This window comes from Oncorhynchus clarkii, chromosome 9, assembly GCF_045791955.1.
Source record: "Oncorhynchus clarkii lewisi isolate Uvic-CL-2024 chromosome 9, UVic_Ocla_1.0, whole genome shotgun sequence".
NCBI classification, from domain to species: domain Eukaryota; kingdom Metazoa; phylum Chordata; class Actinopteri; order Salmoniformes; family Salmonidae; genus Oncorhynchus; species Oncorhynchus clarkii.
The window spans coordinates 69,603,030-69,747,208 of record NC_092155.1 but is presented as its reverse complement, the minus strand read 5'-3'; the positions used below and the strand labels follow the sequence as shown (position 1 = coordinate 69,747,208).

General features: G+C 44.0%; 5 protein-coding genes across 10 annotated transcripts; 3 read left to right on the top strand and 2 right to left on the bottom strand.

Moving 5' to 3' along the window:
• Positions 1-49,426: 49,426 nt before the first annotated feature.
• Positions 49,427-54,006, top strand: LOC139416865 (lens fiber major intrinsic protein-like). Its single transcript, XM_071166011.1, has 4 exons — positions 49,427-50,938; positions 52,147-52,311; positions 52,743-52,823; positions 53,073-54,006. The coding sequence occupies exons 1-4, from the start codon at positions 50,579-50,581 to the stop codon at positions 53,256-53,258; spliced, it is 792 nt and encodes a 263-aa protein (XP_071022112.1). The 5' UTR covers positions 49,427-50,578; the 3' UTR covers positions 53,259-54,006.
• A 2,865-nt stretch (positions 54,007-56,871) lies between these two features.
• LOC139416864 (prostaglandin E synthase 3-like) lies at positions 56,872-61,271 on the bottom strand. Its single transcript, XM_071166010.1, has 8 exons — positions 60,827-61,271; positions 59,461-59,574; positions 59,148-59,217; positions 58,918-59,016; positions 58,605-58,694; positions 58,438-58,509; positions 58,248-58,266; positions 56,872-58,050 (listed from the first exon to the last, which is right to left on the bottom strand). Coding segments are annotated over exons 1-8 (486 nt in total). The 5' UTR covers positions 60,829-61,271; the 3' UTR covers positions 56,872-58,030.
• A 3,997-nt stretch (positions 61,272-65,268) lies between these two features.
• On the bottom strand, positions 65,269-79,256 carry LOC139416868 (nascent polypeptide-associated complex subunit alpha-like). 4 transcript variants are annotated; one of them, XM_071166016.1, is made up of 9 exons: positions 79,167-79,256; positions 77,341-77,409; positions 75,431-75,901; positions 71,533-71,612; positions 66,755-66,832; positions 66,333-66,479; positions 65,917-66,048; positions 65,658-65,780; positions 65,269-65,472 (listed from the first exon to the last, which is right to left on the bottom strand). In XM_071166016.1, exons 2-9 carry the CDS (start codon positions 77,405-77,407, stop codon positions 65,458-65,460), a joined length of 1,113 nt encoding a protein of 370 aa, XP_071022117.1. In that variant the 5' UTR covers positions 77,408-77,409; positions 79,167-79,256; the 3' UTR covers positions 65,269-65,457. The 4 variants fall into 4 exon arrangements, with proteins under 4 accessions (XP_071022117.1, XP_071022116.1, XP_071022120.1 ...); XM_071166015.1 differs by lacking the exon at positions 79,167-79,256 and adding an exon at positions 78,372-78,422; XM_071166019.1 differs by lacking the exon at positions 75,431-75,901 and having other exon boundaries at positions 79,167-79,239.
• Positions 79,257-87,022: 7,766 nt separating this feature from the next.
• LOC139416863 (probable E3 ubiquitin-protein ligase DTX3) lies at positions 87,023-103,063 on the top strand. 3 transcript variants are annotated; one of them, XM_071166008.1, is made up of 6 exons: positions 87,027-87,229; positions 87,734-87,775; positions 98,640-99,288; positions 99,443-99,656; positions 100,321-100,538; positions 100,876-103,063. In XM_071166008.1, the coding sequence occupies exons 2-6, from the start codon at positions 87,763-87,765 to the stop codon at positions 100,949-100,951; spliced, it is 1,170 nt and encodes a 389-aa protein (XP_071022109.1). In that variant the 5' UTR covers positions 87,027-87,229; positions 87,734-87,762; the 3' UTR covers positions 100,952-103,063. The 3 variants fall into 3 exon arrangements, with proteins under 3 accessions (XP_071022107.1, XP_071022109.1, XP_071022108.1); XM_071166007.1 differs by having other exon boundaries at positions 87,144-87,563; XM_071166006.1 differs by lacking the exon at positions 87,734-87,775 and having other exon boundaries at positions 87,023-87,229.
• Positions 103,064-119,470: 16,407 nt separating this feature from the next.
• On the top strand, positions 119,471-134,926 carry LOC139417381 (rho-related GTP-binding protein Rho6). The gene is made up of 5 exons (XM_071166650.1): positions 119,471-119,590; positions 120,112-120,199; positions 130,279-130,388; positions 130,736-130,870; positions 133,773-134,926. Exons 1-5 carry the CDS (start codon positions 119,471-119,473, stop codon positions 134,016-134,018), a joined length of 699 nt encoding a protein of 232 aa, XP_071022751.1. The 3' UTR covers positions 134,019-134,926.
• Positions 134,927-144,179: the final 9,253 nt, after the last annotated feature.

The window sequence follows — 144,179 nt, the reverse complement described above, 5'->3', positions numbered from 1 at the left end:
GTGTGTGTGTGTGTGTGTGTGTGTGTGTGTGTGTGTGTGTGTGTGTGTGTTTAATACAGACCTGCAGCTGTGAGGTGGACAGAGGCAGGGTGGACGTGATTGGGGATAATTGGTTTTGGGGTTATCACAGATGGGAAAGGGGAGACCTAGTCGGTTGTACAACTGAATGCCTTCAACTGAAATGTGTCTTTCGCATTTAACCCAACCTCTCTGAATCAGAGTTGGGTCTGGTTGATCTGGTAACCAGGGCAAAGACAGACGGAGGGGACCGTCAAGGACCAGTTTTACTGCTCTGTTCTACCTATCTATCTATCTATCAATCCCTCTGTCTGTCGGTGTAAAGTACCAAGATGAGTGTCATTACCTTGTCATTACCAAGATGGCATAGCAGTCAGACGTCCTTGTCTTGTCGTGTCCCGTGTATATATATATTTACATCTGCCTTCGCATATCTTTTATATATTTTTTTTCTCCAAAAACTCAACTTCAAAACACTCTACTGCAACCGGCCTCACCAATAAAAATAAAAATAAAGTATTACTTACCTCAAATCTGAAATCCACAATAGAAGCTAGTCAGAAGCTAACCAGAAGCCAGCCAGAAGCCAGCCAGAAGCCAACCAGAAGCCAGCCAGAAGCTAACCAGAAGCTAGCCAGAAGCTAGCCAGGTTACTGGCTAATGTTAGTATTCAGCTAACCACTGTTTGTGGTTATCAGCTATCCTTTAGCTCGAAAAGCTATCGCCAGTTTTGTACAACGCGACTCAGACCAGAGCATACCAGACCTATTTTTCTCTCCATATCCCGGATTTCAACAGCAAGCTCTGGACATTTACACCTGGATCTCGCAGCTAGCTGCTATCCGTGTAACTATTGGCTTACGTCTATCCCGGAGCAAACATCAATTATTCCGGAGCTAGCCAGCTGAAGAGTTTCATCAGCCACTCCTGGGCTACAATCACCTATCCGGACTCGTTTTACTGACGGATGCGGAGCCCCACTGGACCTTCACGACTGGACTACCGACGTTATCTTCCCGAGGGAGTTATCCAACTGGCAGCTCCGTCACAACGTTACCTGAACGCCCATCTGCGGCCCGCTAATCGTTAGCTGTCTTATCGGCTGCTATCTGAATAAGTCTATCGGACACTTTTTCTTGGGTCACTATAACTATATCTATTTTGCCAATTGGATTAATCCCCTCTACCACACAGAACCACACTAATCTACCGACGGAAATGCACGAGGTGGCTAAAAACAGACCTCCATCCTATGCTAGCTTGCTACCGATGGCCCGGCTAGCTGTCTGAATCGCCGTGACCCCAACCAACCTCATTACTCACTGGACCCTTATGATCACTCGACTAAGCATGCCTCTCCTTAATGTCAATATGCCTTGTTCTGGATGGTGTTTAATGGTTTATTTCACTGTAGAGCCTCTAGCCCTGCTCATTATACCTTATCCAACCTTTCAGTTCCACCACCCACACATGCGATGACATCACCTGGTTTCAATGATGTTTCTAGAGACAATATCTCTCTCATCATCACTCAATACCTAGGTTTACCTCCACTGTATTCACATCCTACCATACCTTTGTCTGTACATTATACCTTGAAGCTATTTTATCACCCCCAGAAACCTCCTTTTACTCTCTGGACTTCCTAGACGACCAATTCTCATAGCTTTTAGCCGTACTCTTATCCTACTCCTCCTCTGTTCCTCTGATGATGTAGAGGTGAATCCAGGCCCTGCAGTGCCTAGCTCCACTCCTATTCTCCAGGCGCTTTCTTTTGATGACTTCTGTAACTGTAATAGCCTTGGTTTCATGCATGTTAACAATAGAAGCCTCCTCCCTAAGTTTGTTTTATTCACTGCTTTAGCACACTCTGCCAACCCGGATGTTCTTTGCGTGTCTGAATCCTGGCTTAGGATTCAGACAACAATTCTCAAATCTCCATCCCTAACTACAACATTTTCAGACAAGATAGAATGGCCAAAGGGGGCGGTGTTGCAATCTACTGCAAAGATAGCCTGCAGAGTTCTGTCCTACTATCTAGGTCTGTACCCAAACAATTTGAACTTCTACTTTTAAAAATCCACCTCTCTAAAAACAAGTCTCTCACCATTGCCGCCTGCTATAGACCACCCTCTGCCCCCAGCTGTGCTCTGGACACCATATGTGAACTGATTGCCCCACATCTATCTTCAGAGCTCGTGCTGCTAGGCGACCTAAACTGGAAGATGCTTAACACCCCAGCCATCCACAATCTAAACTTGATGCCCTCAATTTCACACAAATTATCAATGAACCTACCAGGTACCACCCCAAAGCCGGGCACCCTCATAGATATCATCCTAACCAACTTGCCCTCTAAATAAACCTCTGCTGTTTTCAACCAAGATCTCAGTGATCACTGCCTCTTTGCTTGCATCGGTAATGGGTCAGCGGTCAAACGACCTCCATTCATCACTGTCAAACGCTCCCTGAAACACTTCAGCGAGCAGACCTTTCTAATCGCCCTGGCCAGGGTATCCTGGAAGGATATTGATCTCATCCCGTCAGTAGAGGATGCCTGGATATTTTTTTTAAATGCCTTCCTCATCATCTTAAATAAGCATGCCCCATTAAAGACATTTAGAACCAGGAACAGATATAGCCCTTGGTTGTCTCCAGACTTGACTGCCCTTAACTAACACAAAAACATCCGGTGGCGTTCTACATTAGCATCGAACAGCCCCCATGATATGCAACCTTTCAGGGAAGCTAGAAACCAATATACACAGCAGTTAGAAAAGCCAAGGCTAGCTTTTCAAGCAGAAATTTGCTTCCTGCATCACAAACTCAAAAAAGTTCTGGGACACTGTAAAGTCCATGGAGAATAAGAGCACCTCCTCCCAGCTGCCCACTGCTCTGAGGCTAGGAAACACTGTCACCACTATAATCCACTATAATTGAGAATTTCAATAAGCATTTTTCTACGGCTGGCCATGCTTTCCACCTGGCTACCCCTACCCCGTTCAACAGCACTGCACCCCCCACTCGCCCAAGCCTTCCCCATTTCTCCTTCTCCCAAATCCAGTCAGCTGATGTTCTGAAAGAGCTGCAAAATGTGGACCCCTACAAATCAGCCGGGCTAGTCAATCTGGACCCTCTCTTTCTAAACGTATCTGCCGAAATTGTTGCAACTCCCATTACTAGCCTGCTGATTGGAAAGCAGCTGCGGTCATCCCCCTCTTCAAAGAGGGAGACACTCTTGACCCAAACTGCTATATCTATCCTACCCTGGCTTTCTAAGGTCTTCGAAAGCCAAGTCAACAAACAGATTACCGACCATTTCGAATCCCACCATACCTTCTCTGCTATGCAATCTGTTTTCAGAGCTGGTCATGGGTGCACCTCAGCCACGCTCAAGGTCCTAAACGATATCTTAACCGCCATCGATAAGATACAATACTGTGCAGCCGTATTCATTGACCTGGCCAAAGCTTTCGACTCTGTCAATCACCACATCCTCATTCGCAGACTCGATAGCCTTGGTTTCTCAAATGATTGCCGCGCCTAGTTCACCAACTACTTCTCTGATAGAGATCAGTGTGTCAAATCGGAGGGCTGTTGTCCGGGCCTCTGGCAGTCTCTATGGGGGTGCCACAGGGTTCAATTCTTGGACCGACTCTCTTCTCTGTATACATCAATGATGACGCTCTTGCTGCTGGTGAGTCTCTGATCCACCTCTATGCAGACGACACCATTCTGTATACTTCTGGCCCTTCTTTGGACACTGTGTTAACAACCCTCCAGACGAGCTTCAATGCCATACAACTCTCCTTCCGTGGCCTACAATTGCTTTTAAATGCAAGTAAAACTAAATGCATGCTCTTCAACCGATCGCTGCCTGCACCTGCACGCCCTTCCAACATCACTACACTGGACAGTTTTGACTTAGAATATGTGGACAACTACAAATACCTAGGTGTCTGGTTAGACTGTAAACTCTCCTTCCAGACTCAAACATATCCAATCCAAAGTTAAATCTAGAATTGGCTTCCTATTTCGCAACAAAGCATCCTTCACTCATGCTGCCCAACATACCCTTGTAAAACTGACCATCCTACTGATCCTCGACTTCGGAGATGTAATTTACAAAATAGCCTCCAACACCCTACTCAATAAATTGGATGCAGTCTATCACAGTGCCATCCGTTTTGTCACCAAAGCCCCATATACTACCCACCACTGCGACCTGCACGCTCTCGTTGGCTGGTCCTCGCTTCATACTCGTCGCCAAACCCACTGGCTCCAGGTCATCTACAAGACCCTGCTAGGTAAAGTCCCCCCTTATCTCAGCTCGCTGGTCACCATAGCAGCACCCACCTGTAGCACGTGCTCCAGCAGGTATATCTCTCTGGTCACCCCCAAAACCAATTCTTCTTTTGGCCGCCTCTTCTTCCAGTTCTCTGCTGCCAATGACTGGAACGAAGTACAAAAATCTCTGAAACTGGAAACACTTATCTCCCTCACTAGCTTTAAGCACTAGCTGTCAGAACAGCTCGCAGATTACTGCACCTGTACATAGCCCACCTATAATTTAGCCCAAACAACTACCTCTTTCCCTACTGTATTTATTTATTTATTTTAATCCTTTGCACCCCATTATTTCTATCTCTACTTTACACATTCTTCCACTGCAAATCTACCACTCCAATGTTTTACTTGCTATATTGTGTTTACTTCGCCACCATGGCCTTATCTCACCTCATTTGCTCACATCGTATATAGACTTATTTTTCTACTGTATTATTGACTGTATGTTTGTTTTACTCCATGTGTAACTCTGTGTCGTTGTATCTGTCGAACTGCTTTGCTTTATCTTGGCCAGGTTGCAATTGTAAATGAGAACTTGTTCTCAACTGGCCTACCTGGATAAAAAAAGGTGTTCTCAACTGGCCTACCTGGTTAAATAAAGGTAAAATAAATAACATAATAATAATAAAAAGTAGGAGTTATTTTCCCTGATAGGTGCAAAGAATCTAGTCTTGATTGACGATCTAGCTGGATTTCAGTAGATCCATGTCCTGCAGTTAAACAAATGAAAGAGTATCCAGAGAGAAACATACCATCAAAAACGCACTGGAATTGATTTTTGCATTTTGGCCAACAGTGAAACAACCTCTTGCAATTTCACACCACACACACACACACGCACACACACACACACACACACACACACACACACACACACACACACACACACACACACACACACACACACACACACACACACCTGTAGGGCAGCTGCATCCCTCAGGAAACACATTCTCTCTCAATTCAATGAAAGAGGCTTTACTGGTATGGGAAACAAATGTTTCATTGCAAACGCAAGTGAAATGGATAAATAGAAGTGAAATAATCAATAAAAAGTTAACAGTAAATATTACACTCACACAAGTTCCAAAAGAATAAAGACTTTTCAAATGTCATATTTTGTCTATATACGGCGTTGTAGCGATGTGGAAATAGTTAACGTCTCTCTCAATTAAATTAAATTAAGGGCTTTATTGGCATGGGAAACATATGTTGACATTGCCAAGCAAGTGAAGTAGATAATAAACAAAAGTGAAATAAGAAATACAATTGGTCGGGGAGGTAGGGAGGTTGGTGGGGAGGGGTAGGGAGGTTGGTCGGGGAGAGAGGGAGGTTGGTGGGGAGGGGTAGGGAGGTTGGTCGGGGAGAGAGGGAGGTTGGTGGGGAGGGGTAGGGAGGTTGGTGGGGAGGGGTAGGGAGGTTGGTCGGGGAGGTAGGGAGGTTGGTGGGGAGGGGTAGGGAGGTTGGTCGGGGAGGTAGGGAGGTTGGTGGGGAGGGGTAGGGAGGTTGGTCGGGGAGAGAGGGAGGTTGGCATTTTAGCTAACACTTCCCCAAACCCTTTTCCTAACCTTAACATAATTATCCTAACCTTGACATAATTCACCTGTCTCGTAGCTCTAAGGACAATTCCTTCGACCTCATGGCTCGATTTGTGCTCTGACATGCACTGTCAACTGTGGGACCTTATTTAGACAGGTGTGTGCCTTTCCAAATCATGTCCAATCAATAGAATTTACCACAGGTGGACTCCAATCAAGTTGTACAAACATCTCAAGGATGATCAATGGAAACAGGAGGCACTTGAGCTCAATTTTGAGTCTCCTAGCAAAGGGTCTGAATACTTATGTAAATCAGGTATTTATTTTTTATTTTTTTACAAAATTGGCACAAAAAAACAAACCGTTTTTGCTTTGTCATTATGGGGTATTGTGTGTTTTAAATCCATTTTAGATTAAGGCTGTGATGTAACAAAATGTGGAAAAAGTTAAGGTGTCTGAATCATTTCCGAATGCTCTGTATATATATTATATATACCGTGACCGTCTAGCAATCCAGAGGTTGAGTATTTGAGTCACATCAGGGACAACTGTATAATTTTTAGCTAACACCCCAAACCCTTTTCCTAACCTTAATCTAATTCTCCTAACATTTTACCTAAACTATCCTAACCTTTGTCGTTAATTCTCCTAACCACATCCTAATTCTCCTTTGTTGTTCCCACGACACAAAAGCAATCTGGTCTCAGAGAAAGACACATATTACTACACGTCCTCCAAGATGTATGGTAAGTTACATCATCCAATGTGTATGCTATTGTACATCCGGGGAAAACGAATGAATGAATGAAATAGTCCCAAAAGTGCAGGCCCCGTCAATTTTGCACGCTGGGTATGCTCAAGCCTCAAATAACATTTGAACCCAGGTCTAGCTGTTCTTCACTCACTCCTCTCACCCTCTCCTCACCCCCTGTCCTGTAGTTAAAACCTGGAGTGCTATGTGTCGCCAGTGGCGATTTTAGCATGTAAATCTTGGTTGGGCATGCCAACAAAACCATTACACAACGCTAAACAATACATGAATTGCACTATAACTGTGACAAACGGTTCCCAGGAACTGTTAGGGCCTACATACTGTAAAGCTGTCCCAACAGCAGAGATTTATTTTCAGCACCATGGAGTGAATCCTTACCACCGCTACACCTGGTTATCAGCGTAGCCTTGTCTGGCAGCGAAACAATTAATTTAACTTCATTTACTGCCTTTAAAAAAAACCTAGCTGAAATGGCGACTTGCTTAAACAAATGTGGTTTCTACTGACAATTGAGATGTACAAACTATGGAATAAAGGGAATAACAAGCGGATATGAGGCAATCTGAAATTTCGATTACGACATTAATGAGAGCGCCTCCCGAGTGGCGCAGCGGTCTAAGGTACTGCAGTGCTTGAGGCGTCACTACAGACCCAGGTTCGATCCCAGGCTGTGTCACAACCGGCAGTGACCGGGAGTCCCGTAGGGCGGTGCACAATTGGCCCAGAGTTGTCCAGGTTAAGGGAGGGTTTTGCCAGGGGGGGCTTTACTTGGCTCATCTAGCGACCTCTTGTGGCGGGCTGGGCTCCTGCAGGGTGACTTCGGTTGTCAGTTGGACGGTGTTTTCTCTGACACATTGGTGTGGTTGGCTTCCGGGTTAAGCGAGTGTTAAAAACCTATAAGGAACCGCCCCTTTTTTCAATTTTCGCCTAAAATGACATACCCAAGTCTAACTGCCTGTAGCTCAGGCCCTAAAGCAAGGACATCGATAATGTCAAAAGCTACACTGAAAACAAGACAGCCCTAACAATCATTTTTATCATCAATTACTCTCAGCCAATCATCAGTCATTTGTGTAAGTGCTGTGCTTGTTGAGTGTCCTTCCCTATAAGCATGCTGAAGTGCTGTTGACACACACACACACACACACACACAAAGAGCTCATCCTCGGCTCCCAACTCTCCTCACTCCTCAGTCCTGCAGCAGGGAGGGTGGTGAGAGGGGGGGGGAGTGCTGTCTCTCCTAGGCCCAGAGGAGGGGGGGGGGAGTGCTGTCTCTCCTAGGCCCAGAGGAGGGGGGGAGGTGCTGTCTCTCCTAGGCCCAGAGGAGGGGATGCAGTCTCTTCCAGGCCCAGAGGAGGGGGTGCTGTCTCTCCCAGGCCTAGAGGAGGGGATGCTGTCTCATTGACCAATGCTGACCAGGAGGCAAAGAGAGAGGAGGCTGATGGTAGGAGCCTGGTAGAGAGATCAATCTGGTGATAGGAGCCTGTTAGAGAGATCAATCTGATGGCTAGAACAATAGCCATCTGTCATGTGTGGCTGCTCTCCTTTCCACAGTTCCGTAGGGCCAGGGGACCAGCCAGTTGTGACTTTCTTTATTTTCACTCTTCCTTTTTTCCAGGGTAACTTTTGCCCCTTTACAATGGGCCTTTTGTCCCCCTCCCTCCGCCCTTTTCCAACTCTTTAGCCCTTCGAGCTCAATTGGAACAAAAGTTGAAAGCGCAACTATTCACCTTCCTCCCTTCCTCTCTCCTGCTCTCTGATTCCCATTATGACTTCTGGCTCCGACTCTCTGTCTCTAGCTGTGCTGCTGCTGCGTGTGTGTGTGTGTGTGTGTGTGTGTGTGTGTGTGTGTGTGTGCGTGCGTGCGCGTGCGTGTGCGTGCGTGCGCGTGTGCGTGCGTGTGCGTGCGTGTGTGTGCGTGCGTGTGTGCGTGTGTGCGTGTGTGTGTGTGTGTGCGTGCGTGTGCGTGCGTTCGTGCGTGTGTGTGTGTGTGCGTGCATGTGTGTGTGTGTGTGTGTGTGCGTGTGTGTGTGTGTGTGGGGAGAAAATGCCTGCATGGTGTGGTCCTGCACTATGGGAATGAACTGAGACAAAGCCTCACACTCCAGTGCTTACCATGCTCAGCAGTTTCACACGTCTCTTATTTCCCACATTGGATCCCTTCCTCAATCTGTTACTGTTATCTCCATGATGGCCTCTTCCTGTCAGTTCCATTGTGTGTCACGCCCTATCCCCAGTGTCCAGGAAGTCAGCTCCACTAAAGAGGACGTTACATAGCACACGCTGCCCGTTGGTGTGCGACACAAAACACTCCCCCTCGGTTGATAACTGTGTGTGTGTTGACCAGCCGGCACATATGAATGACAGGCCTGTAGAAACCTGGAGCTGTGGTCCCGAACCATTAATTGACACACACACACAAGCACATGCACACGCACACACACACGCACACAAAAAGTGCTCATCCTCGGCTCCCAACTCTTCTCACTCCTCAGGCCTGCAGCAGGGAGGGTGGTGAGAGGGGGGCTGGAGAGTGGGACATCTCTTCCATCTCTTCCAGGCCCAGAGGAGGAGGGGGGGGAGTGCTGTCTCTCCCAGGCCCAGAGGAGGGGGGAGTGCTGTCTCTCCCAGGCCCAGAGGAGGGGATGCTGTCTCTCTTAGGCCCAGAGAAGGGGATGCTGTCTCTCTCAGGCCAAGAGGAGGGGATGCTGTCTCCCCCAGGCCCAGAGGAGGGGATGCTGTCTCTCCCAGTCCCAGAGGAGGGGATGCTGTCTCTCCCAGGCCCAGAGGAGGGGATGCTGTCTCTCCCAGTCCTAGAGGAGGGGATGCTGTCTCTCCCAGTCCCAGAGGAGGGGATGCTGTCTCTCCCAGGCCCAGAGGAGGAGAGGGGATGCTGTCTCTCCCAGGCCCAGAGGAGGGGATGCTGTCTCTCCCAGGCCCAGAGGAGAAGAGGGGATGCTGTCTCTCCCAGGCCCAGAGGATGGGATGCTGTCTCTCCCAGGCCCAGAGGAGGGGATGCTGTCTCTCCCAGTCCCAGAGGAGGGGATGCTGTCTCTCCCAGGCCCAGAGGAGGGGATGCTGTCTCTCCCAGGCCCAGAGGAGGGGATGCTGTCTCTCCCAGTCCCAGAGGAGGGGATGCTGTCTCTCCCAGGCCCAGAGGAGGGGATGCTGTCTCTCCCAGTCCCAGAGGAGGGGATGCTGTCTCTCCCAGTCCCAGAGGAGGGGATGCTGTCTCTCCCAGGCCAGAGAGGAAGTGAAGTAGCCTGGTGGTCCAGTCTGTCCGTGCTTTAGTCAACTCCTTTGTGTGTTTGTCCTTTGTATTGCTTGACAACCATAGTAGAGTTGGTTACACTACAGCAGTATTAAATCAGGCTGGGAGTGAAAGCTTGGAGTGTTGATCTAGGAACAATTTAGCCTTTTTGATCATAATTAAAAAGATTATATCGACAGATCCTAGATCAGCACTCCTACTTTGAACTGCTTTGTGGATACGGGCCGAGGCTGGGAGTAAAAGCTAGAAAGGAGAGACTGTGACAGAGGATAAAACAAGGTAGTGAAGGGGATCATTTACAGCCCCCAGCAGGGCTACAGTTTCAGCCAGGCACCATAATGGACTATCTGGCAAATAAGCCAGTGCTTTCTGTGTCCTGTAGATAATAGTTCCCAGCTGTTTGTGGTTCGGGGGAACAAAGGGCTGTTTGTAAAAGGTGCTCTGTTGATTGGTCCTAGCGTCAGTACGAAGCTGTTTGATTGGCTCGGCTTTAATAGGACTTGGATCAGAGGAGAGCTGGCATCTGTGTACGGTACTGCCTTACACGCACGCACACACGCACACACACACACACACACACACATATATCCTGGGGCTGACTCAGTATACCATAACAACACTGGCCAATCTCTCTCTGTGTATGTGTTCAAGTGGAGAGGGAGAGAGAGTTGGAGAAGGAGAGGGAGGGAGAGAGGTGGAGAGGGAAAGATAGGTGGAGAGGGAGAAAGAGGTGGAGAGGGAAAGAAGTGGAGAGGGAGAGAGAGGTGGAGAGAGAGAGAGAGAGGAGGTGAAGAAAGAGAGAGAGGTGGAGAAGGAGAGAGAGATGGAGAGGTAGAGAGGGGGACAGGGAGAGAGAGGTGTAGAGAGAGAAAGAGGTAGAGAGGTGGAGAGGTAAAGAAGTGGAGAGGTAAGAGGTGGAGAGAGAGAGAGGTGGGGAGGGAGAGAGGTGGAGAGGGAGAGAGAGATGGAGAGGGAGGGGGAGAGGGAGAGGGAGGGAGAGAGGTGGAGAGGTAAAGAAGTGGAGAGGTAAGAGGTGGAGAGAGAGAGAGGTGGAGAGGGAGAGAGAGATGGAGAAGGAGAGAGGTGGAGAGATAGAAAGAGGTAGAGAGGTGGAGAGGTAAAGAAGTGGAGAGGTAAGAGGTAGAGAGAGAGAGAGGTGGAGAGAGAGGTGGAGAGGGAGAGAGAGGTGGAGACGGAGAGGTGAGGAGGGAGGGGAGAGGTAAGAGGTGGAGAGGGAGAGAGAGGTGGAGAGGTAGAGAGGGGGCCAGGGAGAGAGAGGTTAAGAATGAGAGAAAGATGGAGGGGTAGAGAGGGGGCAGGGAGAGAGGGGTGAAGAAGGAGAGAGAGGTGAAGAGGTAGAGAGGGGGACAGGGAGAGAGAAGTGGAGAGGTAGAGAGGGGGACAGGGAGAGAGAGGTGGAGAGAGGGAGCAAGAGGTGGAGAGGTAAAGAAGTGGAGAGGGAGAGAGGTGGAGAGAGAGAGATAGGTGGAGAGGTAAAGAAGTGAAGAGGTAAGAGGTGGAGAGGGAGAGATAGGTGGAGAGAGAGATAGGTGGAGAGAGAGAGATAGGTGGAGAGGTAAAGAAGTGGAGAGGTAAGAGGTGGAGAGGGAGAGATAGGTGGAGAGAGAGAGATAGGTGGAGAGGTAAAGAAGTGAAGAGGTAAGAGGTGGAGAGGGAGAGATAGGTGGAGAGGTAAAGAAGTGGAGAGGTAAGAGGTGGAGAGAGAGAGATAGGTGGAGAGGTAAAGAAGTGGAGAGGTAAGAGGTGGAGAGAGAGAGAGAGGTGGAGAGAGAGAGATAGGTGGAGAGGTAAAGAAGTGAAGAGGTAAGAGGTGGAGAGGGAGAGATAGGTGGAGAGAGAGAGATAGGTGGAGAGAGAGAGATAGGTGGAGAGGTAAAGAAGTGGAGAGGTAAGAGGTGGAGAGGGAGAGATAGGTGGAGAGAGAGAGCTGGAGAGTTAACAGAATGGAGAGGGAGAGAGAGGTGGAGAGGTAAAGAAGTGGAGAGGTAAGAGGTGGAGAGGTAGAGATAGGTGGAGAGAGAGAGCTGGAGAGTTAACAGAATGGAGAGGGAGAGAGAGGTGGAGAGGGAGAGACAGATGGAGAGGGAGCGATAGGTGGAGAGGTAAGAGGTGGAGATGGGAGAGAGAGGTAGAGAGGTGGAGAGGTAAAGAGGGCAGGAGGTAAAAAGGTGGAGAGGGAGAAAGAGGTGAAGTGAGAGAGAGTGCTCTCTTGGGGTTTGTTGCAGTGTAAGTGACTAAGCTTGGTCCAAGCTAAAACGGCTCAAAGGGCAGGGGACTATCTGTTTTTTCTTTGAGTCAGCTTAGGTTACATGTTTACATTTTAGTCCTTTAGCACGTACAAGAGTGTTCAAAACTGTTATCAATCAAAGGGTGGCTACTTCAAAGAATCTAAAATATAAAATACATTTTGATTTACTACATAATTCCATATGTGTTATTTTATAGTTTTGATGTTTTCACCATTATTCTACAAATTTAGAAAATAGTAAAAATAAAGAAAAACCCTTGAATGAGTAGGTGTGTCCAAACTTTTGACTGGTACTGTACATTAGTGCATTCATCTTAAGATGTCTAGGTCTACAAATTGAGAAGTCATGTGACTAAACTGAATAAAAATAAAAATAAACTGCACATATGAAACAAAGACAAAATAAAAATAGAATGATAGTAAAAAGCTTTGAGCACCTTAAATTAAATTTTGGGGAAAAAAGCCAGCCTCAGCTCCATCATTCATTGAATCAGATGGCTCCTTCATCCCAAGACCAACTGATATTGCCAACTAATTTAATTACTTTTTCATTCGCAAGATTAGCAAACTTAGGCATGACATGCCAGCAACAAACGCTGACACTACCATACACATCCAAGTATATCTGACCAAATTATGAAAAACAAGCATTGGATTTTTGAATTCCGTAGTGAGTGTGGAAGAAGTGAAAAAAATGATTGCTGTCTATCAACAATGACAAGCCACCGGGGTCTGACAACTTGGATGAAAAATGAGGATAATAGCGGATGATATTGACACTCCTATTTCCCATATTTTAAATGTAAGACTACTAGAATGTGTTTGCGCCCAGGCTTGGAGGGAAGCAAAAGTCATTCCGCTACCCAAGAATAGTTAAACCCCCTTTACTGGCTCACATTGCGATCAGCCTTTTACCAACCCTTAGTAAACTTCTGGAAAAAATGGTGTTTGACCAGATACAATGCTATTTCAGGATAAGCAAATTGACAACAGCATTTCAGCATGCTTATAGGGAAGGACACTCAACAAGCACAGCACTTACACAAATGACTGATGATTGGCTGAGAGTAATTGATGATAAAAATGATTGTTAGGGCTGTCTTGTTTTCAGTGTAGCTTTTGACATTATCGATGTCCTTGCTTTAGGGCCTGAGCTACAGGCAGTTAGACTTGGGTATGTCATTTTAGGCGAAAATTGAAAAAAGGGGCGGATCCTTAGAGGTTTTTAACACTCGCTTAACCCGGAAGCCAACCACACCAATGTGTCAGAGAAAACACCGTCCAACTGACAACTGAAGTCACCCTGCAGGAGCCCAGCCTGCCACAAGAGGTCGCTAGAGCGCGATGAGCCAAGTAAAGCCCCCCCTGGCAAAACCCTCCCTTAACCTGGACAACTCTGGGCCAATTGTGCACCGCCCTACGGGACTCCCGGTCACTGCCGGTTGTGACACAGCCTGGGATCGAACCTGGGTCTGTAGTGACGCCTCAATCACTGCAGTACCTTAGACCGCTGCGCCACTCGGGAGGCGCTCTCATTAATGTCGTAATCGAAATTTCAGATTGCCTCATATCCGCTTGTCATTCCCTTTATTCCATAGTTTGTACATCTCAATTGTCAGTAGAAACCACATTTGTTTAAGCAAGTCACCATTTCAGCTAGGTTTTTTTTAAAGGCAGTAAATGAAGTTAAATTAATTGTTTCGCTGCCAGACAAGGCTACGCTGATAACCAGGTGTAGCGGTGGTAAGGATTCACTCCATGGTGCTGAAAATAAATCTCTGCTGTTGGGACAGCTTTACAGTATGTAGGCCCTAACAGTTCCTGGGAACCGTTTGTCACAGTTATAGTGCAATTCATGTATTGTTTAGCGTTGTGTAATGGTTTTGCTGGCATGCCCAACCAAGATTTACATGCTAAAATCGCCACTGGCGACACATAGCACTCCAGGTTTTAACTACAGGACAGGGGGTGAGGAGAGGGTGAGAGGAGTGAGTGAAGAACAGCTAGACCTGGGTTCAAATGTTATTTGAGGCTTGAGCATACCCAGCGTGCAAAATTGACGGGGCCTGCACTTTTGGGACTATTTCATTCATTCATTCGTTTTCCCCGGATGTACAATAGCATACACATTGGATGATGTAACTTACCATACATCTTGGAGGACGTGTAGTAATATGTGTCTTTCTCTGAGACCAGATTGCTTTTGTGTCGTGGGAACAACAAAGGAGAATTAGGATGTGGTTAGGAGAATTAACGACAAAGGTTAGGATAGTTTAGGTAAAATGTTAGGAGAATTAGATTAAGGTTAGGAAAAGGGTTTGGGGTGTTAGCTAAAAATTATACAGTTGTCCCTGATGTGACTCAAATACTCAACCTCTGGATTGCTAGACGGTCACGGTATATATAATATATATACAGAGCATTCGGAAATGATTCAGACACCTTAACTTTTCCCACATTTTGTTACATCACAGCCTTAATCTAAAATGGATTTAAAACACGCAATACCCCATAATGACAAAGCAAAAACGGTTTGTTTTTTTGTGCCAATTTTGTAAAAAAATAAAAAATAAATACCTGATTTACATAAGTATTCAGACCCTTTGCTAGGAGACTCAAAATTGAGCTCAAGTGCCTCCTGTTTCCATTGATCATCCTTGAGATGTTTGTACAACTTGATTGGAGTCCACCTGTGGTAAATTCTATTGATTGGACATGATTTGGAAAACCTGTCTAAATAAGGTCCCACAGTTGACAGTGCATGTCAGAGCACAAATCGAGCCATGAGGTCGAAGGAATTGTCCTTAGAGCTACGAGACAGGTGAATTATGTCAAGGTTAGGATAATTATGTTAAGGTTAGGAAAAGGGTTTGGGGAAGTGTTAGCTAAAATGCCAACCTCCCTCTCTCCCCGACCAACCTCCCTACCCCTCCCCACCAACCTCCCTCTCTCCCCGACCAACCTCCCTACCCCTCCCCACCAACCTCCCTCTCTCCCCGACCAACCTCCCTACCCCTCCCCACCAACCTCCCTACCTCCCCGACCAATTGTATTTCTTATTTCACTTTTGTTTATTATCTACTTCACTTGCTTGGCAATGTCAACATATGTTTCCCATGCCAATAAAGCCCTTAATTTAATTTAATTGAGAGAGACGTTAACTATTTCCACATCGCTACAACGCCGTATATAGACAAAATATGACATTTGAAAAGTCTTTATTCTTTTGGAACTTGTGTGAGTGTAATATTTACTGTTAACTTTTTATTGATTATTTCACTTCTATTTATCCATTTCACTTGCGTTTGCAATGAAACATTTGTTTCCCATACCAGTAAAGCCTCTTTCATTGAATTGAGAGAGAATGTGTTTCCTGAGGGATGCAGCTGCCCTACAGGTGTGTGTGTGTGTGTGTGTGTGTGTGTGTGTGTGTGTGTGTGTGTGTGTGTGTGTGTGTGTGTGTGTGTGTGTGTGTGTGTGTGTGTGTGTGTGTGTGTGTGTGTGTGTGTGTGTGTGTGTGTGTGTGTGTGCGTGTGTGTGTGTGTGTGTGTGTGTGTGTGTGTGTGTGTGTGTGTGTGTGTGTGTGTGTGTGTGTGTGTGTGTGTGTGTGTGTGTTTCTAACAGGACAGTTTTGTGGGGCGCCAAAAGTTACCTACAAATAGTCAATATTGTTCCCACCAGTCATTCAACTGACCACACACGCTGAGGCAGCCATGCACACTAACACCCATACACACATTATCAGGCAGTGAATTGCACACAGGCACGTACAAACAATCAGTCATTTCTCACTGTCTGCTCTCTCCTCTGTTCTTTCAGATTAAGATACATTCTACTCTCTCTCTCTCTCGCACACACACACACACACACACACACACACACACACACACACACACACACACACACACACACACACACACACACACACACACACACACTACAATCAGTTACCCTAAACTACCCTGCCCCCTAGGCCGGTTAACCTTAATTTCAAAACATACACACAATCACACAAGCACATTCCAATTCGTGATTACTAAAAAGCTGTATTGCTTTTAAGGGTGAGAGAGACAGAGGGAGACAGAAAGAGAAAGATAGAAAGAGCGAGAGAGAGCGAGAGAGAGAGAGAGAGAGAGAGAGAGAGAAGGAGAGAGAGAGAGAGAGAGAGAGAGAGAGAGAGAGAGAGATCCAATCTGAGTGAGAAAGTACTAGTAGAGGGACACAGCAGCTCTACAGTAACACCCAGGTGTTTCACCTTCCAGCCAGATCTGTGTCCTTTCCACCACAGACAGTCAGCCAGCCAGCCAGTCAGCCAGCCAGCATGCCAGCCAGCTAGCCAGCCAGCCATCCAGCCAGCCAGCCAGCCAGTGTCAGTCAGTCAGTCAGTCATCCAGTCAGCCAGCCAGCTAGCCAGCCAGCCAGCTAGCCAGCCAGCCAGCCAGTGTCAGTCAGTCAGTCAGTCAGTCATCCAGTCAGCCAGCCAGCTAGTCAGTCAGTCAGCCAGTCATCCAACCAGCCAGCCAGCCAGCCAGTCATCCAGCCAGCCAGCCAGTCAGCCAGCCAGCTAGCCAGCCAGCCAGCCAGCCAGTCAGTCAGCCAATCATCCAGCCAGCCAGCCAGCCAGTCAGTCAGTCAGTCATCCAGCCAGCCAGCCAACTAGCCAGCCAGCCAGTCAGTCAGTCAGTCAGTCAGTGAGTCATCCAGCCAGCCAGCCAGCCAGCCAGCCAGTCAGTCAGTCAGTCAGTCAGTCAGCCGGTCATCCAGCCAGCCAGCCAACTAGCCAGCCAGCCAGTCAGTCAGTCAGTCAGTCAGTGAGTCATCCAGCCAGCCAGCCAGCCAGCCAGTCAGTCAGTCAGTCAGTCCGTCAGTCAGTCAGTCAGTCAGTCAGTCAGTCAGTCATCCAGCCAGCCAGCCAGCCAGCCAGCCAGCCAGCCAGCCAGCCAGCCAGCCAGCTAGCCAGTCAGTCAGTCAGTCAGTCAGTCATCCAGCCAGCCAGCCAGCCAGTCAGCCAGCCAGCCAGCCAGCCAGCCAGTGTCAGTCAGTCCAATAACGTCAATAGAGGCACAACATCACCATCCAACTCCTGCATAACAGTCAGCTGTGTTAACTACCCACCCAGTCTGAGTGTTTACCTGATTTCCCTGTTGAAACCCTCAGAGTCATCACACAGAACCTTGATTTCCGGCTTTCTCATGTTCGTTTGGAAATAAACAAAAGCTGAGTGAAAATTAGACTTTGGAATGTGGCAACGCAACACTAAAGTTTACCCAAACAGCCTCTTGGTTTCCTCCTAACCTCTGAGCTATCTCTAGCTCTGGGGAGAAAGGCGGTTAACATAGGGCGCAGTCTGTCAATGGGCTCTGGGTCAATATGGTCTGTACCTCAGCCTGGGCCACCAGTCTAATGAAGTCAAATGAAGTCAAATTAATGCATGTAAACGTTTAGCCCCCTGTGTGTACCACCACACACCACAAACACAAACACTGCAATTCCCTGGTCCCCTGGCTGCTACAGGCTTAGGTGACCCCCAGTCAACATCGATCAGATAGGACAGCAGGAAGACTGGTCCACAGTGGCTTTAATAGGGCTGGGTGTGGATGGAAGGGCGGATCAGCTCCTTTTCTCCAGGCCTAGTGTAGGTTATAAGCCAGGCACTGTCCTGTCCAGACCTGGGTTCAAATAGTATTATATATTATTATAAATAAATTATTATTATAAATATTTCAAATAGCATTTGAACCCAGGTCCAGTCCTGTACCCCTGTCCATTCACCAAACACAAACCAACAGCAATTATGCTGAGGCCCGGGATGCATGTGCTCTATAGATGAGTGGATCATCTACTTGGAAGGATTTGAATTGAATGTGTCATTTCTGTTCCATAAATGTAATCACAATGGGCTGAATTCCGATCCGAGTTATGTGAACTTAAATGGAGCGGAATTCCCTTTTTCATGCACTTTTCTCTCTACGCGTATCCTGAACTTTAGCATGAGAACAGCATGATATTCACCCAGCTATTCGTTTGGGGTGGAGATCCTCCATGCCATTGACCTTCTGATTTTGTCTCTGTGTTTTAAAATCATTCTCAGCAAATAAACCAGGGAGAATTAGAATGCTCCCCATGTCCCACTATGTTGCTTTTTGACATTTTGAATTAGCCTGTGGGGCGGCAGGTAGCCTAGTGGTTAGAGAGTTGGGCCAGTAACCAAAAGGTAGCTGGATTGAATCCCCGAGCTGACAAAGTAAAAATCAGACATTCTGCACCTGAGCAAGGCAGTTAACCCACTGTTCCCTGGGTGCTGAAGACGTGGATGTTGATTAAGGCACACCGCTGCACCTCTCTGATTCAGAGGTTGGGTTAAATGCGGAAGACACATTTCAGTTGAAGGCATTCAGTTGTACAACTGATTAGGTAAATCCCTTTCCTTTATAGACTGTCAGCACCTTACTTCCCTGTATAGTACAGTACCTAGAATACAAGGGTTGGATTTGTACTAAACAATTTTATGTCAGAGAAATCATGTAGAAAATCTGTCTTATAAAACCGTTAGCCTCATACGGTATACATTATCTACTGGTATCATTTTAAACTGAGAACAATAGCTAGCTCAACAATATGAGCGGTAGAGATACTCTGAATGATCGGCTATGAAAAGCCAACTGACATTTACTCCTGAGGTGTTGACCTGTTGCACCCTCTACAACCACTGTGATTATTATTATTTGACCCTGCTGGTCATTTATGAACATTTGAACATCTTGGCCATGTTCTGTTATGATCTCCACCCGGCACAGCTAGAAGAGGACTGGCCACCCCTCAAAGCCTGGTTCCTCACTAGGTTTCTTCCTAGATTCTGGCCTTTCTAGGGAGTGTTTCCTAGCCATCGTGCTTCTACACCTGCATTGCTTGCTGTTTGGGGTTTTAGGCTGCGTTTCTGTACAGCCCTTTGTGACATCAGCTGATGTAAGGTTTTATAAATACATTTGATTGATGGCTTAAGATAAATGTACTGAAAAACCTATTGAACATATGTTGACCAGCCAGTGGGAGCGTTTTCAGTGGTTGAATTAATTTTATTCAGAGCATATTACATGACTGAATAAGGCAAGTCTGAATACCAAAAACTGTGCGCAGGAAAGGCATTCGCAGGAGAGATGTACTGAAAGTACTGAAAGTACTGAAAGATGTACTAAGTCTGATCCAGCCCCATAGTGAATAGGACAAATATTACATGGATTCTGAGAATAAGGAGGAAGCAGGATAGGATTTGTCGCATGGGACAAGATATAGAAACAGACAATAAAAACAACTAATTTCAAGCTTTTTAAGTTTTGAGAAGCCAACCTGACCTCCTGCTAGTTCAAAGCCTCTGCATGGAGACAGTGTTCTACTATGATATGCTGTGCTGTGCTGTGGTGTGAAATGCTGTGATCTGCTGTGCTGTGGTGTGAAGTGCTGTGTTCTGCTGTGCTGGGCTGTGATCTGTTGTGCTGTGCTGTGATCTGCTGTGCTTGTCTGTGATCTGCTGTACTGTGCTGTGATCTGCTGTGCTGGGCTGTGATCTGCTATGCTGTGCTGTGATCTGCTGTTTTGTGCTGTGCTGTGTTATGCTGTGCTGTGGTATGCTGTACTGGGCTGTGATGTGATGTGCTGTGTTATGCTGTGATATGCTGTGCTGTGCTGTGATATGCTGTGCTGAGAGTTGTGTGCTGTGTGGCTCAGTTGGTAGAGCATGGTGCTTGCCAGGTTTGTGGGTTTGATTCTCATGGAGAACCAGTTTGAAGAAGTATGATAGTGTATGTACTCACTACAGTAAATCACTATGGATACGACTAAAATGCACAAAGAACATTTTATTTTGACTGTGGGAATACCATTATACCATAACCCCGTGTCTCAGCCTTCTGCTAGAGATCAGAGTTATACCATAACCCCGTGTCTCAGCCTTCTGCTAGAGATCAGAGTTATACCATAACCCCGTGTCTCAGCCATCTGCTAGAGATCAGAGTTATACCTTAACCCCATGTCAGCCTTCTGTTAGAGATCAGAGTTATACCTTAACCCAATGTCAGCCTTCTGCTAGAGATCAGAGTTATACCATAACCCCATGTCTCAGCCTTCTGTTAGAGATCAGAGTTATACCATAACCCCATGTATCAGCCTTCTGTTAGAGATCAGCGTTATACCATAACCCCATGTAAGCCTTCTGCTAGAGATTGTATAACTTTCTTCTCTAACAGACCAAATGGCGCCAGAGATGGCGCTGCTGTCTTATCGGCTCTTAACCAATCATGCTATTTTGTTTGCTTTTTCGCGTTGTTCATAACTTGTTTTGTAAATAATGTTGCTGCTACCGTCTCTTATGACTGAAAAGAGCTGGGATTACTCACCTAAAATTGGACGAGGAGTTATTCTTCAATGAGTCGGACACGAGGGATATACTACGGACACCCGACCAGACCCAGATCCCCGTGATTCGCTGGAAAAGGAAACATAGGTTTTGTGGAATAAGATCAGGATGCCTTGTGAAGATCAGTCAACGAGTGGCTAATCTGCCCTTGCCTTCCGTTCTTGTAGCTAATGTTCAATCGGTGGAAATAAAAGGGATGACCTGAAAGCACGTATATCCTACCAACGGGACATTAAAAACTGTAATTTCTTATGTTTCACCGAGTCGTGGCTGAACGACGACATTAAGAACATAGGTCTGGCGGGTTATACACTCTATCGGCAGGGGGCCTATACGAGGGCCTATGCATATTTGTAAAAAAACAGCTGGTGCACGATATCTAAGGAAGTCTCAGGGTTTTGCTCGCCTGAGGTAGAGTATCTCATGATAAGCTGTAGACCACACTATCTACCTTTTCATCTGTATTTTTCGTAGCTGTCTACATACCATCACAGACCGAGGCTGCCACTAAAACCACACTCAATGAGCTGTATTCCGCAATAAGCAAACAGGAAAACGCTTATCCAGAGGCGGAGCTCCTAGTGGGTGGGGGACTTTAATGCAGGGAAACTTAAATCCGTTTTACTTCATTTCTTGTGCAACCAGAGGGAAAAAAATTCTAGACCACCTTTACTCCACACAGAGACGTGCTCTCCCTCGCCCTCCATTTGGCAAATCTGACCATAACTCTATCCTCCTGATTGCAGATGCTAAACTACAGGACTGTTTACTAGCACAGACTGGAATATGTTCCGGAATTCTTCTGATGGTATTGAGGAGTATACCACATCAGTCACTGGCTTTATCAATAAGTGTGTCAAGGACGTCGTCTCCACAGTGACTGTACGCACAGCCAGAAGCCATGGATCACAGGCAACATTCACACTGAGCTAAAGGGTAGAGCTGCCACTTTCAAGGAGTGGGACTCTAACCCTGAAGCTTATAAGAAATCCCGCTATGCCCTCCGACGAACAATCAAACAGGTAAAGCGTCAATACAGGGCTAAGATCGGATTGTGCTACACCGGCTCTGATGTTCGTCAGATGTGGCAGGGCTTGCAAACTATTACAGACTACAAAGGGAAGCACAGCCTATAGGGAGGAGGTCAGAGACCTGACCGTGTGGTGCAAGGAAAATAACCTCTCCCTCAACGTGATCAAGACAAAGGAGATGATTGTGGACTACAGGAAAAGGAGGACCGAGCACTCCCCCATTCTCATCGGTGGGGCTGTAGTGGAGAAGGTTGAGAGCTTCAAGTTCCTTGGCGTCCACATCACCAACAAACTAACATGGTCCAAGCCAACTAAGACAGTTGTGAAGAGGGCACGACAAAGCCTATTCCCCCTCAGGAGACTGAAAAGATTTGGCATGGATCCTCAGATCCTTAAAAGGTTTTACAGCTGCACCATCGAGAGCATCATGACGGGTTGCATCACTGCCTGGTATGGCAACTGCTCGGCCTCCAACCGCAAGGCACTACAGAGGGTAGTGCGTACGGCTCAGTACATCAACGGGGCTAAGCTTCCTGCCATCCAGGACCTCTGTACCAGGAGGTGTCAGAGGAAGGCCCTAAAAATTGTCATAGACTTCAGCCACCCTAGCCATAGACTGTTCTCTCTGCTACCGAATGGCAAGCAGTACCGGAATGCCAAGTCTAGGTCCAAGAGGCTTATAAAAAACAGCTTCTACCCCCAAGCCATAAGACTCCTGAACAGCTAATCAAATTGCTTCCCAGACTACATGCATTGCCCCCCTAAATCTAAATGAATTACATTTAGATTTTCTGTCACTGGCGTACACCCAATACCCCATAATGTCAAAGTGGAATTATGTTTTTATACATTTTAATGAATGAATTATATTTACAGAGTTTAATGGCTGTGATGGAAGAAAACTGAGGATGGATCAACAACATTATAGTCACTCCACAATACTAACCTAAATGACAGAGTGAAAAGAGCCTGTACATAATACAAATATTCCCCAACATGCATTCTGTGCATTCAGCAAAGAAATAGACTTAATGTCTTGAATACAAAGAGTTATGTTCGGGGCAAAACAAACACAACACATCACTGGGGACCAGTTTTCATGTTTTAAAGCATGGTGGTGCCTGCATCATGTTATGGGTATGCTTGTCATCGGCAAGGACTAGGGAGTTTTTTATGATAAAAATAAACTGAATAGAGCTAAGCACAGGCAAAAGCTTTCCAACAGACACTGGGAGAAAAATTCACTTTTCAGCAGGACAATAACCTTAAACACAAGGCCAAATCTACACTGGAATTGGTTACCACGACGACGACATTGAATCTTCCTGAGTGGTCTGGTTACAGTTCTGACTTAAATCAGCTTGAATATCTAAGGCAATACTTGAAAATGACTGTCTAGCAATGATCAACAACCACAATTTAAAAATATATATATTGTACAATCCAGGTGTGGATAGCTCTTAGAGACTTACCCAGAAAGACACAGCTGTAATCGCTGCCAAAGGTGATTCTAACATCTATTGACTCAGGGGGTTGAATATTATGTAAATTACATAGTGTTGTATTTAATTTTCAGTACATTTGCAAAACAAATCTAACAACATGTTTTCACTTTGTCATTATGGGTATTGTGTAGATAGATTTAACCCATTTTGAATTGATGCTGTAAACCAGCAAAATGTGGTATAAATCAAGGGGTATGAATCATTTCTGTAGGCACTGTAACTTGAGGAGAGGGGAGAACATGTGCAAAGGTGTGAGGCTAAAATGCTATGTTTGGTGATTCTGCCCCAAAACCCACATAATGCCCAGCTCCATTCCCACTGTCTTACACTGCCTCTCCTTTCCCCTTTCCTTGCCTTGCCCTGTCTACCCCTACCCCCCACTCCCCCTGCCTACTCCTACCCCCCCACTCCCCCTGTCTACCCCTACCTCTCCACTCCCCCTGCCTACTCCTACCCCCCCACTCCCCCCACTCCCCCTGCCTACCCCATACCCCCCCACTCCCCCTGCCTACCCCTACCTCTCCACTCCCCCTGCCTACTCCTACCCCCCCACTCCCCCTGCCTACCCCTATCTCTCCACTCCACTCCCCCTGCCTATCCCTACCTCTCCACTCCCCCTGCCTACTCCTACCCCCCCACTCCCCCTGCCTACCCCTACCTCTCCACTCCCCCTGCCTACCCCTACCTCTCCACTCCCCCTGCCTACCCCTACCTCACCACTCCCCCTGCCTACCCCTACCTCTCCACTCCCCCTGCCCACCCCCCCCCCCCACTCCCCCTGCATAACCCTACCTCTCCACTCCCCCTGCCCACCCCCCCCCACTCCCCCTGCCTACCCCTACCTCTCCACTCCCCCTGCCTACCCCTACCTCTCCACTCCCCCTGCCTACCCCTACCTCTCCACTCCACCTGCCTACCCCTACCCCCACTCCCCCTGCCTACCCCTACCTCTCCACTCCCCCTACCTACCTCTACCTCTCCACTCTCCACTCCCCCTGCCTACCCCTAACTCTCCACTCCCGCTGCCTACCCCTACCCCCCACTCCCCCTGCCTACCCCTACCTCTCCACTCCCCCTGCCTACCACTACCTCTCCACTCTCCACTCCCCCTGCCTACCCCTACCTCTCCACTCCCCCTGTCTACCCATACCTCTCCACTCCCCCTGAATACCCCTACCTCTCCACTCCCCCTGCCTACCCCTTCCTCTCCACTCCCCCTGCCTACCCCTTCCTCTCCACTCCCCCTGCCTACCCCTATCTCTCCACTCCCCCTGGCTACCCCTACCTGTTTCAGTGGGTCTGCAGAGCAGTTGGCCCATGCCTTGAGGGTGCTCGCTGGACCGATAGGCCCCTGTAAGAAAGGATCCCATTCAAACAGCCGGACTCCAGATGTTGGCTGCAACACTCCTCCAGGCTACGCCAGGGAGAGAGGGGGAGGGAGGTAGCAGGAAAGAGAGATAGGAATCTGATAGCCTATCATTAACAAGATAAATAAATGTAAAAGATGACTTGCTGAACTTTTGACCCCACTGGTGGTGATGTTTATAGGCAAGACTGTTATTGTTTTGTCTCAAACAGTATTTCAAATTGCCGCTTTTAGTTGCCATTTCACAGTAAGTATTTTCTGTGAAGGATACATTCTGTAATGTGTTACGTCCCATCACTGATTTAGTATTGGAATTACAACAGGGAAATAACCTTTAGTAAAGTCACTGTAGAAACAACAAGGACATTACCAAGAGAGAGAGAGAGAGAGAGAGAGCGAGAGAGAGAGAGAGAGAGAGAGAGAGAGAGAGAGAGAGAGGTTCCGTACATACGCATTTGTGTGTGTTTGTTAAAAGGGCCTGAATAATACATGCTGTGTGTTTATTAAAACTTCTCCAAGAACACATGAAGCTTCATCCCTGAACACCTTACTACACAGAAAAGAACGCAATGAGAAACACATACCAACATCCTCTCAGTGACCACAGTGAAGCAATTCTATTTATGTAGGAAAGTCCCCTAAATTTGGGGCAAGCAGGTAGCCTATTGGTTAGAGTGTTGGACTAGGGGTGGCAGCATAGCCTAGTGGTTAGAGCGTTGGACTAGTAACCGGAAGGTTGCAAGTTCAAACCCCTGAGCTGACAAGGTACAAATCTGTTGTTCTGTCCCTGAACAGACAGTTCACCCACTGTTCCTAGGCCATCATTGAAAATAAGAATTTGTTCTTAACTGACTTGCCTAGTTAAATAAAGGTTTTATATAAAATAAAGTAAATAAAGTAACTGAAAGTTTGCAAGTCCCCAAGCTGACAAGGTAAAAATCTGGTGTTCTGCCCCTGAACAAGGCAGTTAACCTTGGCTGTCATTCAAAATAAGAATTTGTTCTTACATCTAATTAAAGAAAGGTTAAATCACTGATGTAAAATCAGCATTCCCTATCCCAACCCAGATAGGGCATAATAATCTAAAACCAGCCTTTAAGCATGGTGGTTCTAGAAATGCACGCAAAGGTGGACTGGAACCAAAAATTGTCCCTAGCATTTCTAACACACCTGCAAATGTATTTCCTTGAGGCCCAGCATTATTAGACAGATAATTATCCTTTTGCGCCCCCCCAAAAAACAAGTTAGACAGGCATTTGCCCGAAATGCCAGATGGCTAGTCCGCCCCTGTATGCACAGACCAGCCACGTTGAGGGTTGACTGGTGTTCATCATTGTGTTATAGGAAATTCAGAAACTCTTAGAGAACAGAGGAGGTTGATAAAAGAAAACATAGCTTTGTCAGGGTTTTACTGATGTGGGTTTTACTTTTTACGAATTATATGTTTCAAAATGTCCTCCTAGGGTTCAGGGACCAATCAATCATAATGGTTATACAAAGCAAAACATGATTTTATTGGACAAATGATTAAGAAAAATCTGACCAATTGTTTTTTTCCATCAGAGAACACATGCCCCTCCTCCATGCTGCTTGTCTGCTGAGCACAGCGAATGAAGAAGAACCTAAATGGGATCTAACGTTCATCTCTTGTGGTATCCCTAAGGTCTCACATCAAATTTGCACATTGCAACCACAACATTTTGCCAACGGCAAGTTACAGCAAAGATACTGATAACTTTTGTATTTGATTTATTAGTTTTGTAATTTAGCAGAAGTTCTTATCCTGAGCAACATACAGGAGCAATTAGGGTTAAGTGTCATGCTCAAGAGCACATCGACATATTTTTCACCTACTCGGCTCTGGGATTTGAATCAGCGACCTGATTATCTCAGATTTACGTTTGGTCTAGTCTATGAGACCAGGCTGCAATGTGTCCCCCAACAGCACTGCGTGGGCATGCCGGAGTCCTGATGATCGAGACGCCGAAAACAATCACCTCTTTACTGGAATGTATCATCTTAGTTAGTTAATAGGCAATACTTTCTTCAGCCCTCTGTCATAGCCATGGGAAGATGTTTGGGGGTGGGGGTGGGGGACATTTCTCCCCGCGCTGCAGACGGCTATGTAAAAACTGTTGGTCGCTAAATCCATGGGAAGATGTTTGGGGGTGGGGGTGGGGGACATTTCTCCCCGCGCTGCAGACAGCTATGTAAAAACTGTTGGTCGCTAAATCCAGCGAAATTAAGGACCTTGTAAAAATGACTAACCTGGAGCTCGTCTGAGCGGTTGTCTGTGAATGTCCTCACCCGCTAGTACTTAATGCTGATTGTTAAGCTCTAGCCTTATTAGCCTTTAAAATTTAATTATCTATGACAATAATTACATACTGTAAGTTCTTCCTAACACAGGGGTGTTAGGAAACTCCTCGTTTGCAGACCACGTCAGGCCTACAAGTCACATTGTGCTGGCTTGCAAAGTGATGTGTAAATCCTAGTGAAATCCAGACAGAGTTAACATATCCAACAAGTGGAATTTTTTATCACACCCAACCTGCATTTAGAATGACTACTAGGGTAGGGAAGATTGAATACTACCTCGATCTTCTAAACTAGATGTAACCATCCTACAAATGAGTGCAATAAGTCCACCTACTTACAGAATGGATTAGTTCAGAAAAATCTATGTTATTTATCTTTATGTAGCATAAAATTCATTAACCAATCAATGGTCATGCAAAAATACAGATAATAAAACAAACAATTCAGAAAATCACCTTGCAATAGAGCATGCTGGGAAATAGGACATATGGCTCTATGTAGAATCCTTCTTGCCTTCCAAAGAACCCTTCTTGCCAAAATATCATTTAAAAAAACTGTCTTCCAAAAACGATCCTTAGATGTTCAAAGTTCTAGGTAGAACCCTTTGCCTTTTTCATTTCCAAAAAGGGTTCTTCAGATCAAACAGGTTATTTTTGTTTATTTTTTTGTTGTTGTTGGTAGAACCCGATCCCTCCACATAGAAACCTTTCGGAACCCTTTTTTCTAAGAGTGCAAAGAATCGATGTTTGGCTAGCCTGATCCCAGATCTGTTTATGTTGTTTTGCCAAGTCCTACTGTATGATTGTTGTTATGCCATGTTACAATAGGAGTTGGCTATCTGGTACAAATAGATCAAAGACCTCACTTACATTTGGCTGACTGTCAGAACAGAAAAGTGAAACTTTAAGTATTGGATGAATACTCTGGAAACTAAAAATAGGAGGTGGTTTGTTTGTGAAGCACCTGAATGTAAGGGCAAATGGTTATACATCATAAGGAAACATAATTGTTTTCGGTTGTGACACTCCACTGAGTGTAAATCACTGCTGAAATAGGGACTAGTAAAAGATAGCTATCAATGATATCTACACTGATCCTCCTTCTAAGGAATAGGATGCCATTTGGAAAGCAGCCCTGGCATTGAAACATGATCAACTATTGTGCTAGAGGTCTGGTCTACACTGAGTTGACAGAGGAGGTGGGTCGTGCTAGAGGTCTGGTCTACACTGAGTTGACAGAGGAGCTGGGTCGTGCTAGAGGTCTGGCCTACACTGAGTTAACAGAGGAGCTGGGTCGTGCTAGAGGTCTGGCCTACACTGAGTTAACAGAGGAGGTGGGTCGTGCTAGAGGTCTGGTCTACACTGAGTTAACAGAGGAGGTGGGTCGTGCTAGAGGTCTTGCCTACACTGAGTTAACAGAGGAGGTGGGTCGTGCTAGAGGTCTGGCCTACACTGAGTTGACAGAGGAGGTGGGTCGTGCTAGAGGTCTGGTCTACACTGAGTTAACAGAGGAGGTGGGTCGTGCTAGAGGTCTGGCCTACACTGAGTTGACAGAGGAGGTGGGTCGTGCAAGTGGTATGGTCTACACTGAGTTGACAGAGGAGGTGGGTCGTGCTAGAGGTCTGGTCTACACTGAGTTAACAGAGGAGGTGGGTCGTGCTAGAGGTCTGGCCTACACTGAGTTAACAGAGGAGGTGGGTCGTGCTAGAGGTCTGGTCTACACTGAGTTGACAGAGGAGGTGGGTCGTGCTAGAGGTCTGGTCTACACTGAGTTGACAGAGGAGGTGGGTCGTGCTAGAGGTCTGGCCTACACTGAGTTAACAGAGGAGGTGGGTCGTGCTAGAGGTCTGGCCTACACTGAGTTAACAGAGGAGGTGGGTCGTGCTAGAGGTCTGGCCTACACTGAGTTAACAGAGGAGGTGGGTCGTGCTAGAGGTCTGGCCTACACTGAGTTAACAGAGGAGGTGGGTCGTGCTAGAGGTCTGGCCTACACTGAGTTAACAGAGGAGGTGGGTCGTGCTAGAGGTCTGGCCTACACTGAGTTAACAGAGGAGGTGGGTCGTGCTAGAGGTCTGGCCTACACTGAGTTGACAGAGGAGGTGGGTCGTGCTAGAGGTCTGGCCTACACTGAGTTAACAGAGGAGGTGGGTCGTGCTAGAGGTCTGGCCTACACTGAGTTAACAGAGGAGGTGGGTCGTGCTAGAGGTCTGGCCTACACTGAGTTAACAGAGGAGGTGGGTCGTGCTAGAGGTCTGGCCTACACTGAGTTAACAGAGGAGGTGGGTCGTGCTAGAGGTCTGGCCTACACTGAGTTAACAGAGGAGGTGGGTCGTGCTAGAGGTCTGGCCTACACTGAGTTAACAGAGGAGGTGGGTCGTGCTAGAGGTCTGGCCTACACTGAGTTAACAGAGGAGGTGGGTCGTGCTAGAGGTCTGGCCTACACTGAGTTAACAGAGGAGGTGGGTCGTGCTAGAGGTCTGGCCTAAACTGAGTTAACAGAGGAGGTGGGTCGTGCTAGAGGTCTGGCCTACACTGAGTTAACAGAGGAGGTGGGTCGTGCTAGAGGTCTGGCCTACACTGAGTTAACAGAGGAGGTGGGTCGTGCTAGAGGTCTGGCCTACACTGAGTTGACAGAGGAGGTGGGTCGTGCTAGAGGTCTGGCCTACACTGAGTTAACAGAGGAGGTGGGTCGTGCTAGAGGTCTGGCCTACACTGAGTTAACAGAGGAGGTGGGTCGTGCTAGAGGTCTGGCCTACACTGAGTTGACAGAGGAGGTGGGTTGTGCTAGAGGTCTGGCCTACACTGAGTTGACAGAGGAGGTGGGTCGTGCTAGAGGTCTGGCCTACACTGAGTTAACAGAGGAGGTGGGTTGTGCTAGAGGTCTGTATTCCCCTACCTTTTTTCTTTCAATACAGTTATATTTCTGTCTTTCCTTATCATATGTAAGACTAAATACCAATTGTAATCAGATATGTATTAAATATACTACCCACATAAGGAAGTGTCTGTTCACAGAACAAAACCGTCGGCCACTAAAACAGCTGTAAATTGTGCACAGTAAAATATATTTATATTCTGATATCAGATTATCAAGCCTAACAGAATATTATCAGTAGAATGTTATGTAAATGGCAGTTGTTTGTTTGGTGGAAAAGCAGGGATTTTCATTTACGATACTCATTTTCAGAGGTGTTTTTTCTTGACTGATTGATGGGGTGCTATTGTTTGTCATATCATTTGAAAGAACTCCTTCTCAGCTTTCAAAATATGTATCGTGTTTTCATATGTAGTTCGACACCAGCAAATTATACTCAGTAATGCACCCAGAGGTCATGATCCAGCAAAATATTTAACATTCTGCTCAGGCAGGAAAGCATTGGCAATTACATTTTACAGAGTGCAAGAACCATTGGTAAGAACTGTACTTTTCATTTGGTCACACACCAATCAAATGCAATTGACCAATCATATGTGTACAGTAATTTACCGGACCAATCAGATCTCAACCCACTTTGAGATCATTCTAAGGGGATTTAGCCAGTGGTTCAATTCCTGAGGAATTGGGCTTTGTTTCTTCTTCTTCTTTGATATAATGGCGGTCTGCAAACAAAAGTTAAATGTGCATGCCGCCACCTACTGTGCTGAAGAAGTGTGTGGTCAGTCACGTTTTACAACATTTCTAAATCCTCCTACCTAATAAAAATAACCCTAATAACTTCTAATAGACCTTCCCCCATCCCCCAAAATCCCTTCCACCCCCCACCCCCCCAACCTCAATGACCCTACACTTCAATCTTTCCCTCACTTCAACATACTTACAACAATATAACAACACATGCTCCACCATTTCATCGACCATACACTCCGGATACAAACCATTCACATGTTTGCCAACCAGATGTAATGATGAGTTCAATGTAGAATGTCCTAAGTGCAATGGAGCAAACACCACCTCGTCCTTCCTAATCTGACCTTTGAATCTTGGTCCACATCTTAGTCCATCTTGGTCACTTTCTTTGGAGGGCATGTAAATGCCCGGCCCTTGGGCGCCGAGTCCCATCTCTTCTGCCACACATCTATCAAAATGGCTCTGATCTTACATTTGGCTTCAACTCTACCCAGTGGATTTATAACTAGTTTCAATGCTCTTTTAGCTAACTGGTCTACAATTTAATTCCCTTCCACACCCGAATGTGCTGGGACCCAGCAGAATCTCACTACTACACCCATTCTCTCAATTCTCCATTATAACATTAATACCTCTAATAGTAGATCACTCCTATTAGATTTACCAGGTGATAAACTATTCAATACAGACAGAGAATCTGAGCATACTATAATTCTAACAGGTTGTACGTCCTCCACCCACTGGATGGCAACTACTATCGCCAACAGTTCAACTGTGTATACTGACAGTTCATCTGTTTTCTACATATCTGCACATCAAATTCAGGAAGGTAAACACCTGCTCCTGTGCTCCACTATCTGGGTCATTGGATCCATCTGTGACAAGCGGTAGAAAAAGCATTAAAACTTCTACCAATGTAAACCAGTTTCCCTTTATCACTGACTTCTGACCAATCTTTCATTTTCTCTACCAGGGTTAGATCAACAACAGGATCTGGGAGAAACCATGGAGGAACATCCCCGATCACCACAGAAGAGCCAACCTCCAACTCCCTCAAACCACTCTCATCAGCAAGCTTTCCAACTGTCCAACCAAAACCATTGCCTTGTCTACTAGTATATTCCCAACAGTCATCTAGAACAGTAGCAGTGGGATGCTCAACCTCACAGCTTTTCAACCCAATAAACTAATTACAATGTTTTATGCCTTATATCCAAAGGCATCTCCACTGCCTCCACTAGTAAGGGACCTGTTATCTGTTGATTTAATTGCACTTGTCAGCACTGCAAATGGCTTGTTTACATTTCTAGAATTGTGTCCAGGACCGAGGCCTACAGCGCCTTCTAGTGGTCGTGTCAGGGACAACAGCTAATCATTTTGCTTTCTCCTCACCTGCTCCGTTAATTCACCTAACCTGCTGCGTTAATTATCCTAACCTGCTATGTAATCAAACCATTGACAGCATCCTGTCGGGCTGTTACGGCAACTGCCCCACCCACAACCGCAGGGCTCTCCAGAGGGTGGTGCGGTCGGCCCAGGACACCTACAGCACCCGATGTCACAGGAAGTCCAAAACAATCAACCAACTGAGCCACGGCCTGTTCACCCCGCTATCATCCAGAAGGCGAGGTCAGTACAGGTACCGAGAGACTGCTTCTTTCTCAAGGCCATCAGACTGTTAAATAGCCATCAGGTGCAACCCTATACACTGTACATAGACTATACTTTAATAATGGAACACTTTACTTTAATCATGTTTACAAACTGCTTCATTCAATTATTTTTTATTTTAACTAGGTAAGTCAGTTAATAACAAATTCTTATTTTCAATGACGGCCTGTTCAGGGGCAGAACGACCTTGTCAGCTCAATAGTCCAACGCTCTAACCACTAGGCTACCCTGCCGCTCATGACATATGTATATATTGTATTCTATTCTACTGTATTTTAGTCAATGCCACTGATATTGCTTGATCTAATATTTATATATTTCTTAATTCCTTTCCTTTCCTTTTAGATGTGTGTATTGCTGGGATTGTTTTCAGATACAACTGCACTGTTACATACTACTGTACAGTTGGAGCTAGGACACAAGCATTTCGCTACACCCGCGATAACATCTGCGAAATATGTGTATGTTACCAATAAAATTTGATTTGATCAGTGGCAACAAATTATCAGTATCACCACACCTGTCAAATTTTGTCTGAGGTTGCAACAATACCCAAAGGGGGCGGGGCTTACTGAAGGGTCAAAATGACCAGTCCTTAATCAACATTTGGTTGTTCTTGTATTTCCACAACATTTCTTTAATAATAAACAAAACTATGGTTGGGTTAAGATCCTACCTGTTAATATGTGTTGCCATGTTTTTGTGAAGGTAACAACTGTAGGCAAATGCAATGGTAGAATTGAAGGCTACAGTTGAAGTCGGAAGTTTACATACACCTTAGCCAACTACATTTAAACTCAGTTTTTTCACAATTCCTGACATTTAATCCAAGTTAAAATTAGGTCAGTTAGGATCACCACTATATTTTAAGAATGTTAAATGTCAGAATAATGGAAGAGAGAATTAGTTATTTCAGATTTTAATTCTTCATCACATTCCCAGTGGGTCAGAAGTTTACATACACTCAATTAGTATTTGGTAACATTGCCTTTAAATTGTTTAACTTGGGTCAAACGGTTCGGGTAGCCTTCCACAAGCTTCCCACAATAAGTTGGGTGAATTTTGGCCCATTACTCCTGACAGAGCTGGTGTAACTGAGTCAGGTTTGTATGCCTCCTGTCGGCTCACACACGCCTTTTCAGTTCTGCCAACAAATGTTCTATGGGATTGAGGTCAGGGCCTTGTGATGTCCACTCCAATACTTTGACATTGTTGTCCTTAAGCCATTTTGCCACAACTTTGGAAGTATGCTTGAGATCATTGTCCATTTGGAAGACCTATTGCGACCAAGCTTTAACTTCCTGAGTGATGCCTTAAGATGTTGCTTCAATATATCCACATAATTCTCCTGCCTCATGATGCCATCTATTTTGTGAAGTGCACCAGTCCCTCCTGCAGCAAAGCACCCCCACAACATGATGCTGCCACCCCCGTGCTTCACAGTTGGGATGGTGTAGATCTCTGCAGCTGTAGATCTCTGCAGTTCATCCAGAGTGATCATGGGCCTCTTGGCTGCATCTCTGATCAGTCTTCTCCTTGTATGAGCTGAAAGTTTAGAGGGACGGCCAGGTCTTGGTAGATTTGCAGTGGTCTGATACTCCTTCCATTTCAATATTATCACTTGCACAGTGCTCCTTGGGATGTTTAAAGCTTGGGAAATCTTTTTGTATCCAAATCCGGCTTTAAACTTCTTCACAGCAGTATCTTGGACCTGCCTGGTGTGTTCCTTGTTCTTCATGATGCTCTCTGCGCTTTTAACGGACCTCTGAGACTATCACAGTGCAGGTGCATTTATACGGAGACTTGATTACACACAGGTGGATTGTATTTATCATCATTAGTCATTTAGGTCAACATTGGATCATTCAGAGATCCTCACTGAACTTCTGGAGAGAGTTTGCTGCACTGAAAGTAAAGGGGCTGAATAATTTTGCACGCCCAATTTTTCAGTTTTTGATTTGTTAAAAAAGTTTGAAATATCCAATAAATGTCGTTCCACTTCATGATTGTGTCCCACTTGTTGTTGATTCTTCACAAAAAAATACAGTTTTATATCTTTATGTTTGAAGCCTGAAATGTGGCAAAAGGTCGCAAAGTTCAAGGGGGCCGAATACTTTCGCAAGGCACTGTAGATACTTTTGTACCTGTTTCCAGCATCTTCAAAAGGTCCTTTGCTGTTGTTCTGGGATTGATTTGCACTTTTTGCACCAAAGTACATTCATCTCTAGGAGACAGAACGCGTCTCCTTCCTGAGCGGTATGATGGTTGCGTGGTCCCATGGTGTTTATAGTTGCATACTATTGTGTACCTTCAGGGGTTTGGAAATTGCTCCAAAGGATGAACAAGACTTGTGGAGGTCTACTAATTTTTTTCTGAGGTCTTGGCTGATTTCTTTAGATTTTTCTATGTTGTCAAGCAAAGAGGCACTGAGTTTGAAGGTAGGCCTTGAAATACCTCCACAGGTACACCTCCAATTGACTCAAATGATGTCAATTAGCCTATCAGAAGCTTCTGAAGCCATGACATCATTTTCTGAAATGTTCCAAGCTGTTTAAAGGCACAGTCAACTTAGTGTGTGTAAACTTCTGACCCACTGGAATTGTGAGGTGTATTAAGCTGTAAGCTAGGTGTATTAAGCTATAGGCTAGGTGTATTAAGCTATAAGCTAGGTGCATTAAGCTATATGCTAGGTGTATTAAGCTATAAGCTAGTTGTATTAAGCTATAGGCTAGGTGTATTAAGCTATAAGCTAGGTGTATTAAGCTATATGTTAGGTGTATTCAGCTATAAGCTAGGTGTATTAAGCTATAGACTAGGTGTATTAAGCTATAGGCTAGGTGTATTAAGCTATACACTAGGTGTATTAAGCTATGGCTAGGTGTATTAAGCTATAGGCTAGGTGTATTAAGCTATAAGCTAGGTGTATTAAGCTATATGCTAGGTGTATTAAGCTATAAACTAGGTGTATTAAGCTATAGGCTAGGTGTATTAAGCTATAGGCTAGGTGTATTAAGCTATAGGCTAGGTGTATTAAGCACACTACATGACCAAAAGTATGTGGATACCTGCTTGCCAACAAGCTCATTCCAAAATCATGGGCATTAATATGGAGTTGGTCCCCCGTTTGCTGCTATTACAGCCTCCACTCTTCTGGGAAGGCTTTCCACTAGATGTTGGAACATTGCTGCAGGGACTTGCTTCAATTCAGCCACAAGAGCATTAGTGAGGTCGGGCACTGATGTTGGGCGATTAGGCCTGGCTCGCAGTCGGTGTTCAAATTCATCCCAAAGGTGTTCGATGGGGTTGAGGTCAGAGTTCTGTGCAGGCTAATTCAAGTTCTTCCACACCAATCTCGACAAACCATTTCTGTATGGACCTCGCTTTGTGCACGGGGGCATTGTCATACTGAAACAGGAAAGGGCCTTCCCCAAACTGTTGCCACAAAGTTGGAAGCACAGAATTGAATAGAATGTCATTGTATGCTGTAGCATGAAGATTTCCCTTCACTGGAACCTAGCCAAACCATGAAAAACATCCCAGAGCATTATTCCTCCTCCACCAAACATTGCAGTTGGCACTATACATTGGGACAGGTAGCGTTCCCCTGGCATCCGCCAAAACCAGATTTGTCCGTCGGACTGCCAGATGGTGAAGCGTGATTCATCACTCCAGAGAATGTTCCACTGCTCCAGAGTCTAATGGTGGCGAGCTTTATACCACTCCAGCCGACTCTTTGGACATGGAAACCCATTTCATGAAGGTCCCTTCAAATAGTTCCGTGCTTCTGCACTCCCGTTCTGTGAGCTTGTGTGGCCTATCACTTTGCAGCTGAGCCGTTGTTGCTCCTAAACATTTCCACTTCACAATAACAGCACTTACAGTTGACCGGGGCAACTCTAGCAGGGCAGAAATTTGACCAACTGACTTGTTGGAAAGGTGGCATCCTATGACGGTGCCACGTGGAAAGTCACTGAGCTCTTCAATAAGGCCATTCTACTGCCAATGTTTGTCAATGGAGATCGCATGGCTGTGTGCTCGATTGTACACACCTGTCAGCAATGGGTGTGGCTGAAATAGACAAATCCACTAATTTGAAGAGGTGTCCACATACTTTTGTATATGTAGTGTAGATTGTCTCAACAGTTCTGTCTTGTTCTTGGCTCTATAACATATTCTTTACTTGGAAAATTGTCATTTGTTTTCTGCATGTCTGGCATTTGCACAGTATTTCTCCCATAGTTCTCATAGCAATGTTTTTGAATGCTGTTTTATGTTGTTGCTTTAATTTGTTTAGGGATGATGGCATTGCGTTACTAACATAACAATAGATGGACAATGATTTAATTGTATTTTTATTTTACTAGGCAAGTCAATTAAGAACAAATTCTTATTTACAATGACAGCCTACCAAAAGGCAAAAGGCCTCTTGCGGGGACGGGAGCTAAAAAACACACATCACGACAAGAGAGATATTACAACACTACATAAAGGGAGACCTAAGACAGCAACACAACATGGCAGCAACACATGACAACACAGCATGGTAGCAACACAACATGACAACAACAAGGTAGCAAACGATAACCTTTTTGTTTGTCCTCCACTGTCCTGTTGAGGACTTACATCTTTTATCTTATTCACATTACTGAGTCAGGGTGTTCATTTGCATGACCGGAAGTGATTGTAACACAGTGGCCTAATGACTGTTCTGAGGGGTGTAGTTCAAAGTAGGATCAAGGATTTAGCCAGCTAACTGTAATAAGCAACCAGAAATAACTATTGCTTTTCTGCTTCATTAAAAAAAAGCTAAACTTAGACATGTGCTTTAGTTAGTTGAATCAATGAGACCATGCCCATTTCAAGCTTATCTTTCTAAAAAATAAAAAGTTAACCCAGAAAATGGGTTCAAGTTAGCTGACTAGCTCCTTGACCCTCCTTTGTGTTATAGACCTCTGGTGTTTGTCTCTGTGTGATGCATGGAACTAACATTGACCTCCTGACAATCTGCTCTTACAAATAACCTCTTTATAAGGGATTTATATTCACAGATTTATCTCAAGTATTTCCTATTCGGGCCCCTTTGGCTTCGGCTGGAACTAAATCAAAGCAACATAGCTGACACATTAATTGAAAGCATCTGCCTGAGAAGTAGATGAACATGCACCTAACTGGCAACAGAAGGCTTTTACAGTAACCAAAACCAACTGTGATTTCCTAATTCAGCAATGTGTCTTTGATTGAATTTAGCCAGAAGCAGTACTCTATGTAGGGAATATGGTGCCATGTAGGTCGGCGTGTTTAGTTCTTCATCAGATGTCCTTTATTCCTGTCTCTTCCAGCTCTGCTTCACCATGGCACAGTGGATACAGATGAAACAGCTGATCGCTTATCTGGCCACACAGACCCTCAACCATCTCTATCCCCCCTCCTTCCCCTTGAGGTGCTACCTGGCCAACTGGATCGAAGACCAGAGATGGTATGAGACACGCAAGCATGCAAGAATACATGTAGGCACGCACTCAAGCAAGCACATACAATGTGAATTTGCACAAATAAAACTGGAAAAGTAGACGCACAAACAAAGTGGATGCACAAACACAAACACATCCCAATCATCTTTCTCTATCTCCCACCCTCTCTCTCTCTCCTCCCACCCCCATGACTCCCGCCCACTCTCCCACCCTCTCTCTCTCTCCTCCCTCCCACTCTCCCACTCTCCCACCCTCTCTCTCTCTCCTCCTTCCCACTCTCCCACTCTCCCACCCTCTCTCTCTCCTCCCTCCCACTCTCCCACCCTCTCTCTCTCTCCTCCCTCCCCCATGACTCCCGCCCATTCTCCCACCCTCTCTCTCTCTCCTCCCACCCCCATGACTCCCGCCCACTCTCCCACCCTCTCTCTCTCTCCTCACACCCCCATGACTCCCGCCCACTCTCCCACCCTCTCTCTCTCCTCCCTCCCCCATCCCTCCCTCCCACTCTCCCACCCTCTCTCTCTCTCCTCCCTCCCCCATCCCTCCCTCCCATTCTCCCACCCTCTCTCTCTCTCCTCCCTCTCTCTATCTATCTATCTATCTATCTATCTCTCTCTCTCTCTCGTTCTCTCTCTCTCTCTCTCTCTCATTCTCTCTCTCTTTCTCTTTCTCTTTCTCTTTCTCTCTCTCTCTCTCCCTCTCTCTCTCTCTCTCAATTATATCTCAATTTAAAGGCTTTATTGGCATGGGAAACATATGTTAACATTGCAAAAGCAAGTGAACTTGATAAAAGCAAATGTTAAATAAACAATACAACTTTGCAGTAAACATTGCACTTACAAAGTTCCAAAAGAATAAAATACATTACAGATTTCACATTATGTGCAAATAGTTCAAGTACAAAAGGGAAAATAAATAAACATTAATATGGGTTGTATTTACAATGGTGTTTGTTCTTCACTGGTTGCCATTTCAGCAGGTCACAAATCTTGCTGCTGTGATGTCACACTGTGGTATTTCACCCAATCAATGTAGGAGTTTATCAAAATTGAATTTGTTTTCGTATTCTTTGTGGGTCTGTGTAATCTGAGGGAAATATGTGCCTCTAATATGGTCATACATTTGGCGGAAGGTCAGGAAGTGCAAGTCCGTTTCCACCTCATTTTGTGGGCAGTGTGCACATAGCCTGTCTTCTCTTGAGAGCCAGGTCTGCCTACAGCGGCCTTTCTCAATAGCAAGGCTATGCTCACTGAGTCTAGCATTCTAGTTCGCTCTGTTTTTTTGTTCATTCTTTCCAATGTGTTAAGCAAATTCTCTTTTTGTTTTCTCATGATTTGGTTGGGACTAATTGTGTTGCTGTCCTGGGGCTGTACTGGGGCCTGTTTGTGTTTGTGAATTTTATGTTCCTTTTGATGGCATAGAAGGCCCCTCTTGCCTTGTCTCTCAGTTCGTTCACAGGTGTGTGTTAGTGACCTGTGGCGTTGATGTTTAGGCTGAGGTATGTATGTATAGTTCTTTGTGTGCTCAATGCCAACAGTGTCTAGATGGAATTTGTATGTGTGGTCCTGGCAACTGGACCATTTTTGGAACACCATTATTTTAGTCTTAATGAGATTTACTGTCAGGGCCCACGTCTGACAGAATCTGTGCAGAAGATCTAGCTGCTGTAGACCCTTCTTGGTTGGGGACAGAAACACCAGATCATCAGCAAACAGTAGACATTTGACTTTAGATTCTAGTAGGGTGATGCTGGGTGCTGCAGACTGTTCTAGTGCCCTCACCAATTTTCTCTTTCTCTCTCTTTTTCCCCTCCCTCCCTCCCTCCCTCCCTCCCTCCCTCCCTCCCTCCCTCCCTCCCTCCCTCCCTCCCTCCCTCCCTCCCTCCCTCCCTCCCTCCCTCCCTCCCTCCCTTTCTCCCAGACCACCCACCCCCTCTCTCTCTTCTCTCCCACATTCCCTCTCTCCCACCCTTCCTATCTCTCCCCCCACCCTCCCTCCAGGGAGGACGTTGACCCTGAGAAGGTAGACCAGGAGACACAGGCCCTGTCCCTGCTGGATCGGATCACAACCTGCCTACAGCATCTGGCCGGGCAGAACCCCAATGTGGTGGAGAGAATGAGGCAGCAGCACATCTCCAGGAACATGATAGGCTTCAGTACAGAAGGGATATAGTAGAGCCTAAAGGGATTCTAAAGCCTGTTGGTTCCTGTACAGTACGCTTACTGTAGGGCAGGGCCTACAGGGCCTAACCAGGACTGGTACAGGGCCTAACCAGGACTGGTACAGGGCCTAACCAGGACTGGTACAGGGCCTAACCAGGACTGGTACAGGGCCTAACCAGGACTGGTACAGGGCATAACCAGGGCTGGTACAGGGCCTAACCAGGACTGGTACAGGGCCTAACCAGGACTGGTACAGGGCCTAAACAGGACTGGTACAGGGCCAAACCAGGACTGGTACAGGACCTAACCAGGACTGGTACAGGGCCTAACCAGGACTGGTACAGGGCCTAACCAGGACTGTTACAGACTGTTAAACAGCCATCACTAACATTGAGTAAACCCATGTTTAAGATGGCCAAAGAAGAGTCTTTAAATAACTGTTTTTGTTCTGACTATTCCAGTCAGAATGTTGGCGTGTTGATCAATAAATAACACAGCCATTTTGGAACACACCTCCAGTAAGAGCACATGTGCCACCTTCCGGGAATATGGTATGTACTGCAACCAGGTTTTTACCACGTCTGTCAGGTTCCTGTAATGTCATAAACTCAGCAAAAAAAGAAACGTCCTGTCACTGTCAACTGCGTTTATTTTCAGCAAACTTAACATGTGTAAATATTTGTATGAACATAACAAGATTCAACAACTGAGACATAAACTGAACAAGTTCCACAGACATGTGACTAACAGAGATGGAATCATGTGTCCCTGAACAAAGGGGGGGTCAAAATCAAAAGTAACAGTCAGTATCTGATGTGGCCACCAGCTGCATTAACCATTGCAGTGCATCTCCTCCTCATGGACTGCACCAGATTTGCCAGTTCTTGCTGTGAGATGTTACCCCACTCTTCCACCAAGGCACCTGCAAGTTCACGGACATTTCTGGGGGGAATGGCCCTAGCCCTCACCCTCCGATTCAACAGGTTCCAGACGTGCTCAATAGGATTGAGATCCGGGCTCTTCGCTGGACATGGCAGAACACTGACATTCCTGTCTTGCAGGAAATCACGCACAGAACGAGTAGTATGGCTGGTGGCATTTTCATGCTGGAGGGTCATGTCAGGATGAGCCTGCAGGAAGGATACCACATGAGGGAGGAGGATGTCTTCAAAATCAAATCAAATCTAAATGTATTTGTCACGTGCGCCGAATACAACAGGTGTAGTAGACCTCCCTGTAACGCACAGCGATGAGATTGCCTGCAATAACAACAAGCTCAGTCCGATGGTGCTGTGACACACCGCCCCAGACCCTGATGGACCCTCCACCTCCAAATCGATCCCGCTCCAGAGTACAGGCCTCGGTGTAACGCTCATTCCGTTGACGATAAACGCGGATCCAACCATCACCCCTGGTGAGACAAAGCCGTGACTCGTCAGTGAAGAGCACTTTTTGCCAGTCCTGTCTGGTCCAGCGACAGTGGGTTTGTGCCCATAGGCGACATTGTTGCCGGTGATGTCTGGTGAGGACCTGTCTTACAACAGGCCTACAAGCCCTCAGTCCAGTATCTCTCAGCCTATTGCGGACAGTCTGAGCACTGATGCTTCTACACCTGCATTGCTTGCTGTTTGGGGTTTTAGGCTGGGTTTCTGTACAGCACTTTGAGATATCAGCTGATGTACGAAGGGCTATATAAATACATTTGATTTGATTTGATTTGATTTGATGGAGGGATTGTGCGTTTCTGGTGTAACTCGGGCAGTTGTTGTTGCCATCCTGTACCTGTCCTGCAGGTGTGATGTTCGGATGTACCAATCCTGTGCAGATGTTGTTTACACGTGGTCTGCCACTGCGAGGACTATCAGCTGTCAGTCCTGTTTCCCTGTAGCGCTGTCTTAGGCGTCTCACAGTACGGACATTGCAAATTATTGCCCTGGCCACATCTGCAGTCCTCATGCCTCATGCCATTTTTACGAATTATCTTTGAAAGACAGGGTCCTGAAAAATTGACATTTATTTTTTTGCTGAGTTTATGTGCATGGATGGTTTTTTAACCAACCAGATTTGGGAGAGATGTCCTTATGTAAAAAATGTCATAAGGAAATGTAAGAATAAAGGATGTCCAATTCTTATGTACAATTATGAATTTGTGCTGATAAAAAAATACATTTTTATAAAGTCATCTATCTTGTTCTGTTGTTTCCTCCTATCTATAGTCTTCATAAAGTCATCTATCTTGTTCTGTCGTTTCCTCCTATCTATAGTCTTCATAAAGTCATCTATCTTGTTCTGTCATTTTCTCCAGTCTTCATAAAGTCATCTATCTTGTTCTGTCGTTTCCTCCTATCTATAGTCTTCATAAAGTCATCTATCTTGTTCTGTCGTTTCCTCCTATCTATAGTCTTCATAAAGTCATCTATCTTGTTCTGTCATTTCCTACAGTCTTCATAAAGTCATCTATCTTGTTCTGTCATTTCCTACAGTCTTCATAAAGTCATCTATCTTGTTCTGTCATTTCCTACAGCCTTCATAAAGTCATCTATCTTGTTCTGTCGTTTCCTCCTACCTATAGTCTTCATAAAGTCATCTATCTTGTTCTGTAATTTTCTCCAGTCTATAGTCTTCATAAAGTCATCTATCTTGTTCTGTCGTTTCCTCCTATCTATAGTCTTCATAAAGTCATCTATCTTGTTCTGTAATTTTCTCCAGTCTATAGTCTTCATAAAGTCATCTATCTTGTTCTGTCGTTTCCTCCAGTCTGACCAAGAGGTACCTGAAGAGCTATTGGAGTGACGGGTGAGTCATGTCTGACAGTCACAATTAGAGCTAGGTTGTGTTCACCTGGAACCACCCGGAAGAAAACAGACTGGAACAGGGAAGGACTACGCTTGTTTTAGTTTTCGTGAATTTCTTTTTTGCTTCAGTGTGCCCAAATTAACTGTCTACCAGTCAGACACAGAGCAGACCTGGGTTCAAATAGTGTTTGAAAGTCTTGAGTGTCAGACAGACAGAGTTTATACCTTTGGGACTATTCCATTGGTTCCATTGCGTCAGACAAGCTCAATCGAGCACAGCTAAAGTATTTGAAAGAGTTAATATGTAGAGTCACAGTAGAGAGACACACACACACACACACACACACAGAGACAGATAAGGGTGTGTACTGGTGTCTTCCTTCCTCTAGGTTGATATTTGATTTCATCGGTAAGCAGCACCTCCACATGATCCTAAAGGACCGCCCTCAACGGAACCTTCCTACTGTGCTTCAGTGACTCAGTGATAGTAGGCATCACCATCGCATATGTGGCTCCCTCCGAGAGTAAGTCTGCCACACACACACAATCATATAGTTAGCTTTTATTGCAGCTACATCATGTTAGCTAAATGACAGTGTCATCTTCAGAGAAAGGAGTACTATAATACCTGCGTCCCAAGTAGCAACCTTTTTCCTTCTTAGTGTACTAGTGTCTATTGTAATTGATCATACTCTGTTTTTCCACTCTGACTGCTTGCCTCTGGTCTTGAATGCTGGATGCCAGAGACACAGAACTATATATTAGAACTCATATTCTAATAACTGACATTATTTTCCCTATTTTCCTTTACCTGGTCTGTCTCTCTCTCTCTCTCTGGTCCTCTCTCTTCCTCTTCCTCCCTCCCTCTCTCTTGACGGGGGCCAGAAGATCCAGAATATTCTATCGTCTACCAAAAGAGACTTGGAGGAAGACATTAAGAACATCTTCCTAATATTGAGTTGCACCCCCTTTTTGCCCGCAGATCCGCCTCAGTTCGTCGGGGCATTGCTTCTACAAGGTGTCTAAAGCGTTCCACAGGGATGCTGGCCCATGTTGACTCCAATGCTTCCCACAGTTGTGTCAAATTGGCTGGATGTCCTTTGGATGGTGGACCATTCTTACACACGGGAAACTGTTGAGTGTGAAAAACCCAGCAGCTTTGCAGTTCTTGACACAAACCCGTGTACATGGCACCTACTACAATACCCCGTTCAAAAGCACTTAAATCTTTTGTCTTGCCCATTCACCCACTGAATGGCACACACACAATCCATGTCTCAATTGTCTCAAGGCTTAAAATTCCTTCTTTAACCTGTCTCCTCCCCTTCATCTACACGGATTGAAGTGGATTTAACAAGTGACATCAATAAGGGATCATAGCTTCCACCTAGCCCCAGAGACACCAGAACATCACATTTAAGAACATGTTGAAGATTGTTCCACAAATAAGCTGCAAGAAAACAAAAACTTGCTACCTACTTCAGTGGATGTTGAACACATTTCTACCTGAAAATGAACACATTTCTAGCAGTAAATGTGTTAAATTATAGCCATGGTATAAAAGAGATAATCAACAGGGCTCTATGCGTTCTCTAGAAAATAATGCAACTCTGTGGAAGGTCAGGTCCACCCTGCTAACACACCATGGAACACACCTTCCACATCGTTCATTGTTTCGTCGTTCATACACGAAACCAAAGAAATCAACTATGAGGAAAATTTCTGACACAGCAAATATACAAACCTTTAGTTTCTACACGTCATGTATTAAAAATGTTTTATTTAACTAGGCCAGTCAGTTAAGAACAAATTCTTATTTTCCAATGAGGGCCTACCCCTGCCAAACCCTCCCCTAGCCCGGACGATACTGGGCCAATTGTGTGCTGCTCTATGGGACACCCGATCACGGCCAATTGTGATACAGCCCTGGATCAAACCAGGGTCTGTAGTGACACCTCTAGCACTGAGATGCAGTGCTTTAGACCGCTGCGCCACTGAGGAGCCCTAAGTGCTGAATTCAAATTCATAGATCCAACAATGATGTTGGGGGATTCCCGAAATCAAGACATGATAGGCAGAAAATCCGGAATCCTCCAACCAGGATTTCTGGAAAGTTCCTGGAATTTTGCAACCCTTGTTGTAATGAATGTTTCTACCACTGTGTAGTGCCTGTGAGTTAGCTCGGAGCTGGTATTGAGGAGAGAAGGAGATGGTCTAGGCTTCTGTATGCTGTAGTGTGTGATTCTACCACACAGTAGCAGGACTGGGGTGGGTGTAGTACTTATTAGGATCCCCAGTTAGCTGTTGCCAAGGCAATGGCTACTCTTCCTGGGGTCCAAACAGGAAACAACATAACATGATATACACAGCACTAGATTACAATTTCATTACAATTCAGCCATTCAGCAGACGCTCACATCCAGAGCGACCCACAGCTAGTGCATTAATCTTAAGATAGCCAGGCAAAACAGTATTAGATAGATGGTAGCGAGCTATATGGCTTGGATGGTAGAAAGAGGGGCTGTGGAGTGATTGGTTGTGTTGGCGTCAGCAGTCTGAAGCAGAGAGGCAGGTGATAGAAAATAAATTCCCCACGCTAGCAGGTTTTAACCCCATCCCTGTAAAACAGGCTTACACCCACAATAGAGGGCTTACCAATGCAGGACTGGTCAGGAGGGGGGCAGAACGCACAGACCACAATAGAGATACAACAACCCACCACCCAACGAGTTCGTTCTGAGCCTGGCCTGCCTCTTCCTTATTAAGGCCTACAGCCATACAGGCATAGCTTGATATTTACACATTTGGTCGACTCAGACTTTGAGATAATACAGAACTCTGTGTTCTTTGGTTATTTCAGTTGTTTGTCAACTTACTAAAATGGTTGGTGATAACATCAACATGCATAGCTCAATTTCCTCCATTTCTCCATGTAAGAGTGGGCTTGGAAATTACATTGAAGTGTGCAGCTGGCTGGTATGAGAGAATAGCTTAAAGTTACGCTGATCTTTATCATAAAAATTAAACATCCCTTTCCTTTTATTACACATGATCATTTATACAGTCTGTGTCCTGGGGTCAGTCGTTAATAACTGGTGTCTTGTGTGATCTTAGGTATGCTCCCTATAATTCTGCCATCTCTCTCGCTCTCTCTACCATCCTGGAGGACCTGGCCTCAGGACAACCTGGCCTGATGACTCCTGGTCTCAGGACAACCTGGCCTGATGACTCCCACCCTCAGGACAACCTGGCCTGATGACTTCCACCCTCAGGACAACCTGGCCTGATGACTCCTACCCTCAGGACAACCTGGCCTGATGACTCCCACCCTCAGGACAACCTGGCCTGATGACTCCTGGTCTCAGGACAACCTGGCCTGATGACTCCCACCCCCAGGACAACCTGGCCTGATGACTCCTGGTCTCAGGACAACCTGGCCTGATGACTCCCACCCTCAGGACAACCTGACCTGATGACTCCTGGTCTCAGGACAACCTGGCCTGATGACTCCCACCCTCAGGACAACCTGGCCTGATGACTTCCACCCTCAGGACAACCTGGCCTGATGACTCCTACCCTCAGGACAACCTGGCCTGATGACTCCCACCCTCAGGACAACCTGGCCTGATGACTCCTGGTCTCAGGACAACCTGGCCTGATGACTCCCACCCTCAGGACAACCTGACCTGATGACTCCTGGTCTCAGGACAACCTGGCCTGATGACTCCTGGCCTCAGGACAACCTGGCCTGATGACTCCTGGCCTCAGGACAACCTGGCCTGATGACTCCTGGCCGTGCTGCTGATCCAGTTTCTGGTGTCCTGCCTGTGGGTATAAAACTCTGATCTGTTCACTGGTCGTGCTACCTTGTCCCAGACCAGCTGTCCCCCCCCCCCCTCCCATGCACATGCTGTCTCGACCTCTGAATGATCGGCTATGAAAAGCCTACTGACATTTACTCCTGATGTGCTGACCTATTGCACCCTCTACAACCACTGTGATTATTATTTGACCCTGCTGGTCATCTATGAACGTTTGAACATCTTGAAGAATGATCTGGCCTTATTGGCCATGTACTCTCTAATCTCCACCCGGCACAGCCAGAATAGGGCTAGCCACGTCACAGAGCCTGGTTTCCTCTAGGTTCCAGCCTAGGTTCCTCAAGGTTTCCTCCTAGGTTCCAGCCTAGGTTCCTCTAGGTTTCTTCTAGGTTCCAGCCTAGGTTCCTCTAGGTTTCCTCTAGGTTCCAGCCTAGGTTCCTCTATGTTTCCTCTAGGTTCCAGCCTAGGTTCCTCTAGGTTTCCTCTAGGTTCCAGCCTAGGTTCCTCTAGGTTTCCTCTAGGTTCCAGCCTAGGTTCCTCTAGGTTTCCTCCTAGGTTCCTCTAGGTTTCTTCTAGGTTCCAGCCTAGGTTCCTCTAGGTTTCCTCCTAGGTTCCAGCCTAGTTTCCTCTAGGTTTCTGCCTAGGTTCCAGACTAGGTTCCTCTAGGTTTCCTCTAGGTTCCAGCCTAGGTTCCTCTACGTTTCTTCCTAGGTTCCAGCCTTTCAAAGGGAATTTTTCCTAGCCATGGAGCTTCTACATCTGCATTGCTTGCTCTTTGGGGTTTTAGGATGGTTATCTGTATAAGAACTTTGTGACATCTGCTGATGTAAAAATACATTTATAAATACATTTGATTGATTTAAATGAATGTGATTGTTAACAGACATGGCTCACCCAAAATCTATGTATTCTTATGGAATTTCTGTCCCATGGTACTACAGTATAAGCAATTTGGTAAAGGGTATGCTACACAGTGAGTGCATATACTGTAGATATGGGGTGGAAAGAGTAGGCTATCTGAGTAGCTACTGCTCCACCACGGATAAGGGCAGCTATATGAGTAGCTACTGCTCCACCACGGATAAGGGCAGCTATATGAGTATCTACTGCTCCACCACGGATAAGGGCAGCTATATGAGTAGCTACTGCTCCACCATGGATAAGGGCAGCTATATGAGTATCTACTGCTCCACCACGGATAAGGGCAGCTATATGAGTAGCTACTGCTCCACCACGGATAAGGGCAGCTATATGATTAGCTAATGCTCCACCATGGATAAGGGCAGCTATATGAGTATCTACTGCTCCACCGTGGATAAGGGCAGCTATATGAGTAGCTACTGCTCCACCATGGATAAGGGCAGCTATATGAGTAGCTACTGCTCCACCACGGATAAGGGCAGCTACATGAGTAGCTACTGCTCCACCACGGATAAGGACAGCTATATGAGTAGCTACTGCTCCACCACAGATAAGGGCAGCTATATGAGTAGCTACTGCTCCACCACGGATAAGGGCAGCTACATGAGTAGCTACTGCTCCACCACGGATAAGGGCAGCTATATGAGTAGCTACTGCTCCACCACGGATAAGGACAGCTATATGAGTAGCTACTGCTCCACCACGGATAAGGGCAGCTATATGAGTAGCTACTGCTCCACCACGGATAAGGGCAGCTATATGAGTAGCTACTGCTCCACCACGGATAAGGGCAGCTCTTATACATTCGACAGCAAGACAAACAGATCATAGAAAGCAACAGAATCTGTGACTGGGAGCCTTTTGTTTCTAGCGTATGAAAGGAAGGGAGGAAAATGTCCCTGAGCACAGCACTATCCTTTCATCCGTCTGTCCTCTCTAGCGGGCTAGCCTGATCAGCGCGATGCTGGACGCTCCCGTGCTGAAGCTCAATAACAAACCCCCCCCCCACCCCTCTCCTCCTCCTCTGTTGCTTTATCTGTCCTGAGCCCGAGCCTCTCCGCTCAGCCGCCACATACAATGTAAAAGTCTGCCTAATCAAATATGGGGCTGAGCAGAACCAACTTGAATTGCATTGCACCCATCCAGAATACTAGGGAGAGAGCTACCTATGGAGAATAAAGCAATACATGTATTGCAATCAATGTAATGATCGTTCACTAGGAGTTTCCATTGAAGGGTTTCATAGAGTGGATGTGTGAGAATGAGAATAGCTTAGCGTGTGGAGACAATCAGAAGACTATTGAGAAAGACCGGTTGATAATGAGGCACCCCTCTGGATGCAGTGCTGCCAACTGAGGGGGTTAAAGGTTGAGGGTAAGGTTGAAGGTTGAAGGTTCAAAACCCAGTTACATATTCAAGGCAGTGTTAGAGATCAACTTTGGAAAATACTAACAGTTGAGAACACCATTGTAGAGGCAAACCGGCTTCTTAATATGGATATAGTTCATATCACTGATTTGCATTGATATAAAGCCACACATATTATAAACCCTCAATAATCAAAGAATATTGTCAGAGTTACATTGATGTTGTCATAACAGACAGTAAGTCAATCAATCTCCTGAACTCGTCCTGTCTTTCAGGTCATAGTGAGATGAGAATACTGCATGCATAACCACACATTACTTCAGTCTTTCTGTTGGCAGCAGGTTGTGAGTTCAGCCTGGTTTCTGTTATGGGGCCTCCCTTGCTCTATGGTGTTATGAATGCTGGGATTGTCCTCTGGTGTCTGTCAGCACTTGAAGCATGTTGAGAGAGGAGGACAGACCCTTTTTATCCCACTGGAGAGATGAGATGGGCCCAATAGGACTCTGGAAAGGCTAACTGGGAACCAGTATAGGTCTTATATATATCGACTCAGTACTGGTACTCCCTGTATATAGGCAAGTCATTTTTACTCGTTATTGTTTTTCACGGTGTATTTATTCATTATTCATATATATATATATATATATATATATATATATGTGTGTGTATATATATTATAATTTTTTTCTTGTTGGAAAAGGAAAAAAATAATATTTCACTGCATTTCACTGTTGTTTTCAAAGCATGTGACGAATAAAATGTGATTTGCTATTTGTCTAAAGCGATCCACTACTGGTAGTAGCAGAATGTCAAGTATCTGACCTTACCGACCTCAACGTCTAACATTACCAATATTAACAGTTAGGAATACCACCCAAACTACTGGTACCTGTTCAATAGGATTTTCCTGAGTTTACACATGATCAAAGTAAAATATGTCTATTCAAACCTATAGCCTTTCAAAATTCTCCTCCTTCAACCTTTTATCTGTGTCCTGGACTATATGAACTATATGAACCTCAGAGTTCAGGTTTAGGGTTAGGATGATGATCCCTGGCATGGGCACTGGGCAGCGAGAGGTCAGGGTGAGAGAAGGGTTAAGTATTTTTGTTGTGTTGATCTGTTGTGTTGTACGGTGAACCCTCCCAGCCCCTTCCCCCGGGGGCCCGTGGCCCTGGGCTGTTATAAATAGTCCCATGGGCTCTCCCTGCTCTGACAGAGAGGCTGAATGTCTGCAGGACATCCTTTTCTCTACTAACCACCAGCAGGGTTGGCATACCAACACTCCGCTCCACACAGACAGGACGAGCAGGGTTGGCATATAGACGCACAGAGACCCACGCTCCGCTCCACACAGACAGGACCAGCAGGGTTGGCATATAGACGCACAGAGACCCACGCTCCGCTCCACACAGACAGGACGAGCAGGGTTGCCATATAGACGCACAGAGACCCACACTCCGCTCCACACAGACAGGACGAGCAGGGTTGGCATATAGACGCACAGAGACCCACGCTCCGCTCCACACAGACAGGACCAGCAGGGTTGGCATATAGACGCACAGAGACCCACGCTCCATCCACACAGACAGGACGCGGTTTTCTATAACTGGACTGAAAACAGCTTACAGAAAGCAACATTGCAGATCATTGGAAGTCAGTAAAGTTAGTGACTCCTAGAGAGTTGCATGTGGAACTGTTGTTTACGTGCGGAAGCATCTTTAGGTTTAGGGGCCAATTTTGCTTTGAAGTTTGCTCTCTTTTTTTAATCTTACCTTGAAGGCATCACTGAGATAAGTCATTATTGATACGGTAAGCAGAGCTAGCTCACTCTAAAGGAGAATACACATTTGGGATAGCCATTTGGGCTAGCCTCTTGACTTTTTGGCCACCATGTGGGAGTTCCGTTCCATGTCGTTCTGGCGGGCAGTGTTCGCTGAGTTCTATGGCACCATGTTCTTTGTGTTCTTCGGTCTGGGGGCGGCTCTGCGCTGGACCACCGGGTCCCACAACGTTCTCCACGTGGCTTTCTGCTTCGGCCTGGCCGCTGCCACCCTCATCCAGTCCATCGGTCACATCAGTGGTGGACACATCAACCCGGCTGTCACCTTCGCCTACTTGATTGGCTCCCAGATGTCCCTGTTCCGCGCTGTCTTCTACATCGTGGCCCAGTGTCTGGGGGCGCTGGCTGGGGCCGCTGTGCTCTACTCGGTCACCCCCAACAACATGAGGGGCAACCTGGCACTCAACATGGTAAGATTAGCCAGAGACAAAGAGGCAAAGCGAGAAGTTTTACTCCGCCCAAAATGTATCCACGAAAATAAGCCCACGAAGTGAGGTAAATGAGAGTGTAGAATTTGGTCAACACAAAAATGTATTGCTAATTTGCTACGTGACGGTAGTGATGGTTAGGTTGTTACGAATGCACTGATATATACATGGACACATGAGGCATGAGGCAACTTTTCTTTTTTATGACTATCAGAGTAGTGTCTATTGTCATAGAGACAGATAGAGGGCTTTTCCATTAAGGGATTCCACCATTTTAAAGTAGTCAACTGGGTGGGGATTCCTATGAGTTGGGAGCAATCAGTCAAAGAAGAAGAAAATAGAGTACTTTAAAATGGAGATGAGCCCATGCTGACGCTATGATGGCAGAGATACAAAGATGAGTCCTCTATCTTTATGGCCTGTTGTTCACACGTGTATCTGCTCTCTCATTGGCTAGAATTGTCCCACCTTATCTCGCCTCCTCCCGCCTGCCTTCCATCTTTGAGGACAGTATTTCCATTGTTAGAGCAGTCAGTTGACTATCTTGTCAATATAATAGACAATCTTTGGACTACTTGACCCATGATAGGCGAATTCAGTCAATTCAGTTAAATTGAAATGGAATTGATCCCAACCCTGATAGGAAAGTATTTATCACACATTTCAGAGTTCCATTTTCATCTGCCATTTGAATGAATTAAATGAACTTGACAGGGGATAAAGAACATCTGTGTGTGTAACCACAATTAGGTGGTCTATTAGAATTTCCAATTCAGTCTTTCTAACATTGTGAGTATCAGACAATTTAGCAACTCAGTTTAAAGGTCCTAATAGAAGGCCTGTGGCAGATGTGTTGGTTATATAGCAGTTGAATCTGTACAACAGTCTTTAATAAAACATGGCCAGGGTTGTGGATACATTTTGAATTTTATTTTACAATGTTAGACGTTATGAATAGGTGATGATACAAAAACACCACTCTTTAGAATGCAAGGACAATGTAAGATTTGCTAATGATCTTTTCTCCGTGAGTCATTTTGATGTGTTTAAGGTTCAACCTGTTGATTGATTGATTGATTGATTGACTGACTGCTGAAGTTTTTCACATCGGCCAGTGGAGCCGATATGACTTCCAAAAGTGAACTGGAACCATTCACTAAGCCGTGTTCGATCTCTGACCCCTTGTCCAGCTGCAGCCAGGTATCAGCCTGGGCATGGCCACCACTGTGGAGGTGTTCCTCACCCTGCAGCTGGTTGTCTGCATCTTCGCTGTGACCGACGAGAGGCGTAACGGACGCCTGGGCTCTGCCGCCCTGGCCATCGGCTTCTCTGTTCTCATAGGACATCTGTTGGGGGTAAGACATATTACAAATATATCAAATATATATATTTATAGACCATGAATTATATAGGGAATTGTATCGGGGTGAAAACGAGCTTAGACACAGGGTCAACTGGGATGAAGGTGGGGTAAGAGACAGTCTTGGAGAGAGAGGCCATTATGACTCAACAATACGATCACAACAGCATATATAATAGACAAAAGCTGGGGATTTAGGTTTCGGTCAATTTAAATGATGAATGATTAGATGACAATGACAGAAGCAGTAAAACCTGACTAATCCATCCCTGTGACTACAAGGGAGAAGGAGTGTGTAATCCATTGTTTTGATGTGGTTGGTTAGGACACTAGAGAGGGCGATTATGATGCAGGGAGGTTTTTGACCACTCCATATTCTACACACTGCTACCTAAACATAACCCTGATCCACTGTCCTTCCTGTAGATGTACTATACTGGTACTGGAATGAACCCTGCCAGGTCCTTCGCCCCCGCTGTGCTGGTCAGAAAATTTGTCAACCACTGGGTAAGACCTTTTGTTCACACCTTATAAAGCCATTTACATTTAACATTTACAGCAAGTTAAAAACAAGTTACAATGTGTTGTTTGGAGTTTAGAACTGTGTAATGTGACATGTAGCTAGATGAACTCATCAACACACCCCCCCCCCTCTCTCTCTCTCTCTCTCTCCCTCCCTATCTCTCTCTCACTCACTCTGTGTGTATGTGTCTCTGTCTTCCTCTCTTCCCTCTCTTTGTTCTGGTCCTGTGGCAGGTGTACTGGGTGGGTCCGATGATTGGCGGTGCTATGGGAGCTATTATCTATGATTTCATGCTGTTCCCCCGCATGCGCAGTCTCTCTGAAAGGATGGCCATCCTGAAGGGTACCAGGCCCCCAGAGGCTGAGAGCCAGCAAGACGCCAGAGGAGAGCCCATCGAGCTCAAGACTCAGGCCCTATAAGCCTGGTGAAGAAAGTTGGCTTTCTGAACCCCATATTCCCCTATTCTGTACACAAACCTCCTCCGAACCCTCAACCCTACCCAACACACATACACACACATTTCTCTTCCTCTCTAACCCACACACCCACATAGTACACACAGACCATCACGACAACTCCACCTTTCTCAACCTCCTCATCCTTACTCTGCTGATCCAGAAACAGTACATGCTGAATTACTGGGCAGCCAAAGCTCTAACCCTCCTCCAACCTGTGAACTATGACCCCCTCCCTCCAATGGACTGCAGGACAAAGATGGAGGGTAAGAAGAGGACTTAGTGGCCACTGAAGAAAGCACCCTGCTGCGGCCTGTTGTGTAGGGAGTGGGTCAGTCCTGGCTGACCAGGTAGCTGTAACTGCTCAGGACAGGGGCATTTCTCTCTCTTCTTTTCTATCTATATTTTGTAGTCTGCTAGGAGTGTAGCTACAGTAGAGCAGTGAACTTTATGCTTTTTCATTTTTTTTATGAAACTTCTGGTACCTGATGTGTATGTTATTATTATGCCCTTGAAGAATTTCCAGGGATTTTTTTCAACTCTAGTTATATTTTCAAGTCATGCGTTGTGTTGTTTGTGCGTGTTTTAGGAGACCATTGTCTCATTAACAATTCCTTTGTTCATCATCATGCTGTTTTACAGTACGTAGTTTACCTTTATTTAACTAGGCAAGTCAGTTAAGAACAAATTCTTATTTACAATGACAGCCTACGGGGGAACAGTGGGTTGACTGCCTTGTTCAGTGACAGAACAACAGATTTGTACCTTGTTAGACTGCAGCCTATTCTAAGGGAAAGAAGCATCTTTTGTCCCCCTCTTCCTTCAATGAAAGTTCTGATTCATTACTAGCAACATATTTAGAGTGCTCCCCTTTTGTCCAAAAGCCCTTCAATTTTTAGCTGTCTTTTTAAAAATTGTTCTGTCTAATTGTAGACTGTCTCTTCTAGGGGAGCACAAACAGTCAGATTTATATGAAAATTAACACACAACACACACAAAAACTCAATCTCCATTTCTATTTAAACACATTATCTTGAAATTGTATATTATTTTTCATTTAGTATTACAAAATTCCACTTCTTTGACCTGATGTCTCTCGTCAACTTTGACTTTTACAGCCATGATAAGTGCCTGAAGACATAAAAGGGTTTCTTCTGTATGCAGTTCAGTACCAGTATTATCTGTGCCAGACTGTTATGTTTTACTCTGTTTCTGGAATGCTGGGTTTTTTTTTTCATTAAAGGTTTTGCTGTTACAGCGGTTTCATGTACAGGCGTGTGATAGCTGGATTGGCTTTTATTTTGTGTCATTTTACTTAATAACAAAAAAAATCAAACTGGCTTTGTCGTGTGGATCAAGCTTATTTTATTAGTTGATTGTAGATTCTTTCTTATACATATCCTTTAAATCTCTCTTCTGTCTAGGCCGGGGAGAGGTTCTCTTCTCTCTCTAGGAGGAGAGGTTCTCTTCTCTCTCTAGGAGGAGAGGTTCTCTTCTCTCTCTAGGAGGATAGGTTCTCTTCTCTCTCTAGGTGGAGAGGTTCTCTTCTCTCTCTAGGTGGAGAGGTTCTCATCTCGCTCTAGGAGGAGAGGTTCTCTTCTCTCTCTAGGAGGTTCTCGTCTCTCTCTAGGAGGAGAGGTTCCCGTCTCTCTAGGAGGAGAGGTTCTCGTCTCTAGGAGGAGAGGTTCTCATCTCTCTTTAGGAGGAGAGGTTCTCATCTCTCTTTAGGAGGAGAGGTTCTCATCTCTCTCTAGGAGGAGAGGTTCTCTTCTCTCTCTAGGGGGAGAGGTTCTCGTCTCTCTCTAGGAGGAGAGATTCTCGTCTCTCTAGGAGGAGAGATTCTCATCTCTCTCTAGGGGGAGAGGTTCTCGTAACTCTCTAGGAGGAGAGGTTATCTTCTCTCTCTAGGGGGAGAGGTTCTCTTCTCTCTCTAGGAGGAGAGGTTCTCATCTCTCTCTAGGGGGAGGGGGGTCGGTTTAAGGTCTGTTTTTCCCTCCAAACTCAGGTTCTTATCACCTGGTTGCAGATCTGTTTGTGCTATGTTGCCATTAAGTTAGCAAGACATCACAAATAGATCTGAAACCAGGCTATGGTTCTTATACCTGGGGGGTAAAAACAGAGGCGAAAAAGAGAGAGGATCGTGTTAACTGAGGCGACTAAATGCTTTAGCTTTGTGTTACTGTCTGGGTGAGGATGTGAGGTAAACTAAACGTGCACTTGTTTGCCCCCCCCCCCGACTCCTTGGTCCCCCTCTTCCCTCCATTCCTGCTTTACCCCCCTACCTCCTCCCTCTGTTTACAAGGCGGACATTTTGTGTTCTGATCTAATGATGACAGGACAGTTGATGGGATGGAGGGAGGGGTACTGCATCGTTGAACCAGCTCATTGTGCTATTACACCCCCTTTCCGTTTCCACTGCTTGGTAGAGAAGTAAACCGAACCAGACATGTAAACTGATTCTCCTTTTTACATTCACTTTTATTCCGCTTGATTCCCCCAGCGATGGATATAATAGGTTTCCTTACTTTTTAAAATTCAAATAATGATGCTTGTATTCCATTGAAAAGCTTTGTGATGTACAGTGTACAATTTGTTTTGTTTTTACCATGATTGTTGAAACTGGATAGATAGACAATATAATTTCAAAGCTATACAATTTCTCCTCTTTGACCATTTAGTTATGAAAGGTATGGGGAAAATATGTAATAACCATACGCTTAGATCCTATCAAGAACATATTATATACTTTAATAATCAGAGAATCCTGGATTTATAATTTTTATGTTAAAAACTTCCTAAAATTCAGATTTTTCTGTCTTTGTCTGTTTTCTTCTAGATTGAACTGTAGAAAAGAACACTGGAACAGTTTTAGGTTCATTCTTACCAATGGGGTGACAGGTGTGCAATTCAGTCACAACATATTTTCCTTGCATCTGTATAATATACATTATTTCTTATCCAATTGTAAAATCTAACCCAAATATAAATGTGATAGAACTCCATGGACAGGGAAATTACATTTATGTATATAAACAAATTCAAAAAAGATTTGGAATTAATGGTTTGTGCATGATTCTTTGAAAAGGAGAATATTACCATCTATTACTGACACAACACAAAAGCCCCAATCAGCAGAATCGAGTGTTTACTCATTTTAGTCCGTGAATGGTGAGCAGTGCCGACATTTAGCATGCTCCTAAACTGAACCAACAATAATTTTGTTTAGAGGAAATGAAAACTTAAAGTGGGACTGTCCAAAAGGTACATTCTCTGGCAGAACATATTGCTATGTTGGTTTCTAATCTGTATAGATGCTCTCAGTACCCTGCTCCTGTGTAATATCCAATGATGCATCAATGGTTATATCTGGGTATGAAGCCATGGTATATAGACCATCAACACCACCTGGTGGTCATAGCATGTACTAGCATTCAACAGACTAATTCTCACATGCTGTAATAACAGATGACCCTTGTTCATGTTGTCATGCCCTTTATATCCCTTTAATCTGTTTAGGTCAAAGATATATTATTCTCACTTACGTGCCAAGACACTTTTTAAACCGGACAACAACAACTTAGTCAGAGACAGTTTATTAGAAATATGTGGAGAAATTCCCACCGCATTTAAACTGATATTTCATCAACGATGAAACATCTACGATATAGGTTGGCGAAACATAGTAGTGCATCTGTTTTAACACGTGCATTTGTTTTTTTTTGTACTGCGAGTGCAAATTAAACTTGGCCATTTAATGACAAGTTATTTTTGTTGCGTTTCTGCACCCCTTTGAATGTGGAAGAAATAATTTGCTGCTTGTTTTATACAAAACAGCATGCAACAAATACAGAGTTAACCAACGGTATATACTTTTAAAATGTTCTGTATGTACGATGTTAACTAAAGCAAAAGCATCCTTGCAAAATGTGATTGAAAGGTTTTTCATGCTATACTGTAAAATAAGTTTAACATGCATATTTCATCCATTAATTTCTCATACCTTTCCAGATGTTAACGTACATTGAGAAAATATTTGTTCCGAGCTAAAACTTGTTTCAATATATTAAGAAAAATAAAACAAAAAATGTACAGTACGAACAAAAGGGGTAATTTCTCACTAAAAAAAAAACAACTTTATTGAAAATAGGCAGTTGTTTTAAAACATATTTTTTCTTCTGTTAGAATTTACAATTATGTTGATATTCAATACGTAACCTCACTGACGTTATTAAATAAAAAGGTGGAGAGTAACTTTCAGACTATCCCATCAGAGCGGGGCCACATTCAGTAGGAAAACATTGTCAAACGTTGCAGATTGAAATACGATGAGCCGACACGATTCCTTCATTCTACATGTCAGTGGCACCTTTGTTCTACATGACGTAATTCTATCTGAACGTTCCATAACACTGTTCCTTGCTGAAGGCACCCCTGGTTGTTAAGTTAAAGCACGGTATAACTGAACCCCACAGCACATCATGGAAACAACTGAATTGTCCATGCAGAATTAGAACAGCAAAGCACAGCACTAAGACATTGGCTGGAGAATGCTCTGCTGCGATGCCATGACGACAGATACAGTCTCTCCTCAGTGAGGTTCCTCTGACGTGTTTGGAAAACTGCTGATATTTCCTCCTTTTTCAAATATGGCTACCAACTCAACTCGTCTCTCTCTTCAACCGACCTTTGAGGCTTTCATTTCTTGTCGTCATCGGTTACAGACTTTATATGCACCATTACTCCAGGTCTGGCATCTCTGAAAAAAATTACAAATATTAAAATGTAAAAAAGATTTTAAAAAAGGTAAAAAGCTAATCTACCAAGTCTACAACATGGCTCATGTGTGGATGGTATGAGACTTATGAACAACTTTCAAATGAAATGCACCATGAAAATGCTATAGAAATTGGCTGCTTGCTTTTAACCATGTGCTAAAATGATATCACAACTTACTTTCATCATCGCTGTCGTGCTGGAAATAAAAACAATATGAGATTCAGTGTCAAAACTGGAAAACTCAACAGAGCAAGAAAGCAAGTAGTTTCTCTTGCAGCTACCGTATATAGTACACTGGTAAATGTTTGCATTTGCCTTGATATATTTGCTGTAAAATGAATTTAGATGACAGAAAATAAACACAGACCTCTTCGAGACCTTCCATACCACCCATGCCCAGATCTGGCATGCCGTCTTCTCCTCCCATCGTATTCATCATCTGAAAATAAGCAACAATCATTGTTTCAACATAAAAATATATATAATTTAACACATTTAAAACATGACACACTTTGTGCAACGTGACATGCTTGCCTCTGAGAACTTGTCGAAACTGGACAGATCCTCATCAGAATCATCTTCCCAGTCTTTCCAGTTGTTGAAGTCGACACCCAGCCATTGAAACTGTGAGAAAGAAAACATGACATCCCAAATCAAAATGATTTTAACCAACATTAAAGACAAAATGCCCTTCTTATGTGATCTGAGCCTATTCAAAGCGTCTCAGGGTAGGGGTGCTAATCAGTTTGGCCTTTTAGGAATAAGATACATGGACTGGAGGCCCAGAAATACAGGGCAGAAAAAGTAAGGTAGAATACATAGTATTGCGCATTGAAACAGTTCCTACTTTTGCCTTGTCTTTTGTTAACCGTGGCCATGCTCTTCCTGCCTCTGCTTTCTTCAGACAACACAACACTGATCTGTCTGTACGTTTGTGCTTCGATGCCTGTAACGAGAGGAAGAGAGATAATCGGTATATTACAAGTCATTTTGGATGAGGGACCTTTTTTGTCAGCCAATTTAACATCCAGGTCATTGCAGATAGTGATTCTGCAGCTAAATGAAAAACATACTTACATTGGGATCAATTGAGTCGAAAAGGTCCAATTCATTATGGTGTTTGAGGGTTTCAATCCCACCAACACAACTGAAAAGACAAAGTAAAATAGATGGTTTTGTTCATTCAGACAGTAAGGGCCAATAAGATTGATCTTATTCATGGGCTAAAAGGAAGATGATGGTTTTTAGTCCAGGATTAGGTTTAAATCTGTGTCCAGGAAACTGCCCTCCCCAAGTGTCTCTGAAGTAGGCCTAATTTATAGACAGCTCACAATTTAGCCTAAAATCAGTCTCACTTAAACTACAGTGTGTACCGGGTGAAGCAGCTTACCGGAAATCAAGTTTTGATTTTTCAAACTTCACTTGTAGATCTTTGCTGTCTTCTACCAGGAACTCAATAAAGACAGAGTCCCTTCTGTCATACCACTTCGCTGTTGCTGGCTGCCTATAGGACGTTAGAGAAGACTGATTAGTCCGATACAAAGCAGTGATCAATGTCTTCTAGTTTTTGATTATGAAATCCATCCATCCATATTTGTGAAACTGCACCCCATCATTATAGCCTGGGTACCAGTTTGTTTAGCCAACATTCCACTCTATGTCATTATGCCACATGTTTAGCATGACAGGGAGTGGCGAGGGGAATGATAGTTTAACAGACAGTTACCAAGACTACCATCATTAGGGAATAGGGGATACATTTATGAAGGGATAAAATGTGGGAAGGATAGGGGGCTTGTTCCATCTATATATCACTCTGGTTCCAGCCATTCATTATAGATGCAAAACTGAATAATGTGCCACTTAGAAAGCTGTCTACTCATCTGCTACATGCATGGTGAAACAGAAAGCATACACATTTGCTTTAAGCATTGATTAGCTAGCTAAGGTAATACATTGTTTGGTTCATTCAGACACTATACATCAGGAACATTAACTTATCAGCTGGAGTGTAGCTCCACCCATCAACTTTATTTAATCCAAGGTCATACTTGTCAGGTGGCTCACTGTCACTGGTCTCAAGGGATAAGGCTTCCTTGAATTCAGTGGTTTGATGGCCAAGCCTAATAGGTATTATTGGCTAACCAGCTCCGACATATTAATTCATGAGCTAGCTAGCAGGCCACATGAAACTCCAACTAACAAGCCAGTAGCTAAGAGCCACTTCGCAAGGAAATGGCTCGCTAATACCAATTTATATGGCTCTAGCTAAAACTAGCTAGTCCACGTGATAAAAAGGAATAACTTGAATAACTAGCTAGCTATGAAGCCAAGACTCCGCCTTGTATTATTATTAAAGTAACACTATGGCTCGCGATGATATGGACGAGTATCATTGCGCGAGTGTAAAGCCGACATTTCGACTAGTGTAAACTGACAAGCGCGCCATTCATTCCCACTAATCGCCCCATGCATGAAGGAGCATAGAGCAGGCCTAGCTAGTTAGTTAGCTACATTTGGCACCCGCTAGCAAGCTATAACATTAACGTTGCATTTCTGTGTCCCATGGACAATATGGAAACTATCATTGCAGCGTTGCTATACACGTATAAAGGTTTGGGCATTCCAGACACAGCCAGCCCTAGTTAAACGCTGATTAAGCTTGAAGCTAGCTAGCAAGCTACCCCGCATTTCCAAGAATATGCATCCCATGCATTGCACGCTAACGTTAGCTCCCTCCTACCCCGTACACGTACATCTCTTGCTATCTATTTCTTCCCACTCCAGACCGCAGTATTAACCACGATGTGTTGTTGGATATTCTCTTCTGTAGCAAAAAACGACAGGGCAAAATGTAAATATCAATCCTAGACCAGTAACTGCTTTTCCTCGTTGTGCGCAATGACGCATCTAGAATCAAGTCACCGTGGCCTCGCTCGCGCAGTCCGAAAGAAGTTTCTGGATCTTTCGCTCGTGCAGGGACAAGTCTCTTGCACGCGCTTTACCTGAAGTAAGCTACGCTGTTACCGTGGCAACACCCACACACAGAGAGAGTTGATCTGTATAATAATAATAATAAAAAAAGAGTTGATCTGTATCACATAATGTCAACTATTTCCCCTGTATAACACCAGTATGAACAGGCGTCACTGGCAGGGTTGTAGTGCTGCTGGAGCGCAAGGAGTGGCGCACCTTTTTTTTCAATTTGAGAATACACTGAGCTGGTAAAACTATTTCTGGAAAATTAATTCTGATAAATAATTCTAAATAAATGTAATTACCACTAAAATCCCATGAAAAACGATAGAATGACAAACCAAATAAGTATGTATAGCAGCCTAGAGGTACAGTGCCTTCAGAAAGTATTCATACCCCTTGACGTATTCCACACGTTGTTGTGTTACAGCCTGAATTCAAAATGGATTAAATACAATAAAAAAGCTCACCCATCTACAGTCGTGGCCAAAAGTTTTGAGAATGACACAAATATTAATTTCCACAAAGTTAGCTGCTTCAGTGTTTTTAGATATTTTTTGTCAGATGTTACTATGGAATACTGAAGTATAATTACAAGCATTTCATAAGTATCAAAGGCTTTTATTGACAATTACATGAAGTTGATGCAAAGTCCATATTTGCAGTGTTGACTCTTCTTTTTTCAAGACCTCTGCAATCCGCCCTGGCATGCTGTCAATTAACTTCTGGGTCACTGACTGATGGTAACCCATTCTTGCATAATCAATGCTTGGAGTTTGTCAGAATTTGTGGGTTTTTGTTTGTCCACCCGCCTCTTGAGGATTGACCACAAGTTCTCAATGGGATTAAGGTCTGGGGAGTCTCCTGGCCATGGACACAAAATATCTATGTTTCGTTCCCTGAGCCACTTAGTTTTCACTTTTGCCTCATGGCAAGATGCTCCATCATGCTGGAAAAGACATTGTTCGTCACCAAACTGTTCCTGGATGGTTGGGAGAAGTTACTCTCGGAGGATGTGTTGGTACTATTCTTTATTCATGGCTGTGTTCTTAGGCAAAATTGTGAGTGAGCCCACTCCCTTGGCTGAGAAGCAACCCCACACATGAATGGTCTCAGGATGCTTTACTGTTGGCATGACACAGGACTGATGGTAGCGCTCACCATGTCTTCTCCGGACAAGCTTTTTTCCGGATTCTCCAAAAAATCGGAAAGGTGATTCATCAGAGAAAATGACTTTACCCCAGTCCTCAGCAGTCCAATCCCTGTACATTTTGCAGAATATCAGTCTGTCCCTGATGTTTTTCCTGGAGAAGTGGCTTCTTTGCTGCCCTTCTTGACACCAGGCCATCCTCCAAAAGTCTTCGCCTCACTGTGCGTGCAGATGCCCTCACACCTGCCTGCTGCCATTCCTGAGCAAGCTCTGTACTGGTGGTGCCCCGATCCCGCAGCTGAATCAACTTTAGGAGACGGTCCTGGTGCTTGATGGAATTTATTGGGCGCCCTGAAGCCTTCTTCACAACAATTGAACCGCTCTCCTTAAAGTTCTTGATGATCCGATAAATAGTTGATTTAGGTGCAATTGTACTGGCAGCAATATCCTTGCCTGTGAAGCCCTTTTTGTGTAAAGCAATGATGACGGCACATGTTTCCTTGCAGGTAACCATGGTTGACAGAGGAAGAACAATGATTCCAAGCACCACCCTCCTTTTGAAGCTTCCAGTCTGTTATTCTAACTCAATCAGCCTGACAGAGTGATCTCCAGCCTTGTCCTCGTCAACACTCACACCTGTGTTAACGAGAGAATCACTGACATGTCAGCTGGTCCTTTTGTGGCAGGGCTGAAATGCAGTGCAAATGTTTTTTGGGGATTTAGTTCATTTGCATGGCAAAGAGGGACTTTGCAATTAATTGCAATTCATCTGATCACTCTTCATAACATTCTGGAGTATATGCAAATTGCCATCGTACGAACTGAGGCAGCAGACTTTGTGAAATTGTATATTTGTGTCATTCTCAAAACTTTTGGCCACGACTGTACACACAATACCCCATAATGACACATCTATTGAAAATGAAATACAGAAATGTCTCATTTACATAGGTATTCATGACCCCTGAGTCAAAACTTTGTAGAGGCACCTTTGGCAGCTATTTTTGTGAGTCTTTCTGGGTAAGTCTTTAAGAGTTTTCCACACCTGGAACATTTGCTCATTATTCTTTTTAAAATTCTTCAATCTCTGTCAAATTGGTTGTTGATCATTGCTAGACAACCATTTTCAGATCTTGCCATATATGTTTAAGTAGATTTCAGTCAAAACCAGCCACTCAGGAATATTCACTGTCTTCTTGGTAAGCCACTCCAGTGTAGACCAGGTACTGACTGTTACTTGTGATTTTGACCACCCCTTTGTTCAGGGGCACATTATTCAATTTCTGATAGTCACATATCTGTGGAACTATTTCAGTTTGTCTCAGTTGTTGAATCTTATGCTCATACAAATATTTACACATGTTAAATTTGCTGAAAATAAACATAGTTGACAGTGAGAGGACGTTTATTTTTTTGCTGAGTTTGTATGCAAATAAATATGAATTGATAGTTCACCGCTTGGTTTTTTATTCTGTATTCTGTAATAGGGTTTATTGTAACCATGTGTTCAAGCTCATCAAATGGAAGTTGAATGATACACCGTAGTGTAAGCTACAATGAAATGCCTACTGGCATCTAAAGCTCTCCTCGTGCAATGATAAACTATATGTATTTGTATTTACATTAGGCTGCAGCCTAGAAATAGATATATACCACGTAGTCGTAGTACTATTACTGCAAATTATTGTTTGTTCCTGAAATGGCCGAAAGGCAGCGCTATCCTTCAGCACCACAACCTGGTTCAGCTTTTAACACCATTGCACGACACTGGCGCTATCCTTCAGCACCACAAGCTGGTTTAGCTTTTAACACCATTGCACGACACTGGCGCTATCCTTCAGCACCACAAGCTGGTTCAGCTTTTAACATCATTGCACGACACTGGCGCGATCCTTCAGCACCACAAGCTGGTTCAGCTTTTAACACCATTGCACGACACTGGCGCTATCCTTCAGCACCACAAGCTGGTTCAGCTTTTAACACCATTGCACGACACTGGCCTTTCAGCAACACGAAGGGGGCTCCAATCGCTTAAAACACTTGAATATCTGTTTATGATAGCCCCACTCATCATTTCTTACTACAAATAGAAAATTCTCACAATTGTGCTCGTTTAGTAAAGTTACAACCAAGCTGAATCAATGTCATGCAAGATCACATAACTAATCATTTTCATTTTTACATAAAAACACAACCGCATAGCACAGGAGGCCTAGAACTTTACTATTACACCAAAAACACCTAATTTATGAGATTTTAAGATGGTGAGTTGAAGCAGAATTGTAGCTTCTTTTTTTTCTTCTTCTCATGCACCAGGGATGGATATAAACTTTAATTGAAACAAAATACAAGGCTAATAGTTTAACACCATCTGCTGTAATTCACTCACAGAACAGTAATTAAAGGACATTCAATTCATATTCCCATGAAACTCCTGAGCGGCGCAGCATCTGTGCTAGAGGCATCACTACAGACCCTTGCTCGATTCCGGGCTGTATCACAACTGGCCAATGATTGCGAGTCCCATAGGGAAGCGCACAATTGTCCCAGCGTTGTCTTGTGTTAGGGGAGGGGTTTGGCCAGGGTAGGCAGTCATTGTAAATAAGAATTTGTTCTTAACTGACTTGCCTGGTTAGATTTAAAAAAATGATTAGATCAGTCAGATGATTGGCATGCAGAGGCAGTTTGGACATTTCACTGGTATAACAAATAATGATCATTCAAGATTGACAGTGATGATGGCCTATTTTGTAATTAAGTATGTCTAACTTTGTGATTGAAGGTACTAAAAAATAAGTAACATTGAGAAAATACGTGTGGGTATAGAGGCAGACGGAGGATCCATTTTATATTCAAGGATGAGGCCTTCAATTGGAGGATGCATTATGCATATTTATAACGACATATAATTATATTGTCTAGAATGTTGTATTCCACAGGCTACATCTGTTGATACAAACTTTGATTGAGGAAATGATAACGTCAATTACATTTTTATTTTGTGTTTCCTTGCCTATAATGGTACTACACCCACCGCTGCTTATTAGTGAAGCACAATCTTACAAACAGAAATAATGTGAGGAAAACATTTTATTTACCAACAAATGGGAAAACATAAATACACAACAGTAACCAGAAGAAGAAATATTCCATCCCCTTTAATCCACAACTTTTATTTTTATCCTTGGAATTAATTGAATAGACCACATCTACTCGTGTTTAATGATGGACTGGACCCGGGTCCTCATGGTTCTTGGGCATCTACATGGTCAGCTCCTGCAAAAAAAGAAAAAGTGGTTTGTATTTTAGGAGGTATCAACATTGAATAGAATCTACAACTTTATTGTACAGATGGAAATGTGCCTGTCATCACCTCAAAACATAAGCAAGCAACGGTGAAATGTCAATTACACCTGATATTACATTCACAACACAAGTGACTACCAATTAAATATACTTACCATGATGGCATTAACAATGTCGTTGTTGTTGTTCTTGAGCGCTCGTATAGCCTTCACTCGAGATACGTTGGCTTGTGACATCACCAGCTCAATGTCCTTCACCTCCACGCCAGTCTCATCAACCTGCAAAGCATGATGGAACACAGAAGTGAATTGGGAGAAATAGCCAAATCCACATACTTGTGCGTATGTATATAAGTAGCTAGGTGAGACAATCACACATCAGTCATTGTAAATAAAAGCTTTCCTTGACCCTCACCTCTTCCTCTTCACTCTCCTCCTGTACTGTGGGTGTCTGTGTGTTCTCCTGGATGCTAGACATTCTGTCTTCTCCCTGGACCTTGAACTTCTCTGCTGCTGCCAGTTGAGCTTGTTGGGACAGGTCCTCAATCTGGAACAAACGGAAATTCACTTTCAGAAAACAGAGCTGCAAGAATATTTCAAGCATATCTTGGTGTAATTCATAGAGAACTTAACATACTTGTGAAATAAATGGCTATTAGAAAGTATAGCAGGTCCCATCTGAAATGAAAAGCTGCACTGTCAGAGCCAACCAAGATTAAATTGATGAATGACTCTTCTAGCATTGCTGGTTACCACTTAAAATAGCATCACGTGCCATGGATTCCCCAAAGACAATGCACATGTCTGATATAAAAAGGCGTAGATTCCAACCTTAGCCTCTCCGAAAACGATGTATGTGTCGGAGGCAGAGCTCTTGTAGACGTCTGGCTTGGGGATGACAAACAGGATGTTCTTGGACTTCCTGATGGTAACCCTGGTTACGCCCATCACCTGACGGAGGCCCAGCTTGGACATGGCCTGGTGTTGACAGAGAAGATTACTACATTTTTGTCCACAGAAAACTATAGTAGCTAATCAACATATTGGTATGTAGGAAACACTGTGCAAAGGAAACTGAACTGAAAGTCGTTACAACTGAAAAAATATGTTTTTGCACTGGGTAAAAAAAAAAGAAGATATCCCATAGACTTAAGAAATAATGACCTAATAACTTTGTTTGGGGGATGATACTTTCATTATGATGCTACTTCAAAACAATGTACTCTAGGAACATGTGAATGAACATAACTGACCTTTCTGGCTTTCTTTTCACTTCTACTTTGTTTGGCTTTGCTGACTGGCTCCTCGTCGATCTCAGCTGCTGCAGCAAGCTGAGGTGAGAACAACAGGTTTGTAAAAATCACTTATTCTGTAAGCTGGACACATTTATCAGTAGGTTGTCATTTATCGTCATGACTCATATACTAGAGGCACCTCTGCAGAGGGGTCACTAGCTGGCACAACCACAAAGTCATAAAATCTGATTTTAAACCTAACCTTAACCTAAATTAAGACCAAAAAGCAAAAAAAACATTACTTTTACGGAGGGCCAATTTTGACTTTGAAGCTGGCTTATCTAGCGGAAATTGCTCAGTTCAAATGTTGTTATTTGTCACATACACAACAGGTGGTGTAGACCTTACAGTGAAATGCTTACTTACAAGCCCTTAACCAACAATACAGTTAAGCAAATACAAACATTTTTACAAAAATAAGAGATAAGAATAACAAATAATTAAAGAGCAGCAGTAAAATAACAATAGCGAGGCTGTTTACAGGGGGTACCGGTACAGAGTCGATGTGCGGGGGCACCGGCGTCAAGGTCATATGTACATGTAGGTAGAACCTAGACTTGGCACTCCAGTACCGATTGCCATTTGGTAGCATAGAACAGTCTATGACTAGGGTGGCTGGAGTCAAATACATTTTTGACGCCTTCCTCTGACACAGCCTGGTATAGAGGTCCTGGATGGCAGGAATCTTGGCCCAGGTGATGTACTGGGCCGTACACACAAGGCACTGTAGTGCCTTGGGGTCGGAGGCCAAGCAGTTGTCATAACAGGCAGTGATGCAACCCATCAGGATGTTCGATGGTGCAGCTAGAAAACCTTTTGAGGATCTGAGTACCCATCTTTTCAGTGCCAGCGTCGGTGTGTGGTGGTATGTAGACAGCTATGAAAAATACAGATAAACTCTAGGTAGATAGTGTGGTCTACAGCTCATCCTGAGATACTCTACCTCAGGCGAGCAAAACCTCAAGACCTCCTTTTATATCGCGCACCAGCTGTTGTTCACATACAGTTGAAGTCAGAAGATAATACACTTAAGTTGGAGTCATTAAAAGTTGTTTGTCAACCACTTCACAAATTTCTTCACAAAACTATAGTTTTGGCAAGTCGGTTAGGACATCTACTTTGTGCATGACAAGTAATTTTTCCGACAATTGTTTACAGACAGATTATTTGACTTATAGATCACCGTTTCACAATTCCAGTGGGTCAGAAGTTCACATACACCAAGTTGACTGTGCCTTTAAAAAGCTTGGAAAATTGTAGAACTCCACAAGTCTGGTTCATTTTTTTATTTATTTTTTATTTCACCTTTATTTAACCAGGTAGGCTAGTTGAGAACAAGTTCTAATTTACAATTGCGACCTGGCCAAGATAAAGCAAAGCAGTTCGACAGATACAACGACACAGAGTTACACATGGAGTAAAACAAACATACAGTCAATAATATAGTACAAACAAGTCTATATACAATGTGAGCAAATGAGGTGAGAAGGGAGGTAAAGGCAAGAAAGGCCATGGTGGCAAAGTAAATACAATATAGCAAGTAAAACACTGGAATGGTAGTTTTGCAATGGAAGAATGTGCAAAGTAGAAATAAAATAATGGGGTGCAAAGGAGCAAAATAAATAAATAAAATACAGTTGGGAAAGAGGTAGTTGTTTGGGCTAAATTATAGGTGGGCTATGTACAGGTGCAGTAATCTGTGAGCTGCTCTGACAGTTGGTGCTTAAAGCTAGTGAGGGAGATAAGTGTTTCCAGTTTCAGAGATTTTTGTAGTTCGTTCCAGTCATTGGCAGCAGAGAACTGGAAGAAGAGGCGGCCAAAGGAAGAATTGGTTTTGGGGGTGACTAGTGAGATATACCTGCTGGAGCGTGTGCTACAGGTGGGAGATGCTATGGTGACCAGCGAGCTGAGATAAGGGGGGACTTTACCTAGCAGGGTCTTGTAGATGACATGGAGCCAGTGGGTTTGGCGACGAGTATGAAGCGAGGGCCAGCCAACGAGAGCGTACAGGTCGCAATGGTGGGTAGTATATGGGGCTTTGGTGACAAAACGGATTGCACTGTGATAGACTGCATCCAATTTGTTGAGTAGGGTTTTGGAGGCTATTTTGTAAATGACATCGCCAAAGTCGAGGATTGGTAGGATGGTCAGTTTTACAAGGGTATGTTTGGCAGCATGAGTGAAGGATGCTTTGTTGCGAAATAGGAAGCCAATTCTAGATTTAACTTTGGATTGGAGATGTTTGATATGGGTCTGGAAGGAGAGTTTACAGTCTAACCAGACACCTAAGTATTTGTAGTTGTCCACATATTCTAAGTCAGAGCCATCCAGAGTAGTGATGATGTTGGACAGGCGGGTAGGTGCAGGTAGCGATCGGTTGAAGAGCATGCATTTAGTTTTACTTGTATTTAAGAGCAATTGGAGGCCACGGAAGGAGAGTTGTATGGCATTGAAGATTGCCTGGAGGGTTGTTAACACAGTGTCCAAAGAAGGGCCGGAAGTATACAGAATGGTGTCGTCTGCGTAGAGGTGGATTAGAGACTCACCAGCAGCAAGAGCGACCTCATTGATGTATACAGAGAAGAGAGTCAGTCCAAGAATTGAACCCTGTGGCACCCCCATAGAGACTGCCAGAGGTCCGGACAGCAGACCCTCCGATTTGACACACTGAACTCTATCAGAGAAGTAGTTGGTGAACCAGGCGAGGCAATCATTTGAGAAACCAAGGCTGTCGAGTCTGCCGATGAGGATGTGGTGATTGACAGAGTCGAAAGCCTTGGCAAGATCAATGAATACGGCTGCACAGTATTGTATCTTATCGATGGCGGTTAAGATATCGTTTAGGACCTTGAGCGTGGCTGAGGTGCACCCATGACCAGCTCTGAAACCAGATTGCATAGCAGAGAAGGTATGGTGAGATTCGAAATGGTCGGTAATAAGGTTTGTTGACTTGGCTTTCGAAGACCTTAGAAAGGCATGGTAGGGAGCAATTTCCAAACACCTGAAGGTACCACGTTCATCTGTACAAACAATAGTATGCAAGTATAAACACCATGGGACCACCCAGCCTGGGGCACCAGGGTAGCCTAGTGGTTAGAGCATTGAACTAGTAACAGAAAGGTTGCAAGATCGAATCCCCGAGCTGACAAGGTACAAATCTGTCGTTCTGCTCCTGAACAAGGCAGTTAACCCACCGTTCCTAAGCAGTCATTGAAAATAAGAAATTTGTTCTTAACTGACTTGCCTAGTTAAATAAAAATATATAAAAAAATATTCCACTCAGGAAGAAGACGCATTCTGTCTCCTAGAGATGAACGTACTTTGGTGCGAAAAGTGCAATCCCAGAACAACAGCAAAGGACCATGTGAAAATGCTGGAGGAAACCGGTACAAAGGTATCTATATCCACAGTAAAACAAGTCCTATATCGACATAACCTGAAAGGCCGCTCAGCAAGGAAGCCATTGCTCCAAAACCACCATAAAAAGAGCCAGGCTACGGTGTGCAACTGCACATGGGGACAAAGATCGTACTTTTTGGAGAAATGTCCTCTGGTCTGATGAAACAAAAATAGAACTGTTTGGCCATAATGACCATCGTTATGTTTGGAGGAAAAAGAGGGAGGCTTGCAAGCCGAAGAACACCATCCCAACCGTGAAGCACGGGGCAACATCATGTTGTGGGGGTGCTTTGCTGCAGGAGGGACTGGTGCACTTCACAAAATAGATGGCAGGACAATTATGAATATTGAAGCAACATCTCAAGACATCAGTCAGGAAGTTAAAGCTTGGTTGCAAATGGGTCTTCCAAATGGACAATGACCCCAAGCATACTTCAAAAGTTGTGGCAAAATGGCTTGAGGACAAAGTCAAGGTATTGGAGTGGCCATCACAAAGCCCTGACCTCAATCCTATAGAAAAAAGCATGTGTGAGCAAGGAGGCCAACAATCCTGACACAGTTAGGCCCATTCCTCCTGACAGAGCTGGTGTATGTTCACCCAACTTATTGTGGGAAGCTTGGGGAAGGCTACCCAAAACATTTGACCCAAGTTAAACAATTGAAAGGCTACCAAATACACTCAATTAGTATGTAAACTTCTGACCCACTGGGAATGTGATGAAAGAAATAAAAGCTGAAATAAATTATTCTCTACTATTATTCTGACATTTCACAGTTGTAAAATAATGTAGTGATCCTAACTGACCTAAGACAGGTCATTTTGACTATGATTAAATGTCAGGAATTGTGAAAAACTGAGTTTAAATGTATTTTGCTAAGGTGTATGTAAACTTCCGACCCGAGAGTGTATAACCTGCCGGCTGTATGTTCTTAATGTCGTCGTTCAGCCACGACTCGGTGAAACATAAGATATTACAGTTTTTAATGTCCTGTTGGTGGGATATACGTGCTTTCAGCTCATCCCATTTACTTTCCAGCGATTGAACATCAGCTAGCAGGACGGAAGGCAAGGGCAGATTAGCCACTCGTCGCTATAGTTCTGCCTCCAAGGCAAGATTCATGACAAACCTTCCATTTATCAACTGTACAACTAATAAACAACTGATTGAGACAGGGGTCAAATTGTCAAAAGTTAACAGAAGGATGGATGGTGGTTGCGTTAAGTATATTATGGTCAAAATCAAGTTAATAAAAAGTGGATAAACAATATCCCCCTCGACTTGACCCCCCGGGTGTAGGGGAGCAGCACCATCTGGTGGCCCATGGCCGTACTGTACCTGTGCCTGCTGTGTCTGTGTTGAGTCCTGCTCCTCCAAGTCTGGTACGGAGTCATCACTGTCAGAATCTGTGCCAGACCCTAGACACCACCAGATACATTCCATTAGAACATTCCATTAGAACATGGAACACGTCAACATATCACAGAATCAGTTCTTTAGTATAACATAAACAAAACTATTTACGTAAGCAGAAAAGGATAAGGGAGCGTAATTATGTGGTAATATATGGAGTCAACTTGGTTACAAACATATCAAAATACATTCATACACTTCCCTGGGACAGTTGCAGGAGATTAGTTCGGGAAAAGCTGCACAAATACAGAGGTCTCACTGATTTCAAAATGAGGTCGCGAGAGAAACTGAAATAAAATACATTACGCTTGGTTCATAGAACCACGGTTACGTTAGTAACCGCCGATAGCCACTAGACATGGTTGTAATAAACAGAGCGTTTTCTGCTTTCTTCAGAAAAATATGGCTCTGTTTTGAACGGTTTAGGCTACAAAATATTATGACCCCATCAATGAAAGAAGACTCTCAGGAACCCGGACACGTCTTCTGTTTCCTTCTACAATGCCCAAAAGCGGCAGGACACAGAACAGAGTGGACAAGACCAGGCACTTAATCAGACTGGGGGGGGGGTGGGGGACCATCAATGACATTTTCTACACCAATCATACAAAACTTCCTACTTCCTTTCTGATGCATTTCACTTCAAACCGAACTTCCTTCAAATTGAAATACTGTCAATAATTCTAATCAGACTGATTTGTAATAAAACGGTCATAGCCACAATAAAATGAAATTATATAAAAATGGGGTTGCTGGACCAAAAAAAACAGTTTGAGGTTGGCCCCTGGGTGTAGGAGAACACCACCCCCCGGTGGCCCCTGGGTGTAGAGAAACAAGCCATTGGTCAGGTTTTGGTCAGCACTAAATGGTTGCTACTACAGAAACCAAGCAAAGGGTGGATTTTCTAGAGTGAGGATGAACCAAACATAGACTGTAGGTATAAAGGTAGTTAAGACAACCATTCACATAAGCATTAATACATCCCATTACGACAGAAAGTGTGGTCTGAGGAAAAATATTTTACATTGCATGTTCTCTCTTAGCTACTTCCTGTAGCTAACATATTCTTGCTTTGCATTTTCCTATTTGATTTAGAAGATAATGTTGCACAAACATGCTGAATCAGGTCTACACCATCACTGGTATTAATCAGGCTGTATTAGCTAACTACGTTTGCTCTTACTCAGTACATTTGTTAGCCAGCTAGCTAGCTAGCTAGCTATTAGTGGCTAACAATTAGCGTCTCACAAGATTCAGGGCAAGTCGTTAAGAAAATAAACTTGCTGATGTAAGAAACACAAACTAATAGTGTCATTATAGAACACTAGTGGATTTATATTAAGAAACAAATAGAAAGCAGCATTGTTGCATGTGCTGCCTTGACCATGCAGACTAAAGTGTCCCGTGGTTGAGGAACATCAAATGCACCCCTTGAGTGACAGGGGTGTGGCTAGGTCTATGTGGAAAGTGGCACGGAGAGAAAGAGCGGAAAGAGATGACTCTAAACTATAAAAATTGACATTACACATGGCGTATCACATTAAACAAACAAAAACATTAAAATACCGGTATAGAAGGTAAGTATATCATAAAATACAGTATACCGCCCAGCCCCAGGGTTCAGTGATAAAGATGGAGGTGACGGGAGGGGGAGACTCCACTGGTGTGAGGTGACGGGAGGGGGAGACTCCACTGGTGTGAGGTGACGGGAGGGGGAGACTCCACTGGTGTGAGGTGACGGGTGTGAGGTGACGGGAGGGGGAGACTCCACTGGTGTGGGTCGACAGGGGAATACGGGTGAGCCACCGCCAGGTTTGTCTAGTGGAATCAGAGGGGTGACATGGACAGGGGACAGCCTGGGAAAAGACACTCAAGGTGCTGGTGGTTTAGGAGAGACAAATACCTCCACACCAGCGGGGGCAGTAAGGAGTTTCCTTATCAAATGGAGAAAACTGGTGTAGAGTGGTGGGAATATTTTCAACAGCAGGAGGCTCAGTAGCAGAAGCTTGGAGAGAGGCAACAGAGGCAGCAGCAGGCATATCAACCTGCTTCTCAGCTGGTTCTTCAGCTCTGTCGTCAACTGCTGCAGACTCACAGGGCAGTTCCTTCTTCACAACAGAAGCCTCAGCAGATACAGCTGTAGCCTTATACAGCTGGTGCTTTGCTTGACCTTCCGTAGCTCTCAGAGGGGGCAAAGCAGTGGAGAATGACATAGGTGCAATAGCAGCATGTTCGCAAAACACTTTAAAAAGAGAAAGGGCAGGCTTTAACAGGCGACATAGCCAATGGAACAGCCGTCACTTCTGACAACGAGACCTGAACTGGAAAGGCAGTAGGTTGTGGTTTTGGAATTCTCTGGATGGACAACAGCCTTGGAGGCTACTACAGCTATGGCAGGAGGTGCTGGGGAAAAGAGGACAGCGTCTTCAGTTATGAGGGTGGCGGCAGTGACATCCACTTGCTGAACGTACGAGGCAGAGGATAGTTCCGGTGAGGATAGGAATAGCAGGGGGTTTGTGAATGTGTGAAGCTGCACCAGTGGTGTCTGGGGCCCTCTCAGACATGGTGGGAGGCAATGGTCTGGCATTAACTGGCGCAGTGGGGTTAGAGTTGGCTGGTAGTAGAGCTTCAGGTAACAGCGCAATATTGTTAAGATTCAGTTGGCAGCGTCAGCCAGAGGGACAGGTTTAGAAGAACATTAGACCTAGTAAACCTCTCAGTATTCCCTGGCTTCCCGGATATTATTACCGTGGGTTGTGGGGTGGCCTGGTCCTTACCACCAAAATGAGAGCCGACAGGGGACGAAGCCAAAGGTGAAGGGGGGTAGTGGAGGAGCAGTGAAGAGTTACGAGAGACTTAGGAGCGGAGGTAGGGTTGGTTGGAGATGGGCACTTGGTGTCGAAAGAAGGCACAGCTTTGGGAGAAGAGGAGAGGAGGCGTGGTCCCACTTAAAGTCTTGTCAGTTTAGGGGGCTAGGGGGTCTGGTAGAAGAGCACAGGGTAAAGGAATAGAGCACCTTGGAAGCAGAGTAAAGGGAAGACAGGATGTCAGTTGGATTTGGACGACAATGTCATAAGAGAATGTTGAATGTTCGCCCTAGTAGACTAACAGGGATCCATAATCAATACAAATGTCAAGGACAAAATCCGACTAGTCGGTGCAAAAACATTGTCACACTATACAGCGATTGACAACATCATAAGAGAATGTTCAATCTCAAGAACTACAATATTCACATTTAGTAGATGTAGAGTCAGAGCTAGTAAGGGGGGGGTTAAGTGTGAGTGTTAGTTCACAAAAGGCTTTTGGGGTAGGAGTGGCAAAGGGAGTTGTTTCTGTGGCAACGCATATTAGATGCACTTAACTCACAACAGTAAAAAAAAAAAAAAAAAAAAAAAAAGCACAGGCAAAAAACATGGAGGTACATACAGATTGTTGTGCACTGCAACACAAACTACTCAGCAAACTACTAGCAAGGACAACCAGCTTCTAAAAGGTGTTATACATTTCCTAAAAGACAGACCCACAGCAGCCACAGTACAGTAGTCAAAACTATCCTGTGCCAGACCTGCAAAAACCTGACTGATGGTTCAGGTGATTTACAAAAGGGGACGGTGTCATTCAATACATTTAGAAATTGTGTAGTTGGTGATCATTGAAAGTCCCAAGTTTAGACCAAAAAAGGTGACCCTTTCAGAAAGAACATTGCTGATTCCTTAGTGCTAAAGGAGAAACACCACTTAAACATTTTAACCAACCAAATTGGCAAAAGAAAAGCACCTAGATGGACAGTTTTCATTAAGTTGTAATAAATATAACCCACCTGAATGAATAGCAAATGACCTGGAATGACCATTAACATCATTAGTCTGGACCTTCACCTTGGGTTCCTCGCTCTGACTGGCCTTTTCGTTTTGTTGGACTGCAACGCTCACAACCTCAGGGGCTTCAACCACTTCAGGTGGCGTCAGATATTCTGAAGCAGTTTCTTGCTCTTCCGTGGTGGCTTCAGGAACTGGCACTACTTGCCTAGCTTGTTCTTCAACAGCAACCTTTGGCACATCTTCCTCAGCGGTCCCTCGGTCTCCCTCTGGCACAGCAGTAGGTTGGTCTTGGGTTGTTGGTTCTTCTTTAACAGGGCTTACAATCTCTTCTTCATTCAGCTTGTCCTTAACCTTCTCAGTGTAATCTTGAACTGCTTCGGCAGCTACAGTGGGGTTTGGATCAGCCATTTCCTTGGTAACCTCAAGTAGTGAAACTGGTTTGTCGATACAACTCCCATCGTATCTCAACACTGGGAATCCAGGAAAAGAGTAGGAGTAGAAAGGGGAAGTAGAAAGAGTAGGGGGGAGTCACAGCGACATTAAAAGCTGCAACCCTTGTTGGGAAACATTTATTTTTTAAATGTAAAGTGGGATACTGTTCCAAACGACAGAGTGAGAGTCTCTCTCCTTAAAAATAACCATATGCGAATCAAAACTGGGGCTGAATTTAGTCCAAATTCATCTTAACAAGAAATTGGAGAAACCAATACTTCTGTTGAGAAACAACAACTCCTAAAACATGTACTAATGGAACCACAATACATGTACTGTTTCTACACACAGAAGAAGGGTCAAATGTAGACCACCAAGTTGTGCATGATGAGCCCAATGTGAGTCTAATCGGTGACAGTATAAACCATGAGTCTTTGTGAGAGTGTTTGTGACAGAGATAATGAATATTTGTATTCCCCTACCAGTCTTATCATGCAGTGCCCCGCATTCAAGTGAAACACCTTGGGACCCATCACCTTTCAGTACACAGACTGAAGAAACAAGCACTAAATACAGGGTCAATTAGGCTTATCATTCAAAAGATGTGATAACCTAAGGGAAGAAAGTGAAGGAGGAAATTAAACGAACATGCTTCACCTCACCTTGTGTAATATTTCAGCTAGATCAGCCAGAAAATGTACAGAAAGTAAGATTGATGAAAGATGTAGCTGAATGTAGAGCAGTTGAGGAACCTTTGAGTTGAGCATTTTCATTTAGCATGAACAGGTCCAGTAGATTGGTGATTCACAAGCCATTTTACAATAAATATTACAGATTATATTTAACATTAGGCCTACACTATTGTGAATGGATAATGACTACTGGTAATCCAAGCACATAGCACATTGTCCATTGAAAATAAAAAAAATATCCAGTAATTTAGCAAATATTTCTTCCCGGTAAATTTAATAGCTCAGATTCTGAAAACTGTCATTTGTGAGGACATCACTATGCTTTCTCATTGCCTTTTTGAATAGGTATTCGCCAGACATTTTGCAGTCTGTTTTTTGGAGAAAAGATTATGTTCCATGCAAGACTCCACAAGAAAAAGTATCATGGCGTATTAGTTTGTCCATTACACCCCAGTCCCAAGACAAAACTCATACAGTGCAGGCGAGTACAGTAGAAAGAAACATCATAAAGTATAGGTGAGTATAGTAATGTTTAAGAGTCCAGGAAACCAAAACAAACCCTGTTGGATTCTATGTTAGAGGTTACATGAGATTACACACACACAAGGTTTGGTCCAGTATGATCAGAGTAAAGAAATGCCATATTGAGAAAAGAGAAACCGATTGTTTAGTAATTTTGCTGTTGAGTTCCTGGACCCCATATGTGGAAAAACACATCATTCCAGGTCAAGACACAGCCTCGAGGACTGTACAGACACATTGAGAAATATAAATAAGGCACTAACCGGTCTCTGCCTGGGACTGTTGCAGCTCCATTGCTGGGACTGTCTCTGTGGTGGTTTCACCTGGCATGTCTGTCAACAAAAACATTTGGAGTCAATCCGGTGGTGTAGTTTCACAAAAAACAAGAATCAACAGAAATATTATCAGTCAATTCTGTAGTCTTATGAGCAACAGTTGGAATTCCCCTACTTGTAAAATGTGTGGTCGACCACCACCAACCCTTCTAGTCAAGACAAAAACCTAGCATCCACACAAAATTATTGGTCAATTTAAACAAACATAAGCAATTTAGAGGTTATTAGATAGTCTTGCAAAGACAGCTATGTGGAAAGCCAGGCAGGTAACGTTAGTCATTCAATAGCAAAACCTCTGGTCAGAGTAAAGGGTGTAATAATATCTAAATGTGACTGAAATGGGTAACAGGTTTGGCTAAGATGTGTTTGGATGGGCCAAGACATGACAAGCTATGAAATATGGAACTACTAAACGGTGTAACTTGAGCTACAGTACAAGTAACTGTGTCATACATGAACACGATATGACACTGCAGTACAGTAACTTGAGGTCTTCCAAATGAAAATTGTTAGAACTGCCTGGAATATAACCTAGAATTTCATGATGCAATACAAGGTATGGGGGCAAACTACTGATTTAGCTAGCTAGCTATCCAACTGGCTGGCTTGTTAACAAGTTGACTTGTTTGTTTGCTAGTTAGCTATCTCACTTTATTCACACTCTTGTTGCACATTTAAGTAGATGGCCATCTCACACCCCATGGAATGTTTAATAGTGTATTATGTACAAATGTTATTTGGAAACTAGCTAAAAGAAACATAGCTAGCTCACGTTGGTTTCGAGACAAGAGACTGGCGCTGTTAGTTAGCTTGCTAGCGAAATCATACGAGATGATAACCATAAAATGTGAATTCCTCAGTAATACCAAACTTCAGAATAGCTATTTACGATAACTAACACATATAATGGCACACAATTCTAAGTTAGATGTGGACAGATTTTCACGAGAAATACTTACTGTGATAGGAGTGTAGATCTAAGATGGGTGTAGAAAAAGAACTACAAGTACCAGAACGCCTGGCTGCAACAAATAACTGACTCAACTTCCGGATTTATGCAAATAACCCTCTTGGAATTAGAATACAGCGACAAACTACTGGTGGGTATAGTTTGTGGAACGTTCCAATAGGAATCTGTTCCAAAAACTTTGTAAATAACAAGGTTGTCAACAAATAACGCATATAAAGTTGTATAGGGAATTGGGAATTGATGGGATTGATGAATTGATGGGAAATGATGTAAATATATCACTAGCCACTTTAAACAATGCTACCTTATATAATGTTACTTACCCTACATTATTCATCTCATATGCATACGTATATACTGTACTCTATACCATCGACTGTATTCTTATGTAATACATGTATCACTAGCCACTTTAACTATGCCACTTTGTTTACATACTCATCTCATATGTATATACTGTACTCGATACCATCTACTGTATCTTGCCTATGCTGCTCTGTACCATCACTCATTCATATATCCTTATGTACATATTCTTTATCCCCTTACACTGTGTACAAGACAGTAGTTTTGGAATTGTTAGTTAGATTACTTGTTGGTTATTACTGCATTGTCGGAACTAGAAGCACAAGCATTTCGCTACACTCGCATTAACATCCGCTAACCATGTGTATGTGACAAATAAAATTTGATTTGATAGCGGCAGAATAAGATACCAAGTTACATTATTCATCTCATATGCATATGCATATCAGTGGGCTATTTCATTAAGTTTTTCACTTACCACTTTATTCTGGAAAATGTCTGTCCTCACTATGGTAGCCTATGGACAAACATTAAGAACAAGCTACGTGGTGAGTTGATGCCTATTCGTCAGCTAGTTAAATTGTTTGTTGGCAACCTTGTACTTTAAGTTTTTGGAACAGTTTCCTGTTCGAATGTTCCACAAATTATACACACCCACAAACGACTACCCTAATATTGGTTTAACCCAGAACTAAAGTATTGTGTAATTGGTCAGTACCATTTATGTTTACATAGTTTCAGCAGGAGAGGCGGCTTATAATAATGGCTGAAACCATGTTTGATGTAGTTTATATCATTCCACAGATTCCTCTCCAGCGATTACCACGAGCCCATCTTCACCAATTAAGGTGCCACCAACCTCCTGTGGTAGTTTTTCCACAAGAGATTAACCTAAAACTAACTTTAGATTCAAGTTTTTGTAATAACGTTTGTCTGGTAAGATTCATTACAAGGTGGGCCCTTGAAAGAAAACCAAAAGGGCTTGAGCCCTAGCTGCACCAGGTGGTGGAACCTTTGGGCCCCATGGCTGGCTACCACCTTGCCTAAATCCGACTGTGATACCAATTCTTATATATATATATGTCTGAAACAAAGCATTGCAAAAACTTGGAAAGTCCCCGACAAGCCAAAATATTGAATAAAATTACATTTGAACTTACTCTTAACAGTTTTCTGAGCGTTTGACCCTTTAGCTAGTTAAAATTTGAGAATAAATAGACACAGTTAAGTATTATTGACCCTACTTTTTTAGAGTACTGGGACTGCCGTTGAAATTTCAATCACCTGACATTAGGCAAAACCATGTAAACACCTGCAAGACTGGTTAGTATGCATGTATTGCATGCATATACTTCCATATTGTGCATGTGCCTTAGGTCATGAGCTAAAACAGACGAAAACAGGCTAAAACAGACATTCCTCCGTCGAGACGTCCCTCTAAGGCCCTTCTGCTAGCTTGCTATCCCCGGCCTGCTAGCTGTCTGAATCGCCGAGTCAACAGCCAGCCCAACCACTCACTGGACCCATATGATCCCCCGGCTACGCATGCCTCTCCCTAATATCAATATGCCTTGTCCATTACTGTCCTGGTTAGTGATTATTGTCTTGTTTCACTGTAGAGCCTCTAGCCCTGCTCAATATGCCTTAACCAACCATTTAGTTTCGCCTCCCACATATGCGGTGACATCACCTGGTTTAAACGTCTCTAGAGACTATCTTTCCCATCATTACTCAATGCCTAGTTTTACCTCCAATGTACTCACACCATACCATACCTTTGTCTGTACATTATGCCTTGAATCTATTCTATCGCGCCCAGAAACCTGCTCCTTTTACTCTCTGTTCCGAACGTACTAGACGACCAGTTCTGATAGCCTTTAGCCGTACCCTTATCCTACTCCTCCTCTGTTCCACTGGTGATGTAGAGGTTAATCCAGGCCCTGCAGTGCCTAGCTCCCTCCTACTCCCCAGGTGCTCTCATTTGTTGACTTCTGTAACCGTAAAAGCCTTGGTTTCATGCATGTTAACATTAGAAGCTTCCTCCCTAAGTTTGTTTTATTCACTGCTTTAGCACACTCTGCCAACCCAGATGTCCTAGACGTGTCTGAATCCTGTTTTAGGAAGATCACCAAAAACCCCTGAAATTTCCATCCCTAACTATAACATTTTCCGACAAGATAGAACTGCCAAATGGGGCGGTGTTGCAATCTACTGCAGAGATAGCCTGCTGAGTTCGGTCTTACTATCCAGGTCTGTACCCAAATAATTTGAGCTTCTACTTTTAAAAATCCACCTTTCCAGAAACAAGTCTATCACCGTTGCCGCTTGCTATAGACCACCCTCTGCCCCAAGCTGTGCCCTGGACACCATATGTGAATTGATTGCCCCCCATCTATCTTCAGAGCTTGTGCTGCTAGGTGAACTAAACTGGAACATGCTTAACACCCCGGCCATCCTACAATCTAAGCTTGATGCCCTCAATCTCACACAAATTATCAATGAACCCACCAGGTACAACCCCAAATCCATAAACACGGGCACACTCATAGATATCATCCTAACCAACTTTCCCTCCAAATACACCTCTGCTGTTTTCAACCAAGATCTCAGCGATAACTGCCTCATTGCCTGCATCCTTAATGGGTCTGCAGTCAAATGACAACCCCTCATCACTGTCATATGCTCCTTAAAACACTTCAGCGAGCAGGCCTTTCTAATCGACCTTGCCCGGGTATCCTGGAAGGATATTGACCACATCCCGTCAGTAGAGGATTCCTGGTTATTCTTTAAAAGTGCCTTCCTCACCATCTTAAATAAGCATGCCCCATTCAAAAAATGTAGAACCAGGAACAGATATAGCCCTTGGTTCTCTCCAGAACTGACTGCCCTTGACCAGCACAAAAACATCCAGTGGCGTTCTGCATTAGCATCGAATAACCCCTGTGATATGCAACTTTTCAGGGAAGTTAGGAACCAATATACACAGGCAGTTAGGAAAGCTAAGGCTAGCTTTTTCAAGCAGAAATTTGCATCCTTTAGCATAAACTCAAAGTTCTGGGACACTGTAAAGTCCATGGAGAACAAGAGCACCTCCTCCCAGCTGCCTACTGCTCTGAGGCTAGGAAACACTGTCACCACTGATAAATCCACTATAATTGAGAATTTGAATAAGCATTTTTCTACAGTTGGCCATGTATTCCACCTGGCTACCCATTCCCCAGTCAACACCCCTCCACCCCCCACAGCAACCCGCCAAAGCCTCCCCTATTTCTCCTTCAACCAAATCCAGATAGCTGATGTTCTGAAAGAGCTGAAAAATCTCAACCCCTACAAATCAGCCGGGCTAGATAATCTGCCCGGCACCCTCCACAGCAACCCGCCAATGCCCCCACCATTTCTCCTTTACCCAAATCCAGATAGCTGATGTTCTGAAAGAGCTGCAAAATCTGGACCCCTACAAATCAGCCGGGCTAGACAATCTGGACCCTCGGACTGTTGTCCGGACCTCTGACAGTCTCTATGGGTGTGCCACAGGGTTTAATTCTCGGGCCGACTCTCTTTTCTGTATACATCAATGATGTTGCTCTTGCTGCTGGTGATTCTCTGATCCACCTCTACGCAGACGACACCATTCTGCATTCCTCTGGCCCTTCTTTGGACACTGTGTTAACTAACCTCCAGACGAACTTCGATGCCATACAACTCTCCTTCCGTGGCCTCCAACTGCTCTTAAATGCAAGTAAAACTAAATGCATACTCTTCAACCGATCTCTGCCAGCACCTGCCCACCCGTCCAGCATCACTACTCTGGACGGTTCTGACTTAGAATATGTGGATAACTACAAATACCTAGGTGTCTGGTTAGACTGTAAACTTTCCTTCCAGACTCACATAAAGCATCTCCAATCCAAAATTAAATCTAGAATTGGCTTTCTATTTCACAACGAAGCATCCTTCACTCATGCTGCCAAACATACCCTTGTAAAACTGACCATCCAACTGATCCTCGACTTCGGCGATGTCATTTACAAAATAGCCTCCAGCACTCTACTCAACAAATTAGATGCAGTCTATCACAGTGCCATCCGTTTTTTCACCAAAGCTCCATATACTACCCACCACTGTGACCTGTACGCTCTCGTTGGCTGGCCCTCGCTTCATACTCATCGCCAAACCCACTGACTCCAGGTCATCTACAAGTCTCTGCTAGGTAAAGCCCCACCTTATCTCAGTTCACTGGTCACGATGGCAACACCCACCCGTAACACGCGCTCCAGCAGGTGTATCTCACTGATCATCCCTAAAGCCAACACCTCATTTGGCCGCCTTTCGTTCCAGTTCTCTGCTGCCTGTGACTGGAACGAATTGCAAAAATCGCTGAAGTTGGAGACTTTTATCTCCCTCACCAACTTCAAACATCTGCTATCTGAGCAGCTAACCGATCGCTGCAGCTGTACATAGTCTATCGGTAAATAGCCCACCCATTTTTACCTACCTCATCCCCATACTGTTTTTATTTATTTACTTTTCTGCTCTTTTGCACACCAATATCTCTACCTGTACATGACCATCTGATCATTTATCACTCCAGTGTTAATCTGCAAAATTGTAATTATTCGCCTACCTCCTCATGCCTTTTGCACACAATGTATATAGACTCTCCTTTTTTTCTACTGTGTTATTGACTTGTTAATTGTTTACTCCATGTGTAACTCTGTGTTGTCTGTTCACACTGCTATGCTTTATCTTGGCCAGGTCGCAGTTGCAAATGAGAACTTGTTCTCAACTAGCCTACCTGGTTAAATAAAGGTGAAATACATTTTTTAAAAATTAAAAAACTGTCGATCTCCCTCGGCCTGGGGCTCCATGCAAGATCTCACCTCGTGGAGTTGCAATGATCATGAGACCGGTGAGGAATCAGCCCAGAACTACACGGGAGGATCTTGTCAATGATCTCCAGTCAGCTGGGACCATAGTCACCAAGAAAACAATTGGTAACACACTACACCGTGAAGGACTGAAATCCTGCAGCACCTGCAAGGTCCCCCTGCTCAAGAAAGCACATATACATGCCCGTCTGAAGTTTGCCGATGAACATCTGAATAATTCAGAGGACAACTGGGTGAAAGTGTTGTGGTCAGATGAGACCAAAATGGAGCTCTTTGGCATCAACTCAACTCGCCGTGTTTGGAGGAGGAGGAATGCTGCCTATGACCCCAAGAACATCATCCCCACCGTCAAACATGGAGGTGGAAACATTATGCTTTGGGGATGTTTTTCTGCTAAGGGGCCAGGGCAACTTCACCGCATCAAAGGGACGATGGACGGGGCCATGTACCATAAAATCTTGGGTGAGAACCTCCTTCCTTCAGCCAGGGCATTGAAAATGGGTCGTGGATGGGTATTCCAGCATGACAATGACCCAAAACACATGGCCAAGGCAACAAAAGAGTAGCTCAAGAAGAAGCACATTAAGGTCCTGGAGTGGCCTAGCCAGTCTCCAGACCTTAATCCCATAGGAAATCTGTGGAGGGAGCTGAAGGTTCGAGTTGCCAAACGTCAGCCTCGAAACCTTAATGACTTGGAGAGGATCTGCAAAGAGGAGTGGGACAAAATCCCTCCTGAGATGTGTGCCAACCTGGTGGCCAACTACAAGAAACGTCTGAACTCTGTGTTTGCCAAAAAGGGTTTTGCCACCAAGTACTAAGTCATGTTTTGCAGAGGGGTCAAATACTTATTTCTCTAATTAAAATGCAAATCAATTTATAACATTTTTGACATTCGTTTTTCTGGATTTTTGTTGTTATTCTGTCTCTCACTGTTCAAATAAACCTACCATTAAAATTATCAACTGATCATTTCTTTGTAAGTGGGCAAACGTACAAAATCAGCAGGGGATCAAATACTTTCCCCCCCTCACTGTATATCTCACTATGCTGCAGTAGTTTATGTGTCGGGGGGCAAGGGTCAGTTTGTTATATCTGGAGTACTTCTGTCTTATCCTGTGTCCTGTGTGAATTTAAGTATGCTCTCTAATTCTCTCTTTCTTTCTTTCTTTCTTTCGGAGGACCTGAGCCCTAGGACAATGCTTCAGGACTACCTGGCATGATGACTCCTTGCCCAGTCCACCTGGCCGTACTGCTGCTCCAGTTTCAACTGTTCTGCCTGCGGCTATGGAACCATGTTCACCGGATGTGCTACCTGCCCAGACCTGCTGTTTTCAACTCTCTAGAGACAGCAGGGGCGGTAGAGATACTCTTAATGATCGGCTTTGAAAAGCCAACTGACATTTACTCCTGAGGTGCTGATTGCTGCAACCTCGACAACTACTGTGATTATTATTATTTGACCATGCTGGTCATTTATGAACATCTGAACATCTTGGCCATGTTCTGTTATGATCTCCACCCTGCACAGCCAGAAGAGGACTGGCCACCCCTCATAGCTTGGTTCCTCTCTGGGTTTCTTCCTAGGTTTTGGCCTTTCTAGGGAGTTTTCCTAGCCACCGTGCTTCTACACCTGCATTGCTTGCTGTTTGGGGTTTTAGGCTGTGTTTCTGTACAGCACTTTGAGATATCAGCTGATGTAAGAAGGGCTATATAAATAGATTTGATTTGATTTGACTAGTCACCCCCAAAGCCAATTCTTCCTTTGGCCGCCTTTCTTTCCTGTTCTTTGCTGCCAATGACTGGAACAAACTGTAAAAATTACTGAAGCTGGAGACTCATATCTCCCTCACTAGCTTTAAGCACTAGCTGTCAGAGCAGCTCACAGATCACTGCACCTGTACATAGCCCATCTGTAAATAGCCCATCTAACTACCTCATCCCCATACTGTATTTATTTATTTATCTTGCCCCTTTGCACCCCAGTATTTGTACTTGCAGATTCATCTTCTGCACATCTACCATTCCAGTGTTTAATTGCTATATTGTATTTACTTCGCCACTATTGGCCTATTTATTGCCTTACCTCCCTTATCCTACCTCATTTGCACATACTGTATATATATACGTTTTTTTCTACTGTATTATTGACTGTATGTTTGTTTATTCCGTGTGTAACTCTGTGTTGTTGTATGTGTCGAACTGCTGTAAAATGGAAAGTCCCCCAGTAAAATACTACTTGAGTAAAAGTCTAAAGGTTTTTGGTTTGAAATATACTTAAGTATCAAAAGTAAAAGTATAAATAATTTTAAATTATATTAGGCAAACCAAATTTACACACAATTTACTTGTTTTTTAAATTTACAGATAGCCAAGGGCACACTCCAACACTCAGACATAATTTACAAATGAAGTATTTGTGTTTATTGAGTCCGCCAGATCAGAGGCAGTGGGGATGACCAGGGATGTTCTCTTGATAAATGTGTGAATTGGACCATTTTCCTGTCCTGCTAAGCTTTCAAAATGTAAAGAGTACTTTTGGGTGTCAAGGAAAATGTATGGAGTAAAAAGCACATTATTTTCTTTAAGAATGTTGTGGAGTAAAAGGAAAAGTTGTTGAAAATATAAATAGTAAAATACAGAAAACCCCCAAAACGACTTAAGAAGTACTTTAAATGATTTTTTACTGAAGTATATTACATCACTGGTTTTGAAGTTGGTTTAATAATACTTTCCTGTATATATTTTGTCTCAAATTTTGACCAGGTGAAGGACCAACCCCACGGACAATCTGCAGAGTAAGTTCAAATATAATTTTATTCAACATTCATGACAGACAAGGGACATTGTGTTATTTTTTTTCTGTGTATATGTGAATGGCTATGCTTTACACAATGTAAAGCATCGCCACTTCGGGACTAGCTGCCCTCCTTCATATTCTACATTATTGTTAGTGGGATCAGCCTCGGCTTTCAGGCCTCGCTCACGTTGTTTCATCCCGAAGTTGAGGTGAAAGCCTGGTTGAGGCTAGAGTGGGATAGGTGCCTGTGCCCCAGAGTTGCTTGAGGGACTTACAATATTGAATTGCGAGGAAGACCTTTCTGAAGGCCTATAGAAATAGTAGTTGGTTCATGCCACAACCTCTACCTTGGGGTCTGGAACCTAATGGCATGGTGTGTGTGTGTGTGTGTGTGTGAGAGAGAGACAGAGAGAGAGAATTCCACTCCATGGACTTGCCCAATCCTACATTGTTAAATAGGGCGTTTCACTCAGGTAATACATGTGCTACAGATACATTATGCGTGCTTAGAAGTGTCTCTGTGGATTTCCCTGAATTGTACAAGAAAATGATTCAGTCCGATCACATCCTTGCCTAAATGTTTTTTACCCGTCACAGGGGGTTTTATGACGAACTTCCTGCTTATGATTGTCTCGTCATTAAACTGTCAGACATTGAGCTGGACCGACATTGCAGAAGACTACCGACTGACTGGTCTACAAATAACCTTGCTTCATAAAAAAACTACTCATTATTATTTGTAGATCAGTCAATCGTTCACCATTTACCCACAATGCATCATGGACGTGATGCTCTCAAACACGGCCATGGACTTTAAAGGCTAATAAGACATGGTTGAAAGTGCAAACAATTTCTGTAAGTATTTGTCTTGAGTACGTAGCTGTCACAAGCCGAATGAAATAGCTAACGTGGAATCGTAGCCTAGTGTGTAAGTGGGGGTTGATGTTGTAGTAGTCTGTCTCAAGGACGTGGAAATAGGAAGACAAACTCCAGTAGCGAGCGAGAAGGGGACTCGGATGAATTGTTAGCTAACGTTACGGATAGCTTAGAGTGGATATCAAGTATGTCTTGACTACAAAATACGTATCAACATATCCACCGCAGTACACGATTTTCAGGCCTCGTCCAATGGAAGATGGTGTAGCTAGTTCCATAATCTCTAAAACTCATCTGACAGCTACGGCAAAAGGTGAGACAATTTACCCCACGCCGCATTCTCTTTAGTAAAATGATTATGGACGTGCCACTTAGGAATTTGAACAGAATCGTTTGGTTCCTCGCTGCTGATTTCTAAAGTAAGCGAATGTAATCTGACGTGTGTCAATGTTTACTACTTCAGTTTTTCTCTGTGTTCAACAGGGGGATATTTTCTCGATTGAAGGGAATATATGGGATCGCAAGGTAACCATCTAATAAATCATATTTATTTACACTTGTTTCATACGACTGTCAGAGGTAAAATATTGCTAACAGCTAAACGTGTTGGACAGAGGATAGGATTGAGGTAGGCGCAGTTTCCTTTGTTTACTCAGACTGCATTTCAGAAGAGCGGATACGTTCCTTTCAGCAGTGTCGCGATAACTACTGTTTGCCAGCCTGTTGTAGCTTTGAGGTGTGCTGCGACCACTGACACTAAACACACGCGCTCCATATGGAAACAAACATGTTAGCTACACAGTTGTTACTTTGTAACGGTTTGCGATTAGCGGTATTTTAACAGGTCTGTTGTCTAGCAGTGTATGAACCTTGCTTTGGCGAATCATTTGGCGCTGGCTCTCATTTTCTCATACAAACAATAGTGTGTCAAAAGGGAAATAAAAGTATTGTCAAATATATTTTTAACTAACCCAAGATAGTCAATGTGTGTCGTTTTTATAGTGGGAGCAATGAAGCATAGTGGGCAGATCAAGCAAGGAGGTGGGCAAGGCTAAGCAGGAGTTAGCGAGATCCTATTGGCGCATTGTAGTATGTATTTGCATATTTCCGTTAGGGAACGCCTCCTTTGAAGTGCATATGTTCCCAAACTCAATTCGACCTTGCACTCCTAACAATGCCATTTAAAAAATGTTAAAACTTAAGCGACAAGTCTTTATAACTTAGTGCCCTGTATTGGTAGCGAGCACATTCTAAACTGATGCTTCAGCTTTATTGCCCCCTGTGAAGTGTTTGGATTTCCCCTTCTGTCTGTGGTATTATCTGAGTTTTTCGCAACCCACCTTCAGGCTGCTATGTAACGGACCTCTTACTAGCCAACGGGAGGCGGGGCGACACTGGTAGACAGTGACCTTCGCACCCGCCTGCCGAACACCTGCACTCACCTTCATTAACAGAACTGCGGGAAAACAGTGCTGGACAGACCCCCGCCTCCTGCTAGCCACTCCGACCGGTACACACGAGGCAAGAGGTGTGGCTACACAGTGAGCTAACATGCTTGCTAGTTAGTGACCGCCAAGCGGGGGTGAAGGACACCGTCTACCGTTGTTGTCCTCGGCCCTTCTTCTGTGGGGTTTTTCGGCGGTTGTGATTCAACTTTATGGTACCTACTGTAATGGAGCGCCCCACCTCCTTTCTGTCCTAGCTTAAAAATGGACCAATAGAAGTTTAAAGAGGGTTTTCCTACAGATGCAGGAATTCCCACGTGTAGGAACTCCCCGAATTGCGTGCTGCAAATCCACCCTTCTCCACGCAGCATAGGCCGAAATAGCAGCAGTGTACCAGCAGAAATAAGTGATTACATCACGTAACAGTTCCGAGGACAATTCAACATTTTGACTTGGCTGCATGTTTTATTCTTGCTCTAACAGTCCATATACGCGCACTGATTGGAAGCTGCATATAGGCTATGAGTGGGGTTCTCATATCTCGTTACTTTGTCATCATGTCCCGATTGTTGTGGTAAGGTAGTAAACTCACACTGCATTGCATTGGTGCACTGTTATGGCTGAGATTTGGGTAAAGAGTAGGGGGGGGGGGAATCAATTATATGATTTCCATTTTAAAATTTAATGAACTGAAGTTGGAGTCATTTAGAATATGAGAGTCGCCAAACTCACTGATCCCATTTAATGATGTTTCTGATGTTGGCTATTAAGTTGAGTATTACACTTGACATGTTTTCTATTTATGAGTGGCTTGCCTTGACCACACAAGCCACTGTTGATTATGTGGCGGGATGTATGAAACTCTGTCTCTGTCCTCCGCGTGTCTCCTGTGCACTTTTCCAACACACTAGTACAGGTCACAGATTACATTGGGATTGGATGAAATGAGAAGAGGAGACTGTTTGAAAGAGAGCAACCCGGCTCTACGTATTTTACTGGGTTGTGACTCACCGACACCGCGCCCAGTTAGAGGAGAATAAAGCAGCCCGAGAGTTGACTCCCAGGGAATATGTGTTCACACATAGGAGAAGATTTACATGGGGATGGTTCTGAAAGGAATTAGGAATATTCACATACAGGTTACAATGGACGGAGCAGAATAGTGAAAAGACATGAATGAGCTTGAATCATGTCATGGCCTAGAACTCCAATAGCACAATATGAAATACTGTATGTGATAATACACTGCAGCAATAAACCGTAAGCTGTTACACAGAAATACTTCATAACAGTTGAAGTCGGAAGTTTACATACAACTTAGCCAAATACAGTTAAACTCAGTTTTTCACAATTCCTGACATTTAATCCTAGTAAAAATTCCCTGTCAGGTCAGTTAGGATCACCACTTTATTTTAAGAATGTGAAATGTCTGAATAATAGTAGAGTGAATTATTTCAGCTTTTATTTCTTTCATCACATTCCCAGTGGGTTAGAAGTTTACATGCACTCAATTAGTATTTGGTAGCATTGCCTTTAAATTGTTTCACTTAGGTCAAACTTTTGGGTAGCCTTCCACAAGCTTCCCACAATAAGTTGGGTGAATTTTGGCCCATTCCTCCTGACCGAGTTGGTGTACCCGAGTCAGGATTGTAGGCCTCCTTGCTCGCACAAGCTTTTTCAGTTCTGCCAACAAATTTTCTATAGGATTGAGGTCAGGGCTTTGTGATGGCCACTCCAATACCTTGACATTGTTGTCCTTAAGCCATTTTGCCACAACTTTGGAAGTATGCTTGGGTCCATTGTCCATTTGGAAGACCCATTTGTGACCAAGCTTTAAGTTCCTAACTGATGTCTTGAGATGTTGCTTCAATATATCCACATAATTTTCCTGCCTCATGAAGCCATCTATTTTGTGAAGTGCACCAGTCCCTCCTGCAGCAAAGCACCACCACAACATGATGCTGCCACCCCTGTACTTCACGGTCGGGATGGTGTTCTTCGGCTTGCAAGCCTCCCCGTTTTTCCTCCAAACATGTCGATGTTCATTATGGCCAAACAGTTGTATTTTTGTTTCACCAGACCAAACAAAGCCAAGTTAAACAACAACTACAACTTTGTGTACACACATTCCATGCACTGTCAGGCTCAGAGCCATGTATGTATGCCCTTGCAGGAGCGTGCAGCGGTCCTGTCTGAGCAGTACAGGGTTAGCTATGAGCATCTTCCATTAGGAACAACTTTTGCCCTCAGAACAGCCTCAATTTGTCCGAGCAAGGACTCTACAAGGTCTCGAAAGCGTTCCACAGGTGCCGGACCATTTTTGATACAAACTGTTGACCGTGAAAAGCCGAGCTGCCCATTCACCCTCTGAATAACACACATACACAACCTATGTCTCAATTGTCTTAAGGCTTAACAATCTTTCTAGAACATGTCTCCTCCCCTTCATCTACACTGATTGAAATGGATTTAACAGGTGACCTCAATCGTTTTAACCTGGTCAGTCTGTCATGGAAAGAGCATGTTCCTAATGTTTTGTACACTCAGTGAAAACAACATGCTGGCAGGGTTGCCAGGTCTAGCTAAAATTCCTAGCCTGATGACTTCTGAAAACCCACATTTATCCAGTAAACCTTTTTTTCCATAATGTTATCGAGTGAATTAAGAAGGAATATCAACGTAATTTTTAATGACGTAGGCTAAGAAGCAAAATGAGGTTTTCCATAAATAATAATTATTGCGAGTTTAAAAATGTTGCAAGTGTGAAGATAAATCACCCTTATTAAACTCTCCTGAGTGGCGCAGCATTCTAAGGCACTGCATCTCAGTGCTAGAGGTGTCACTACAGACCATGGTTCGATTCCAGGCTGTATCCCAACCGGCCGTGATTGGGAGTCCCATTGGCCCAAAGTCGTCCGGGTTTGGCCAGGGTAGGCCGTCATTGTAAATAAGTTCTTAACTGACTTGCCTAGTTTAAATAAAAACATTCCATCAATGGATGTCGATTGAACTTGTTTTGACTGCTATGATTAAGCCATAACGCCACAGGAGGTGTGGTATACAGTAGGACCAATATACCACGTCTAAGGAACATGGCCCTCAGCTGTGGTATATTGGCCATATATCACAAACCCCTGAGGAGCCTTATTGCTATTATAAACTGTCATCCAACATAATTAGAACAATAAAAAGTACCGTTTTGTCTTTTCCGTGGTACACATCTGATATACCATGGCTTTCAACCAATCAGCTTTCAGGGCTCAAACCACCCAGTTTATAATTGTAAATAAATCCTGTTTGCGCATGTGCATAACTATAGATAAATCCCGCAAGCGAGTTCGAGTGATGCAACTTGGACAGAGGATCTCAATCTCTGTGCAAGAAGCACTTCAAAAAGCGAATGTTAGTTTATTTTCTGGATATTGTGCCAGATTTTGTGACCAGAAACCATTATAAATGGCATGTTTGTGAGATTGACTTATTTCAATAGACACAGGCTTCTGACTAAAATCTGGGTTAATAATTCCAATTCAACTTTGCCATGGTTAACTGAGCTAGATGCAGGTGGCCTATAGCCCCTGACATCTAATTTCAGGGAAAAATCCACAATGTGAAGAATGATACATTTGATGTGACCAGTTAACAAAATATATCCATGAATAAATGCATAATAACACAAGGCTACAACAACAAACTGAGTTACAGGCTATTTATTAAATCTGTTTGCCAGCTACACAAGTGGCACAAATTGATTTGCAATGACTCCAGTGATAGTAATTTCAACATATTTATTGTGTCAAATGGTAGGCAACAGTAACCTGCAATGACATGTAGAAATGAATAGCCTACTTGATGGCCAACAGATGCAGATGTAGCCCATCATTCTCCACATTTTAATGTAATGTTTCATTGTGGACCTTTACCCCCCATAACACAAGCACACGAGGGAGTTCCATAACTTCCATTTCAAATTTCCACCTCGCAGCGCTCCAGACCCTAGAACTGAGCATGAGTAAAACTCCAGACCCTAGAACTGAGCATGAGTAAAACTCCAGACCCTAGAACTGAGCATGAGTAAAACTCCAGACCCTAGAACTGACCATGAGTAAAACTCCAGACCCTAGAACTGAGCATGAGTAAAACCCTTCGCTTGATGCGGTTATCCATAAGAAAAGTCAACATTAGAATGCAGTTTACATTAAACCACCTCTGAGCGAATTAATCTATAGAGCTCTAGTGCGCCTGAAGTCCTTTTCCAGTTCTTAGTCACCATCATATCAGGTATGTCGCGTTAAATATGTTTTATGGATAAAGAGTGTCTCCATAATAACCCATCTAAATAGCCTACCTAGAACTGGTAAAAAGTTGTCATTATGTGTGTGCATGCTGCTCTCTCTCTGACTCAGCTGCTCTCTCTCTGACTCAGCTGCTCTCTCTCTGACTCAGCTGCTCTCTCTCTGACTCAGCTGCTCTCTCTCTGACTCAGCTGCTCTCTCTCTGACTCAGCTGCTCCCTCTCTGACTCAGCTGCTCTCTCTCTGACTCAGCTGCTCTCTCTCTGACTCAGCTGCTCTCTCTCTGACTCAGCTGCTCTCTCTCTGACTCAGCTGCTCTCTCTCTGACTCAGCTGCTCTCTCTCTGACTCAGCTGCTCCCTCTCTGACTCAGCTGCTCTCTCTCTGACTCAGCTGCTCTCTCTCTGACTCAGCTGCCCTCTCTGACTCAGCTGCCCCTGCTGCAGCACGCTCTCAACGCATCCTTTTGGCTCTCCACCACTCACTCAGTCTGCTCACTGCCTTGTAGTCAGCAGCAGGTCACAGTTAAATAAATATATATCCACATACATACAGTACCAGTCAAACGTTTGGACACACCTACTCATTCTAGGTTTTTCCTTTATTTTTACTATTTTTGTAGAATAATAGTGAAGACATCAAAACTATGAAATAACACATGGAATCATGTAGTAACCTAAAAAGTGTGAAACAAATCAAAATAGATTTTAGATTCTTCAAAGTAGCCACCCTTGATGTCAGCTTTGCACCCTATTGGCATTCTCTCAACCAGCTTCACCTGGAGTGCTTTTCCAGTGTTGAAGGAGTTCCCACATATTGAATTACTGCAAAGAAACCACTACTAAAGGACACTAACAGTCCCTCCAGGATTTCACGACATTGTTTTGTGATTTCTGCGCCCCAAAATACTGAAAAACAGCTATTTTTCTGAAGGAGCTTAGAGTAGCTTAGAGTTCCAACATAAAACTTGAATTTGACATGAACTTAAGATTTGTCTTATGGGGGAATGCCCCCATAATCTGGAGGTACTAAAAAAAATCATATACTAGGACAAAAGAAACACACCTAGGGTCCAATCTGAAATTAAGACGTATCTCAATTTCATCTTCCGTGAAAATAATTAGAGACAAAGTGATATTTTGGGCTGTTTCTTTTTCTGAACATAACGAGAGGTGAGGGATGACCAAGGGCCAAGCTCATCTAGGCCTATATCTCAATGTAATCATTCATTTCATCCTCCCTATCCTCCTCCATATCAATTGCTCCACTGCGGAGTCGTTAGTTGTGGTACATGAAGACCCAAGGCTCGTAGGTTGTTGTTAAGAGGTTGATTGCCTACGGCTGGACAACTCAAGCTTGTAGATACTGTTGCTTCGCTCAGCATCAGCTGAGTTTGAGACTGCATCCTTGTAGCGTTTGGCCAGGGTGCTCAGCACAGGAAGTCTCTCTTGAAGTCTATCCCAGAAGATATCCAAATCCACCACTGTGGCTCTCAGTGCTGCTGGTCCTACATTGGTCAAGTAGGCACCCAGTTCATCTCTCGGTACCTTACTGAAGCCTGGAATAACCTTGTAGCTGGGCACTGTCATCCATAAACACAATATGACGTGGATCAAACACCCTAACTTCTTGGGGGAACTCCATGGCAGGCTGACCATCTGACATGTACTTCGTCATTTTGTCCTCTGCATTGCTGTATGCCTCAACAGCAAAGGGCAAGTCGTCAACTGCATCAAAGTAGTGTGAAGAAGTAGTTATTTGTTGGCCACAATGTTCATCTGCAAGTCCTCTAAATAGTGAAAGATCTTTGTTTTCACGAGATGTCTGCTCTGAAAGTGTTGAGAAGCTGCAGGATGACTTTATACTTGTCGGTCATGATGTTCAGTTGAATCTGCAGCGACTGAACCAGCTCTTGGTTTTGTAGCATCTCATGGCGTTTCTCTACACACTGTTGGGGCACCTCGGCCACACACCTGTGAATGACAAGGAATACAAACGAGGAACATAGGAAATATTACTACTCAATGTGAAATGACATTGCGGCTTACAAAAAATATAGGTCACCTTTCTCTGCATAATGACAATGATTTAAATGTAGAAGGTATGTAGATTTAAATTATACCTGCATTTCCATCTCTATGAACCCACTGTAGAGGCCAAACTGCACTGCTGAGAACTTGTTTTGCATGCCCCTGACTGGTAAAACATGTGAAAAACTTAGCATGAATGTGTTCAGCTGATCAAAAGGTTTGCAGAAAGCACTGCCTATCAGATGAATGTTGTGAGCCAAGCGTGTTATGTGCAGAGAGTAGGGGAACAATGACTGCAGTGCAGCTTTGTAGGCTTTCTTCATGCACGCAGCATTGTCTGTGTCAAAGACAATGACGTCCTCGTTGGAGATATTGTAGTCTTGTAGACATTTCCTCACCACCATGGAAACTGTTGAATGGTTGCACTGATCCAGAAACACTGTCTCTGCGAGGTAGGCAAAAATTATCCCGAGGTATCCTTTTTAAGTGGTGCGATGAGAATGTTTAACATCTGGAGTTTCATCAATGATGACTGTCACTGGCTTCCCTGCAAAATGTTGCTTGAGTTCTTCCTTCACCTTCAGGTAGACATCTCCCAAGTACTTTTCCTGTAGGTGGTGGTATCCAGGGATGGCTACCAGGTACTTTTTAAACAATATTACCATTTCTAAAAAATAAAAAAAACAGAAAGATTGTGTTTTCGTGATCCGTATTAATTTTTACAGAGTTTTAAATGGAAAAGCTGACAAATTGCACTCAGTGCTTTGAGCCGTGCTCTCCGTAGACAGACTGGGGAAAGCAGAGTGCCGACCACCCTACTAAAGCCAGGGTTAGACTGGGGAGAGCAGAGTGTCGACCACCCTACTAAAGCCAGGGTTAGACTGGGGAGAGCAGAGTGCCGACCACACTACTAAAGCCAAGGTTAGACTGGGGAGAGCAGAGTGTCGACCACCCTACTAAAGCCAAGGTTAGACTGTGGAGAGCAGAGTGTCGACCACCCTACTAAAGCCAAGGTTAGACTGGGGAGAGCAGAGTGTCAACCACCCTACTAAAGCCAAGGTTAGACTGGGGAGAGCAGAGTGTCGACCACCCTACTAAAGCCAAGGTTAGACTGTGGAGAGCAGAGTGTCGACCACCCTACTAAAGCCAAGGTTAGACTGGGGAGAGCAGAGTGTCGACCACCCTACTAAAGCCAAGGTTAGACTGGGGAGAGCAGAGTGTCGACCACCCTACTAAAGCCAAGGTTAGACTGGGGAGAGCAGAGTGTTGACCACCCTACTAAAGCCAATGGTTAGACTGGGGAGAGCAGAGTGTCGACCACCCTACTAAAGCCAAGGTTAGACTGGGGAGAGCAGAGTGCCGACCACACTACTAAAGCCAAGGTTAGACTGGGGAGAGCAGAGTGTCGACCACCCTACTAAAGCCAAGGTTAGACTGGGGAGAGCAGAGGGCCGACCACACTACTAAAGCCAAGGTTAGACTGGGGAGAGCAGAGTGTCGACCACCCTACTAAAGCCAGGGTTAGACTGGGGAGAGCAGAGTGCCGACCACACTACTAAAGCCAAGGTTAGACTGGGGAGAGCAGAGTGTCGACCACCCTACTAAAGCCAAGGTTAGACTGTGGAGAGCAGAGTGTCGACCACCCTACTAAAGCCAAGGTTAGACTGGGGAGAGCAGAGTGTCAACCACCCTACTAAAGCCAAGGTTAGACTGGGGAGAGCAGAGTGTCGACCACCCTACTAAAGCCAAGGTTAGACTGGGGAGAGCAGAGTGTTGACCACCCTACTAAAGCCAATGGTTAGACTGGGGAGAGCAGAGTGTCGACCACCCTACTAAAGCCAAGGTTAGACTGGGGAGAGCAGAGTGCCGACCACACTACTAAAGCCAAGGTTAGACTGGGGAGATCAGAGTGTCGACCACCCTACTAAAGCCAAGGTTAGACTGGGGAGAGCAGAGTGCCGACCACACTACTAAAGCCAAGGTTAGACTGGGGAGAGCAGAGTGCCGACCACGCTACTAAAGCCAAGGTTAGACTGGGGAGAGCAGAGTGTCGACCACCCTACTAAAGCCAAGGTTAGACTGGGGAGAGCAGAGTGCCGACCACACTACTAAAGCCAAGGTTAGACTGGGGAGAGCAGAGTGTCGACCACCCTACTAAAGCCAAGGTTAGACTGCGGAGAGCAGAGTGTCGACCACCCTACTAAAGCCAAGGTCAGTGGAGTAAAAGTTTGAGTAAAACGCACCTCACCTTGATTCTTTCAGTGCTTGCCGCAGTCTTCCCTGCTACCACGTCAGTCATGGTGATCTGCCGCTGCTGTGGGAACTGTTCTGACATTTCCATATGCTTTGCTGATTCCAAGTGACTGTTGATTGTCGACTTTCTCTTGTGTTCCAGCACAACGTTGCACGGAATGCAAAACAATTTCCCCCCACTTCCATGTAAAACCTTTGGAAATTGGTCTTTAACTGTTATTTTTGTTGGCAAATGAGATTGATTTCTGGTCATTGTACTGCCTGTCATCCATCAACAATCAGCCATTTTCTTCGCACACTGACAGGCCAGGGGGAAAAAACTTGTGGTTGAATTGGGCCTTTTTCCACAGTAACCATGCAGTAATTGGTCAAAATGACTCACCTGCTTTTGATTTGACCCTTTTATGCTCTAAAAGTGCGGGGATTGGTCAAAATTGTGAGTTCTTGCATAATATGCACTGATTGGTTGATTTTTGCATTGAATTATGTGATCGCAGAATCCTGGAGGGACTGCAATAAGAAGAGACTTGCTTGGGCCAAGAAACACGTGCAATGAACATTAGACAGGTGGAAATCTGTCCTTTGGTCTGATAAGTCCAAATGTGAGATTTTTGGTTCCAACTGTTGTCTTTGTGAGACGCAGAGTAGGTGAACAGATGATCTCTGCATGTGTGGTTCCCACCGATAATTGAAAGGTACAATTAACCAGCATGACTATCACAGCATTCTGCAGCGACACGCCATCCCATCTGGTTTGGGCTTAGTGGGACTGTCATTTTGTTTTTCATCAGGACAATTACCCAACATACCTCCAGGAGAGTGATAGAGTGCTGTGTTCGATGACCTGGCCTTCAGTCACCTGACCTCAACCCAATTGAGATGGTTTGGGATGAGTTGGACCGCAGAGTGACGGAAAAGCAGCAAAAAAAGTGCTCAGCATATGTGGGAAGTCCTTCAACACTGTTGGAAAAGTATTCCAGGTGAAGCTGGTTGAGAGAATGCCTAGTGTGCAAAAATCTGTCAAGGCGAAGGATTGTTAGTTTGAAGAACCTCATATAAAATGTATTTATTTATTTTTAAGAGAAATGCCGTGGTGCCCGAGGTGCAATTTAGCCCAAAAACCCGGAAGCCGCGAACAATACATTTTCACCCTCGACATCGTTTTCAAAGTAGGACAATTTGCAGTGAACATGGCAACACTGCTTGCTGGAACTTAGTCCCACAGCACACTCGCCAGGGGATTCTCTAACATTGTTTATCATGCAAATGTTAACAATTACGTTCACTGCATTATTTGACATGTTAGTCTCTCTGTTGTGTGTTTCTTGAATATGTGTCTAATGGTTTCTCTCGTATTTCCCTATGCAGTTTCATCGGATGAGATGAGTGTGCGCGGGGGGCAGGGTAGTGACGAGGTGCTGGTGTCCCAGGCGGTGTGGGACTACCTGGCTGCCGCCGGCCAGCCCTGGCTCATAGACTTTCAGGACAAGCAGGGCTTGAGCGCCGGCATCATCCGCCGAGGTGAGCGGGGAGGCTGCTGTGCAGTGCGGCTACGCCCCATAGAGGGATCCCGTTCTGGGGGAGGACCCGGGATGATGGAGGAAGGACCCATCTCCAACGAGACCCGCAAGGCCTTCATAGACTTATGCCGCTGCGCCCGCAAAGAGATGAGCAAACAGGATGGGGGTCCTAAACGGAAGAGGTCCCTGCTGCCCTGCGTTGGGGTGGGGGTCTTGGAGGGGGATGGAGAGGGGAGCCTGCTACCACCTCAGCCTCCCCAGCCCAGACGCTCTCAGAGGCAGCAACAGAGATATAAGAAGCCAGCGGAGGAAGAGGCCTGTGTGGTCCTCTCCAACTCCACGTCCCACAACGAATCCGGACAGAGGAAGAAGGACAACATGGAGGTCAGCTGCAGTATGAGGGCCTCCTCTCATAACCAATCCCACAGTGAGGCAGACGACTACACCTCATGTTCCATCTGCATGGGCGACATGGTGGAGAGGACCACACTGGAGAGGTATAGCTACATTTTAAACTTTTGTGTTCAGTAATTCTCAAGGTTTTTCCAAACCATGAAATGTGTCAGCCTTCACTGCTATTGATGCTATGTAATGTTTTCAAAATTATAAGTAAAAGTGTTCTTTCTCTTTGACCCCCCCCCCCTCCCCCAGGTGCGGCCACGCATTCTGCCGGTTGTGTCTAGACCAGGCCTTCAAGGTGAAGAGAGCGTGTCCTGTGTGTCGTCAGGTGTACGGCCAGCTCATAGGGAACCAGCCGGCTACCGGGTGTATGATGGTGGAGAGGGACCCAGATCTGGAGTTGCCAGGACACGAGGGTTATGGGTGTATCTGCATCATCTACAGCTTCCCACCTGGTTTACAGGCGGTGAGTGTGTGTGTGTGTGTACTAAAGACGCATGGAAGGGTATAGAAATGGGAACTAGTAAGAAGTGTTGGTCTAGCCCATTACCTTTCGGGGTTTTTGGTCTAGCCCATTACCTTTCGGGGTTTTTGGTCTAGCCCATTACCTTTTGGGGTTTTTGGTCTAGCCCATTACCTTTCGGGGTTTTTGGTCTAGCCCATTGCCTTTCGGGGTTTTTGGTCTAGCCCATTACCTTTCGGGGTTTTTGGTCTAGCCCATTACCTTTCGGGGTTTTTGGTCTAGCCCATTACCTTTCGGGGTTTTGCTACATCTGACACATCATTTACATTGCTAACCATCTCTCTTTAGTATTTTGTATTTGTGGCCATGTTCACAGCCATGTTTACAAATCCCAGCTTGGATCTTTTAATGGTTTGTATCCAGGCTGTATCACAACCAGCTGTGATTGGGAGTCCCATAAACTGGGCACAATTGGCCCAGCGTTGTCCGGTGTAGGCCGTCATTGTAAATAAGGATTTGTTCTCAACTGACTTGCCTAGTTAAATAAAATACAGTCCATGCTTGAAGTAATGTTATTGAATGTCTATACCACTTTACTTTATTTCTGTGGATATAATTGTTCATGTTCTTTTCTAACATTCCTCTGAATTATGCCTGGATCCTGCAGCCAGAGCACCCTAACCCGGGGGTGAGGTACCCTGGGACGGACCGCGTGGCTTACCTCCCAGACAGCCCAGAGGGGAACCGGGTCCTGGGCCAGCTCCGCCGGGCCTTCGAACAGCGCCTCATCTTCACCATAGGGACTTCCATGACCACAGGAATGCATAATGTCATCACCTGGAACGACATCCACCACAAGACCTCCTTATGGGGCGGACCACACTGGTATGGAAACAGATGTCTTTACTGAAGGTTATTGGAGATTTAAGTATGTTTGTGAGATGTGACAAGTCATGTTTACATTTTTGTGAAAAAGCTATTGATGACTGCTTGCATGGAAGTCAAATAGAATCACATGGCTTTAGTTTGTTCTTATGAGCTGTAACAGAAATATTTTTTTTCAGTTTATATCAATAGAAAGCTATCCATGTTTTGAGCATGTGGTTGGGGGTTAAATTGTGATTATTGTCGTGCATTTGCTCCTAGAAGAAACTCTAGCTGTTCCTGTGATAACAACAACTCTCTGACCTGCTGAGGGTTTTCTGTTCATTTCTCCTGACAGCTTTGGATACCCAGACCCCACTTACCTGGTGAGAGTGACCGAGGAACTCAGAGAGAAAGGCATCGCTGCAGACTGACCGTACAGATTCTAGAATGATTATTCTAGGAACATTTTAGGAACCTCTGGCTGCCCTGCTGCTGCTGGTGGTTGCTAGGCTGCAGTCTCCTGGACCTAGACCCAGCAGAGCAGCGGATGAATACGAGATGTGACTGGGCCCCACAGCAGCCACAGGAGTACGGCCCAGTGGAGGCCCACATATCCCTACACCACTTGATGGGGTGACTCCTACCTTCCACTTCAGTCGAATTTTCACTAATCATGCATTGATGTCAATTGGAGACCATTTGACTTAAGTGGAAGTGAACATTTATCTAAAGTGGAATTTAGGATTCACCCTTATGTTCCTATCCTCGTTATCTATCTTCCGAGTTCGGCTCAACCCAGCAGCACTTTGTGTTGAAGAAAACATACAAATGAGTGCAAGTGCAATCTCTGTGTGAGCTGTTTTTGGCTCCGCTCATCCAAGTATTTATCATATAGGGATTCATAATGTGAAGGTACATACTACTTAAATATTATTTTGAAACCTAAGTTCAAAGAAGAGTCCTATTTTGTCTGTTATATTTATGTTTATTTCCACGCACATTCTTTATTTACCTGTTAAAAACACATGATTTGTGCTCTGTCCAGTACGCTCTTAGAATAATTATATTTTTCTTTATGTAATTATGTTAATAATAACCTGTTATTTACACTGTAGTAAGACAGTACTCGATAGTTGGTGGCAGGCAGAATAGTACTGTCTGTTTCAATAGAAAGCTCCTAAAGAAATAATGAAATTTCTCTGAAAGGAGTTGCACTCGAAGGCACTTTGTCAAGGAGGGAGGGAGTCCGTCAGTAGTTCAGTCACTGTTGGAGGGGGAGTTGTTCTCTGCATAGAATAAGAATTATCCGTTTGAATTAGAATGATCATTCTAATTCTGTGGTTCTCTGCTTCCACTTCAGGGAACTGGTAGATGGAAGAATGCTCTGAGCAAAGCCAGGCAGGCGTTAGTCGTTAGCAGCCGTGAAGCTAATAGCCTGGTAGCTAGAAGTTGATGTCAATTTTCTTTGAGCCCTTCATTTCCCTTTTGATCTTCCTCTCCTTTGATTTCTTCTCCTTTTTACTTAAATAGGAAGAATGTTTTCTATTTGATGTCTCTCTCTGCTGCACCGTTCTGTTCTAGCGGATGAACCAGGAATGTCCAGATAGACTGACTACTAAGTATGAGATTCATTGTCATTCCTGACCGTCCCTTGCTCTCTCTCTCTCCTCTCTCTCCTCGGTTGTTTCTCTACTCTAAGATGTTATCCCTCCCAGGACCAGGCCCTGTATTCACAAAGTGTCTCAGAGTAGTAGGGCTGATGTAGGATCAGTGTGGCCTTTTCAATCATAATGAATGAATAGGGACCCTGATCCTAGATCAGCACTCCTCCTCTGACAAGCTTAATGAATAGGAGACCAGGTTCTGAGTTCAGTTTGTCAGCCAGCCAGTCAGCCAGCCAGTCAGTCAGCCAGCCAGTCAGTCAGCACCCCTCATTTTGTAATAACCAGATTTACTTGATGTCAAATAAGGAGGGCGTGATGTCGAACCACTTAAACCAAATCAAATGCACAATAGGGCTGTATATTTAATACCTCTGACCCTGGCTGAAATGGCACCCTATTCCCTATACAGAGTAAAAGTGCCCATAGGCTTCTGGTCAAATGTAGGGAACTATATAGGACTCTGGTCCAAAGTAGTGTAGGGAATAGTGTGCCATTTTGGATGCAAGCCCTATCTGTCCAGGAGACGTTTGTTTGACGATTGTCTCATAAATAATGAGGTATCTATCTGCTGTAATTCACATTTGTCTTCTACAGGAATAATCTAGGATTAACAAAATAGGTACCTGTGATATGAAAGTGTTGAGGAAAATCCTGCAGTCCCTTACATCGGCATTGCCAGTGAGGTATTTAGTTCCCTTGTTTTGATACATTTATCAAACGGTTAGCGTGCCTATATTCTAGTCAAGTTTGAAGACAGTGGATCATGTTGATATTAATTCATGACAAGCATGTTCTTTTAGTAGACTGTCTTAATTGTTATTTGGAGGGTGAGACTCAGCAGCGTTATCTGGCTTTCTACCGTTTTTGAGAAGAAAAAAATATATATATATATACACACACATCAGTATATATATCTGCATGAGTTTTTCTGTGATATGTCAGATGAAAGCAGTCCAACGACGTAGCCTCACTCACAAATTATCAAGCTCTGTGTGTGAGTCATTTTGCATGAGAAAAGGATGCCTATAGATGGTGCAGTGCTCTCCAACCCTTTTCCCGGAGAGATACCCTCCTGTAGGTTTTCACTCCAACCATGTTCCTGGAGAGCTACCCTCCTGTAGGTTTTCACTCCAACCATGTTCCTGGAGAGCTACCCTCCTGTAGGTTTTCACTCCAACCATGTTCCTGGAGAGCTACCCTCCTGTAGGTTTTCACTCCAACCATGTTCCTGGAGAGCTACCCTCCTGTAGGTTTTCACTCCAACCATGTTCCTGGAGAGCTACCCTCCTGTAGGTTTTCACTCCAACCATGTTCCTGGAGAGCTACCCTCCTGTAGGTTTTCACTCCAACCATGTTCCTGGAGAGCTACGCTCCTGTAGGTTTTCACTCCAACCATGTTCCTGGAGAGCTACCCTCCTGCAGGTTTTCACTCCAACCATGTTCCTGGAGTGCTACCCTCCTGCAGGTTTTCACTCCAACCCCAGTTGAAACTAACCTGATTCAGCTCATCAACTAGCATTTGTTTTTGGAATCCGGCGTGCTAGATTAGGGTTGGAGTGAACGTACAGAACGGTAGCTAGATTAGGGTTGGCGTGAACCTAAAGAACAGTAGCTAGATTAGGGTTGGCATGAACCTAAAGAACAGTAGCTCTCCAGAAACAGGGTTTGAGAGTCCTGGTCTAGTGACTCTAGTCTGTTACCTTCTCCTATTCATTTGTCTGCAGTCAGATGATGTAAAAGAATATAAACTCAGCAAAAAAAGAAACGTCTTCACTGTCAACTGCGTTTATTTTCAGCAAACTTCACGTGTAAATATTTGTATGAACATAAGATTCAACCACTGAGACATAAACTGAACAAGTTCCACAGACATGTGACTAACAGAAGTTGAATAACGTGTCCCTGAACACCGGGACATGTTTGTATCTGGTGTGGCCACCAGCTGCATTAAGTACTGCAGTGCATCTCCTCATGACCTGCACCAGATTTGTCAGTTGTTGCTGTGAGATGTTACCCCACTCTTCCACCAAGGCACCTGCAAGTTCCCGGACATTTCTGTGGGGAATGGCCCTAGCCCTCACCCTCCGATCCAACAGGTCCCAGACGTGCTCAATGGGATTGAGCTCCGGGCTCTTCCCTGGCCATGGCAGAACACTGACATTCCTGTCCTGCAAGAAATCACGCACAGGACGAGCAGTATGGCTGGTGGCATTGTCATGCTGGAGGGTCATGTCAGGATGAGCCTGCAGGAAGGGTACCACATGAGGGAGGAGGATGCATTCCCTGTAACGCACAGCATTGAGATTGCCTGCAATGACAACAAGCTCAGTCCGATGATGCTGTGACAAACCGCCCCAGACCATGACAGACCCTCCACCTCCAAATCAATCCCTCTCCAGAGTACAGGCCTCGGTGTAATGCTCATTCCTTCGACGATGAACGCCAATCCAACCATCACCCCTGGTGAGACAAAACCGCGACTCGTCAATGAAGAGCACTTTTCGCCAGTCCTGTCTAGTCTAGCGACGGTGGGTTTGCCCGTTGTTCCCTGTGATGTCTGGTGAGGACCTGCCTTACAACAGGCCTACAAGCCCTCAGTCCAGCCTCTCTCAGCCTATTGCAGACAGTCAGCACTGATGGAGGGATTGTGCGTTTCTGGTGTAACTCGGGCAGTTGTTGTTGCCATCCTGTACCTGTCCCGCAGGTGTGATGTTCGGATGTATCGATCCTGTTCAGGTGTTACATGTGGTCTGCCACTGCGAGGACAATCAGCTGTTTATTTCCCTGGCCACATCTGCAGTTCTCAAGCCTCCTTGCAGCATGCCTAAGGCACGTTCACGCACATGAGCAGGGACCCTGGGCATCTTTCTTTTGGTGTTTTTCATAGTCGGTAGAAAGGCCTCTTTTTAGTGTCCTAAGTTTTCATAACTGTGACCTTAATTGTCTGTAAGCTTAGTGTCTTAACTACCATTCCACAGGTGCATGTTAAGCATGGGAAACAGTGTTTAAACCCTTTACAATGAAGATCTGACATTATTTGTATTTTTATGAATTATCGTTGAAAGACCGGGTCCTGAAAAAGGGTCATTTCTTTTTTGCTGAGTTTACTAGGCCCATACGTTCATTAAATATCCCTTTCCTTTGCTACATACAGTTGAAGTTGGAAGTTTACATAAACCTAGGTTGGAGTCCATTAAAACTCTTTTTTTTCAACCACTCCACAAATTTGTTAACGAACTATAGTTTTGGCAAGTCGGTTAGGACATCTACTTTGCATGACAAGTCATTTTTCCAAAAATTGTTTACAGATGGATTATTTCACTTATAATTCACTGTATCACAATTCCAGTGGGTCAGAAGTTTACACTAAGTTGACTGTGCCTTTAAACAACTTGGAAAATTCCAGAAAATAATGTCATGGCTTTAGAAGCTTCTGATGGGCTAATTGACATAATTTGAGTCAATTGGAGGTGTACCCGTGGATGTATTTCAAGGCCTACCTTCAAACTCAGTGCCTCTTTGCTTGACATGGGAAAATCAAAAGAAATCAGCCAAGACCTCAGAAAAAAATGGTTCATCCTTAGGAGTAATTTCCAAACGCCTGAAGGTACCACGTTCATCTGTACAAACAATAGTACGCAAGTATAAACACCATGGGACTACGTAGCTGTCATACTGCTCAGGAAGTAGACGCGTTCTGTCTCCTGGAGATGAACGTACTTTGGTGCGAAAAGTGCAAATCAATCCCAGAACAAAAGCAAAGGACCTTGTGAAGATGCTGGAGGAAACCGGTACAAAAGTATCTATATCCACAGTAGAGCAAGTCCTATAACGACACAATCTGAAAAGCTGCTCAGCAAGGAAGAAGCCACTGCTCCAAAACCGCCATAAAAAAGCCAGACTACGATTTGCAACTGCACATGGGGACAAAGATCCTACTTTTTGGATAAATGTATTCTGGTCTGATGAAACAAAAATGGAACTGTTTGGCCATAACGACCATCGTTATGTTTGGAGGAAAGAGGGGGATGCTTGGATGGCGGAGAACACCATCCCAACTGTGAAGCACAGGGGTGGCAGCATCATGTTGTGGGGGTGTTTTGCTGCAGGAGAGACTGGTGCACTTCACAAAATAGATGGCAAATGAGGCAGGAGAATTATGTGGATATATTGAAGCAAGATCAAGGCATCAGTCAGGAACTTAAAGCTTGAAAATGGGCTTCCAAATGGACAATGACCCCAAGCATACTTCCAAAGTTGTGGCAAAATGGCTTAAGGACAACAATGTCAAGGTATTGGAGTGGCCATCACATCGCCCTGACCTCGATCCCATAGAACATTTGTGGGTAGAACTGAAAAAGCATGTGCGAAAAAGGAGGCATACAAACCTGATTCAGTTACACCAGCTCTGTCAGGAGGAATGGGCCAAAATTCACCCAACCTATTGTGTGTGGGAAGCTTGTGGAAGGCTACCCAAAACGTTTGACCCAAGCTAAACAATTTAAAGGCAATGCTACCAAATACTAATTGAGTGTATGTAAACTTCTGATCCACTGGGAATGTGATGAAAGAAATAAAAGCTGAAATAAATCATTCTCTCTACTATTATTCTGACATTTCACAGTCTTAAAATGAAGTGGTGATCCTAACTGACCTAAGACAGGGAATTTTTACTAGGATTAAATGTCAGGAATTGTGAAAAAACTGAGTTGAAGTGTATTTGGCTAAGGTGTATGTAAACTTCTGACTTCAACTGTATCAAATGGCATCCTATTTCCTATAGATTGTACTACAGGGCTCTGGTCAACTAGAGGGGTGGTCAAATATAGTGGACTATATGGAGAATAGTGTGCTCAAAAGTCCACTATGTAGGAAATAGTGTTCAATTTGGGACATATACCATCTTTCGTTTAGGGACCAACTGAAATATCTTTGGGAGACAGTAGTTTAAATCAAGCTACAGTATTTCTATGCAGTGAACTGGGTGTTGGGGTACAGGGGAATTAATAAATACTGAAAAGAGTTGCACATTGCAAATTGATTGTTAAAATGAAAGTTCAAGTTTTGCTTTTCTAATTGTGTTGATTTGTATTTTATGAGTGATATTCAAAAATAATGTGGTTTACATTTTAATACTTGAATAAAAAAATGTTTTGTTCTGTTTGGTATTCATTGTGTATTATTTATTACTATATAAATAGCATCACATTGTAAATATACTACATTTATGATTTTTTTCACCCTGTTGTACAGCTAAAGTTATAGACTATTATGTTTCATTGTAGCATGCTTGTGCAGTCGGCCTAGGAGCAACTGGTAAATGACAGTGCATTTGGAAAGTATTCAGTCCCCTTGACTTTTTCCACATTTTTGTTACGTTACAGCCTTATTCTAAAATTGATTCAATAGTTTTTTTCCCCTCATGAATCTACACCCAATACCCTTTAATGACAAAGCAAAAACTGTTTTTTAGAAAAAAATTCAAGACCCTTTGATCAGTACTTTGAGGCAGCGATTACAGTCTTGAGTCTTCTTGGGTATGACGCTACAAGCTTGGCACACCTGTATGTGGGGAGTTTCTCCCATTCTTCTCTGCAGATCCTCTCAAGCTCTGCCAGGTTGTCTGGGGAGCGTCGCTGCACATCTATTTTCAGGTCTTTCCGGAGATGTTCCAATAGGTTCAAGTCTTGGTTTTGGCTGGGACACTCAATGACATTGAGACATCCACTCCTGTGTTGTCTTGGCTATGTGCTTAGGGTCGTTGTCCTGTTGGAAGGTGAACCTTCGCCCCAGTTTGAGGTCCGAAGCACTCTGGAGCAGGTTTTCATCAAGGATCTCTGTACTTTGCTCTGTTCATCTTTCCCTCGATCCTGAGGAGTCTCCCAGTCCCTGGCGCTGCAAAACATCCCCACAGCGTGATGCTGTCAGCACCATGCTTCACCATAGCTATGGAGCCAGGTTTCCTCCAGACGTGACCCTTGGCATTCAGTCCAAAGAGTTCAATCTTGCTTTCATCACACCAGAGAATCTTGTTTCTCAGCATCTGAAAGTCTTTAGGTGCCTTTTGGCAAACTCCAAGCGGGCTGTCGTGTGCCTTTTACTGAGGAGTGGCTTCCATCTGGCCACTCTACCATAAAGGCCTGATTGGTGGAGTGCTGCAGAGATGGTTGTCCTTCTGGAAGGTTCTCCCTTCTCCACAGAGGAAGTCTGGAGCTCTGTCAGAATGACCATCAGGTTATTTCTCCCCCATTTGTTCAGTTTGAACAGGGGGCCAGCTCTAGGAAGAGTCTTGATGGTTCCTAACTACTTCCATTTAGGAATGATGGAGGCCACTGTTTTCTTGGGGACCTTTTATTGCTGCAGATGTTTTTACATACCCTTCCCCAGATCTGTGCCTCTGCACAATCCGGAGCTCTATGGACAATTTGTGCTGTGGGGGAGATCTTCGTGGGCTATACTCTGCCTTGTCTCAGGATAGTAACTAGGTGGTTGAAGATATCCCTCTAGTGGTGTGAGGGCTGTGCTTTGGCCAAGTGGGTGAGGTTATATCCTGCTTGTTTGCCCTGTCCGATGGTATCGTCGGACGGGGCCACAGTGTCTCCCGACCCCTCCTCTCTCAGCCTCCAGTGTTTATGCTGCAGTAATTTATGTGTCGTGGGGGCTAGGTGTCCGGTGTCCTGTGTGAATTTAAGTGTGATCTCTCTAATTCTCTTTGTCTCTCTCGTTCTCTCGGAGGACCTGAGCCTTAGGACCATGCCACTGGACTACCTGGCCTGATGACTCCTTGCTGTCCCCAGTCCACCTGGCCATGCTGCTGCTCCAGTTTCAACTGTTCTGCCTGCGGCTATGGAACCCTGACCTGTTCACCGGATGTGCTACCTGTCCCAGACCTGCTGTTTTCAACTCTCTAGAGACAGCAGGTGCGGTAGAGATACACTGAATGATCGGCTATGAAAAGCCAACTGACATTTACTCCTGAGGTGCTGACCTGTTGCACCCTCTACAACCACTGTGATTATTATTATTTGACCCTGCTGGTCATCTATGAACATTTGAACATCTTGGCCATGTTCTGTTATGATCTCCACCCGGCACAGCCAGAAGAGGACTGGCCATCCATCATAGCCTGGTTCCTCTCTAGGTTTCCTCCTAGGTTCCTGCCTTTCAAAGGGTGTTTTTGTAGCCATCGTGCTTCTACACCTGCATAGCTTGTTGTTTGGGGTTTTAGGCTGAGTTTCTGTACAGCTCTTTGTAAACTGATGTAAGAAGGGCTTTATAAATACATTTGATTGATTGAATTCTTTTGATCTCGTGGCTTGGTTGTTGCTCTGACATGCACTGTCAACTGTGGGACCTTTTATAGACAGGTGTGTGCCTTTCTAAAGTATGTCCAATCAATTGAATTTACCACAGGTGGACTCCAAGTTGTAGAAACATCTCAAGGATGATCAATGGAAACAGGATGGACTCAATTTACAGTCTCATAGCAAAGGGTCTGAACACTTATGTAAATAAGGTATTTCTGTTTTGTATTTTTAATACATTTGCAAAAATGTATAAAAAGTTGTTTTTGGGTAGATTGCTGAGGATGTATTTATTTTTAATCCATTTTAAGGCTGTAATGTAACAAAGTGGAAAACGTCAAGAGGTCTGAATACTTTCGGAAGGCACTGTAGATACTAATTCATCTCAATTATATGACTGTTTATTGAGCAGTCAATCAAATCTGTTAATCATTTCACAAGCATTTCTCTACAATAACATTGGCTAAACACGTGTGTGTGACTTTATTTGACTTGTTTCAATGTACAGAATGTCCTGCTTATGACAGAATCTACACCTCCATGCCATTCTCCAACTCCCCACCAGAGGGCGATACTCTGCAAAATAACAGCAGCGTGCTTGGTAAGCAGCTTCAGCAGCACCAAACCCTCTACAATACAACATTGCCTCCCCACACCCCAGTCTCCATAGTCTGAAGTGACAGAGAAGAGCACAGCATCTGCCATGGAGAGTATTGTATGAGTAATGTTTTTCTATGGGGCTCAGGGCAGCGTTGGCATTAGCATCTGTATTATGAGACCCCCCCCCCCCACAGGAATGAATAAGCAGGAAAACCGGGAATCCAACCAGGATTTCTGGAAAAGTTACTGTAACCTCTGCCCCATATACAGTGACGTCCGTAAGTATTTGGACAGCGAAACAATTTGTATCATTTTGTCTCTGTACGCCACAATGGATTTGAAAGGGTTGTGTCTACTTTAATAAAAGGGTTGTGTCTACATTAATATAAGGGTTGTGTCTACATTAATATAAGGGTTGTGTCTACATTAATATAAGGGTTGTGTCTACTTTAATAAAAGGGTTGTGTCTACATTAATATAAGGGTTGTGTCTACTTTAATAAAAGGGTTGTGTCTACTTTAATATAAGGCTTGTGTCTACATTAATATACGGGTTGTGTCTACTTTAATATACGGGTTGTGTCTACTTTAATATAAGGCTTGTGTCTACTTTAATAAAAGGCTTGTGTCTACTTTAATAAAAGGGTTGTGTCTACTTTAATATAAGGCTTGTGTCTACATTAATATAAGGCTTGTGTCTACTTTAATATAAGGGTTGTGTCTACTTTAATATAAGGGTTGTGTCTACTTTAATATAAGGGTTGTGTCTACTTTAATATAAGGCTTGTGTCTACTTTAATATAAGGCTTGTGTCTACATTAATATAAGGCTTGTGTCTACTTTAATATAAGGCTTGTGTCTACTTTAATATAAGGGTTGTGTCTACTTTAATATAAGGGTTGTGTCTACTTTAATATAAGGGTTGTGTCTACTTTAATATAAGGGTTGTGTCTACTTTAATATAAGGGTTGTGTCTACTTTAATATACGGGTTGTGTCTACTTTAATATACGGGTTGTGTCTACTTTAATATAAGGCTTGTGTCTACTTTAATATAAGGGTTGTGTCTACTTTAATATACGGGTTGTGTCTACTTTAATATAAGGCCTGTGTCTACTTTAATATAAGGGTTGTGTCTACTTTAATATAAGGGTTGTGTCTACTTTAATATAAGGGTTGTGTCTACTTTAATATAAGGGTTGTGTCTACTTTAATATACGGGTTGTGTCTACTTTAATATAAGGCTTGTGTCTACTTTAATATAAGGGTTGTGTCTACTTTAATATAAGGGTTGTGTCTACTTTAATATAAGGGTTGTGTCTACTTTAATATACGGGTTGTGTCTACTTTAATATACGGGTTGTGTCTACTTTAATATAAGGCTTGTGTCTACTTTAATATAAGGCTTGTGTCTACTTTAATATAAGGGTTGTGTCTACTTTAATATACGGGTTGTGTCTACTTTAATATAAGGCTTGTGTCTACTTTAATATACGGGTTGTGTCTACTTTAATATAAGGCTTGTGTCTACTTTAATATAAGGGTTGTGTCTACTTTAATATAAGGCTTGTGTCTACATTAATATAAGGCTTGTGTCTACTTTAATATAAGGCTTGTGTCTACATTAATATAACGGTTGTGTCTACTTTAATATAAGGGTTGTGTCTACTTTAATATAAGGCTTGTGTCTACTTTAATATAAGGGTTGTGTCTACTTTAATATACGGGTTGTGTCTACTTTAATATAAGGGTTGTGTCTACTTTAATATACGGGTTGTGTCTACTTTAATATAAGGGTTGTGTCTACTTTAATATAAGGGTTGTGTCTACATTAATATAAGGGTTGTGTCTACATTATTGTCTGAACCGTGTTCAGGACACCCCCTTCTAATGTCATAATATTATATATCACTATGGACACCCCCTTCTAATGTCATAATATTATATATCACTATGGACACCCCCTTCTAATGTCCTAATATTGTGTATCGCTATGGACACCCCCTTCTAATATCTCCCCTCTCCCCTGTCCTCTCCCCTCTCCTCTGTTCTCTCCCCACCCGTCTGTCCTCTCCTCACCCCTCTGTCCTCTCCCATCTCCCCTCTCCCCTGTCCTCTCCCCTCTCCTCTGTCCTCTCCTCTGTTCTCTACCCACCTCTCTGTCCTCTCCTCACCCCTCTGTCCTCTCTCCTCTCTCCCTTCTCCTCTGTCCTCTCCCCACCCCTCTGTCCTCTCTCCTCTCTCCCTTCTCCTCTGTCCTCTCCCCACCCCTCTGTCCTCTCCCCTCTCCTCTGTCCTCTCCTCTCCTCACCCCTCTGTCCTCTCTCCTCTCTCCCTTCTCCTCTGTCCTCTCCCCTCTCCTCTGTCCTCTCCTCACCCCTCTGTCCTCTCTCCTCTCTCCCTTCTCCTCTGTCCTCTCCTCACCCCTATGTCCTCTGTCCTCTCCCCTCTCTCCTCTGTCCTCTCCTCACCCCCCTGTCCTCTGCTCACCCCTCTGTCCTCTCTCCTCTCTCCCTTCTCCTCTGTTCTCTCCTCACCCCTCTGTCCTCTCCTCACACCTCTGTCCTCTCTCCTCTCTCCCTTCTCCTCTGTTCTCTCCCATCTTTATCTCCCGCACAACACCAGGCAATTTCATCCCCTGTTGTCATCCATCTGTGCTTTCTGAGGACAAAATCATTAAAATGAAGCCAGAAAGATAAATATGTATACAGTATATGCAGAGTAGAGTAATATTGTTGGTGTGTTATGAGTGCATTGTCCAGAATAGAGTAGTCTACAGTAGGCTACTGTGAACTCAATGGACTGATCCTTGTGAAAGATTGTCCCATGCAGTGGACAAGCTTCCAATGAGCAGACAAGCAGTTTGTTGACAGGCAGACTGATTAGATTACTGTGGCTGTGTGAGGAATAATTAATTTCAGACCAGGGAGAAAGTGTTGTTGTAATAGAAGTGCTTTGAGTCATTTAGCAACACCTCTAAACATAGGCCCCACGGCAGTCTCAGTGAAAATGTGTCAGTTACCGAGATAACTGGGTAGCCTAGTGGTTAGAACGTTGGACTAGTAACCGGAAGGTTGCAAGTTCAAATCCCCGAGCTGACAAGGTACAAATCTGCCGTTCTGCCCCTGAACAGGCAGTTAACCCACTGTAGGCCGTCATTGAAAATAAGATTTTGTTCTTAACTGACTTGCATAGTTAAAAAAAGGTAAAGTAAAAAATAAAAAATCATTATACAATCTATCTGAGCTGAACTATTCACACAGTCACCAGACAGGTCGGAGATGACTGGGGTCAGTGTGACAGTTCAGAGCCTGTTCCTGCGTCAGTACCACCCAGCTGGCAGGTTTGATGCCGGCAGGGGGACACAGCACAGAAGGGTGTATATGTGTTACAATAGGGTTCTCTCCAGCTCTCACCACTGAGCTCTTTAATTAGACTAGGCCAGGCTGTGGGGAGAGGACATCCCTGGCACACTGTCTGCAAGCCTGCCTGATATCCTCTCTCACTCCCTTCCTGCCTCTATCTGCTTTGTCTCCTCCTCATCCCCAGAGCTGTTGCAGCACCCCAGACAGATATCACTGTGTTGCAGCACCCCAGACAGATATCACTGTGTTGCAGCACCCCATACACATATCACTGTGTTGCAGCATCCCAGACAGACATCACTGTGTTGCAGCATCCCAGACAGATATCACTGTGTTGCAGCACCCCAGACACATATCACTGTGTTGCAGCATCCCAGACAGATATCACTGTGTTGCAGCACCCCAGACAGATATCACTGTGTTGCAGCACCCCAGACACATATCACTGTGTTGCAGCACCCCAGACACATATCACTGTGTTGCAGCACCCCAGACAGATATCACTGTGTTGCAGCACCCCAGACAGATATCACTGTGTTGCAGCATCCCAGACAGATATCACTGTGTTGCTGCATCCCAGACAGATATCACTGTGTTGCAGCACCCCAGACACATCACTGTGTTGCAGCATCCCAGACAGATATCACTGTGTTGCAGCACCCCAGACAGATATCACTGTGTTGCAGCACCCCAGACAGATATCACTGTGTTGCAGCACCCCAGACAGATGTCACTGTTTTTCAGCACCCCAGACAGATATCACTGTGTTGCAGCATCCCAGACAGATATCACTGTGTTGCAGCACCCCAGACACATATCACTGTGTTGCAGCATCCCAGACAGATATCACTGTGTTGCAGCACCCCAGACACATATCACTGTGTTGCAGCACTCCAGACAGATATCACTGTGTTGCAGCACCCCAGACAGATATCACTGTGTTGCAGCACCCCAGACAGATATCACTGTGCTGCAGCACCCCAGACAGATAGCACTGTGTTGCAGCACCCCAGACAGATATCACTGTGTTGCAGCACCCCAGACGATATCACTGTGTTGCAGCACCCCAGACACATATCACTGTGTTGCAGCACCCCAGACACATATCACTGTGTTGCAGCACCCCAGACAGATATCACTGTGTTGCAGCATCCCAGACAGATATCACTGTGTTGCAGCACCCCAGACAGATATCACTGTGTTGCAGCACCCCAGACACATCACTGTGTTGCAGCATCCCAGACAGATATCACTGTGTTGCAGCACCCCAGACAGATATCACTGTGTTGCAGCACCCCAGACAGATATCACTGTGTTGCAGCACCCCAGACAGATGTCACTGTTTTTCAGCACCCCAGACAGATATCACTGTGTTGCAGCATCCCAGACAGATATCACTGTGTTGCAGCACCCCAGACACATATCACTGTGTTGCAGCATCCCAGACAGATATCACTGTGTTGCAGCACCCCAGACACATATCACTGTGTTGCAGCACTCCAGACAGATATCACTGTGTTGCAGCACCCCAGACAGATATCACTGTGTTGCAGCACCCCAGACAGATATCACTGTGTTGCAGCACCCCAGACAGATATCACTGTGTTGCAGCACCCCAGACAGACATCACTGTGTTGCAGCACCCCAGACAGACATGCCAACTGTAAATCTACAATCAGAGCAGTGTGATAGAAACCAGATGTATTGGGCTGTAAAAGTCTGATGTCAATAGGAGGATGAATACTGTGTGACTCATACGAACAAAGGCAGATTGGCTTGGCCCAACAGAGCCATAAAACCAGGAGGGGAATGAATTGTTGACAGATAAGTAAATTGGCTAGCTGTGACGGAGGGGGTTCGGTGAACCACACTCATACGATGAGTTACATTGCCTGAGACCTGGCTAATGGCTTGTGATAACTCCCCAAGCTAATGTAATACCTAGGTTTTAGCTCCACGGGCTAACACAGTCTTGTAGCAGAGACCGGCTGGAGACGGATTTGAACCCAGTTTCCTAGTCACTAGGGAGGAGGGTTATCATATTAATTGACCTTTGTATTTTGATTTACAGCAAGTTGTCTTAAGTGGATAACCTTTATGATGTTAAATGTAACGTCTGTCTCTGGAATGATCAGGTGATACTTCTGAGTTCTGACTCGACCCCTGGCAGCATCTGGTCCCCTACAAGGGGTCTTGGCTCTCCCAAACTTTCTCTGCTCAACCAAGCAAATAGCATAAAATACACCTCTGTCTTGGCCCCTACTATAAACCATTCATTATCCCACTATCTCTAGAGTTGTATTTTATTTGCTCATCCACTCAAATAGCATGGACTACAATCTCAAAGAATTAACATCTGCTGATTGGCTCAAACAGCATGGACTACAATCTTAAAGAATTAACATCTGCTGATTGGCTCAAACAGCATGGACTACAATCTCAAAGAATTAACATCTGCTGATTGGCTCAAACAGCATGGACTACAATCTCAAAGAATTAACATCTGCTGATTGGCTCAAACAGCATGGACTACAATCTCAAATAATTAACATCTGCTGATTGGCTCAAATAGCATGGAATAGAATCTCAAAGAATTAACATCTGCTGATTGGCTCAAACAGCATGGAATAGAATCTCAAATAATGAACATCTGCTGATTGGCTCAAACAGCATGGAATAGAATCTCAAATAATTAACATCTGCTGATTGGCTCAAACAGCATGGAATACAATGAATACAATGAGTCATTGCTCCTATAGCTTCTCTCACGAGCTCACTATCTCAACTATCTAGCTAGTCAAACAGCACAGGACACACCTCTGTGTACCAATAAACCAGCATCCTGGATACAGATATGGATCAAAATGTCATTTGTTAGCGATTATAGTCAATTACTAGGTGCAAAAAAACAAAATAAGTATTTTTTTCATCAATGGATTTGGAAGATTCAACTGTGACAAACTAAGGGCCAGTTCCCAGTGGGTGTGAGTTATTGCTCCTATAGCTTCTCTCACGAGCTCACTATCTCAACTACTACTATATTCCCAGTGGGTGTGAGTTATTGCTCCTATCTCAACTACTACTATATTCCCAGTGGGTGTGAGTTATTGCTCCTATCTCAACTACTACTATATTCCCAGTGGGTGTGAGTTATTGCTCCTATCTCAACTACTACTATATTCCCAGTGGGTGTGAGTTATTGCTCCTATCTCAACTACTACTATATTCCCAGTGGGTGTGAGTTATTGCTCCTATCTCAACTACTACTATATTCCCAGTAGGTGTGAGTTATTGCTCCTATCTCAACTACTACTATATTCCCAGTAGGTGTGAGTTATTGCTCCTATCTCAACTACTACTATATTCCCAGTGGGTGTGAGTTATTGCTCCTATCTCAACTACTACTATGTTCCCAGTGGGTGTGAGTTATTGCTCCTATCTCAACTACTACTATATTCCCAGTGGGTGTGAGTTATTGCTCCTATCTCAACTACTACTATATTCCCAGTGGGTGTGAGTTATTGCTCCTATCTCAACTACTACTATATTCCCAGTGGGTGTGAGTTATTGCTCCTATCTCAACTACTACTATATTCCCAGTGGGTGTGAGTTATTGCTCCTATCTCAACTACTACTATGTTCCCAGTGGGTGTGAGTTATTGCTCCTATCTCAACTACTACTATATTCCCAGTGGGTGTGAGTTATTGCTCCTATAGCAACTACTACTATATTCCCAGTGGGTGTGAGTTATTGCTCCTATAGCAACTACTACTATATTCCCAGTGGGTGTGAGTTATTGCTCCTATCTCAACTACTACTATATTCCCAGTGGGTGTGAGTTATTGCTCCTATCTCAACTACTACTATATTCCCAGTGGGTGTGAGTTATTGCTCCTATCTCAACTACTACTATATTCCCAGTGGGTGTGAGTTATTGCTCCTATCTCAACTACTACTATATTCCCAGTGGGTGTGAGTTATTGCTCCTATCTCAACTACTACTATATTCCCAGTGGGTGTGAGTTATTGCTCCTATCTCAACTACTACTATATTCCCAGTGGGTGTGAGTTATTGCTCCTATCTCAACTACTACTATATTCCCAGTGGGTGTGAGTTATTGCTCCTATCTCAACTACTACTATATTCCCAGTAGGTGTGAGTTATTGCTCCTATCTCAACTACTACTATATTCCCAGTAGGTGTGAGTTATTGAGATGAAGCCAGGAGGGTTTTAGGTGTTGAGCTCAATTAGATCCGACTTGTGAAATTCCACTTAATTTGCTGTCAGATAGACAAACAATACTAAGATCACAACTCCATGATACACAAACCCCCTGGATCACAGGGCTTCGATGCAAATCACAAAGAGTCAATGCAAATGGAATCTATTGGGAAGAGTCAACAGAACCTCATGACTAACCTAACATTGGTTTCTCTTATGTTAGGTTAGTGAAGTTGACAATTAAAGTTAAATAGATGGATGACAAATCAAGGATTGGAGCTCAAACTACTCGTTGAAAAAATATCTATAAAAATATGATGATGGGTCATTAATTCCCAAACGTCTTCTCTGGTTTACCTGATTCCATTAGGCAACTATCACCAAGCCCTTGACTAATGGAATCAGTTGTGCCAGTTCCGGGCTACAACTAAATTATGTGAAATGTCTGGTGGTCCCCGAGAAGAGGGTTGGGAAGTGATGCTTTAGATTACTTTGAAAACTTAATCACTGTCATTATTTCTGCAGACTAATTAGATGTAGTTCATCCCACAACTCTGCCCAGTGATTTGAGCCTGTGGTTCTGATGACAGCAGACTGATTAGATGTAGTTCATCCCACAACTCTGCCCAGTGATTTGAGCCTGTGGTTCTGATGACAGCAGACTAATTAGATGTAGTTCATCCCACAACTCTGCCCAGTGATTTGAGCCTGTGGTTCTGATGACAGCAGACTGATTAGATGTAGTTCATCCCACAACTCTGCCCAGTGATTTGAGCCTGTGGTTCTGATGACAGCAGACTGATTAGATGTAGTTCATCCCACAACTCTGCCCAGTGATTTGAGCCTGTGGTTCTGATGAAAGCAGACTAATTAGATGTAGTTCATCCCACAACTCTGCCCAGTGATTTGAGCCTGTGGTTCTGATGACAGCAGACTAATTAGATGTAGTTCATCCCACAACTCTGCCCAGTGATTTGAGCCTGTGGTTCTGATGAAAGCAGACTAATTAGATGTAGTTCATCCCACAACTCTGCCCAGTGATTTGAGCCTGTGGTTCTGATGACAGCAGACTAATTAGATGTAGTCCATCCCACAACTCTGCCCAGTGATTTGAGCCTGTGGTTCTGATGACAGCAGACTGATTAGATGTAGTTCATCCCACAACTCTGCCCAGTGATTTGAGCCTGTGGTTCTGATGACAGCAGACTGATTATCTAACAGTGGAAATCGTCTGATGGCTATTGTCCTCAGCCCTTATGCCTAGAAAAAAGGGTTTCAAATGGGTTCTTTGGCTGTCCTCATAGGAGAACCCTTTTTTGTTTCAGGTAGAACCCTTCTGGGTTCCAACTAGAACTCTCTGTGGAAAGGGTTCTTCATGGAATCCAAAAGAGTTCTACCTGGAACCAAAAAGGGTTATTCAAAGGGTGTCTGTCTCATAAACAAAGTCATAATAATTTGATGTGGATTATTTAGGTTAAAATTGTATTTCTATAACTAACTGGCATAAGGCAAAAATAACCAATTTAATTTCAGCGGTCAGGGACAATAGAACTCTGCGGCTGTGAAAGAAATACAAGAGAGTCGGGAAAACCGCGCGCCCATTGGCTGTTGGAGCGCACTATAAAGAGACGCAGTATTGACTCTCATTACATCAAATGCAAGGATCCTTCTAGGACTAGACCACACTTCAGAATAGGCTACGCTACTCTACCGCTAACAAGGACGTTTTTCTTTTGGATTTCGCGTTTTTACTCTTTTTCTTTAATAAAGACTTGTGTTCTTGACTGTTACAAATATGAAGGAAAGGAGAAATCCACAGCCGTTGGTGGTGAGATGTAAACTGGTTCTTGTTGGGGATGTTCAATGCGGAAAAACTGCGATGTTGCAAGTCCTCGCGAAGGATTGTTATCCAGAGGTATGCGAATATTTGTTCTCCTGTTGCAATACTATAATTTTAAAATACACATTATATATGTTCTGCAAAGATTCCATATTGATTGAGCACATGTTTCTGAGGATTTGATCAGCCTCATAAACGGCTCTTTTAAAAGTTGGGAATAAATTGACGATGGATTTATTTCTGATAGAGCATCATCCGCTTCGGGCCAGGATGCCTGTATCTACTACATGATGCGCATGTCCAATAATTCACAGTTTTCACATCGGATTATATCACATGTTCTACTGTAGGCTTCTGATCTTCACCACGTTGAAATGGGTTTCATCACCACATTGAAAAAGACATATGATCATGCATCATTTTTTTCCATTCATTTTTATTGGGCTAGCCTGCTAATTCGTTTACACTCAAATGTTTACTATTGTCGTATTAGAAGACTGTATTTCACTTTAATGTAGATCTGAATTGTGAAAATGAAGTTCATCACTTGTAGCAGGGAGGATATTAACAGACTGCTATGTCATTCCTCTCTTCAGACTTATGTTCCCACAGTGTTTGAGAACTACACAGCGTGTCTGGAACTTGAGGAGCAGCGTGTGGAGCTCAGTCTGTGGGACACGTCAGGTAACTACATCCTCTCCCCCTATATCATCAACCTATATCCGCTATCACTAGTGCAGGGGTACTCCAGGCAGAGTAAAACGAACTTGGTGGTACATTAAACATTTTGAGATCCACTGATCTATATGAACTGGCCACGGTGGCCTACATTTTACCAAGCTTTTTAGAGCCCTGAGTAAGACCTTGTTGAGGGGCCCTCCTTTTGAGAACAGAATATACAGTACTGGTCAAAATTTTTAGAACACCTACTCATTCAAGGGTTTTTATTTATTTATTAAATATATTCTACTTTGTAGAATAATAGTGAAGACATAAAACTATGAAATAACACATATGGAATCATGTAGTAACCAAAAAAGTGTTAAACAAATCAAAACATTATTTATATTTGAGATTCTACAAACAGCCACAGTTTGTCTTGATGGCAGGTTTGCACACTCTTGGCATTCTCTCAACCAGCTTCACCTGGAATGCTTTTCCAACAGTCTTGAAGGAGTTCCCACATATGCTTAAGTAAAGTAAATTAGATATTTATGCATTTAATTTTCAATATATATTTGCTAAAATTTCTAAAAATTCCCCCCCCCCCCCACTATAACACCTCCTCCTCCATGCTTTATGGTGGGAACCACACATGTGGAGATCATCCGTTTCAACCACACCGCGTCTCACAAAGACACGGTGGTCGGAAACAAAAATCTTCAATTTGGACTCCAGACCAAAGAACACATTTCCACAGGTCTTTTGTCCATTGCTCATGTTTCTTGGCCCAAGCAAGTCTTCTTATTATTATTGGTGTCCTTTAGTAGTGGTTTCTTTGTAGAAATTCGACCATGAAAGCCTGATTCACGTAGTCTCCTCTGAACAGCTGATGTTGAGATGCGTCTGTTACTTGAACTCTGTGAGCAATTTCTGAGGGAGGTAACTCTAATGAACTTATCCTCTGCAGCAGAGGTAACTCTGAGTCTCCCATTCCTGTGGCGGTCTTCATGAGAGCCAGTTTCATCATTTGCGACTGCACTTGAAGAAACTTTAAAAGTTCTTGACATTTTCCAGATTGACTGACCTTCACGTGTTAAAGTAATGATGAACTGTCGTTTCGCTTAGCTTATTTGAGCTGTTCTTGCCATAATTTGGACTTGGTCTTTTACCAAATAGGGCTATCTTCTGTATACCACCCCTACCTTGTCACAACACAACTGAATGGCTCAAACGCATTAAGGAACGAATTTCCACAAATTAACTTTTAAGAAGGCACACCTGTTAATTGAAATGCATTCCAGGTGACTACCTCATGAAGCTCGTTGAGAGATTGCCAAGAGTGTGCAAAGCTGTCATCAAGGCAAAGGGTGGCTACTTTTTGTGTTGTTCTGTACATTACATTGTAAATAAATTAGCTTGGTTATGTCTGGTGACATTGTCGGCTAGTGTGGTATACACTGAGTGTACAAAACATTAAGAACATCTGCTCTTTCCATGACATAGACTATCCAGGTGAAAGCTATGATCCCTTAATGATGCCACTTGTTAAATCCACTTCAGTCAGTGTAGATCAGTGGTTCCCAAACTTTTTATATTCCTGTACTCCTTCAAACATTCAACCTCCAGCTGTGTACCCCCTCTAGCATTAGGGTCAGCTGTGTACCCCCTCTAGCATCAGGGTCAGCTGTACCCCCTCTAGCATCAGGGTCAGCTGTACCCCCTCTAGCATCAGGGTCAGCTGTCCCCCCTCTAACACCAGGGTCAGCGCACTCTCAAATATTGTTTTTTGCCTCATTGTAAGCCTGCCACACACACACACTATACGATACATTTATTAAATATAAGAATTTGTGTGAGTTTTTGTTACAACCCGGCTCGTGGGAAGTGACAAAGAGCTTTTATAGGACCAGGGCACAAATGATAACATAATAATAATCAATAATGTTGCTCTTTATTTAACCATCTTACATATAAAACCTTATTTGTTCATCGAAAATTGTAAATAACTCACCACAGGTTAATGAGAAGGGTGTGCTTGAAAGGATGCACATACTGTAACTCTGCAATGTTGGGTTGTATTGGAGAGAGTCTCAGTCTTAAATCATTTTCCACACAGTCTGTGCCTGTATTTAGTTTTCATGCTAGTGAGGGCCGAGAATCCACTCTCACATGGGTACGTGGTTGTAAAGGGCATCACTGCAATTTGCCAAGGCAGGATACTCTGAGTGCAGCCCTATCCAGAAATCTGGCAGTGGCTTCTGATTAAATTACATTTTTACAGAACCGCTTGTTGCAATTTGGATGAGGCTCTCTTGTTCAGATATTGGTAAGTGGACTGGAGGCAGGGCATGAAAGGGATAACGAATCCAGTTGTTTGTGTAATCCGTTTCAGGAAAGTACCTGTGTAATTACTCACCCAACTCACTCAGGTTCTTCTCTATATTACATTTGACATTGTCTGTAAGCTTGAGTTAATTTGTACACAAAAATCATACAATGATGGAAAGACCTGTGTGTTGTCCTTGTTAATGCAGACAGAGAAGAGCTCCAATATCTTAATCATAGCCTCAATTTTGTCTCGCACATTGAATATAGTTGTGGAGAGTCCCTGTAATCCTAGATTCAGATCATTCAGGCGAGAAAAAACATCACCCAGATAGGCCAGTCGTGTGAGAAACTCGTCATCATGCAAGCTGTCAGACAAGTGAAAATGATGGTCAGTAAAGAAAACTTTAAGCTTGTCTCTCAATAAAAAAAAAATGTGTCAATACTTTGCCCCTTAATAACCAGGTCACTTCTGTATGTTGTAAAAGCGTTACATGGTCGCTGCCCATATCATTGCTTAGTGCAGAAAATACACGAGAGTTCAGGGGCCTTGCTTTAACAAAGGTAACCATTTTCAGTGTAGTGTCCAAAACGTATTTCAAGCTGTCAGGCATTCCCTTGGCAGCAAGAGCCTCTTAGTGGATGCTGCAGTGTAGCCAAGTGTCCCCACTCCACTATGTCTCCCTGCCATTGTCTCCCTGCCACTCCCTGCCATTGCTTTTGCGCCATCAGTACAGATACCAACACATCCATCAGTACAGATACCAACACATCCATCAGTACAGATACCAACACATCCATCAGTACAGATACCAACACATCTTGACCACCAAAGTCCATTTGATGTCACAAAGCTGTCCAGTACTTTAAAAATATTATCTCCTGTTGTCCTGGTTTCCAGTGGTTTGCTGAAGAGGATGTCTTCCTTAATTGACCCCCCCTCATAAACGTAACGGACATATACCAGGAGCTGTGCCAGGCCCGCCACGTCTGTTGACTCATCCAGCTGTTATGCATAGAATTCCCTGGCTTGTATGCGAAGCAGTAATTGTTTCAAAACATGTCCTGCCATGTCACTGATGCGTTGTGAAACAGTGTTGTTTGATGAAGGCATTGTCTGTATAGTTTTTTGGGCCTTTTCCCCCAGCATTGTCCCAGCCATATCCGCGGCAGCAGGAAGAATGAAGTCCTCCACAATAGTATGGGGCTTGCCTGTCCTAGCCATTCAGTAGGTCACCATATAAGACGCTTCTATCCCCTTCTTATTAATGGTATCTGTTGCTTTTATACATGTCTTACTACTCGAAAGTCATCTTTATTCTCACTCAAAACCTCCTATGGCATATTTTTCAAATTGTTATGTTTTGTTTCTAAATGTCTGCACCAGAGCGAAGGTTTCAATGAGTTGTGAGATAGTACTTTTGCACATTTAACACATTGTGTTTGAGGAAAGGCTCCCAAAATAATGTTTGCACCTCTTCCATGGTCTGACGTCCCTGTCTGTTGTTCGGTGCTTTCCCAGGTAAGGGGCAGTAGCTTGGTGCTTTCCCGGGTAAGGGGCAGTAGCTTGGTGCTTTCCTGGGTAAGGGGGCAGTAGCTTGGTGTTTTCCCAGGTAAGGGGCAGTAGCTTGGTGCTTTCCCAGGTAAGGAGGCAGTAGCTTGGTGTTTTCCCAGGTAAGGGGCAGTAGCTTGGTGCTTTCCCAGGTAAGGGGGCAGTAGCTTGGTGCTTTCCCGGGTAAGGAGGCAGTAGCTTGGTGCTTTCCCAGGTAAGGGGCAGTAGCTTGGTGTTTTCCCAGGTAAGGGGCAGTAGCTTGGTGTTTTCCCAGGTAAGGGGCAGTAGCTTGGTGTTTTCCCAGGTAAGGGGCAGTAGCTTGGTGTTTTCCCAGGTAAGGGGCAGTAGCTTGGTGTTTTCCCAGGTTAGGGGCAGTAGCTTGGTGTTTTCCCAGGTAAGGGGCAGTAGCTTGGTGTTTTCCCAGGTAAGGGGCAGTAGCTTGGTGCTTTCCCAGGTAAGGGGCAGTAGCTTGGTGCTTTCCCAGGTAAGGGGGCAGTAGCTTGGTGCTTTCCCAGGTAAGGGGGCAGTAGCTTGGTGTTTTCCCAGGTAAGGGGCAGTAGCTTGGTGCTTTCCCGGGTAAGGGGGCAGTAGCTTGGTCTTTTCCCAGGTAAGGGGGCAGTAGCTTGGTGCTTTCCCAGGTAAGGAGGCAGTAGCTTGGTGCTTTCCCAGGTAAGGGGCAGTAGCTTGGTGTTTTCCCAGGTAAGGGGCAGTAGCTTGGTGCTTTCCCAGGTAAGGGGGCAGTAGCTTGGTGCTTTCCCGGGTAAGGGGGCAGTAGCTTGGTGCTTTCCTGGGTAAGGGGGCAGTAGCTTGGTGCTTTCCCAGGTAAGGAGGCAGTAGCTTGGTGCTTTCCCAGGTAAGGGCAGTAGCTTGGTGTTTTCCCAGGTAAGGGGCAGTAGCTTGGTGCTTTCCCGGGTAAGGGGGCAGTAGCTTGGTGCTTTCCCAGGTAAGGAGGCAGTAGCTTGGTGTTTTCCCAGGTAAGGAGGCAGTAGCTTGGTGCTTTCCCAGGTAAGGGGCAGTAGCTTGGTGTTTTCCCAGGTAAGGGGGCAGTAGCTTGGTGCTTTCCCGGGTAAGGGGGCAGTAGCTTGGTGCTTTCCCAGGTAAGGGGGCAGTAGCTTGGTGCTTTCCCAGGTAAGGGGGCAGTAGCTTGGTGCTTTCCCAGGTAAGGGGGCAGTAGCTTGGTGTTTTCCCAGGTAAGGGGCAGTAGCTTGGTGCTTTCCCGGGTAAGGGGGCAGTAGCTTGGTCTTTTCCCAGGTAAGGGGGCAGTAGCTTGGTGCTTTCCCAGGTAAGGAGGCAGTAGCTTGGTGCTTTCCCAGGTAAGGGGCAGTAGCTTGGTGTTTTCCCAGGTAAGGGGCAGTAGCTTGGTGCTTTCCCAGGTAAGGGGGCAGTAGCTTGGTGCTTTCCCGGGTAAGGGGGCAGTAGCTTGGTGCTTTCCCATGTAAGGGGGCAGTAGCTTGGTGCTTTCCTGGGTAAGGGGGCAGTAGCTTGGTGCTTTCCCATGTAAGGGGGCAGTAGATTGGTGTTTTCCCGGCTAAGGAAAAAATTTCAGTCTCTCGATGTGCAAAACTGATTGAGACATACCCCAAGCGACTTACAGCTGTAATCGCAGCAAAAGGTGGCGCTACAAAGTATTAACTTAAGGGGGCTGAATAATTTTGCACGCCCAATTTTTCAGTTTTTGATTTGTTAAAAAAGTTTGAAATATCCAATAAATGTCGTTCCACTTCATGATTGTGTCCCACTTGTTGTTGATTCTTCACAAAAAAATACAGTTTTATATCTTTATGTTTGAAGCCTGAAATGTGGCAAAAGGTCGCAAAGTTCAAGGAGGCCGAATACTTTCGCAAGGCACTGTATAACAAATATAATCAATAAACAAGTGCGAGAGACTCAAGTAACCAAGACGTGTTTGTTTGCGTGTGTGGCTGTGTGACTGTGTGCGTGCCACTGTGTGAGTGCATGTGTGACTGTGTGTGCCTGTATACGTGATAACATGCGTTTCCATGCATGTGTGTGTGCCCCACATTGTTTTAACAGAGAATTGTGTAGAGCGGTAGGTGGGTGGGTAGCAGGACAGCAGTGTGTAAGATGATTGGCAGTTGCGGCCAGCCTTTAAGGAGGGGTGGGAGGAACGCCTGATGCAGATGGAGGATTCCAAGGCTGTTGCTGTGGTAACGGCAGAGGGACTGGAGGTATTACGCTGCACTGAGTGGAGGGAAGACTAGGGGGTGTGTAGAGGGGGCGAGAGGGGGGAGGCGGAGAGAATGGGGGGTAGTTGCTTAAGGATTCCGAGTACATGAGTGGGAGCGTCTGCCTGCTCTGCTGCTCCCAGCCAGCCAGCCAGCCAGCCTCGCTGTTCTGTTCCACTTGTTTAATCCAGTGATAAAAATATCAATGTGGATTTAGTGTCTTGATTGTCATCTTCTCCCACTCTGAAACACCAATAGGGGAGAGGAGGATAAAGGAGGAGAGGAGAGGAGGATGGGGAGGAGCGGCGAGGTGGATAAGGGAGGAGAGGAGAAGAGATGGGAGGTGAGGAGGTTAAGGGAGAAGAGGAGATGATAAGGGAGGAGAGAAGAGAAGGAGGGGAGGAGACGATAGGAGGATAGGGAGGAGGAGGAGGAGGATAGAAGAGGAGAGGAGGATAGCTAGGAAAGAAGGAGATGTAGAGGATAGGAGAGGAGATGAGGAGAGGAGGAGAATAGGGAGGAGATGTAGAGGATAGGAGAGGAGATGGAGAGGAGGAGGATAGGAGAGGAGAGGAGGAGGATAGGGAGGAGGATAGGTAGGAGAGGAGGAGGATAGGAGATGAGGAGGATAGGGAGGAGATGAGGAGGATAGGGAGGAGAGGAGGAGGATAGGGAGGAGATGAGGACGATAGGAAGGAGATGAGGACGATAGGGAGGAGATGAGGAGGATAGGGAGGAGATGAGGAGGATAGGGAGGAGATGAGGAGGATAGGAGATGAGGAGGAGAGGAGAGGAGGAGGATAGGGAGGAGATGAGGAGGATAGGAAAGGAGAGGAGGAGGATAGGGAGGAGATGAGGAGGATAGGAGAGGAGAGAAGAGAGAGAGCGGAAAGGGACAGCAAAGTACAGCTCAGCATGAGAAGTGACACCCCTCAGAGATTACCCCTGGTCTCTGTCCTCTCTTTCTGTCTCTCGCTATATGTCTCCTTGTCTCTGTCTCTCTAACTCACTCAGTTCAATTCAATTCAAGGGGCTTTATTGGCATGGGAAAGATATGTTAACATTGCCAAAGCATGTGAAGTAGATAATATACTAAAGTGAAATCAACAATACAAATGAACATTAAACATTACACTCACAAAAGTTCCAAAAGAATAAAGACATTACAAATTAAATATCATGTATACAGTGCCTTGCGAAAGTATTCGGCCCCCTTGAACTTTGCGACCTTTTGCCACATTTCAGGCTTCAAACATAAAGATATAAAACTGTATTTTTTTGTGAAGAATCAAAAACAAGTGGGACACAATCATGAAGTCGAACGACATTTATTGGATATTTCAAACTTTTTTAACAAATCAAAAACTGAAAAATTGGGCGTGCAAAATTATTCAGCCCCCTTAAATTAATACTTTGTAGCGCCACCTTTTGCTGTGATTACAGCTGTAAGTCGCTTGGGGTATGTCTCTATCAGTTTTGCACATCGAGAGACTGAATTTTTTTCCCATTCCTCCTTGCAAAACAGCTCGAGCTCAGTGAGGTTGGATGGAGAGCATTTGTGAACAGCAGTTTTCAGTTCTTTCCACAGATTCTCGATTGGATTCAGGTCTGGACTTTGACTTGGCCATTCTAACACCTGGATATGTTTATTTTTGAACCATTCCATTGTAGATTTTGCTTTATGTTTTGGATCATTGTCTTGTTGGAAGACAAATCTCCGTCCCAGTCTCAGGTCTTTTGCAGACTCCATCAGGTTTTCTTCCAGAATGGTCCTGTATTTGGCTCCATCCATCTTCCCATCAATTTTAACCATCTTCCCTGTCCCTGCTGAAGAAAAGCAGGCCCAAACCATGATGCTGCCACCACCATGTTTGACAGTGGGGATGGTGTGTTCAGCTGTGTTGCTTTTACGCCAAACATAACGTTTTGCATTGTTGCCAAAAAGTTCAATTTTGGTTTCATCTGACCAGAGCACATTCTTCCACATGTTTGGTGTGTCTCCCAGGTGGCTTGTGGCAAACTTTAAACAACACTTTTTATGGATATCTTTAAGAAATGGCTTTCTTCTTGCCACTCTTCCATAAAGGCCAGATTTGTGCAATATACGACTGATTGTTGTCCTATGGACAGAGTCTCCCACCTCAGCTGTAGATCTCTGCAGTTCATCCAGAGTGATCATGGGCCTCTTGGCTGCATCTCTGATCAGTCTTCTCCTTGTATGAGCTAAAAGTTTAGAGGGACGGCCAGGTCTTGGTAGATTTGCAGTGGTCTGATACTCCTTCCATTTCAATATTATCGCTTGCACAGTGCTCCTTGGGATGTTTAAAGCTTGGGAAATCTTTGTGTATCCAAATCCGGCTTTAAACTTCTTCACAACAGTATCTCGGACCTGCCTGGTGTGTTCCTTGTTCTTCATGATGCTCTCTGCGCTTTTAATGGACCTCTGAGACTATCACAGTGCATGTGCATTTATACGGAGACTTGATTGCACACAGGTGGATTGTATTTATCATCAGTAGTCATTTAGGTCAACATTGGATCATTCAGAGATCCTCACTGAACTTCTGGAGAGAGTTTGCTGCACTGAAAGTAAAGGGGCTGAATAATTTTGCACGCCCAATTTTTCAGTTTTTGATTTGTTAAAAAAGTTTGAAATATCCAATAAATGTCGTTCCACTTCATGATTTTGTCCCACTTGTTGTTGATTCTTCACAAAAAAATACAGTTTTATATCTTTATGTTTGAAGCCTGAAATGTGGCAAAGGTCGCAAAGTTCAAGGGGGCCGAATACTTTCGCAAGGCACTGTATATGCAGTGTTGTAACATTGTGCAAATGGTTAAAGTACAAAAGGGAAATAAATAAACATAAATATGGGTTGTATTTACAATGGTGTTAGTTCTTCACTGGTTGCCCTTTTCTTGTGGCAACAGGTCACAAATCTTGCTGCTGTGATGTCACACTGGTATTTCACCCAATAGATATGGGACTTTTTCAAAATCTGATTTGTTTTCAAATTCTTTGTGGATCTGTGTAATCTCACGGAAATGTGTGCCTCTAATATGGTCATACATTTGGCAGAAGGTTAGGAAGTGCAGCTCGGTTTCCACCTCATTTTATGGACAGTGTGCACATAACCTGTCTTCTCTTGAGAGCCAGGTCTGCCTACGGTGGCCTTTCTCAATAGCAAGGCTATGCTCACCGAGTCTGTACATAGTCAAAGCTTTCTTTAAGTTTTGGTCAGTCACAGTGGTCAGGTATTCTGCCACTGTGTACTCTCTGTTTAGGGCCAAATAGCATTCTAGTTTGCTCAGTTTTTTTGTTAATTCTTTCAAATGTGTCAAGTAATTATCTTTTTGTTTTCTCATGATTTGGTTGGGTCTAATTGTGTTGCTGTCCTGGGGCTCTGTGGGGTGTGTTTGTATTTGTGAACAGAGCCCTAGGACCAGCTTGCTTAGGGGACTCTTCTCCAGGTTCATCTCTCTGTAGGTGATGGCTTTGTTATGGAAGGTTTGGGAATCGCTTCCTTTTAGGTGGTTGTAGAATTTAATGTCTCTTTTCTGGATTTTGATCATTACTGGGTATCGGCCTAATTCTACTCTGCATTCATTATTTTGTGTTTTACGTTGCACACGGAGGATATTTTTGCAGAATTCTGCATGCAGAGTCTCAATTTGGTGTTTGTCCCATTTTGTGAATTCTTGGTTGGTGAGCGGACCTCAAAACCATAAAGGACAATGGGTTCTATAAGTGATACAAGTATTTTTAGCCAGATCCTAATTGTATGTCGAAATTTTATGTTCCATTCTCTCTCTCTCACTCTCTCTATTGCGCTCAACTAAATGTTGTTTCTTCTTGGATATGATGTCTCCTTTCTGCATTATCTTGTTAAAAGAAAAGAGTCTACTATCATTTACCTTGGACAGTATTTGGTGAGGGTGTTAGACCAAACTATTTTTGTTTTTCTATATGTTCTTCCCTTTACTACATCTGAATGTTGGTCTGGGCGTCTGTAACAAGTCTCTGTCCTCTCCTCTAGGTTCTCCCTACTATGACAATGTGAGGCCTCTCTGTTACAGTGACTCTGACGCGGTGCTCCTCTGTTTTGACATCAGCCGCCCAGACACCTTCGACTGTGGGCTCAAGAAGGTAATGGCTCCCATCTCTCACTTCATCTTTCTGTCTCTCTCTTTTCTCTCTCTTTTTTCTCTCTAAACAGTATTCCTAACTGTCTGCAAGTCCCCAGAGATTTTTTCAATTCAGCTACCAGGCTCAAATCATCTGGCTTTTATTGGACTTTTCAAAACTTGCAATTCAAAACAGAGACCAGGCAACATATTTCTGCGTTTTAGTTTATAGCTATGTGATTCACCAGGTCTGTAGACTATTTATCTTGGTAATCATGAGGGGAATTACATTTGTAATTTGGTTAACTACCCCAAATCATGACTTGTTCATTATCATGTTGGTAAATATCTGCTCTGTTGTCTCTCCAGTGGAAGACAGAGATCTTAGATTTCTGCCCCAGCACACGCATCCTTCTCATTGGCTGTAAGACCGACCTGCGCACAGACGTCTGCACCCTGATGGAGCTGTCCAATCAGAAACAGGTCCCCATCACCCATGAGCAGGTGAGACTGAGAAGACACACATAGGCCAGGGTTTTTGTTAGCAGGTAATAGCTGGCTTTTTGTTCACTTAAAAAAAAAAGCAGATTAAAAAAATTGTCTGGGAGAAGAAGAAAAAAAACATTGCCAAATAATGCCTTGATGGATAAACCAGTCAATGGAAATACAGTGGGGAGAACTGCCGATTTTGCAGGTTTTCCTACTTACAAAGCATGTAGAGGTCTGTCATTTTTATCATAGGTACACTCAACTGTGAGACGGAATAAAACTAAAATCCAGAAAATCACATTGTATGATTTTAAAGTAATTAATTTGCATTTTATTGCATGACATAAGTATTTGATACATCAGAAAAGCAGAACTTAATATTTGGTACAGAAACCTTTGTTTGCAATTACAGAGATCATACGTTTCCTGTAGTTCTTGACCAGGTTTGCACACACTGGAGCATGGATTTTGGCCCACTCCTCCATACAGACCTTCTCCAGATCCTTCAGGTTTCGGGGCTGTCGCTGGGCAATACGGACTTTCAGCTCCCTCCAAATATGTTCTATTGGGTTCAGGTCTGGAGACTGGCTAGGGCTCTCCAGGACCTTGAGATGCTTCTTACGGAGCCACTACTTAGTTGCCCTGGCTGTGTGTTTTGGGTCGTTGTTTTGGCCCCCCTTACTGAGGGAAGGAGGTTGTTGGCCAAGATCTCGCGATACTTGGCCCCATCCATCCTCCCCTCAATACGGTGCAGTCGTCCTGTCCCCTTTGCAGAAAAGCATCCACAAAGAATGATGTTTCCACCTCCATGCTTCACGGTTGGGATGGTGTTCTTGGGGTTGTACTCATCCTTCTTCTTCCTCCAAACACGGCGAGGGGAGTTCAGACCAAAAAGCTATACTTTTGTCTCATCAGACCGCATGACCTTCTCCCATTCCTCCTCTGGATCATCCAGATGGTCATTGGCAAACTTCAGATGGGCCTGGACATGCGCTGGCTTGAGCAGGGGGACCTTGCGTGCGCTGCAGGATTTTAATCCATGACGGCGTATTGTGTTACTAATGGTTTTCTTTGAGACTGTGGTCCCAGCTCTCTTCAGGTCATTGACCAGGTCCTGCAGTGTAGTTCTCGGCTGATCCCTCACCTTCCTCATGATCATTGATGCCCCAAGAGGTGAGATCTTGCATGGAACCCCAGACCGAGGGTGATTGACCATCATCTTGAACTTCTTCCATTTTCTAATAATTGCGCCAACAGTTGTTGCCTTCTCACCAAGCTGCTTGCCTATTGTCCTGTAGCCCATCCCGGCCTTGTGCAGGTCTACAATTTTATCCCTGATGTCCTTGCACCCTCTCTGGTCTTGGCCATTGTGGAGAGGTTGGAGTCTGTTTGATTGAGTGTGTGGACAGGTGTCTTTTATACAGGTAACGAGTTCAAACGGGTGCAGTTAATACAGGTAATGAGTGGAGAACAGGAGGGATTCTTAAAGAAAAGGTTTGTGAGAGCCGGAATTCTTACTGGTTGGTAGGTGATCAAATACTTATGTCATGCAATAAAATGCAAATTAATTACTTAAAAATCATACAATGTGATTTTCTGGATTTTTGTATTAGATTCCGTCTCTCACAGTTGAAGTGTACCTATGATAAAAATACATGCTTTGTAAGTAGGAAAACCTGCAAAATCGGCAGTGTATCAAATACTTGTTCTCCCCACTGTACATTTGACTGGTCATGCGGTCTATAGGTTCATGTGCATAGTTTTGTGGAATTAAATTGGCACACGTGTACAGCATGCAGATACAGAGCCTTTGAGTGGAAAATCTGTCAGACAGCGCGAGAGCTGCTGCTGCTGCTGAATCTTGTGGTGCTTTCAAGACAACTGGGAACTCTGAAAAATACGAGGTCAAATCATGACGTCAGTGATCGTCAGGTCGGAAAGTCCCGAGTTTTAATTCAGAGTTGGATTTTTCCCAGTCAGACCTAGTTACTTTCCCAGTTGTCTTGAACGCACTGAAGACAGAAATCTTAGATTTCTAAGTTGCCATTTGTCTTGAATGCGGCATCAAACAGCAACAGAAGGCAACCTTCATTAGCGCATCACACACCACTTTGCAGTATTGCTTGAGGAAGTATGCATTTTGAAAACATATACTGAATGTTTTAATAGATTTTATGAGGCACAAAACTAAATGTGGACAGGTATTCTAACATCTTCAAAACATCAGAATTTGTAAGAATGAATTACCGTATTCTAAATGTGATTTCTGTCATGCTGAGCAGCGTGGGTGGACGCACTAATCAGGTTACACACCCAATGCATATGGATCCGGTACATTTCTTATGTCTGGTAAATTAAAATGTTGGCGGTCAAATGTCCGGTGCCACATTTTCCTGATGGAGACCTTGACACACACACACACACACACACACACACACACACACACAAAAACACACTCACACACAAAAACACACACACACACACACACACAAACACAAACACACTCACACACTCACTCACACTCACACACACACAAAAAAAACACACTCACACACAAAAACACACTCACACACAAAAACACACACACACACACACACACACACACACACACACACACACACACACACACACACACACACACACACTCACACTCACACTCACACTCACACTCACACACACACACACACACACAAACACACTCACACACAAAAACACACTCACACACACACACACACAAAAACACACTCACACACACACACACAAAAACACACACACATTCACACAAAAACACACACACACACACACACACACACTCACACACACACACACGGCCTGTTCAGATAGAGATGTATGGTGAAATCTATTGTGTGGAACAGAATAAGCTCTCAGCCGCTCTCCTCTGCCCCTTCCTCCCCAGGGTTCCTCCATGGCCAAGCAGCTTGGTACTGAGGCCTACCTGGAGTGTTCAGCGTTCACCTCAGAGAAGAGTATCCACAGTGTGTTCCGTACGGCCTCTCTGGCTTGCATCAACAAGCTCCAGCCCCTCCCCAAGACCAGCCCCACTCAACGCTTATCCAAGAGGCTCCTCCATCTCCCCAGCCGCTCCGAGCTGCTCTCCTCCACCTTCAAGAAGGAGAAGACCAAGAGCTGCTCCATCATGTGAGTGGAGACCAGGGGCTGGGGGGCTTTCGCTCCCTTCCAACACGCTGCTCCGATTCCCCAGAACCCCTTGACTGTTTGGTTCGGGGAAGGTGTGGTTGGTTTCATCACGATAGCTTTATCATGAGAAGGCTCTTCCTCCATGCTGACCCCCCCCCCGCCCCCAAAGTCAAATAAACTCAGAACAGGTGGACACCTTGTCCTGAACTACTCTTCAGTGCTAATCTCATCTTTTTCACTACTGTAACTTGGCTTTTTGATCATCAGCGAACCATTTTTCTCACCTATTACAGTAACGGTATGCAACCATGATGGTGTGACATCACTACTATTTAGGAATATGTTGATTTGTCCAAATTGGAGAAATGTGCAAAGTGTGACAAAGCTTTAACATTGGGAAGTAAAAATGCCTCTCAAGACAATTAAATACCTATTTAAAAAACTAAATTGAGCATGATAATATCTCAGACATTATTGAAAATTGTATCCCCTCTGTATTACAGAGTGTCAACTATAAGGTGTAGCAACATGAGCAAATCAGTGGTCAAACAGTGTTTGTGCTCTTCTTGATTAAGGCCCAACGGGGGCTGACTGATTGAGAGAGATGTGGAGAGAGGAGTGTTTGATGGGATCATAGCATGAACAGAGGGCCATTACACTTCTCATTGTCTCGGCCGTGAGGAGAGGAGGACTTGACGGATAAGGGCTGATTGCGTGAACAGGAAGGTGTCAGGCAGACAGACAAGCAGGCAGGCGGACGAACGGACAAGCAGACAGGCAGGCAGACCAACATGCAGGCAGACAGACAGACAGATATACACACAGACAGACAGACACCAGTGTGAGCCATCTGCTCTCAGTCAGTGGAGTACCAGGTTACAGAGGAAAAGTACAGAACAGATGGATATTGGATGGATATTGGATGGATAAGTCACAAAACAATGATAATGTACTGGTGCTTCCAGAGATAGAAAACAATGATAATGTACTGGTGCTTCCAGAGATAGAAAACAATGTGAATGTACTGGTGCTTCCAGAGATAGAAAACAATGATAATGTACTGGTGCTTCCAGAGATAGAAAACAATGTGAATGTACTGGTGCTTCCAGAGATAGAAAACAATGTGATTGTAGCTGAGAATTGTCTGATGAGGAGTGCTTTGATGAAGAAAAAAACACTTCCAGGGAGTGGGGTATAGTTTTAATCGGGGCCATAGGCACAACACAGTTTAATGCAGTTCTGTCAAGAGATCTGTGAAGTTACATCTGGTAATGGTTGGCAGGTCAGTGTTGCAATTCTTTGAGGTGATTATTTACAGGACTGTCTGTTTGAAACTAGAAGATGCTGCTTAAAAACTTAGCTGAATCCACTGGGGAAATGTGATGTCCAGTTCACAAAATCCTACTACAGAAGAGCGTGTAGCATCACAGTATTGGTATTTTGATAATCAACGATGATCAAACAGTATACAGTTTCCATTATACCAGTCAAATAATAACCCCTAAGTTTCATCCTGATTTTTGGAAGTATGGCTGTTGATTTATTTAATGTTCAACAATGTAGCACTCCACTTCATTTAGTCTCCTCTCTTCCTAAATGTTTCTACTCTTCCTTCCCTTTCTCTCGTTGTTCTGTTCTGTTCTGTTCTGCATCATGGAGGGCAGTCCAGTCCAATGTAGCACTCCACTTCATTTAGTCTCCTCTCTTCCTAAATGTTTCTACTCTTCCTTCCCTTTCTCTCGTTGTTCTGTTCTGTTCTGTTCTGCATCATGGAGGGCAGTCCAGTCCAATGTAGCACTCCACTTCATTTAGTCTCCTCTCTTCCTAAATGTTTCTACTCTTCCTTCCCTTTCTCTCGTTGTTCTGTTCTGTTCTGTTCTGCATCATGGAGGGCAGTCCAGTCCAATGTGTCACTAAACTAGGACCCTTTTTCAGCTTTAATAGTTTGCTTCTTGGTTATAATTGTGTGTGTGCAGTACAGCATTGATCTATCGCGGCTTTAACTATCAAGCAATAATGATTTAATGTGATGCAAAGTCAGCTGATCGAGTGGCCAATAAATCCTGCTGCTACTCCATGGATATACATACAGTATAGCAAAACAAACTGAACCATCCTTTCTGCTGTAGAATCAAGATGGCGTCCGACCTGGTTCCACTTTCCCTTCTTCTGTCTCGTCTGTAGCCACTGGTATGTAAAGGTAACCAATGACACTAAAGAGTTTGGAAGAGGAATAACCCTATTTGAAGATGTCAGTGAGTCTATGCTATCAGTTGTGAAGTATCGTTGGGAGACGAGTGAGTTAAATAAATGAGACTGAGAGAATCTGGTTTTAAACATTCGGCTCTAGTCACTGTTGGCACTATTGAAGCTTTTTCCATTGGGGTACGTTATGTGGAAGCCTCCTAACTTTTAACACTTTTAACAATCAATGTGTGAAAAGGGGCTAGGGTATATGGAAATATAATATCTGGAAATATTTAGGGAGGTAGAGGAACTACTAATAAAATAAAATCATGCAGGCTGGCCAAAGAAAGAAGGCGTTTTTTCCATGATTCATTTTGGGGTTTGTGTGTTTTTATTTTGGTATTAAAGCTTGAATTGAATCCTTTTGTGTATGTGTGTGTGACTGAGACAGTGTTTGTTAACCTATGTGGTGAGCTGTGGACGACCCCCATGGTGGTCAGTCAGTCTGTGATTTGATTTGCACAAAGGCTCTAGTTCCTTGGTCACACACTGGAAATCCTCAGCATTGCCTAGCAACAGTTCAACACAGGAAACCAATCCAGACTCAGAATGGCTCATCGGTTGGTTCGTTGCACAGATAGGGAGTAAAGGAGGGCGTAACGTACAAGGAGACATTTCCACAGTCAATGGAAGTGCAGATTCTGCTTCTACCTCAAGGGTTGATCGGAATTTGGATTCAGAATATTTTTTTCTTGAGTTTCCTTATAATTGCAAGTTCCAAACTGATACAGGGGCTCAGGTCTTTGATATAGAAACAATTCATGGATCATATCAGTTAACATGCAGGCAGTCATTGTGTAGTGCAGCGAGTGTATGGTACATTGGTGCAGTCCTACTCCTAGCATGCGCTGTTATAGTTTGATTGTACAAATCTTATTTTAGAATATGTTTTAAAGACATTAAAGAATGGCGCAGGGAAATGTTTGATTCAAACGACGAAAGACAAATATGTTGTTGTTGATGTGAATATTTCTTTGATAGTCATTATAGCTATTATTATTTTTGTAGCTTTTTTGGTTGAGATGTATATTTGTTTGAATTGTATTTTGGACATTGGACTTTCTGTCCTTTATTTTGCTCTGTTAATAAAGCTTGTAACTGCAGTACTTATTTCCCATCTACAAAGTTCTACATTTTAGTTGCTTTTATGATTGAACTGACAACACATCTCTTCAAGCTGTTTATTTCTTTTTATTGCACCTTTATTTAACTGGGCAAGTCAGTTAAGAACACATTCTTATTTACAATGACGGACTACCCCGGTCAAACCCGGAGGACGCTGGGCCAATTGTACGCCTCCTTATGGGACCTCCCAATCACAGCCGGTTGGGATACAGCCTGGATTCAAACCAGGGACTGTAGTGATGTCTCTTGCCACTCGGGAGTCTGAACTGTAATGCCACATTGTATACAGGTATTTTTATGTAGAATTACAGTATTTGTAGAGTTAGGAGTTATTTATAGAGACAGTTAGGATATAATTACTGTAATTGCTAAGTTACAATTAAGATATATTTACAGTATTTACAGAGTGACTGTTAGGATTCAAGTGAACTACTGACATTGTCAGTTGCTTGTGTCATGTTTACTATAGACCTCAGGCTCTTATGTTAACCACTGTGTGTGTGTGTGTGTGTCTCTCTGTGTGTGTGTGTGTGTGTTTGTGTGTGTGTGTGTGTGTCTGTGTGTGTGTGTCTGTCTGTGTCTGTGTGTCTGTGTGCTGCCTGATGGAAGCCACAGGGTGATTGTATCTGTCTGAGAGGCTATTGACACCATTACAAAGGACAATGATTGTACCCAATGCTCAAACACACATCATTGACCGTGACAATGTCAGCCACTTGACAGCTAGACCCTATCAGTCCTCTTAGTCTGTGTGTGTTTTTGATGTCTGTGTGTGTGTGATGTGTGTGTGTGTGTGTGTGTGATGTCTGTGTGTGTTTTTGATGTCTGTGTGATGTCTGTGTGTGTTTTTGATGTCTGTGTGTGTGTGTGTGTTTTTGATGTCTGTGTGTGTGTGTGTGATGTCTGTGTGTGCGTCTCATTGACTTCCTTAACGCTTCTTCAGGTTTGGTGGGTCCCCTGCGGGACGGTTGAGCTAACGTAGGCTAATGCGATTAGCATAAGGTTGTAAGTAACAAGAACATTTCCCAGGACATAGACATATCTGATATGGGCAGAAAGCTAACATTCTTGTTAATCTAACTGCACTGTCCAATTTACAGTAGCTATTACAGTGAAATAATACAATCCTATTGTTTGAGGAGAGTGCACAGTTTTGAACATGAAAAGTTATTAATAAACAAGAGGTTAAAGAAAGGCCACACCATATAAAGTAGTTCATTGATGATCTGGCACATTAACTCTGGTAGACTGGCCAATCAGCACCTTACCTCATCAGTTTAAACGTGCAGTGAGGTCATCATTGTCAGACAGACAACTCAATGAGAGTCAGTGCTGAACATTTCCTTCTCCATTTAGATTGGCGAGGGAAGAGAGAGTGGATCAGAATAGATTAAAGGAGTGGCATTGACTAAATACAGTAGAATAGAATACAGTATATACAGTTGAAGTCGGAAGTTTACATACACCTTAGCCAAATACATTTAATAACTCAGTTTTTCACAATTCCTGACATTTAATCCTAGTAAAAATTCCCTGTTTTAGGTCAGTTAGGATCACCACTTTATTTTAAGAATGTGAAATGTCAGAATAATAGTAGAGAAAATTATTTATTTCAGCTTTCATTTCTTTCATCACATTCCCAGTGGATCAGAAGTTTACATACACTCAATTAGTATTTGATAGCAATGCCTTTAAATTGTTTAACTTGGGTCAAACGTTTTGGGTAACCTTGTAGGCCTCCTTGCTCGCACACTCTTTTTAAGTTCTGCCCACAAATGTTCTATATGATTTAGGTCAGGGCTTTGTGATGGTCACGCCAATACTTTGACTTTCTTGTCCTTAAGCCATTTTGCCACAACTTTGGAAGTATGCTTGGGGTCATTGTCCATTTGAAAGACCCATTTGCGACCAAGCTTTAACTTCCTGACTGATGTCTTGAGATGTTGCTTCAATATATCCACATAATTGTCCTTCCTCATTATGCCATCTATTTTGTGAAGTGCACCAGTCCCTCTTGCAGAAAGCACCCCCACAACATGATGCTGCCACCCCCGTGCTTCACGGTTTGGATGGTGTTTGTCGGCTTGCAAGCCTCCCCCTTTTTCCTCCAAACATAACGATGGTCATTATGGCCAAACAGTTCTGTGTTTGCTTCATCAGACCAGAGGACATTTCTCCAAAAAGTACGATCTTTGTCCCCATGTGCAGTTGCAAACAGTAGTCTGGCTTTTTAATGGTGGTTTTAGAGCAGTGTCGTCTTCCTTTCAGGTTATGTCGATATAGGACTCGTTTTACTGTGGATATAGATACCTTTGTACCTGTTTCCTCCAGCATCTTCACAAGGTCTTTTGCTGTTGTTCTGGGATTGATTTGGACTTTTCGCATCAAAGTACGTTCATCTCTAGGAGACAGAACGCGTCTCCTTCCTGGGCGGTATGACGCCTGCGTGGTCTCATGGTGTTTATACTTGCATACTATTGTTTGTTCATATGAACGTGGTACCTTCAAGTGTTTGTAAATTGCTCCCAAGGATGAACCAGACTTGTGGTGTTCTACATTTTTTTTCTGAGATATTGGCCGATTTCTTTTGATTTTCCCATGATGCCAAGCAAAGAGGCAATGAGTTTGAAGGTAGGCCTTGAAATACATCCACAGGTACACCTCAAATTGACTCAAATGATGTCAATTGGTGTATCAGAAGCTTCTAAATCATTTTCTGGAATTTTCCAAGCTGTTTAAAGGCACAGTCAACTTAGTGTATGTAAACTTCTGACCCACTGGAATTGTGATACAGTGAAATAATCTGTCTGTTAATAATTGTTGGAAAAAAGACTTGTGTCATGCACAAAGTAGATGTCCTATTCGACTTACCAAAACTAAAGTCTGTTAACAAGAAATTTGGGGAGTGGTTCAAAAACGAGTTTTAATTACTCCAACCTAAGTGTACGTACACTTCCGACTTCAACTGTACATATGAGATGAGTAAAGCAGTATGTAAAGATTATTAAAGTGACTAGTGTTCCACTGTTAACTGAGTGATTCCTTCCCGCTCGAATCTAGGTAACGGGATTGATTTGACAACATCCAATGAAATTGCAGCGCCAAATTCAAAAACAGAAATACTCATAATAAAAATGAATTCACAAAACATACATGTGTAATACATCAAAATAAAGCTTACCTTCTTGTTTATCCAGCCCCAGTGTCAGATTTCAAAAGGCTGTAAGGCGAAAGCAGACTATACATGAACATCATATTTCAACCAGCCAGGCACGACACAAAAGTCAGAAATAACGATATAATTCATGCCTTACCTTTGAAGATCTTCTTCTGTTGGCACTCCAAAATGTCCCAGAAACATCACAAATGGTCCTTTTGTTCGATAAATTCCTTCTTTATATCCCCAAAATGTCAATTTATTTGGCGCGTTTGATTCAGAAAATACACCGGTTCCAACTCGCCCAACATGACTACAAAGTATTTAATAAGTTATCTGTAAACTTGGTCCAAACATTTCAAACAACGTTCCTGACCCAAACTTAGGTATCCTAAAACATAAATAATCGATCAAATTTAAGACGGGATAAACTGTGTTCAATACCGGATGAAAACAAAGTGAAGCGAGTTCCAGGTATTCCAGGTCGAGTCCACCTGGAAAGAACAGGGCTACTTCTTCATTTCTCAAAAGAATAACATAAACCAATTTCTAAAGACTGTTGACATCTAGTGGAAGCCATAGGAACTGCAAGCAGATTCCTATTAGAAAGGGCTTACCATAGAAACCTAATGGAAAACAGATTGACCTAAAAAAAGATATTCTAGGATGGATTGTGCTCAGGGTTTCGCCTGCCAAATCAGTTCTGTTATACTCACAGACATTATTCAGTTTAACAGTTTTGGAAACTTCAGAGTGTTTTCTATCCAAATGTACTAATATGCATATCCCAGCTTCTGGGCCTGAGTTGCAGGTAGTTTACTTTGGGTACGCTTTTCATCCGGATGTGAAAATACCTGTCCCTAAGAAAAAGTGGCCAGTGATTCCATGTGTATGTCTATTGGGCAGCAGCCTCTGAGGTGCAGGGTTGAGAAAACCGGGTGGTAGCCGGCTAGTGATGGCTATTTAACAGTCTGATGGCCTTGATAGAAGCTGTTGTTCAGTCTCTCTGTCCCAGCTTTGATGCACCTGTAAATCTAATTGTATTTGTCACATACACATGGTTAGCAGATGTTAATGCAAGTGTAGCAAAATGCTTGTAGCGAAATTATGTACTGGGCTCCCTTCTGGATGATAGCAGGGTGAACAGTGGTGAACTGGCCAATGTGACCTAACAGTCTGTCTCACCATCTTATCTTGGTCCCCAGATACCTAGCTCTAATCCATCTCCATGATGTGAAAGCAAAGGTGTGTCCTAGTTTGAGTCGTTTCACCTGTTCTTACTTGTGTATCGGCTGAATCAGAGAATATATGTTTTTTTCTTGTTTACCAAAGAGTTTCTCTCTCTCTCTCTCGCTCATGCGCTCTCTCTCTCTCTTTCTTTCTCTCTGCCATCTGTGAAATTGTGTTTTTCCACCTAGTGACTGCTACTGTTAAATCCCTCTCTATGCATAAGAGAGGAACACAGTTCCACAGTGGATTAACTTCCCAAACAGGTCGGTGGGTTTCCAAATCCCCATGTTGCTTTTAGAACACAACAGTATGGTTGGTTCCAACACTAAGCATGTCCTCAAGGGTATCTCAAGCAAAGAATGAACGAGTTCTAGTGAGTGAATGGAACAGGAAATATCATCTCACCTCTGGAGCTGATGTGCCCTTCTGCTCTGCAGGTGAAGACCCGGGGGAAGGCCCGTTTAAAGATCTTTTTTGGACATTTCGAGATGACAGATGTTTGTTTTTGGTCTATTAACGTACCTGTGAGTTGAAATTTTTATCATTTTTGCATTTTTGACAAAATGAGCCCTCCTGGAATGAGGAGCCTTACCTAGGTTGTGTTCAGTAGGGCACAGCGCAGCAAAGTGTTTTGCAATGGAAAACTAACATCTCTGTTCTTATTGAACAAATTCAGGTAGTCCCTCCCAATTTCAGAACATTTCCACATTGGGGCGGCAGGTAGCCTAGTGTTGGACTAGTAACCGAAAGGTTGCAAGATCAAATCCCGAGCTGACAAGGTAAACATCTGTTGTTCTGCCCCTGAACAAGGCAGTTAACTCTCTGTTCCCAGGCTGTCATTGTAAATAAGAATGTGTTCTTAACTGACTTGCCTAGTTAATCTCTTCCTCTGTCTTTGTCTCTGTTGCAGGGCCAGGCCAGCACACTCTAAGCCATCCATTTCCCATTCAGCCAGTTTGTCTCATAAAGGGAAACACAGCCACACTATGGCTAAGTCCCTAATAGTACCCTATTCCCTATACACTGAGTGTACAAAACATTAAGAACACCTGCTCTTTCCATGACACAGACTGACCAGGTGAATCCAGGTGAAAGCTATGATCCCTTATTGATTTCACTTGTTAAATCCACTTCAATCAGTGTTGATGAAGGGGAGGAGTCAGTTTAAAGAAGGATTTTAAAGCATTGAGACAATTGACACATGGATTGTGTACAGTGCCTTGCGAAAGTATTCGGCCCCCTTGAACTTTGCGACCTTTTGCCACATTTCAGGCTTCAAACATAAAGATATAAAACTGTATTTTTTTGTGAAGAATCAACAACAAGTGGGACACAATCATGAAGTGGAACGACATTTATTGGATATTTCAAACTTTTTTAACAAATCAAAAACTGAAAAATTGGGCGTGCAAAATTATTCAGCCCCCTTAAATTAATACTTTGTAGCGCCACATTTTGCTGCGATTACAGCTGTAAGTCGCTTGGGGTATGTCTTTATCAGTTTTGCACATCGAGAGACTGAAATTTTTCCCCATTCCTCCTTGCAAAACAGCTCGAGCTCAGTGAGGTTGGATGGAGAGCATTTGTGAACAGCAGTTTTCAGTTCTTTCCACAGATTCTCGATTGGATTCAGGTCTGGACTTTGACTTGGCCATTCTAACACCTGGATATGTTTATTTTTGAACCATTCCATTGTAGATTTTGCTTTATGTTTTGGATCATTGTCTTGTTGGATGACAAATCTCCGTCCCAGTCTCAGGTCTTTTGCAGACTCCATCAGGTTTTCTTCCAGAATGGTCCTGTATTTGGCTCCATCCATCTTCCCATCAATTTTAACCATCTTCCCTGTCCCTGCTGAAGAAAAGCAGGCCCAAACCATGATGCTGCCACCACCATGTTTGACAGTGGGGATGGTGCGTTCAGCTGTGTTGCTTTTACGCCAAACATAACGTTTTGCATTGTTGCCAAAAAGTTCAATTTTGGTTTCATCTGACCAGAGCACCTTCTTCCACATGTTTGGTGTGTCTCCCAGGTGGCTTGTGGCAAACTTTAAACAACACTTTTTATGGATATCTTTAAGAAATGGCTTTCTTCTTGCCACTCTTCCATAAAGGCCAGATTTGTGCAATATACGACTGATTGTTGTCCTATGGACAGAGTCTCCCACCTCAGCTGTAGATCTCTGCAGTTCATCCAGAGTGATCATGGGCCTCTTGGCTGCATCTCTGATCAGTCTTCTCCTTGTATGAGCTGAAAGTTTAGAGGGACGGCCAGGTCTTGGTAGATTTGCAGTGGTCTGATACTCCTTCCATTTCAATATTATCGCTTGCACAGTGCTCCTTGGGATGTTTAAAGCTTGGGAAATCTTTTTGTATCCAAATCCGGCTTTAAACTTCTTCACAACAG

Bases quoted from the DNA above. Each gene is read 5' to 3' on its own strand.
- LOC139417381 (XM_071166650.1), top strand. From the start codon at position 119,471: ATGAAGGAAAGGAGAAATCCACAGCCGTTGGTGGTGAGATGTAAACTG. The intron at 130,389-130,735 runs GTAATGGCTCCC...TTGTCTCTCCAG, and splicing joins TCGACTGTGGGCTCAAGAAG to TGGAAGACAGAGATCTTAGA. The intron at 130,871-133,772 runs GTGAGACTGAGA...CTTCCTCCCCAG, and splicing joins TCCCCATCACCCATGAGCAG to GGTTCCTCCATGGCCAAGCA.
- LOC139416868 (XM_071166016.1), bottom strand. From the start codon at position 77,407: ATGCCAGGTGAAACCACCACAGAGACAGTCCCAGCAATGGAGCTGCAA. The intron at 75,902-77,340 runs GTTAGTGCCTTA...CTGGATTCCCAG, and splicing joins ACAGTCCCAGGCAGAGACCG to TGTTGAGATACGATGGGAGT. The intron at 71,613-75,430 runs GTGGGTTATATT...GGTGGTGTCTAG, and splicing joins GTCATTTGCTATTCATTCAG to GGTCTGGCACAGATTCTGAC.
- LOC139416865 (XM_071166011.1), top strand. From the start codon at position 50,579: ATGTGGGAGTTCCGTTCCATGTCGTTCTGGCGGGCAGTGTTCGCTGAG. The intron at 50,939-52,146 runs GTAAGATTAGCC...CCCCTTGTCCAG, and splicing joins GCAACCTGGCACTCAACATG to CTGCAGCCAGGTATCAGCCT. The intron at 52,312-52,742 runs GTAAGACATATT...TCCTTCCTGTAG, and splicing joins TCATAGGACATCTGTTGGGG to ATGTACTATACTGGTACTGG.
- LOC139416863 (XM_071166006.1), top strand. From the start codon at position 87,205: ATGGTTGAAAGTGCAAACAATTTCT. The intron at 87,230-98,639 runs GTAAGTATTTGT...TTCCCTATGCAG, and splicing joins TGAAAGTGCAAACAATTTCT to TTTCATCGGATGAGATGAGT. The intron at 99,289-99,442 runs GTATAGCTACAT...CCCCTCCCCCAG, and splicing joins GAGAGGACCACACTGGAGAG to GTGCGGCCACGCATTCTGCC.
- LOC139416864 (XM_071166010.1), bottom strand. The intron at 59,017-59,147 runs GTAAGTATGTTT...CTCTCGTTACAG, and splicing joins TCGACTCAATTGATCCCAAT to GCATCGAAGCACAAACGTAC. The intron at 58,695-58,917 runs GTAGGAACTGTT...TCTTTCTCACAG, and splicing joins TAACAAAAGACAAGGCAAAA to TTTCAATGGCTGGGTGTCGA.